The sequence below is a fragment of the Sander lucioperca genome, chromosome 23 (genome assembly GCF_008315115.2).
Source record: "Sander lucioperca isolate FBNREF2018 chromosome 23, SLUC_FBN_1.2, whole genome shotgun sequence".
NCBI lineage: Eukaryota > Metazoa > Chordata > Actinopteri > Perciformes > Percidae > Sander > Sander lucioperca.
Genome location: NC_050195.1, coordinates 8,908,317 through 9,052,495, shown reverse-complemented (window position 1 = coordinate 9,052,495; position 144,179 = coordinate 8,908,317). Strand labels below are relative to the sequence as shown.

At 40.9% G+C, this 144,179-nt stretch overlaps 3 protein-coding genes and 1 pseudogene across 4 annotated transcripts in view; all 4 read left to right on the top strand.

The window, feature by feature from the left end:
• Nucleotides 1-17,616: 17,616 nt before the first annotated feature.
• On the top strand, nucleotides 17,617-26,383 carry LOC116040005 (serine/threonine-protein kinase H1-like). The gene is made up of 3 exons (XM_031285213.1): nucleotides 17,617-17,885; nucleotides 18,704-19,415; nucleotides 26,018-26,383. Exons 1-3 carry the CDS (start codon nucleotides 17,617-17,619, stop codon nucleotides 26,381-26,383), a joined length of 1,347 nt encoding a protein of 448 aa, XP_031141073.1.
• Nucleotides 26,384-30,470: 4,087 nt separating this feature from the next.
• On the top strand, nucleotides 30,471-57,890 carry LOC116040006 (annotated as a pseudogene).
• On the top strand, nucleotides 51,299-90,090 carry LOC116039987 (enhancer of polycomb homolog 1-like). 2 transcript variants are annotated; one of them, XM_035998209.1, is made up of 15 exons: nucleotides 51,299-51,605; nucleotides 52,615-52,744; nucleotides 66,004-66,160; nucleotides 68,222-68,367; nucleotides 69,364-69,570; nucleotides 69,809-69,957; nucleotides 72,174-72,327; nucleotides 73,527-73,685; nucleotides 73,923-74,012; nucleotides 74,214-74,362; nucleotides 75,570-75,991; nucleotides 84,430-84,551; nucleotides 84,982-85,123; nucleotides 86,887-87,298; nucleotides 88,384-90,090. In XM_035998209.1, the coding sequence occupies exons 3-15, from the start codon at nucleotides 66,061-66,063 to the stop codon at nucleotides 88,454-88,456; spliced, it is 2,325 nt and encodes a 774-aa protein (XP_035854102.1). In that variant the 5' UTR covers nucleotides 51,299-51,605; nucleotides 52,615-52,744; nucleotides 66,004-66,060; the 3' UTR covers nucleotides 88,457-90,090. The 2 variants fall into 2 exon arrangements, with proteins under 2 accessions (XP_035854102.1, XP_031141040.2); XM_031285180.2 differs by lacking the exons at nucleotides 51,299-51,605; nucleotides 52,615-52,744 and adding an exon at nucleotides 57,738-58,265.
• A 38,762-nt stretch (nucleotides 90,091-128,852) lies between these two features.
• Nucleotides 128,853-144,179, top strand: part of LOC116040059 (collagen alpha-1(XVIII) chain-like) — a 102,093-nt gene continuing 86,766 nt past the window's right edge. Inside the window, exon 1 of the mRNA XM_035998219.1 lies at nucleotides 128,853-129,114. The gene's annotated coding sequence lies outside the window, so the exon portion shown is untranslated. The remainder of the gene's footprint in view (nucleotides 129,115-144,179) is intronic.

The following is a 144,179-nucleotide window of genomic DNA, read 5'->3' as shown; positions in this document are numbered from 1 at the left end:
ATAAATCTAAAAGGTCTGAAAAAATCCACGTAGGATTAAATTAGAAAACTATGGAAAGCGGTTTAGATGAGCACTTACGAAAAGCTACCTAAATAAGACATTTTGTACGACAATAAGTGTGATTCTGAATCTGTATTGACACATTGAAAGTGATTTTAGTTACCAAAACAGCAGCCACATTTTCCCAGTTTGAAAACCTGAAACTTAAGTCTAAGACAGTTTGTCCATTTGGGTACAGGAAGGGTTGATTTTGATGTTTCAGTGCAGATGTATATATTTATTAAATGCTGATCAATCATCTTAGAGAGTTAGCGTAACCCACGCATAAATCTCCGGAGCTCATTGGCCCTATGTGAAATTTATGGGCCAGACAGCCCACACAATACAGATGCGAGCTTGAACCAAACACTTGTTTTTATTTATTGTGTTTAGCACTATTAGATTTTTCACATTTTTTACAGACTGCTTTGCTAATAAAAAAACTCTCCCCATTCAAACATGCACGCCCCCCATTACCACAAGCCTCCTCCATGTATCTTTCCTCCTATCTGTCTCAGCTCTGTTACGTCCCTTAGCCTTCTATTAGTGTCATCACGCTCTATTGGGCTGCACTTGTCATACTGATACCAAACTAATCAAGACTAATGAATTCATTTAACTGATGATAATAATGTTATTAAAATGCAAATTGTTAATTTCTTTTAATTGCTCTACATCACATGTAATCAATCACAACAACTTCCATCGTCACCACAAATCTCTCTGCTCCTGTCCCACTCTGCTCGTGCCGTTTCAGAAAAGATTTCCATTTTCTTCTTTCTTAAGAAGAGACTCATGCCTTGTTGGTTAGTTCTGTCATGGTTGTGGTTAGAGATGTGATTGTGTGTCATATCATTTATTCTTAATCTTCTTGTTTGTGTCTGCTCTAGTGATTGTGAATGGGCTGGTGACAGTAGAGCTGTAATTGGAAAATGCATGACTGATTTGTCAAGATGGGGCAAATATGGAGGATAGCATTTTTATTTATTTTTTATCAGGATTCCCTCCGGCACCAAACTGTATTGTAACATGCTAAATAAGTGAGCAGTAACATGCTAACTCCATCCTACCAGAGTTCACATAGAAACCAATAAAGCCATTCATGGAAATTATCTCCGTGACTTATTAAGCGCGACTTCATTAATCACGTTAATCAGTCTGCCTGTGGATTGGAGTTTTAAATATAAGCATTTCTCCAAGGCAGCTGCTCTAAAGGCCAAACTAAACCTCAATCCATGAAGCCATATTGTCACATCAAATTTATATTGGTGGAAAAGAAGGAGCTTTGGTAAAGCTACAATAAAAATTACAAATTGCAATCGCAAGCATTTGACAACGGCTGGGGTTTTTTACCTCCAAAGCAGCTCTAAATTTCTAATCTAGTAGTTGAAGCTATCTACTTGAAGCTATGTATGCTAACATATAACAACACATAAGAGGAGTGAGGGTATATTTAAATTACATTTCTGGATAGAACAGTGGTGAGAGAAGTACTCAGATCATTCAGAAAAAAATCTACCAAAAGTTAACAAACATTAGTCCCTATAAGCTACTGGTCATACCAGACCAACTGAGGCTGGGGCAGCAAAGTATCTGAATGTAGTAAAAGTACAGAACTATTAACAGCTAAATGTAGTTTAAAGGTGCCCTGCCACACAAAACCGTTTTTACTTGATTTTTTTTAAATATGTTAGGTCCATATGTGTTTGTGTTATGTCGTGAATGTGAAAATGAACTGCTACCTCCTCTGTCAGCTCTAGCCACTGAAAAGAAATAAGTGGAGAAATCAGGCCAATTACAAAAGCTGGTCTGACGTGGTGTTGCCTGAGCTCATTACTATTCATGAGCTCGCCCAGTTGCGCTGGGTAAAGGATGCTGATAGCCAGGCTCTCATTGGCTAGCTGTTAGCCAATCAGAGTCAAGCAGCTTAGCTCGTTGAATATTAATGAGAACTGGCACAAATCGAGCTGAGTCTTCCTGCAGGCTTTCTATACCACGCTAGAATGGCTGGAAACAAGGTAGCCAAGGCATTTTTTCCACAAAAAAATGTTACAGAGTCTATGGTAGAACTTCAGACATTACCACAAAGTAATGAAATATGTGTGGCAGGGCACCTTTAAGTAGCAATGGTAAAGTAGTTATTATGCAGAATAGACCCTTTCAGAATGTTACATTATCATAAATTAGGCCTACTGTATCACTAATACCTCCGCCAAAGAGTTTATGTTTTTCTTATCTTTTTTATCGGCTTTTCTGTTTGTTTGTCTGTTAGTTAGTTAGTTTGTTTGTTTGTTTGTTTGTTTGTTTGTTTGTTTGTTTGTTTGTCTGTCTGCAGGATTACTGAAAGACTACTGGGCCAATTTTCATGAAACTTGGTGACAAGGTGTAGCATGGGTCATGACGGAACGCATTAAAATGTGTAGTGGATCTGATTCACGGCGCTAATACACTAATAATTTTTCGCCTTTGTTAACGTTGCAAGATAAGGCATTTGTGCTGCATTCATGTGGTGTTAGAATAATCAACAAAAAAAATGTGTTCCTGACTGGGAAGATTCAGACTGCATTACTGTAACATTGTGAGATAGGGCATCCCTTGGGCATCCCTTGGTGAAGGTACGCAGAATGTTGATGTTGCAGTTGGTAGAAGTGGAGTGGAAGTGGAATTTTTAACTACTTTATTACAATACATCATATTTTATGAGATGACCATATCATTTGTATGTCAATTTTAATTTGCAAGTAACTGCTAACTGTAAGATGAATACAATTGAGTAAAGTACACTATTTCCCTCTGAATAGTAGTATAAAGTGTAGTAGTATAAAGTATAAATGAGCAATGTTCTTCTCAAAATCCCAAATTGAGGGCCATTACAGTAAATCTGTGCACATGACACCTTCTACCATCTTAGATATAGATAGATAGATAGATAGATAGATAGATAGATAGATAGATAGATATCCTCAAAGTACATCCTGAACATATTCAACTTTTCCACACTTTGCATTGATTACTTGTGCCCTCAGCTTCATAAGCCTCACTCTCCAGAATCCAACTTCATCTAAAAAACAATTTTCGCTCTTCAACACTGTTCAATCTAGCATTTCCTTTAGCTCTGTGTGTGTTGTTTATGCACAGTATGTCAGTGCCCGCTAAAGAAAAATAGCCACAACCAAGAATCAATCACGAAACACATGCGGTGGGCATTTAATCCCGAGGGTTTATGACCTTCACAACCTAGAATATCAATTTATCTCAAAATTATTTTCAGCACTCCATCTTCCAGTGTTTTGTTACTCTGCATTGTCAGTCCTAGAACATTTCTTTCATTTCACCTCAGGCAGAGATTAATTTGGGTCTTATCTAAAGTCCTATATATTTTGAATTGACTGTATTTTATCACCACGGTGAACAGTGGGGAAGAATTATAATGACTGATAAAAAACACAGGACATTTAGGTTTAAATTGAGACAGTAAAGGTACCTACATGAAGATTTCTACTTGTTTTTTTTTAAATGTCAAGTATTATGCACTATTATTGCCTGCTGTGTAGTCTCTTAAAAGCTGTGGCTTTGGATACTTTCGCTCAATAAGAACTGCTTTTGTGATTCACAAGTCAACACATAGCCTACAGTACATCAAGCAATTAGCAGACTTTCCAAAGTAAAAAATATGGAGTTTAAAGTGATGAAAAGTTGGCTTTCCGCTGCTACTGTCACAGCCATTTAACACTCTCTACTTAGCATTCATTCGGTAATTTGCAGGTCAAAACAGACATCCAGATTAAAACTTTGGTTTTAAAAGTGATTTTTTTTCTTTAACTCGTTTACAATAATCTTTATGTCAAAAAGTGACAGAATGGCCATCTGGAATTTGGGTAAATGCCAGAAGGGTTCTTTATGGGCCGCTACTGATAAAAAAAAATTAAAATAATAAAAAATCCTCTTTGTTATTTTCAAAAAGTATTTTTATTCGCGATCTTATGGAGAAACACTACACTACCCACAATCCTAAGCGTAACAGTGACGTCTCTGATTGGTCAAACTGGCTGTTGCCATGGAAATGTTTACCGTACCCAGTACCCATTAAGGGCTAGAGCGAGCTTCTACCATTGAAGGGGTTTTTTTTGCGCTGAATCCAACATTATCACTGACCACAACCAAGCTAATAGTCGTCTGCAGATGCTTTTCGGGTGTTAAATTGTTGTCGGCACATTTTTGCTTATTATGTCAACGTTTGTGTGAGGTCGGTGTGGCTTGAAAATAGGGCTGGTGTGTTGCAAATGTCAGGGCCGTTTTTTTGATCCCTGTCCGTCATTGATGTCAACACTATTTGAATCCCTAACTAGCTAGGTTCCAGACCTTTGAATCAGATTGAAATGGGTCTGAAGTTGTGATCATTGACAACTGGTTCTGTGGTTGAGGAAACAACCAATCATAGCTGTACAGGGGGGTTTAAGAACTGGGAACGTCTTCAGCTTTTGATCCCTTTAAGATTTTCAGTATATTTGTACTTTGGATAATACTTGTTTGCTAATTACTTGACGTACTGTGAGCTACATTCAGAGTTGCCTTCATGAGACACTGCGGTGATATGTGCTAATCACATGTGTGCTAACCTCTCGTCAGTTGTGTGATGTGAGAACTGAACTTTATAAAGTTAATACAGTTGTTAAAGGTCCCCATTGCATGACAATTTCACTTTATGAGGTTTTTTAACATTTAACATCAGGAAGTGTTTTCCCTCGATTGAAAGAAAAAGTGTGTGTGTGTGTGTGTGTGCGTGCGTGCGTGCGTGTGTGTGTGTGTGTGTGTGTGTGTGCGTGTGTGTGTGTGTGTGTGTGTGTGTGTGTATTGTGTTAGTGTAGCCTATGCCTGTGTTTTTCAGGGTTCAGTAAAACCTCAAAGCAGATACTCGAGCAATGAGGGATGATGATAACTCATGTACTGTTTTTATTTCATCGTCATATTAATTATTGTCTTGTTTTCCAAACAATTGGTGATCCAAACAACACATATCATGCTTTTTTTTTCTTATAACCTTCTGTTAATTGAAACATGCTCTGAGTCTTAGATTAGATTGGTAACTTAAAACTATGGTGGCTAGTGTATTTTTGCAACAACTCAACAGTACAGAAACTTAAGCTTAGCCTACTGTAATTATAATGTACGTTTTTGCTGAATTAATATGAAATTAAAACAGGTTGCACCAGACCAACTTGTTCTTACAAAAATATTAATTGTTACCAAATATGTACAGTACACCTACTAACTGCCAGGTTTAACTGTTATGAAGCTAACTGAACCACCTGACAAAAGTAATGTTAGCTTAACGTCAGCTTGAATATGTCCCATTTAATTGATAGGTAATAAGGTCAACATATCTGAACTGACACTGTTAAAATTCTGTTAAATAATTATGTAAACGGGGGAGATTTTAAAATGATACAATATGCCTCAAACTACAAAACATTATGCCAAAAACATGTAAGCAAATGGCTAAAGATTAGCTTAGCTATTCAGATATTTTATCACTTGTTTTAATGTTTACTGATAACTCTAAAACACTTGTTTTTCTGTGTGCATATATAAATGAAGCAAAGGATTGTTGAATATATGTTTTTGAAAGTTATGTCAACATTCGTTATGCTACGCGACAGTGCTACAGAGCTTTCCTAGCAATGGGTTTACAAAATACTAAGCTAGCACGCTGCGCTAACAAGCTAAAATAATTAATGCTGTAACCCAAGTTTTAGCTATTAGTACATTAGGAAGAACTTAACACACAATTTTTTAACACAAAGATTTAACATCTGGTGCAACCCAATCATCCAGGTATTTTGTATTAAGAATTAATACAAATGAAAACAATTAAGCTTATTATTATTATTATTATTATTATTATTATTGCTACTTTAAGGATTTTCAGAATGAGTATTTCTTTTCACCACTGAGAGACTGTTTGAGAGACCGTGCTTGCATGCGTAAGTGCGTAAATGTGTGCACATGTGGGATTCTGTCTTCACACTCTCACGTCAAATTGGCAGACTCCATTCATCTGTCTGTCAATCAACCTGCCGTACATCATAATGATGGAACAGGGGAGACAAAGACAATCGCTCTGATAACTCCAGAAGCTCCCAATTAGTGTCTCGCTGCACGTCAATCAAAACAATTATCAATCAATGAGCCGCAATTATGGCTAAACCGGATTAAATTCTCGTTATTTCTGACAATTGAATCTGTCTTGCGCAGGACAAACACTGAAGGATGTGACAGCTGGGTTTGGAAGAATCATTATAAGCATTATCGGCAAGGTAGAGTGTCCCTGGTGACATTGATTGCATGTAACCACTGTTTCAGTAGTTATTTTTGAACATGTTGTAGTTCACTTTGAAATATACTAGTTAACGTTTTGTAGAAACAGTTATATTTAACTTGTCATTTTTCAAGTGTCTCATTTATTGATGAAATGCAATTTAATACAGGTTTGTTCACACATATGCATCTGCATTCACACACAGTGTGTTTACAGAAGTTGTGGTTTCCAGTGATACATACAAATTAGGGTCAGTACACCCATCCAGAGGATTGTAGTAATGTAGCTTAAGCTGTTTGGTGACATATGCACTTTAGCATTTAGTAACAGCAGTTTAGCTACGTAGCTGATAATGTATGCATAAACAAACACATGGAGGACTCATATATTAGAAGCCACCTAGGCCAAAATTGAATACTTCACGCGCAAGTGAAGTATATATGTATGTTATACTTCAAAATGGGCATAAAAATACGTTGATGGAAACATAACTAGTGCAACCCAAGCAGTACTGCATGCTGCAACATCTCTCTTCAGCCTATAGTCCACTCTCGCACTGCTAACGTAAAAAATTAGAGTGCCTTGATTACAGAGTACCAGCTTTGGCTTCTGTAAGGATCTCCTTCCCAGCAGAGTGGCTGTACCCATTACAATCACTGCTTTACATGAAATGATTAATTCTAAAATTACCTGGAACTGTACTTGCACAACCTTACCTTACATTAGACACACACACACACACACACACACACACACACACAACTTCTGAAACCATCAAGATAGATGTTTCTTCTAGACTCTGTATTGACACCTCATGCTCACCGAGAGGGCGGCAATGATTTCACTTGATAATAAGTCGCCTGACTGCATGAGTCCATTTTTCCCCCCCTGAGGCATATATTCCACGGTAGAGCTGCTGGGAGATGATAAGACCGTGGAGAGATAACGGCTTTCGATACGGCGTGTTATAGCACCTGAGAGGGCGTTCGTTAGAGTGATTATGGTTTTGACAGCAATGCTGAGAGGTGAGAGGGACAGCCAAGTATTGTCAGCAATACCAAAGTCCCATTATCACAGTTAAGGTTTCTGCATACTTCAGCTCAATGATGGCAAAGTTGTTCATACCGTCTACCGAATAACTAAACTTGAAAGAAAGAGAAGTTCAAGGAAGACTCGTACAAACTCTTGCTTTCCATTTTCAAACTTTCCATTATCCTCCCTCACATGTTTCCAACTGGTTAGATGAGATATAGGCTAAAGTCCATCAAAATGTCCAAATTTCAATTCAGTACAACTTTTTTCACATGACAAATGAGTCCTCACTGGTAAAACAGCAGCTTCTTTGGTTTTTTTTTTGCTTCTGTTTCTTTCTAGTGTTTGACATTGAAAATGTGATGCACTGGAATATACCATAGGAGTAAAAAAACAATGAAACAGCTGAAAAGATATGTTGGTTCCATCCCTCGACAGCTGTAAACATTAAAGCAAAATGCTTTCCTCTTTTTAAACCTGGGCTGAATTGTCATAGTTTAGCCAACATTTCTGTCAGTTATGTTCAAATTTGAATGTTTCTTTTATTTGGGGACTTGGCAACATTGGTATAGACTGTACAAAATATGGACATAGTCTCCATGATGTCACCCATAGGTTTCTGAAGAGCCTAAATGAAGCTCAAAGTGGCAGCTCCCGGTGGCTTCAGCCTTGGATGTAAAAAATTAAGTTAATACACCAGAAATGTCACTTACAATCATCCAGCACAGTTTAACCCTGTGTAATGCACAACTACAGTAAGTGCAGTAGGTCAAAGTTAATGCAGGAATCATCCCTGCAAAATCCAACAAGTTATTGTACCTAAATGACAGAATAGGTTGTTTTGTCAATGACTCCCAGAATGATGACTGTTGAAAAGTACCAGAGTCACAGTTTTAAACATGTGGTTAACATTGTGAATTTAAATAAAGCTGCTTGGTTAGGTTTAAGATCATGGTGTGGGTTAAAATAAGTAACCCATGTTTGTTACGTAACTTAAGTATGTTACATAGGCTAAGTGACGTAAGTGAAGTTGGCCTAGGTTACGTACGTTAAAATAAGTCAATGTTGAGTTTTGGTTTTACACGGCACATGAACGGTGGTCTCCTGTTCCCTCTACCCTGACCTAAAGGTGGACAAGGTCGCTCTTTATACAGCGTCACCTAGTCTCGCTTTGCAAGACCTTCCTCCACAGCGCTGCGGAGGAGGGTCTGGCTAGTCACACATAGCATTACGGGATGGGAGAAAAACGTGCTCTGGTTTATTGGCATTTCTTTAAACCAATCACAATCATCTCTGGGGTGCCGCTAAGTGCCCCACGGAGCAACGGTGCCTCTGCAAAATAGCTTCGGGAAGGAACTTGTTTTGGTGGAACATGTGTACGTTCAAAGGTTGTTTTAGTCGTGCAACAGAAACCTCAGATTGGACAGATAGTCTAGCTAGCTGTCTGGATTTACCCTGCAGAGATCTGAGGAGAAGTTAACCATAGTCCTCAGAAATCGAATAGAATTGCCAACACAAAGAAAGTGGAAGGTAACGGACATCCGGCTGAAAAGAGGGACATCCGGCGGAATTTCCGTTGGTAACAGAGCAATCCCGGAAGTGGAACGTCGTGGATATAGACTTTGCGTCACCTGACTTTATCTTTTGCTTCTGTCATAATTAGTATGGTCACTAAGATATAAGATGCTTGCACCAACAACCTATACAGATAGTCTTTTGGATAGGAATGTCTGGTAAAATCGAATGGATGCTTACATGGACAGTTAAGTTTGACTAATACATTACCTTATGTGTACCTCTGGCGTCTAACTTGATTTTATTGGTGTTGCTGCCGTATCCCTTCCACATACAGTACCACAAAACATGAAGCTGGTGAGTAAATTGTACCACTAGTAGGAATGATGGACAAAATATTAAATTACTAAGTTTATAAAAAAAAATTTTCCTTTTAAAGAACATCCTGAGTCTTCATGACTTTTATACAAATCTTGAAATGCATGTGTACTGACTGGCAATCATTCCTCTGAGAAATTAAATAGAATAAAACATAGACACTAATAGCTTCACAGTTGGTGTTGGCATGTAAACAATAAAGCACAGCTTTCCGTCCTCTTTACAGGAATTATCAGCACAGCTGGGATGCATCTTGATCAATCATGAAACGCACATTAAAGGAAAGTTGCTTTCATGTTTGTTTGTGAAATGGGGAAAAAGTTAATTCTGTTAACTTTGCTATACAGACTACAAGCCCAGCTTTTACTGCACACGCACTCAAACAGGCATTCACAGTGCTGTCGCTGCTCTTCAAGGTTTATTATAAAAAAACGACAATCACACCAGTAATCAACCTGCATTCAGAATCCTGTTTGTGCCATTACGAGGTGCTAATATGAAAATTAATTCCTTGCTGATTAAACTCTCATGCGATGCCCAATAACACCATCTAAAAACCACCACCGGAACAATCAAAAAATGGGGGGGAAAAAAAGAAAACCTTTCCGTGCACGCAATATAATTACAGCCACTTGCATATTTCTGTCTGTCATTTAAAAATGAGTGTCTGGGAGCAGGATAATAGGAGTAATCCTGCTGCCCATTTTCAAATTAAATTTTGGTGTTCATGGTGAGAGAAGTGTGTGTGCTCGTCTCTTAGAAGCAAATCCTCCGTTTGAATAACTTCCCCCACGGCTTGATGGATGTGATACAGATATTAGATTCCCATCACTTCAAACTCTGAAATTTCTGCCACTGGGTGACTTAATAATTGAAGACCTCTCCCATAAAAACTCAATATATCTGTTTGAGAAAAATGTTGCTTCCTTAAATTTATCAGTCAATATTTCAAAAGTGAGGATGAGTCTATCCCCAGTAGCTATTCAGTAAGGCCTTAAAATGACTCACTTTCAATTCAGCATTTATTTTGTATCAGATCAGTGTCAGATCTTTTGGAGCTGTTGCCATATTTGTACATATTATAATATTTATTTTTTATTATAAATTAGTATTGTAATTTAATCATTTTAAGATGATACCCATATTGTCAGACTTAATTATGCCCACGTTATTTGTCAAATATTTTTTTATTTGATTTTACCCAAATTATTAATAAAATGTATAATCATGATAAAAAATATACATGCTAAAATTAAATATTACATTATATTATTTACAATTTTTACAGCCATCCTAGAGCGTAAATAAAGATATGTGAATTTATGACGCATTAAACATATTTAATCTTTGATATGTCATAAATTCACACGGTATAGACATATCTAGCCTAATTTACAGATCTACCATTTGAAATGTAAGATATGTGAAAACATGCATGTAGTAACATTATCATGTATTATCATCAAAATCCCTAACCCCAACCTTAAATAGAGGCATACACTTTTAACTTCAGTGACAAATGTTTTTTTGGACATTTAACATATAAGAAATATTCATTTCTAATGTTGTTGTTTTTCTTTTTTTTTTAAGGAACAGTATATATTGATAGCATGAGATTTGTTGGCACGTTTGATGGAATAGTCTTTATTCAGGGAATAGCGTCAAGATTTTGTCCATACTAACAGGTGATTTTAAAGGTCAAGCCTGATGGTTGGAAATTCTGGTCACCATTGGAAGTAAACTCTTCTCGGAGTTTGAGGTTGTAAATTTCAAAAGATGTATCTAAAAAGTCAAATCGTTTGTGTCCAGACTCATCTTCGAGATGATGGCAAATGTAAGCAAAACATTATCCAAGAATGTTGATTAAAGGCACAATTACCCACAGAATTAATTATGTCAGTTACTTACACTTTTAATTTCAGGAGTGAATAAAGCGTCCCTGCAGAGATTATCCAGGAAATGACTCATTGTATTTCTTTACGAGGCACAGCGCAGTGGCTCTCCTTGAAAATCAGAGTTATTAGACCACTTGACCCCTGTTCAGTTGTTTTCTTTATCCCTCTGTCTGCTGAAGAGTAATCTGCGGCGCTGTGCATTAATTACACATGTGAGTCCGTGGCCAGACATTAGAGCGCTGCCGGGGCAGGTGACTGCATCTGTCAAGTGAATCCAATTTTGCCTACTCGCGCAATGTTCATGATTTGTTCAATCAAGACGTCATACACAATTTGTCTGCCGTGCTTCGTCCCTCGGCCACCTCCGAGCTCTTCACAGAAAAGAAAATTAGAGTATCCGTCAGCCATCCCTAAGGGTCCTGCCTTTGGGAGATGTAGCATCCTCCCCCCTCTGTTGACAGACCTGGCGCCTGCCTCACTTGTCACTGTAATTAGTTTTGTTTTGCTACCATTGTCCTCAGCAGCTCTGCTTTATTGCTGCATAGCTGTGTGCAGTTGGGGCTCATTCCACAGCATTGTATTAAAGTAGGCTGGGTTTAAATGCCCTGACATGGAAACATTCTCCTACAGCATTGATCTCTCCTGCTCTCAGCAGCTTGTAATAAGCAAACATACTTCTTGTGTCCAGCTCCCCACTTATTTGTATCACTCCACAAAAGAACAATTACAGGCCAGTGTTCCATTGATGAATCGTGGATGGCTTTAATTAATCAGCTGGATAATGCTGCACGCGGCTCAGTGCGGATGAAAGAGGTCATCAGAGGGCTTGGCCCACCATGGATGGGAGAGCAAATCTCAGAGATTGATCAACAGCAGCAATGTTATTTTATCAACCCACGCATGGTCTCTCTGGAAGTATTGTAGGACACGGAACAGAACAAAAGCCAGGATTCACTAGTAAGAAGGTCGCACAGGTGTGTAAAGGATGTTGAGAGCATCATCTCTGCACTCACTACTTCCAGATGACATAAGGCTTATGGACTAATCGTTCCGTTTGTATAGCATGACTGGGTTTGTTTTGATCTCGCATGAAAGGTATGCTAATTGACACAACATTTTTGACAAATGATTTATTGGTGTCATTACATTCTCAAAATTATATTTTACTTCTGTTGGACGTCTCTGCTGCCTATCCGTGTCATTTGGTCTTCATGCATATTTGCATTGAGGATCGTGTTATGCGGTGGTTTGCCCCTTTGCCTCAAAGACATATTAGTTTAATTTAGGACTGATAATTTGTCCTCTACCTCTGCACCCGTCTCCCGTGGAGTACCACAAGGCTCTATGTTAGACCCTATTTCATTCTCTGTCTCTGTACATACAAATTTGACCGTTCGTTTTCATGTAAGAAAAATCAAAATTCCACATCCAAACTATCTCCAAAAATCTAAAATATTACATGGATTTGATGTTTGCTTCACAGTAGGTGCATGTACTTCACAGCCAAAGGTATATGGACACCATATTATTATATACAGTATATATATAGATCTATATATTTATATATCTATATATCTATATATATATATATATATATATATATATATATATTTTTATTTTTTTTTTTTTTTAAAGGTGATTTGATTTTGAGACCAGATTCTACCCATGCATTACGCCCTTCACAAGATGCAATATTATATATGTTTGTTGAATGTCTTGTTCCCAAACCCTGGACATTAATCTGCTGATGTAGGCCTTTCCGACTAGATTTTGGAACCGCAAGATTGTTATTTAAGTCACATACTGATGTTGGGTTTTATTTTATTTAAATAATTTCTTTATGGACGTGGCTTTTTGCACAGGGGCACTGTCATGTTAAAACATAAAAGGGTCTATCTGAAACTGTTGCCACAAAGTTGAAAGTACACTATTGTCTAAAATATCATTGAATGCTGTTTCCCTTAACCTGAACAAAGGGGCCAAGCCCAAACCACATGCTTTTGAGTGTTTGGTTCATGTACTGAATATTGGTCCAGGCTAGGTAAGATAGGAAAATCTTCATGAAATATGCAATCCCCTGGAGGTACATCTTTTTTTATACGCTGTTTCCAATCATTCCTGCTAGTTGTGATGTTAAGTGCACACCAGAAATAGGCTCCATGCTGTCTCACCCACCCAAAGCTTACATTTTCAAAGTTCAAGTGCTCATTGAAACATTTTCTTTTTTCAAATTCAATCTTTTTTTTTAAATATAGGCTACTTTCAACCTAGGAACAACAGCTCTTTCGCAGCCTTTCACTCGGCTGTGCTTGTGTGAGCCACCTCAGTCCACAGCTTTTAGTTTGCTCTGCAGTCCACTCCTCTCACACAAAGGTATCACATCCTCCAACTACAATAACAACAGTAATGAACTGACTGGCAAGTGGCAGCTGCGCTCTGACCGCTCCTCTGCCCTAAACTAATTCACAGCCACCCATAATGGCTTTTGCTCTCAAGGCCCCGGCGATACCAATACCACACACATGTTGCGGGTTCATTTATAACCGAGGACAGCCTTTTAGTAATCAGATAGTGGTTTGATAACGCTGAACTGCTGACTCCCTTGAGGAAGGCTTCTGAAGGGCGATTTACCACCTCAGTGCTGATGTGATGTCTATCCTCTGTTGGCTCTTTGTGTCTGTATATGGAAGGGGCGTTGGGGTTCTATGTCTCTCTCTTTCTCTCTCTCTCTCTCTCTCTCTCTCTCTCTCTCTCTCTCTCTCTCTCTCTCTCTCTCTCGTATGTGAGTGTGTGTGTGTGTAAAAAGCCATCTGAGAAGGGATAGACATTGTGTGACAGCAGAACAGACTGATAGGCCCAGCATCCCCTTTGGGCTCCTCTGAAAAAAAGAAAAAAAACTGCTGCAGACAACAACTGATGATGCAGCCTGTTTCTCTGTCCAATGACAACACAATTTACACCTTTGAAAAGACAGAGCAACGTATAATAGCATCTATGACATTTTCATATAAATACGTATTCCCCTCCTCTTAACTGCCAATGGATATATGACACAATAGCGATTAAACCTCTACTCCTTTCATGAAAGCTTTTCCATTTGCTGCTTCTAAACACTTGCCGTCTGGTAGGCCTTTAGAGTGAATAATCCTCCTGCCACATAGGAACAAATGGTGCATTTATATCATGCAGCAACAGCAGCACATATCTTTTAGTAAGTACAATACAATGAAAGGAAGAGAAGAAGTTTGCATGTGCAGCAAAGCTCCAACTACAGGAAGTTAAACTTCGACAACAGGAAATTAGGAAAGAACTAAAAGTTTTGATTGACACGAAACCCAGTGTTATAGTACTCACCGGTCTCAAGACTTTTTCAAGGTCTCGGTCTCATCTCTGAATCACACTGAACACGTTTTTACTTGGCCATGTCTCGGATAAAGAGGACTCAGGATTTGATTTCAAGACTACAACTGCAGGGATATCACTAGGGTTGGGCATCGTTTGGATTTCAACAATTCTGATTCCAATTCCGATTCTTCCTTTCGATTCCGGTTCTTATCGATTCTCGATTCCGATTCTTTGAGGGGTGGAGTTGAAACGGGTCACATGCCTATTTTCACAAATAAGAGGAAAGTTTTATTTTGATTCAGTGGTGGTTTGCAGTTTTACAGGGCTTTTTCAATGTACACTAGAGTGCTGCTTACTGTGCTCCAAGGCTGCAACACAACAAGCGCCTCGCCGCTACAGAAATCAAAACGTGCGCATGTTAAATTGGGAAGCGATGATCAATAAAGAAACAATTCCAATGGAATTGTAATTTTTGAAACGATTCCAAGTAGGAATCGGTTCTCGATGCCCAATCCTAGATATCACTAAATTGTCTGTGTATCGTCTGATTTATGTGTCAACATCATTACTTTGATTGGATGTAAAACTTCCTGCTTCAAATTCAACCAATAACTTGACTCATTTCTAATTTGAAATGTGTTTCTGTTAACCCCCGTTCCCCGCCGCCCCTTAACACGCACTCCCAAAGTGAAAGTAGCTGACAGGAGAAGAAGCTCTGGATGTCTGGGAGATGTCAGCCAAATCCTCTGTAATAACATTTTATTTATTACATTTAATTTATTATGTATTTTTTTAAAGAGTTTATTTGCAAAACAATTTCTAAAAGAAAACATACAGCAGCGTGTAAATTCTACAATGTAACGCTAACCGACACAGCTGGGACCACCTAAAAATTGTATCGTCACTTAGTAAGGAAGCATAAAGAAAGGTAAGCAAAGTGTAAGTGATGCTAGGGAAGCTAGCTAGCTAGCTAAAGTTATCAATCTGCCTCTGTACCAAAACTCTTCAGAAATCTCTTCACCCCTCACCCAAACTGATTTAGCGAATATTAGCTATAGCTACACATTAGCTAGTTGTGTTTATACTGTATGTATCAGTTGTTTGGTCTGGTCTTGGTCTTCAATCGCTCTCGCCCTGCCTTGGTCTTGGTCTTGTTTCGGTCTCAACCCCTCAAAGTATTGGTCTTGTCTCGGTCTCGATACACTCTGGTCTTGGTAATGACTTACTGACAAGAATACCTTGTTTTGGAAGCATGCTCTGCAAATCTTCCCAAATACACAAACATGCTGCACAATTTATTCATAAACATGAACTCATTATACAAACCTCATTCAACCACATTATTTCTGGCCTGCACAAGTGAAAAAAATAATTTAAACTCTGCATAGCACACTATACTTGTGGGGGGAAAAAAGGCGCCTCTTTCCTTTTCTTGATCCCTTGCTTCCTCTCTGCAGTCTCATATGAATAAATATGTGCATGTTTCCGTGGCGTCTTCAGTTTCTGCAAGGTTTAGCTCTTTTAAACAATGTACAGGGCAGAGGCAGGCAGGCAGAGGAGGCTGTGTGTTATTTGCTTCCTTGCTACATTCTCTGAAGATTATGGACACATGATGACAGAAGCAGAACATAATGCAGAAAATAGAAAAGTAGCTTAGTGCTAGTTACAGGCTTGACAGGGACACTGTATGACATATACCCTGCTCAACAATACAAACAGTACAATGCACATGTATACCTTGTGTATTGGTGCCTGACACAATGAGACATAATCTGCAACTGGTAAGAAATAGAGTGGGGATATAATTCAAAAACACAATGTAGTATTCTATATTTCACTTTTTTTTTTAAAGGGAATGTATCTAAGGGTTTGTTATAATGAGTTGAATTGTGGTTGTAAGGATGAGTTCTTCATGTTAGCAATGTCAGTTTGACAGGATGAGTTGGATGTGGGCGCTTTGTCTCTGGATGAAATGAAAAAAAAACGGATAAATACTACAGTTCCAACGTCAAGGAACTCCCGAGACATTTAACTGTAGTTGATTTGACTTGAAGATAAAATGATTTATCCTAGTGTTATGTGCTGTTGTGTGTCAGTGGTGGAAGAATATTAGCAGCAATGCACACACAGTTTAAAAAAAAGACATCTGCAAAACTGTCAAACTTAAAGTTGCACTCTTCCACTAATTTTACACATGAAGGTTAATGTATTCTATATAGGGAGCACTACTCAGCCTGATTGGATAATGCCTTCCATGGCTCTGGAGGGAGCATTCTAAAGTTGGATTTAAAAAATATTGATAAAAATCATAACCCTGATCCTGTATACGATCCAGTATTTTTGGCACTTACAATTTGGAGTAAGATAATTTGGAGTAAGATAAAGTACAGTATTTCCCTTTGGAATGGAGTGGAATATTAAAGTGGCAAATTAATATAAAGTAGCATCAAATAGAAGTGGAATAGGGTGACTAGACGTCCCCGTTTTCCAGGGACAGTACCCGCAAAGTGAAATAATATTTTAAGTGGCAAGAAAGACTGGACAGCAGAGCCTACAAGTAGACATCTTATTTGGGTTGTGTTTGATTTTAACAACACCTACCATGGTCCAAAAAAAAAGAAACTGGAATTGTTTCCCTTTTTTATTACATAGATAATACCATTGGGAATTTTAATGATATATTGATTTCCAAACTTGAAATGTCCCTGCTTTTCATTTTAGAAATCTGGTCACCCCAAAGTATATTTACTGTCACCGGGTGTGTGACTGAAATATTGACTTTGTTGGTGTTCTTCCCTCCACAGTTTACTCCTTCAGGCTTTGCTCATTGTGGTAACCTACTGTAAGAGGTGTGACAATAGCTTCAAAACAGTTCCTGTTTACCTGACACTTTCATCACGTAAGTGATTGAGCGGGTGCGTTCACACACCTGCCATCCTCCAAGCTGCTGGATAGGTGGAGCTTCCTCAAGCAAACACCTGCATGAATGCGTACCTGAATGCTCTGGCAGAGCCGCTCCTGCTGCAAAGTAGGCTTGTGTTCTTATTTCCAAGCTACGTTGAGTTTGTGGCGATGGCTTGCTGCAGCTGAGTGATGGGCTGTGGGAATAGTAAGGTGCTGCCTGAGGCATCCAAGAAAGGCTATGTAAGTGTGGTGCAATCGCTTGTGGCCTTTAGGAAAGCACACGGTGATGATGATGACGATGAGCCAAAGAAGCATGCAGAGAAGCAAAGAGGTCTGTGGTTTTCCACCAGCGTTAAGAATCCTCAACCAGCATCAAACAGCCAGGTACTCAGAGACGGACGACACCAGGACAGAGTTGCAAAGTATAAGGACAAGTTTGATCCACGTGTGACAGCAAGGTAAGGGAATACATGAAAATCTACTTTTTGGCACCCCCATTTTTCAAGTAATCCTTGAACCCAGTAATACTATATCACATCTCATTATTGTAGTTAAACTGTCTGTAAAATATATTTTGTGCCAACATCACTTATGTTAAAATATGACTTTTAATACTAAAAACCAAAAAACTAAAAAACAGTTTTTTTTAATCATACTTGACAAGTGGCCTGCTTTTGTGTTCATTTCAACTAACTTACATGAATAAATTCTGAATAACTGAGCAGCACTAGAAACAATTAAAATTAACTCAACCATGTGACCAGACAGTTTTGAACATGTATTAAAAAATAGAACATTTGCAGCACGACACAAGGTGACTTATTCAGAGCATTCACAGTGCTCTGTCACCACCATTCTCATTTTCTCAGCCTGCCCCCACCAACCTTCATGCCCTACAATTTAGCAGTAACAGCAGACATTTGTTTGAAAGTCCTAGGCTATTAATACCTGAAGACTGGCTTCCTGTACTTGTCAGATGGGAGCGTGGAAACAATTAAACCAAGGAAACGTAATACATTATGTATTTAAGGGCATGTCTCCGTCTATGTACTTCTGATGAGTCACAGATTATATATTGCCTTGTCGGTGATCTAAATCATTCTATATACATATATGAATTTGCCTGGTCGACTAGCCGCAGTATGCTATACAAAATGCAGATATCTTCCTATACATCACAGCTGCAGCTGCAGTGAGAGACATTGACTGCTATGCAACAGTGCATCATGAGATAGTTAAGCTGTAGTCAGTCATCTTTCCCCTCCTGCCCTGTCAGATACGACATCAAGGCTCTGATCGGTCGAGGAAGCTTCAGCCGTGTTGTGCGCGTGGAGCACAGGGCGACTTGCCAGCCCTTTGCCATTAAAATGATGGAGGTAGAGGCCCCAGAGGGCCGCGAGGTGTGCGCCTCGGAGCTGGCAGTGCTGCAGAGGGTGAGCCACTCTAATGTGATTCAGCTGATCGAGGTGTTCCAGTTCCCCCAGCGGGTTTACATGGTGCTGGAGCTGGCCACAGGTGGCGAGCTGTTGGACCGTGTCGTCTGCAGGGGCCACTTCACAGAGAGGGACGCTACCCAGGCCCTTCGAATGGTACTGGCTGGGGTGGGATACCTGCACAACCTGGGTATCACCCACAGAGACTTGAAGCCTGAGAATCTACTGTACTACCACCCCGGGGCTGACTCCAGGCTGCTTGTGACCGACTTTGGGCTGGCCACTTTTGGCGGCACAGGGTCTGAGGTCTCAGGGTCTGACAGAATGGGAGATCAAAGAGCAGAAAGGACTTGGTCCCTCAAAACCACTTGTGGAACCCCTGAGTACATGGCCCCTGAGGTGTTGCTGAGGAAACCCTATTCCTGTGCAGTGGACATGTGGGCCCTGGGGGTGATCGCCTACATTGTGCTGAGTGGATCCATGCCGTTTGAGGACGACAGTCGCACGCGGCTCTACAGATCCATTGTGAGAGGAAAATACAGCTTCCATGGAGATGTGAGTTTACTGGGCATGTCATTGCACTTTGGAGTTTTGCTATGTACAGTACGTATTTCTTCATAGAAAATGGAAGTTCTGTTGGCATATTGGATGATGCTGCACCCCCATGATATAATAACATTTAAAATGCCAAAAGTGTCCCCTAAAAGTAGCAAGGCAGAAACTAAGGGTGCGGAGGTTGTGCTGGTGGATGGGAGTGTAGCGCTGTATGGGCTGTAGCAGGTCCAGCTCAATGGACAGACAGAACCAATGAACCATAGTATTTTAATTCATGTTTTACCTGTTACACAAACTACATACATTTTCTTTAAGAGACAGCTCTTCATTTTATTGTTTGTTTTGTCTGATCTGATCTTGTTGCATTTTAGCAAAAGAGGCTTTCAGTCTTTTGAAATGCATGTTAACGTTTTGAATCCTTGCACTTCCTTAACCTTAGCACTGTGCTTACAAAGCGTGAAAATAAGCAGCTACTACATACTGTTCAAGTAGTTTTTTTCAGAGATATTCTGTCATAGAAAAGGTGGAAGTTGTCATTCTCCTACTGCTTACAGATTCCTTCACATAATGTAGACTTGACCTCTGCTTCTAGTGATGATATTGACAGTCTTGCACAAAATTCCCACAGCTGTGCTGTCATGCAGTCCAAATTAGTAAGTATTAGCAGTAAAAACTTTTTTTGTTTTGTGGATGCAAACCAAGTTCCTGAACACAGTTTAACTAGAAACGCTGTAGTTCTTTGGCCAGTTGTAATTATTTGGCCAGCTGATGTTGAATCTGCATCCAGTTTATCTCTGCCTAAAGAAAATCATCCATCTGTCATTTCCATTGTGACATTTAGTCTTTTCCCCACAATACAATCTGGTTGTTTATTAAAATGATCATACCCTAGCAACACATCCGTTCACATATGGCTGTTACAAATACTCGCTGCACAAGAATAATTCACATTTTAATCATTATGCTTTTAGAACTGCCAGCAATAGCTACATTATTTCATCTTTGCCTGGTATGAGAAGAATATTTTTAATTCAGCGTGTAGCAGTGCAGGCCGTTTTCATCCCTTCCTCTGCAACCTTGTAAAGCACAAGAAAGAATATGCGAAAGTTTGTTGAGGTGTCTCAAGCTTCGGCTTGGTTTTGCCCTTTGAGGATGCTTCGAAATGGGGAAAAGGCGGCCCTGCATGTTATTTTTTCCCCCCTTTCCTCTGTCATACAACTGAAGTGGGTATTTTTAACAGCCTTTTATGTCGAGCTCAGTGGTGAGTTCGAGCTTGTTCTTTCACGCTGATTACACCCAAGGCTGGATTATTCACTAGGCTTTAAGCGTGGCCCGATTCTCAGGGATGCAGTCTGACATTTTAGTCTGGCATACAAGAGGCTCCCTTACATAGGCCCTGGACTATTATCCCTGTGTTTACCGCTGCACTGGCCACCAACTGAACAATAGTGCAAAATCCATCTAGAGTTTATGCAAAGGCTTATTTCACGTTTTACATGGTGGCTTTCCACACAGCTCATATGTAGGACACACTGGTGGAGAAACATCCTTGGTAATAAAGCTGAAAACCAAGTGTTATAGGACTTCACGTATAGCATCTTACATCCCACTGAGATGCAGTAAAGATATCAACCTATAAATTTATATGATGACAATATGAAGACATCATACATGGCTGAGTATCGGTCCGTGGCTTGATGGAACAGCCATCAATCACGTTTCCATGTTGACAAGACATTTATTCCCTGTCATGTGCAAGTATCCTCCCTCTCTGATAGACTGGCATCACAGTTACACACACACACACACACACACACACACACACACACACACACACACACATACACACACTGTGATAATAATGCTGTAATGTGGGATGAAGGTTCACAAGTATCCGCAAAATATGGACCTCTGCAATCACAAGGGTTCTTCATTTTGTTCAGAAGGGCGCTTATCATCGGGACAAGAACAGTTTCAACACCCTGAGCAATTCCCATCACATATTAAACTTGACTTTGAAGAGTTTCATTTGAAAGGAGCTGTCCACCAATGGAACAAAGTGACACAGGCCCGCGTTATGCCATTCATTGTAGTAGTAGTCTTGTTGACTTAGGACTTGTCAGTGTAATTAGACGTCAATACAATGGGGCTTTTTCACAGCAGACATGTTGGCTTGTCATACTAAGAAAAGCACAGGTGTTACTGATAATTTAACCAATGGCTCTGTTTTACTCAAGTCTCCCAGTGAGTGACAATGCAGCTAAATGGAATTCAGACATCATTCATTTGATTACTTATACCCGTGCTTTTCCAACTGTGACATTTCAAAATGGCGTCCTTGAAAAAGTTCTACAGACCAGATTAAAGCTGATCACATGATCACATGAGAAATGGAAGTCAGAGTGCAAACGGGCGCCTGGGTAGCTAATCTGGTAGTGCGCACGCCCATATATAGAGGTTATATATATCAAGAAACGAACACTGAAGTAGGGCAGGATCACAGGCTGCTGGGGCCTATCCAGGTTTGCATAAGGTGAGCGGCAGGTTGCACCATGGACAGGTTGAAATCACACATTCACAATATGGAGTTTATCTGGATCTATCTAATTACCTAGATAACTCATAAGTAAAACACAAATCAGGAACACAAAATGTAAAAAGAGTTTTATTCAGCTAAGTTATTATAACTTACTAAATCTGCTTCTTGGAATAGACCTCTGAACTGTGTCTTCTGGATATGAAAAAAAAACAAAAAACAGCTTGACTCAAACCCAGGACCTTTTAGCCCTAAGATAACAGTGCACACCAAGGAGCTATACATGATAGCAGCTTTAGTAAATTGAATAGGAAAGGGGAAACTATTTGGTAAATAAAGATGCATATTAAAACCCAAATACTCCTTGTCATTTTCTTTTGAAAAAAAGACAAAAAACTGCATTGTGAAATACCTTAACAATTCTACTATTTAATTTGGTCACCTATCGATCTACAAATATGTCTAGTTGTTGACATGAGAGAGTTTTTCATTGAAAGCCTAAATATCTCACTCTAACCAGGTCAACAAATTGCTATATAACCATATGTAAGACTCTCTAGGTCAATAGGTTGCATGGATATTTAATAAATTTGTTATTCATCAGTATCTAACTGCAGAATATTGTCAGTGTAAAAAAGGGATCAATTTCAGGTATTATTTTTCCAGATGGACTTGTAAAGATTTTGAAAGTTATCTTTCCTGCTATGCAAGTTAATACTCAAGGGCTGCAATTACAAACATTCTTCCAACAGTATCGGTAACCTTGTGTGTTTATTGAAGCAGAAAAGGGAGAAGCAGTAAATGTGTGGAGGTAAGACTCCCTAAGAAATGCAAACAACCCCAAGCACATGACCACGAACCAGGTCCCTCTGTCTCCCCAGCATCCCCCAGCCCTTCCCCACTGCACTCGCAACACAGAAATACACACCGTGCATACCTTCCCCCCACTGGTGCAACAGCCCCTGGCCGGAAGACCTGTAACGCAGACTCACACTGATGTGTTTACTCAACAGCGGGAGGGTGGGGTAGTCAGGGAGTCGAGGATAGATGTCAGGGTGGAGGAGATTGGAGAAAAGAGAAAGGAGAGGACAGAGGACGAGCAGGGCAGAGGAAGAGCGGGTGTAGCCTCTTCACACCTTATCACTCAATCCGCTCGCCGCGCACAGGACGGAATGTTTCCCCTCGCACAGAATCAGGGCATCTCATCTCATGTGTGTAAGTGGATTTATGTGTGTGCATGTGTGTGTGTGTGTGTGTGTGTGTGTGTGTGTATGTATGTGTGGGCTTGTTTAACTATATTCGTGGGGTCCAAAAACCGGGAGTCCAGTATACTTGTGGGGTCCCGACAGCTTTGTGGGGCCAAAATGCTGGACCCCACAACTTTAAAGGGCTGTTTGGGGGTTAATACTTGGTTGTAGGATTAGGGATAGAATTAGGTTAGGGTTAGGGTTAAGGTTAGGCATTTAGTTGTGATGGTTAAGGTTAGGGTAAGGGGCTAGGGAATGCATTATGTCAATGACTGGTCCCCACAAAGATAGTGCCACAAACCTGTGTTTGTGTGTGTGTGTGTGTGTGTGTGTGTGTGTGTGTGTGTGTGTGTGTGTGTGTGTGTGTGTGTGTGTGTGTGTGTGTGTGTGTGGCCACATGCATGTGTGCTCATTTCACAGCAGCCTTTAGTATGTAAAGCACAAATTGGTTGGCCAGACAGCAGCCTGTAACCTCCTCTGCATTCTGCTGCTGTGTTATTGAAGACTTCCCTGGCCCAACCCAAACATCTGCATTTTTCAGCAGCAGGCCAACCTGGGTAACGGTTAGCCCAGTCTGCCCCCTAGTGAGCACCATGTGAACAAATCCAGCCACCACTTGGCCACAGTGTATTATACATGACAGCCCAATCTCTCTTACATCCTGGTATTGATATTTTGATTTTGGTTTAGCTGCGACTTTCACCGGAATTAGCAACAGGCCACCTTTCCCCATTTGGACTCATTAGGATGAGACATATTTAAATTTGGCTTTGTGTCTCAGGAAATGCTGCCAGGTGACTCAGACCTGAGTAAATTGCGAGGGGGAGACTCTCATGTGGAGTAGTTCATTACTCAAAAGTGCATTATCCTCGTGATCACATTAGCGTAATACAACCTTCTAGCGTTTTCTTCATTTGTTGCAATTACGGCTTTGTCAGGTAAAGATGTAGCACGCCGCAAACTCAGTCGGCTTCTCATTCAGTTTAACAAGATGTTGCCAAGCCCTGTAGGTTTCTCCACTGCTTATGCCCCTCTCTCCCTCGGCTAGCTCGCTGATCAACAGTGATGTATAACACGGGCTCTCGCCCCCTCCTCTGAACACAATAAAGCCTTGGTGTGTTTTGACGTGAAAAATGTCTGAAATAAGGGAGAGAGATGAACTTCCTGCAGGTGGCTTTGTTCCAGGAAAACAACACATCTCTTCTTCTTTAAGGTGAGGCACGTTGATAGCAGGAGGGAGGCAAACGTGTGCTGCCCCCTTTAAAGCTTTCTTTCTGCATCATTCCCACATAGCAAAGGCTTCTAAGTCTTTTCTACGTAGCCGGCATGCACTTAACTGACGTGTCCCTGTCATTTCAGATCAAAAACAAAAGGCACCTGCTAGCCACGGCTGCCATCAAATGTGTGTTTCATGGTGCAGTAATAAGGAGCTTCACAGAATCACCAACAGCACTGGATAAGGAGGAAAGTCAGACTTGTTAGTCGTGGGAGCTCAATCAAACACTGTCTCTCCTTCCCAGAGAAACCAAGTGTCACTCTGCCTGCCGCTCAGGTGTGAAATAACAACACAATGAGAAGAAAGTTTGAGTGAGAGGCATTTTTATGGCGGGCGGCTCTGCACCCTGCGCTGTGCTCGCACACACACTCCTCTCCAGTCAGTGCACTGTGAGAATAAACGAGTCCCTGCTTCTTTGAATTCCTCTCACCGGCAACAGTCTCGCAATTGTCAATTTCATGCTTGATTAATTGTCATTACTTGGCAAGAGACAAAAAAGGGGAGAGAAATGCATTTCGGGATTAAAATGGAGAGCGAGACCTCCCTAAAGAGTGAGATTTAGTCGGTGCGAGGTTGAACGAAGAATGAGAGAATTTTGCACACACGGATCTTACTGTATTTAGCTTTTATGCGCCTCAGCCAGTCACAGTGGGGAATATTGCAGCGAATTGGTGGGTGACTGGAAATATTTGTGCGTGTTAAAGACAAGTGATTAAGAAAGCAGTCTCTAAATGATCATTATCTGACTTCATTCGAACAATCCCGACTAAACATCATGTAGAAAAAGAGCGTTCATGCTTTTTGACACTGATAAAGATTATTGTGCTGTGCCCCAATCTCCATAACCGGTGTTCATCTGTCATCTTTTTAATCTGATGCCACATCAATCTTATTCAATGTCTGTATCAGTGATATGTTATTCAAAATACGATGGAAGCACAAAGTTCATAAATTTCCTGAGGCAGGCCTCCACAATGTTGTCTCCATGACAAAAAAACATGAATAAATTAATGATTCTGAATTATGATAATGACACTGATGCCTTCTCTCCTACTGGAAAGATGGCCTGGCAGATTTCAAAGCATTCTTGAATGCCAGCTTGGGTTATGACAAGGGGAATGATTTGCTATTTGAATTAACAAAGAGCAGAGGATCCCAGTGAGGCTCATCTGTGGTGTCTTTATTGAGAAGCTAATGCAGGCTTAGAATAAACATGTGCCCAAATCCCACACATACGGCGGGGCTGTCCTATGTCCCAGGCTTCATATTCTTTCAGCCAAGACTGCCGCTTCCCTTTGCCCAGTGACATTTAGCTTTCCTTTGAGTTTAGTTCTGCTTGTTAGGCCTGCAGAGCACAGGGATCATAGTTTTATTTCTTTATTAGAACAAAATCTTTCATCCCGCTCCCGTCGAGACACCCAGCCGGCGCTTTTTAGAGGGCTGCAGGTTCCACAGTGTCTGTATAGGCTGATTTCCTCTGGGGTGAGTGGTTTTACATTCACATTGACAGCAATCACTCTGCACTGCTTCTTCTATTCCACAGCCTTGGCCCTCAGTGTCTAACCTAGCCAAGGACTTCATCCAGTGCCTGCTGCCGTCAGACCCGGCCGCCCGCTTGACCGCCGACCAAGCCATTTGTCACCCCTGGGTGGTCACCATGGCAGCCAGCTCCTCCATGAGGAACCTCCATCGATCTATTTCTCAGAACCTCAGGCAGAGGGCCTCACGCAGCTCCTCCCGGTGCCCGAGCAGCACCGTGAGCTCAGGCGGTTTCCGGTCCGGGAAGGCTAATATCGTTGGAGGGAAACCAAGAGCGGCAGCAGGGCAGAGCATCTGGACTGACTCTGCCTCAGAGAGCCATACAACATCTAGCCAGAGGCTTCCAGGAGCATCATCACCATCCAAATAAAGCACCAGGTTCATGAGAAGGCTAATGGATAGGAACCAGCTGCCCCAGCTTAGTGTGTAAACAAGGAGCCAAAGTGTCTGGGACAGGTGTTGTGACAAAAACAAAAGTTTCCTGCCTCATCTGGACTTTAGTCAGGCTTCTCTACTAGACTAGTAAACCAGGTTCCCCTGAAGGCGGGGTTCCATCCTCCATTAATTTCTTGTGGTCAGGTTAACCTGTTTGTGAATATCTTTCCGTTTTGAAGTCCAGGATTAAAGTGAGACAGAGCTGTCCACCTCCACAAGGTCTCTAGCCCCTGGTTATTCACACAGCTCAGACTAATGGGCCCACGGTCTCATCTAGATCATTATGAGTCACCACATTACCTGTCTGTGAGGAGGCTCAGTGCAAAACATGAGAAATTCATCTTTTGAGAAATGAAGAGCTAATCTTAGCGAGGGTGATGTAAAGGTAGAAGAAATCTTGTTTCTTCTGCTCTATTTAGCTTTTTTTATTTTTAAATAGACTCTGAACTCCCCTCTACCAAACTGCCAAACAGCAGGATGATTTATCTTTCAGTTTTTTTACATTTTGAGGCAGAACAAAGGTAATACGCTGTATTCTTTTTTTTTTATGTCACTCCTCCTACATAGCAGCAGCACCCACAGGCCTGTGTAACCACTGAGAGCACAATCCAGATATTTGGGTGACAGGCCTCTGTCAAGTTAAAATGAAGCGCCGGGTTTAAAAAACTCTTCACTCACCTCCAAACATTATGTAAGCTGTAAACAACAGCATTTTCAAAATAACTGCCTTTTTCCCAGTAAGAAGTTTTTAATTAAAATGGTAACACTAGTATGAAACAGTATAGTGCACCAAACTGTGAGTAGGATGCAAAACATAATTACCAATTTAGTTTAATCAGGTTTAGCAACATCACGCATTTGTGGATTTTTTCCCCTGTTTTAGGTTTTAAAGGTCCTATGACATGCTGCTTTTTGGATGCTTTTATATAGGTCTTAGTGGTCCCCTAATACTGTATCTGAAGTCTCAGAATTACAGCCACTAGAGCCAGTCCCACAATGAGCTTTCCTTAGTATGTGCCATTTCTGTGTCTGCAGCTATTGAGGAGGAGAGAGGGGGGGGGCAAGGTGGAGGGTGGGGGTGTGGCCTTGACCAACTGCCACTTTGCTTGTTTGCAAGCCATGATGTCTCTCTCTTTCTCATGGGCGGGCCTAGTTTTTTTTAGAGCTTTCATGCACATTTTCCCTGTCGTAAATGCAGTGTCTGACGCAGTAGCGGAGTGGCAATCGGGAGAGTCTGGACTTTTCCCTGTGGGCCGGTAGTGTTTCGAGTCCGCGAGGGCCGGTCTGATAATAGTTATACATTGCAAAGTTCTTAGCAACACCATCAGGCGGCCTGAATTGTATTTCAATACAAACACAGGCTAATCAGAAAACACTAACGAAGCGCAGGTCACAACCATGTCTAGGATTTTCAGACCCCTATATTTCTGAAAATCCTAGACATGGTTGTGACCTGCACTTCGATCAGTGAGCAGCCCCTCCCCAAATGGCATAGCCCTGGTCGGCCTATGACGTAAAGCCATCGAACACCTCTTTTTTTCCTCGTCACGTTTGGAAGTCTATCGGTAACGTTAACAGACAGCCAAAGAGTTACAATCAACGAAAAACTGGCCATTGAATTTCATGAACACAAGTTGAAGTACCTTAAGGAGGAACATGAAATGAAAATGAAGATCCTCCAAGTAGAACTGGAAATGAAGATGAAGGAGAGAGAGATGCAACTGTCTCAAATATGACAACAATGAATATGGAATAAAAAATTGTTTATTAAATCATTTTTGATGTTTTGGGTGTTTCTTTAATATACCAGACAATTACTTTTAAAATACAGTCATTCGCTCATTACATGTGAAAATGTATCAGATCCCAGCAGAAGTGTGACAAGGCAATGTCAAAAGTGACACAATGCAAAAGCATCTCTGTAAGCAAGTCCTTCTGTGTGGTCTGTTGTAAATGGTGGTATATCTAGATTGTCATCCTCCTGTATCGGGGGATCCGGGCATCCATGCTGTTTCAGGTAGTTGTGAAGAACGGCTGTTGCAATGATAACGGTGCAGCATCTTCTTGGTTGGAATCTAAGTGTTTTCCGAAGGCACTGAAAGCGACTCTTCCAAACCCCAAACATGCGTTCTACTAGTCCCCTAGTGCGCATATGAGCCTGGTTGTAGCGCCTTTGCTCAGTAGTTGTTGGGTGCAAGTATGGTGTAAACAGAATTCTTCTGAGCATACCCACTGTCACCAAGCAATATTCCCTTGTGATCTCCTCTTTCAAACTGAGAACACAGAGATGAGTTAAGGAAGATCCGGGAATCATGAGTTGCACCTTTCCAACGCGCAACAATGTTTGAAAACTGTAACTGGGGAGTGCATACACCTTGGGCATTTATAGAAAACCAGTTCTTGCGGTTCCTGTATTCCTCAGCATCTGGAGAAGAGGGACGTTTTATGGGAATATGGCTTCCATCTATGCAGCCTATGACTCCTGGGAAGTTCCCATATTCATAGAATTGTACCTTGTAGTTTGCCTGGGTCGCAGCATCAGGGAAGTTTATGTAATGTCTTCTCAATTCACAAATAGCCATGCATACTCTGGAATGACTTTACATACTGTAGGTTCACTGACACCACATAAGTCCCCAGTTTCTCTGTGAAAGGTGCCACATGCCAAAAATCGTAAAGTTATGAGCACCTGCAGACAAACTGCTACAGGCCGTCCTCTTTGGGTAACAGATGAAAGCCTTGGTTCCAAAAGTGAAATGAGATCCACAACATTTACTTTATGCATTCGAAAACGATCTCGAAAACTAATGTCATCAAAGCATTGCAATGGGTCATTTCTGTCAGCAAGAACTTGCCTAGCTGGTGGTATTCGTTGTTCTTCATTGACATACTCCAAGTAATCCATGTGTCTTCTTTAACAAACAACTTGTAATCTGAAGTTAAACCTGCCTCCTGGGTGGTTTAATTTAAGCCTCAATTTAGTCCTGAAGTATCTCTGATCTTCCTTCAGGAAATCAGCTTAGTTTATCCAGGACTAGGCCAAGTCTAGGACTATTTTACAACATGACCAAGAAAGCAGATTTCTGTTAGTCTGCGTTAAAAGGCCTTTTCAGTCTAGGACTAGCCTTAATCTCTGTCTGGGAAACCGCCCCTGAATGTCCACATAGCCCTGGGAACTGCTTCCTCTGTGGGATCTCACTGCAATAGATGCAAATAAACCTGCCTTTAGCTGTGGATCAGGTTTCATATTACATATAATTGAATCATCTATTGTGCAGCTGAAAGTCTGAAGGGGGAACTCCCCAAGCTCCTGCATAGGTATGATGGATTTTGAGGGGGAAAAAATGTGTCTCCAAACTAATTTAGCTTGTGTGCAGTTGGGTTAATATCTTTCCTTATAGGCTTTAGTCTCATGAAGTGGTCAGCAAGCCCGAAAAATTGAGAAAGCAGGGCGTAGCAAAGATTATAGCAGATAGCTGTTGCTCTCTAACACCAGCCCTGTGCTACACGAGGACAAGTATGACAGAAAGTGTCTCTTTCTTTTCTTCAGCTTCTCTCAGCAGAAAACCAAGGACGTATTTGCCTTATCTTTGGCCTTACTTGAAGAGATTATTTGCTGCTCAGGACCCTGAAACATAAGCTGGCAGATCCACTTGTGGCTGCTTTGAGAAAAAAAAGGGGGATAACAGAGGGAGGGAGTGGTGGTGGAGTCCCCAGGCTCATGTCCTGAACAGGGTGTATAGATGAACCATCTGGTCCCTCCCCCAGAGGGAAGACAGTTCCTCTTCCCTTTATGTTTGTCTCCACACAGTTAAATCCTTCAAGGTAAGTGTCCCTTATTTCTATTGTATAAACCAAACACCCAGTAGATCAAATATTGGGGTCTTTAGTGAGCTGCTCAGTGTAGGGATTATTTTCCTTAAACAGCAATTACAACTGCACTCCACCTTAATGATTTGAGAGAAAAGAATGGTTCACATTCAAAGTCAGTAAATTGCTTTCCTTCTTCTTCTCTTTTCCGGATGAGCCTGCTATTTGCCGCTGTCCTGTTATTGTCCTGCTGCTGCATATACAACGCCACAGGAACACAAGGTGGGTCAATACTTTTCTCATTGAGGATACAATAAAAGTAAACTGTCTCATTATTCTTCCCACTCAGAAATTCTCATTTAGATTGTAGCCTGGATCCCTCCAGTTGTTTGCCACTTCAAATTTGCACTTGTCATCTCCTCGGGCCGAGTGGCTCTGTTTTTTAAGTGCAGTGTAGATTCAGACATGATGAGAGCTGGGTCTAGCATTCACTTCTGTGAGGCATTTCAGCAGAGTGGTTGATTCAAATGATGAGTTAAAGGAATAGCGGACTTTACCTTTTTTTTCACATTAAAGGAATAGTTTGACATTTTTGGGGAAATATGCTTATTTGCTTTCTTGTCGACTGTCACATGAGAAGATTCCCTTTCTAAAAGCTACAGCCAGTAGTTGGTTATCTTAGCCAAAGGTAACAAGGTGTCTACCAGCACCTCTAAAGCTCACTAACATGCATATCTTGTTTGTTTAACCCTTGTGTGGTGTTCATAATTTTGTTACACAGCCAATGTTCCCGGGTCTGGTGGACCCACCACATTATTAGGCTTTTAAATCAATACAGCCATAACAATTTATGTAAAAATACTTAAAAGATGTTTACTTTAGCTCAGTTACCAATGATATATACATCATTTATGGTTCATGTTTGCCATTTACCCCTGTGAGATCACATTTATGATCATATGATTGTTTTTTGTGAGAAAACAAGGAAATTCAATTATAAAAATACGTAAAAAAATAGAAACAAGATTTTTTATCATTATTGGTGCTTATTTCTTCGAACTTAATCAGTGAAAAGTGCTTGAAATGTAACCATTTTGTAACTTTGTGTGGGAATAGCAGGTGCAGAAAGACAACATTCCCGACACACACAGAGACGCAGACACACATACAGACGCACAGACACACATATAGATGCACAGATACACACAGAGACGCACAGACACACATACAGATGCACAGACACACATACAGACACACAGAGACGCACAGACACACATACAGACGCACAGACACACATATAGACGCACAGACACACACAGAGACGCACAGACACAGATACAGACACACAGACACACAGACACACACAGAGACGCACAGACACAGATACAGACACACAGACACACACAGAGACGCACAGACACATAGACACAGACACAGACCCAGTTAGGAGGAGGACACAGTTAAGTTTCATAGCACCTACAATTATTACACAATTATTACACTCGGGTCCAGTAGACCCGAACACCTCATATGTAGAAGTTATGTGTAATTTTTCTTTTAGCAAACATTGAAAACGGGTCCCACAGACCCGAACACCGTTCAAGGGTCAATCCATAAAAAAAGTGTTTAAAAAGAAAGAAGACAATTTCCGATTTTACAGGAGGTTAAGATTATTTCTTGCCAGGGAGCATGGATGTATCAAAAGAACTGAATACAGCAATCATGGCATTCCCCCGTTCATTCCTGTAAGAGTTGTTCAGTGGCACATGCTTCATGTGCCACTGAACTCATGGAATCAAAACAGTGTCTAAATATACCCGGATCATCGGCACTTTATTCTTATTTAACCTTTATTTAACCAGGTAGGCCGTTGAGAACAGGTTCTCATTTGTAACGGTGACCTGGCCAAGAAAAGCATAAGCATGCAGGACAACATCCAGTTTCACATTCAATACAATACAGGAATACAGAATACAAAAGGCTACATAAAGTGCAGATTAATTAGGCATTACAAAGTCGGTGCAAAGTGAGGTATAAGTAAGACAAGGATATGCGAAAGTGATATGGTAATAACACAATATACATGAATAGACACTGCTGAGATGTAGTGAAGAGCCAAATAAAACAAAACAAAAACAGTTAGTGCAAATTATGATCTAGTTAGTGGTGTTCAGTCAGTTCTAACTCAATATATATGAATAGGCAGTCTATGTAAATGCTGAAATGTAGTGAAGAGTCGATATACAGTTAGTGCAAATTGTGGTCTGGTTAGTGATATAGGTCAGTAATAACACAGTTAACCGGAATAGACAGTCTATGTATATGTTGAATGTAGTGAAAGTCAATATACAGTTAGTGCAAATAGTGGACTAGGTAGTGATGTAGATCAGAAATCAGTCCCTCCAGAAAAACGCGATTATGCGATCACATAATTCAATGCATAATCAGCCAAAGTCTGCATATTTATGCGGGGGCCGCATTTTTTCAAATATGCCGCACTTTCACCGCATAAATTGCCGATTTCCGCGCGAAAAATATGCGAGGCTTGCATGATTTCATAATCCCCGCATTTTCGTTGCAAAAATGTCACATATATCTTAGCAGAAAGTTGAAAAATGTTGCGTTTACTTCACACAAGAGCAGCCATTTTCCCCTGTTGCCATGGGAACGTTATGAAATGACGTAATTACGCGACGTGAACATCATCGAAAAGCTGCAAACCCCGCGATGAAGCTATGATGAAACCGTAGTTTTTGCAAGTTCACGCAATTTCATTGCATAAAATTGCATAAATATCCCGCATATTCCATCACATTTTTTAAGAAAACGTGCCGCATAATCAAGGATTTTTGCCCGCAACAATCACAAAAAAATTCTTTCTTTCTGGAAGGACTGAGAAATAACACGATATGCATGAATAGACAGTCTATATAAATGCTGAGATGTAGTGAAGAGTCAATATACAGTTGGTGCAAAGTGTGGTATAGATGATGATGTAGATCAGTAATATCACAGTATGCACTGCTTCTACAATGTCCGTCCCATAGAGCAGGTGCGCTTAGAGACCTCCGCTGGCCAAGCTAGCTGCTTCCGATTTAATGCTCCGCTATCGTGAATGGGGATGAAATGATTTAATCGTGTGGCTCTTCTAGACTTTTCCTAATGTTATCGGACTGAATGGATCAAATTCTAATAGTGAAACGAGTCATTTCGCAGGGGTTGTGACGCTCCAAAAAATGTATCCACTAATTTACAGACATTTCTTTTGCCATGTAAGTCTATTTTTGGGGCAAGAGCGCATCACGTGACAGGCCGGGAGTTGTAATTCCACTGTTTGGCTGCTATGTTCAGTTTGCCTCAAAGCCCGGCGCACTTCCTGGGGGCGTGCCAGGTAGCACATTTGCATTTCCTATGATGGCGAATACATGACCCGCCCTACTCTGCGTCTAATCTGGCTAGAACTCGTCGCCTTCGTAGGTTGGATTGGTTAGGTTTAGGCATGACGGGTGTGATCGATTAGGGTTAGGGTAAGAAAACAAGGGTAAGCCAATCAGAAGCACAGTAAGGCAGAGTAGGGCAGGCCATGCCTTTGCCATCCTATTCTTTGCCAGGAAGCAGTAACTTCCTGAAGTCTTAACTGGTTGCCTGGCAACCTTAGGTTAAAGACAAGACTCAAGGAAGTCACTGCTCCTGGCCAAGAAATAGTCTGGCACATAATGTATTCTGGCAAGACTCTAAGCCCACGCCTACTTACTTATCACAAGTCTGAGTAAAATTAGGAATTTCCATTAGATTCTGATGATTCTAAATCACTGTGTGATAGACTGGAAGAATCTCCATGGGTCGTATGTCCTTAAAATCTGTGTCCACTGCATGGGAGTTAGGGGGTATAAATGTGTATAGATGTCCAATGTGGCTGGTAAGCCTTCAGGCTGTCAGCAGTAGAATTCACATCACAAGCTGCCTTCAAATGGAATTTTTGAGGTTGTATTTCTGACATGGAAATTCAAGTACAAGAAACACATGGTTTTCAAGTGGTAAATTGCGAGGAGACTGTTGCTGGGCAACTGACAACAAAAATGGACATTGATGAATAATAGTTTTGTGGGGGGCAGGATTTTGCATTTCAATCACATAAACAAAACATGAGAGGAAAAAATTATCCAAACTAAAGTAACTTCCCTTTGCCCCCAAAGTCAACCCTTACATACCAAAATAAAACTTCACCAGCACAAATATGATATGGTACATTTATGCTGTGGGGGAGGTTTCCAAAGTGGTTTCCAGACCATTCAGATCACGAATGCCAAAGTCAGGGGGTCAGGGCGCTGTGGAGAGCGTCTGGCAGCCGGGCCACACTGTGCTCAGTGTGCTGAGCAGGTCAGTGGCCTCGGAAACACTCTTCTTCTTTGAAGGGATCACCGTTAACCCTTGTGTTGTCTTCGGGTCAAATTTGACCTGTTTTCAAAATTTCTATATCAGAAATATGGGTCTCTTTTAAACTACCTAATTTTAGTTACCCAAAAATAACATGGATGATCCAATACAACGCGCTACGCAAGTACAACATAAGATCGGATCTCTACTTTCATTGAATTTTGGGTTTTTGTTCAATTTTTTAGCATTTGAAAAAGAAATTAAAATGTTTTGAAACAGTATCCTCACTGAACTTTGGCATATATCCTTCTGTGATTATCCTTCCTTTAATATTAGGCTACATTATTCATAATTTCAGCTTTTTTAACTCAAGGATTAGGTATAATTTCCTATTAATGACGTTTATTGACCATGAATTCCAAAAATAAGTGTAAAACTAGTAATAAGTTGGCGTTAGTGGTGTTTATATGGTAGTGAAAAGAAGTGTACGGCACAAAAAAAGGGAAAAACATTGAAAAAAGCGTGTCATAAAAAAGGGACAAAAACGTAATTTTCAGTTTTGACCCGGGAGGATGACAAGTGCATGGTCCAATGGAAGACAACACAAGGGTTAACACACACCCTTTGTACTGTTTGGGACGATGAAGAAGCTCCTTTGTCAGAATGATTCTTTATGGGACGAACAATGAATTCTTCGTGAATTCATTATTTGTTCAAAGGCCCAAACTGTAATTTATTTAACCATATAAATGACATTACGGTTACATTACAATTTGACAGATGTAAGTATTTTGAGTTTGGAAAGTTAGTTTTTCTTTCCTATAATTGACTAAGTGGTTTTTCATAGGCTTTCTTCTACTATGACAAGAATTAAACTTGTGATGAAAGTTGCAATGTTTTAAAATGTGAAAATCTAGTTATCAAACGTAGAAAAACACATGTTCCTGCTGTGCTATAGCAAATCATGTTAAATACCCTATGTTGAAATGATTTATATTATATTTGACACATCTTCTGTTGTTAGTTACATGTTGTGGTGACTAGTCATATTAGCTTTCTGCATTTGTCTCATTAATACTATAATAGCAGATGTATGTGTCATTTTTAATTAGGTTTATTTGCATGTTGAAAGATCGATGATGCAGAAACATGCACACAGGCTGCTATTCATTATCACATTCACATCTTCGCAATAGTCAGTGATATTTCTTAATGCAAATTAATGTTTTGTCCTATAGCTAAATATATGTAGCGCCGTTTAGTCTAAGCTGTCATAGTATCATTTTTTCTTTGGGTGTGTGTGTTTATAAAAAGGGGTTGAACTCAAACTAAACCTGTGTCAAGAATTTTCTAAAAGTAGGCCAGCACCATAGACCATGTAAAAAACCATATATAAAACCATGTATAAACCATGTTTAAAAGGCCAGCACATATGGGAGCGCTGTGACACAGGCACAGAGGCGCTGCAGAGGAGGGGCTGTCCTTTTGATCGCCTGGAAGACCCCTAGAGGTTTCACTGTCCTTCTTAAGGACCAAAAGATCACCTTCCACCTCAAAGAACAAAGCAAAGATGACAAAAAAAAAAAATAAATAAACGGGTCAAGCAATTCCAGCCTCACACTGTCCTGCTGCACTTCAGGCCAGGTGTCTTACCATCAGTGATGGTATGAGATATTATTTATTTAAAATGTTATCAAGTAGATATGTTCCATACTCAGATGTCCTTCTCGTCAAGCTGACAGAGGTCTGGTGAAACTCAAGCACAAACAAGTCACTCAGAGAAGTGGTTGGAAAACAACAGTCAACTATAAAGAAGATGGAGATCTTTCAGGAATGTCCGAACATATCTGCTATCGTGATACATGGAATATTTCAAAAATGATTTGATGTGGCATTTTTCCAGATCGATTTTTTTAATTTGATTCAGACCTCTTTAATTGGAATGTAAAACAAATGTTAACAGATGGAGAAGAATGTAGCTTTTGATTTCAATCTTACCTGTAAAAAAAGTGATATTATGTGAGGTCATAGCAAGAAATACTGAGGACAGAAATCCACCCAGCAACCCCATCAATGAATCTAACTACCACAAAAGAAATTCTTAAATATATATATATATATATATATATATATATATATATATATATATATATATATATATATATATATATATATATATATATATATATATATTCACATTTTATATATTCATGAATTGTTAAATTGAATATTGTACACCTTGTACCTATCTACATGATGGTCTGAATGCTTTAAAGCCTTCTCCATAGAATAAAGAAAACATATCAACTGTAAGAATACAAACTACACAAAAGTCAGAATCAGATTCTGAGAGTCAGAGCTGATCTCACGTGACATCAGAATGGGTCTGTCTCAGTGGTGTAGTCTACGTGATATGCAGGTGTATGCAGTATACTCACTAAGAAATCTCCAGGATTTCCATATACCCACTTAAAAATGTGCAATGATACGCAACAACATATTTTTGTGACATAACTTTCACTTCAGATATTTGTATTCACAAATACGGGGTTGAGTAATGCGACAGCAAACTAAACTAACACTGCAGAACATGTACAGAGACTTTTCTCATCTTTCATCAACCCGCTCCTCACTGAGCGCAGTGCGTAGTGTGTACCGCCTACACTAACGCCAGTATCCTCCCTTCACCACACATTTAAAGTGCCCATATTATGAAAAAATCACTTTTTCTGGGATTTGGGGTGTTCTTTTGTGTCTCTGGTGCTTCCACACACATACAAACTTTGAAAAAAATCCATCCATTCTGTTTAGAGTGAGATACTGTTTCTGAATGTGTCCTGCCTTCAGTCTCTGGGTGAGCTGTTCCAAATCGGCACGGCTTGTGACGTCACAAGCCGAAACGAGCAGGCTAACCGCAACCATTAGCTCGTAGCGTTAGCATGCTAACGCTAATGCTAACGCTAGCATGCTAACGCTAGCATGCTACCTCGTTCTCAATAGCAAAGCACTGCTACAACACACACAAGTTCACCATAATCTACAAAAGAACTACTTACATGTGCGCCCTCATTTAGAAGTCTCCCAGCTAATCCTGCCTTGTAACTGACTTAAGTTGTAGAAACAGCCTTTCTTTTACTGTCTATGGAGCTAGCTAGCTGACATGATCTACATCTGAGCTACTGGGCATGTGCAGTGCAATCAAAGATAGTACAGAAGAAGAAGAAGAAAAGAGGTCTCACTCTGTAGCTAAAACAGAGACCAGGTGAAAAGGGGATCTGCAGCAGTGAGAGAGAGCACTGCAGTACAACACAAATATGGTGTTTTTTTTAAATTAAACCATGTAAACCTATTCTGGTACAACCTTAAAATACAATATGAACCTGAAAATGAGCATAATATGGCTGCTTAAAGACAAATAAAAGTAGCCTATTTTATTTTTTCCTCGTTGCTTTAGGGTCAACTTTTGTGATCCAGTCCCTGATGTGAAACCCCCCTTACTGATTTATATTCCATTATATTTTTGATATATTTTGAATGAGGACACCCAGACCCCACACTTTGATATGACCCCCCCCCGCCCCAGAGGTCCATTCTGAGCCAGGAAAAAAAAAATGTGGTACAGTATACCCACTACAATACATTCGACTACATCACTGGTCTGCCTCAATGTCCATTTCCTTCTCGTCTGAAATATAGGCTAACATCATTTTTCTTAACTATTTATACCTCCATATACTCCTTTTATATGGTGTACCTTTGTGTCACATTCCCACAGTTACACACCTGGGAGCTGCCCAGTACAATCATAATCGTACTACTGGCCACTGAGCAGCGCCGCAACGAGCGATTGGGGATTAAGTGCTTTGCTCAAGGACAACTGGTAGCTTTTAAGAGAATGGAGAGCATTATTCACTTTTCTTTCCTTCAGTCCCAAAATCACTTCTTAAAACTTTGCGCCACTACTTACTCCCCCCCTCCATTTATTCCCAGCCCAAAAGGCTTTGTCGCCTTTGTGGATAAGACAGTGATGCCGTATATCAGCACTGCGAGGGGCATGCTTAGGAACCCTAAGAGGACTGAGCCCTGGCTCTGCGCCCCTGCTGCCACCACGTCTTAAGCCTCGCCGCCAACGGAAGCGTATTCGCAGAGCTGGTAGAGGGGCAGCGGATCTCTGCTAACCTGGATTTATCAGGGTGGTGGGGGGGGGGTACTGGATGTCTTGATGCAGGCCGCTGTGTGTGAGGTAATGTGAGGTAGCCCAGCAGGGAACATGACTGCAATACAGAGATTGTTGTTTTCGTTTTGGGTGGGCGTTATGTGGAGGAAGTGGAAAGACTGCAGACAATAGATGAGAGGGGTATTTCAGAATACTAAGCTTCCTTTGGGAAACTGCACCAACTCAGTGTTGGGTGTATTCTAAAGTCATTATGAGTTTTCAAACATGAAAATTGGACTTCAATAATTTCATAATGACAGGTTTAAGATTTCAGCCCTAAAGAGCGTGAATGCATAACTCATCCGCAGTCATTTGATTACATGGAAAAGCAGAAAGGTATTTATTTGCCAATAGCCTTTCAAAAACACTTATTACAGTCACAGTGTTCTCACAACTGCCAATTGGCTGTTCATTGACTTTGATGTTTTTCACTTGCAGGAGCAGATCTGATCTGGAGGAATGTGGATGAACTGCTAAAGCTTTTTACAGATGCTGGCTTCCACTTTGCCAGAGACGGCAAACTGGGCGGCATCGTACTTCCTAACGATGGAAAATGTCACTTACATAAAAATGTGTACACATAGATGACATTTACAGGTTGGTATTTTTATTTGGCAAGGTTTTTAATGCCAATAATACAATAATACCATTTGGTTTCAATGTCAGGCATCAGTGTAGTTTCAATACTGACAAACCTGACAATAGTTCACTGTTGATCGATTGTGTCGACTGTATTTTGCCATCTGGGCTGCCAGGCGCCAAACAGACAAACAACATTAGGGAGTAGCTTAAAAAACAACTTGAACATCTAGCAGCTAAAGATCAAGATCTTTTTTTCTCAGGAGTAGAGACTAAACAACAGCTAAAAGGAGAGTCAATATCAGACTTTGATTCATTTGGTGGACAAAAAACAGGATTTTTGTGGAATAATAATGTAGCTCAGGGCTGTTTGTTTCACGTTCTTCTCCTTTGTGGGGAAAAAAAAGATTGATGCAGCTTTGTGATATCTCATGCTTACATTCACAAAGACCAAAGCTTTAGCTCAGTCGAACAAGCCATCACAGCGGTGTGTGTGTGTGTGTGTGTGTGTGTGTGTGTGTGTTTACTCTGCATCCATCGGGTAGCTGTGGTCCTGAGGAGCGTAAAATGTTTATCCTATGGACCAGATATTGCAGTGTGTGCTGAATTGATTCACGTCAGCAATCCCAGCAGCGAATTAGAGGTCCGGGTTTCTGCAGGCAGAAGTCAAAGACAGTGATTTAAAGGTCAGAATCAACAGCACAGATCCCTGAGTAAAGAAGATGCCGACAGGCACACCCTGATGGGAAACAGCTGGAGTGTTTGTGGAATAACCCAAACCAAAGCTTTCATCTCTTAATCTAACTGCATTTCTGTGTTGATGGTGGGGGGTGATTGAACATGTATGTGTAACCCTCCTACTCAATTCCACTTTTTTTGGGGATTTACCATGTGCATGGGGAATGAATTGGTGAGAGGTTACTAGAATTTAAAGTTAGGATGTATCCACAGCAACTAAAACTTCGGGCATGCGACTCTGCTAAAGTGTAGCAAGGCCTGGTTAGCTTAAATATGGCTATACTGTGTTTGTTTGTTTGTTTTCACTGTGAGCATAAAACTCCCATGCACATATACTTAACCACTATAACCCTTATTTGCAAAAATAAAAAAAAATAAAATCACATTTCAATCGCACACACTTAAATATCAGACCACAAAGATTGAATGCTATACTCAAAATGTATTTATATTTATTTCCAGAACCAGGTGAGTTAACCTTTCAAAATGTCCTCATTGTCCAAATAAAATGACTGGACAATACCCCGGGGTTTTTTCTACTATGTCTCAGTTTTGTGGTACCACAACGTTGGCGCGCTTGTTGGAGCTCAGTGGAAATCTTTCCAGAGAATATTGTCTGTACTCACGGTTCCTTGGTAACAGAAAGATTATAGTGACCATCTATCCGAACCCTTCTGTCCAGTGGTGAGATACACAATGAGGAAACCCGTCCTGAAACTCCGTCCGTCCCCAAACACAGACACCTCCGACCTGCAGCGCGAATCCTGAGCACATCTATTGCAACAACATGGGTGGCAGCATTCAGAAACTCGGTGGCAAAGTGGGTTTCTGAATATGTAGTAGCAGTTCGCACATGGCTATGGCGTTAGCTCCACTTCAGTGAAATCTCCGTGGTCGATTTAACCTGCTCCAAGACAAAGCTCACTCTCCCGTTTAACAGGGTTACACACTAACAAAAAAACAAGAAAAAAAAAATCCCCCCGGCTCTTAACTTTGATGACCAGTAATGTAATCAATCGTACATAACTTACAACTAGCTCGTAGCTATCTCTACGTCTCTTTTCTCGTCACTTTCTTTTTCCGTCTCCCTTTTTTTAGTCCCGCCCCCTAAAAAAATTCCGGTAGGTTGCCAAACTGCGCTCTGGATGGCACTGATTGGGTAATAAACAAAACTGACACCTGGCCACCCAATACAAAATAAAATGACAGAAGGTTCAAAGGTTACTCACAACAGAGGATATTTCAACACCTCACAATTATATAACTCGATAACAAATATGAATTAATATTAAATATTAATAACAAAAAAGGTATTACACAACAGGAACAATTGAACTGGCCCATATTTCAGGATATACTGTATTTCTGGTAACAGGACACAAAATAAAAAATATATAAATTTAGCAGGGTGCTACATATGTGTGCCTATCTGCTTGTGAGTGCACTGTATGTCTTTGTCCCTGTGTGTTAAACATCCATATAGCTCTTTCTTTAGGTGCATGAGGGTGTTATGTGTCTTGACCTCATTGGCATCTGACAGGTGGAGTGAATATTGAAACATTATTAATCTATTTTTGTCTGAATAAATGGCCACCCAAGGCTGAAAATGGATGCGTTCGATGCGGGTGCCGCTCATCTCTGAATGGTACTTATTTATCTATTTGGAGGAAATGGAAAGTCTGTCAGGAAGAGTGAATGAAATGAGCAATAGCAAGAGTTGTTAGATGGGAGGGAAAGGGGGAGGACAGGCGTAGAGGGAAGAGGGAGAGCATGCTTAACTACCGATTCCACATTTATATATATTCTTGCCTTGAGTGTTATGCATTACATTTTGCATCTGCTCCGACTCTCCTCTATCAGAATTATCCTTTGATGGCTCACATCGCTGAAACATCGGGACAGAATAATATCCAGATCGTCTTCGGTGTCTAAAGAAGTCACACACTTGTATGAGGTACAGCAGAGACTATCTCTAGTCATTCATTATTCATCCATTTTTTTTTTCACAAGTTCATACTTTACTAGTGCTATGAGGAGTTGCTTTAAGAATATTATACTATAACAACTATACTATAATGTACTAGTCCAGTGGAAGTAAAGCCGCCATTACGGTGGTGGCACCACAGTTGTAAACTCATGCAATTGCGCCGTAAGAATTTCACCTTTTCACCACTTTTATGGACTTTTTCGCCAAGAAATATGCAAAATTCACAAGCCTCCTCTCCAAAGAATCTACTGAATTTCCCTTCATCCAAAGCTCCATCTGAACCATACTCTTTGCATAGGTTTCCATGATGTAAAGCAATGTATATCAAGTCTGATATATAATATTAATATATATTAATATATAATAGCATAACCCTCTATACCAAAGACAGCGCATTTCAAGCAGCGCCAATGGTATAAAACGGTCCACACTTCCTTGAAAAGTTATATTTAAATAATTTATTAATATGTTCTTTTGCTAACGTTAGATATTTACACAGCTAAAAGACATATTTAGCATCACGGAGATTAGTTTTGTTACGGCGTTCACAAACGTTAGCTGATGCTGTGTTGCCAGATCTCGAAAGACTTTGGTCCTGAGACAGAAACAGGTCTCAAACAAAGTTAATTTTCTCCTGATGTTTCCGTCTAAAAAAATGCCACTTTAGTGTCAGAATGTTCTGGAATATATGTGTGGCTTGTGAAAAATGGTGACTATGGGGTGAAAGAATCGCGCATAATCTGTATTCACGTTCACTTCTCCCATTGGAATCAATCTACTCAGGACCTGCCACTAGTCTCCTAAAGAGGCGTGGCCGTGGAGCCCACGTGACACAGATACAGGAAACTACTCTGAGTTGGGGCATCTCGGTTCTAAACCGTCTCTGATAATAGGCCTCACATCATGTTACATAAAAGGTTAAAGGGATAATCTCGAAGATTTTCATTTACATAAATGTCTGTTACTATGTCACTATCTAACGCCAAATTAAGTAACACAATGGTGATTGAGCATTTGGCCCACTGATGAAAGCCCTTCCATTTGCAGTATTACGAACTGGGTGTCTGTGCGACATTCCCAGGAAAAATCACAAGCGGCGATAGTGGAGAGGGTAGATGGAGCTAATGCAACGCTCACTCTTCAACTCACTTGTGTGCGAAGCGGTCTCTGCTAGCAATGCGGGTAAACGGTTACTTCTATGGTAGAACAAACAAAGAATAGAGCGAAGACAAAAATAAATGAAAGTGTGAGATCCAAAAACACACCTGCAATTATCGTTGATCGCCAAAGGGAAAGAAACGGAGATCTTCGAGATTGTGACTTGGTGATAGTCTGCATTTTTGTTACTTTCAAATCAGTCTATATCCATGACGTTCCACTTCCGGAAATTCCGCCAGATGACACTCTTTGCAGCCGGATGTCCGTCACCTTCTGCTTTCTTTGTGTTGCCATTCTAAACTCCGGTGGATTTCTGAGGACTATGGTTAACTGCTCCTCAGATCTCTGCAGGGTAAATCCAGACAGCTAGCTAGACTATCTGTCCAATCTGAGTTTTCAGTTGCACAACTAAAACATCCTTTGAACGTACACATGTTCCACCAAAACAAGTTCCTTCCAGAGACTATTTTGCAGCGGCACGGTGGCTCTGGCCGGCGTTTGGCACCGCCCATGACGATTGTGATTGGTTTAAAGAAATGCCAATAAACCAGAGCAGGTTTTTCTCCCATCCCGGAATGCTGTGTGGACTAGCCAGACCCTCCTCCGCAGCGCTGTGGAGGAAGGTCTGGCAAAGCGAGACTACTTTCAAATAAATATCATGATAACACCAAAACTAACAATGCGTTGGTACTTTTAATTTTTAGAATTGTCTTCAGCTGTGGATTTGGTGCTGTAAGGATGGTGTATGCAGGATCGACTCCAAAACAAACTATTGTACCCAAGTGCATTGTAATGAAGAAAAATCTCCCGCAGTGCAACAGTGTGTCTCAATGTTTTTAATAGTTTTTGGACAACAATGGAGCTCTATGGCACACAGGAATAAGCTATATCATGCTTTAACAAAAATATGTGTTCAGATCAATACAGTGTTTGTTTTTGGTCTTTTATGGGATTTGTTAACATTTAGAGAAATATAGAATATCAACAGACTTATTCTTTGACATTCACATGTATCCAGTGGAGGTTACTCAAAAGTGCTAACATTTCCCAGAGTACCATCCATATATCCATCAGAGGGGGGGATTTCCGACCATCAATTCCAGCATCCATGCTTTGCCACCACGTTCAGTTTGTCTATGCCACTGTGACGAAAAGGTTGCTAGAAAGAGAAGGCTAGCACATAAATCAGTTGGCAGACTGTCAATAAGCACATATTCATTCATCTGTGTTGAGGATTTTGTTGTTTTGCTGTAGGGCCTAAGAAGCATCTTCCCAAAATGTGCCATCGGAACGCTTTCTAACAACTCCCACAACATCCTGCAGATAAGTCAGGCAAAAACTCCCTTCCCTACAAAGGTCATTAGCCCCATGCATGCAGCATGCTGACACCTGCTCAAGTTTAAGAGGTTAGCCGCCCTATTGACTGCATGCCCTGATCTCTGAGGTTGCTATGGAGAACAGCAAGTTGCCGTCGGGATATCACATCTCCTACATACATCACACTGTAAGGACCATAAGACGAGGCACAGCGAGCAGGGGAGGAAGCGCTCCAACATCTCCTTCAGTGACGAGGTGTGTAGTCATGGGGTTGGCTCTGTGTGTGGTAAGTGCTGCTGTTAGCATGTGGCCATTCACAGTTGAGGCGGCAGTAATGTTTATTATGATTACCTCATTAGTGGAGTATTATAATTGTGCTTAACCCTCCTGTTGTCTTCGGGTCAAATTTGACCCATTTAAAAAAAAATTCTATGTCAGAAATTTGGGTTTCTTTCAACCAAATTGCCAAAAGTTAACATGGATGGTTCCATTTAACGCTCTTCTCAAGTAAAATGAAGGATCAGTACACTACTTTCATTGAATTTGGGGTGTTTTATTCAATTCTATAGCATATTTCTGCTTTTTAAACTCAAAAAGTAGGTTTAGTGCCCATGAATTCCAAGAATAAGTATAAAACTTGTTGTATGAGTTGGTAGTAGTAGGAAAAAAGCGGCAAACGTAAAAGTGACAAAAATATTGAAAAAAAAAAAAACAACAACTTAAAAGAAAAAAAAGAAAAGAAAAAGAATGCAACAATAAGCGGAAAAAAAACTTCAACAAAAAGTGCCGGAAGCCTAGGGGAAAATAATGTTGAAAAAAGTGTAAAAATGTCTTTAGCCGGGAGAACAACACAAGGGTTAAGGAATTCATACCTACCCCTCTAAGTGAGCTTTAATGTAAACATTACATCACCTCTGTGCATGACTGCTTCACAAAGACCACCTCATGTTATTATTAAACTTCAAGGCTACGGTTAAGAGGCTGAGGTCCTGCTGATCCCCATATGTATTAGTGCTCATGTCAAAAGGACATGGTCGCTTTCAGTCCTTCATGTAGCCATAGCAATGGCACTCTGGAGTGTGGCACATGCAGGTAGGTGAAGTAGCTTGATGGCATACATTTTTACCAACAAGCTTAATTGCATGTTATTCAGGAAGGATGGCAACAGACATTTGTTTCTGCGTTACAGGTGTAAAGAAGGGAGATTTGGAACATTGTGCGAATGCGATCAAGCAGAATCGGGCGAGGCGGCTGACTCAAACCTTTGCTGTGATTATGTCTCATTTTGAAATAAAACTTTTATCAGGTTTTTCTATCCCATGACACGGCAGGTGTGTCTGCAGGGTGCATGTCTCCCAGCATTCAGTGGCTGAGCACGAGTGCCCTCTCAGCTTGGAGTCTTGTCTGACTCAGGATAAAAAGATTTGTTCAGGCAGAGGGGACTGCCGCTGTGACACTTGCATTAGCCATGACAACCACTTCCAAGGCCCAACTTGTGAGCTTTGCCCTTCTTACCCCAGCATCTTCGCCTTGCATAGGTACCATGACTTTTTGTAGTTTTGGCAAATTAAGAATCCAGTTGAGTATGGACGTTTTTAGTATGTACCTAATATTTAATGACAAAAAGATACAAGAGAATTCTGTCTGCTTCCTTGCTAAATTATGTTTCAGTTGTGGTTACATTGTGTTTCTTTTCAACAAAGAATGCATATTGTGCATATTGTGCAGGGCCTTCTCAATGGGCTTCAATCTAAAGGAGTGAAACTACCTGAACCTCACTCTGGTCGGTCAGGCTCGTGTCTTAGCAACAGTGCCCCCCTCTCCAGGTATTTTTGTGTGTATGGAAGTGGACACAGATGGCAGCAGGATACAATTCCTGCTGAGGACTGGACAAAAATAAGATTCTCCATTTTCATGTAGCTCTTGAACAAGATAGGCAAACCAGTTTCTGATTATTTTTTTTTATTTATTTTTTTACTGCACCAATACATCCATAACAAATCACTGGAACAATTCAATACATTTTGTCAGTTAAAGCAGCTCTAGGTTTTTTCTTAATGTAAACATTGACCTTGTATATGTCATAATAATGAATAACAAAGTGCTTCAACAGAGAAACCATTTAGATGAAACCCCTTAAAGGTTTCATTATGCTCATTTTCAGGTTCATACTTGTATTTTGGGTTTTTAGTAGAACATGTTTACATGGTTTAATGTTTAAACACACATTATTTTCTCATATGCCTGAATATACCTGTATTCACCCTCTGTCTGAAACACTCAATTTTAGCGCCTGCTTTTTTAAGCCTTCCTCCTGAAAAATCCCAGTCTGCTCTGATTGGTAGGCGTCTCAGGGTCTTCTGCACCTGTGCTTTCCACTCTCTGCACTGTCATTGCAACCGGGGAAAGGCTGTAACGGCACTGTAGCTGCACTTTCCCACGGACATACAGCGCCTCTGCAAAATAGCTTTGGGAGGGAACTTGTTTTGGTGGAACATGTGTACGTTCAAAGGTTGTTTTAGTTGTGCAACAGAACACTCAGATTGGACAGATAGTCTAGCTAGCTGTCTGGATTTACCCTGCAGAGATCTGAGGAGCAGTTAACCATAGTCCTCAGAAATCAACCGGAGTTTAAAATTCCAACACAAAGAAAGCGGAAGTTAAAGGACATCCAGCTGAAATGAAAGACACCTGAACAATCCCAGAAGTAGAAAGTCATAGATATAAAGTACCATGGCGTTTACCTCTCCCTGAACATCTCCAAGACCAAGAGGGTCATTTTAGACTACAGGAAAGGGCGTGGCACTCACCCTCCAGTCAACATCAACACCACAGCGGTGGAGATAGTTGACACATTTAAATACCCAGAGGTAAATATCCACATGGTACTGACATGGGCCAACCACACTGTCATTAAAAAGTCCCAACAATGTCTGTACGTCCTCAGGCGCCTAACGAAATTTGGGCTGAGGCCCTAAATCTTCAGGGACTTCTACCAGGGCACTATAGAGAGCCTCCTGACAGGCTGTTTCATCACCTGGTATGGCAGCTGCACCAGCGTGGACAGGAAGGCGCTGGGGAGGGTGCAGGTGCGCCTTGAATGTTTTTATTGCTTCTGATATTTTGTTATTATATTTAATTATATCATACTGTATGTCATGTCTTTTTAAATGTATTGTTTTCCTTCATTGCCTCTTAGATTTGTTATTTACTTATTTTATTATATTGTAATACGTCTCTTACATTTTCTATCTCTGTTTTTCTTTAAAGATAACCTCCCAGCATAAGGTTTTCACACGTTTGTACATGTATAGCCAGTGTGACAATAAACATCTTGAATCTTGAATGTATATAGTATAGTTGTGACATCACAACCATAACAAAGTCCTGGCGGTTTTAAAGGAACCATTTCTGAATACGGGCTGTGTGTGTGTGTCGGTGGATTGGGTTTTTGTAATAATTTTTACAACATCCATAAAGCACCTTTAGCTTTATAATAAAAAATAATCACTCACTTTTTACAACATGGGACCTTTAAATGTACTCTTTTTGCTCATGGTGTCAGATATGGTTACTTCTACACCCACACAAATCGAGCGCAAAGTGCAAGTCTGTTGAAAGAATAAAGTGACCATTATTTTATCTTTTTGCCTGTCTCATCCGTTTTTGGACTGACTGGTTTGGCAGTCGTTAGTGTATCATGTGCAGTGCAAAGGGACGTCTATTTTAATCCACTATCCAAAAAGTCACTTAATGCTGCTTGCGCTGGCCAACGTTAGATTTAACCAGCGTTCATTTAACCTGAAATAACTTTTTGGAATGAATACCGACAGTCTGTTTCTAAAATAGAGCTACGGCTTCCCCTGTCTCTCAAGAATGCCCATCAGCTCAGAACGTGATGCTAATCACTGCAGTGCTATCAGCCTCGGTTGTGGTGCTGGGTGTGGCTTTGTTGCTGCTATGGAAACTACTCACCAGCATCCATGACCGGAGGGAGTTTGCCCACTTCCAGAGAGAGCTGGAACATAGATGCTGGAACAGGGTGAGCCGTGCCCAAACAATCCCTTCTATCAGTGCCTGTCAGTCAGAGGCTGTACAATAAATGAAGGAATTTGTCTTGGTGACATTGCTGCAGGGACATTTTAACGAACTCTGTAGAAAAAGAGGCTACTGGTTAAACGTAGTATGAGGAAACAATAAGAGCCAAGGAAAGGCATGACACTTGTAAAAAAAAATGACAGCATATACATATTCTTTAAAAAAAATCAAATATTCTATGTGTACATTGTGTATTGAAAAAATAAAATCAAGTTTGATCACGAACACCTTTAATTTATCAGTAGTAATGTGACACAAAATGAATGTCTGTGAATGAACTGTCAATTCCAAAAAATAAAGAACGGCAATAGTAGCCATGGAAACAGATATATTGTTCAATCAGGACCCCTGTTGTGATGCATAATGAAACAACATCTTTTGTCCTAACTGTCAGCAGTCGGTCCAACTTGTTTGGTGGAGGGGGGAGGCGGGAAAACGGATGTTGATGTCTGACACACTCCTTTGATCTCAATATGCAACCCCAGACTGCCAGTCTCTGACCCTTCCCTTCATGTCCTGCACACACACACACACACACACACACACACACACACACACACACACACACACACACACACACACACACACACACACATTCAAACAGCTACCCCCACATAAACTGCTTGTTGCACAAGGTTAGTTGTCTGTGGGATGCATGCAAAGTTAATGTCCTCACATTATTATATAATATTCACATTAAATCCACAAAAGCTAAATACATATAGTGTAATATTTTGTAAGGCATGTGCAAAATCTACCCTATATGCTGACAGTTGGCTCAGCTGTGTAACTTGGGTCTCAGAAGGCAAAGCAATAGTGAGGTGAGCATTATGCACTGAATCCCAGTGACAGTTCTTTACATGGGTCTCCACTGCCCTCTAGATGAGAGGAGACAAAACTGTCATCCTGCTAGAAATGATGAAGCAACTTCACATTCATCTACAGTTCAACATAGTCAAGAGAAGATGCTATTTTGGATACCAACGTGCAACCCAGACTCTTGGTGCTTTTGTATTCCAACAGATGCCTGGAAATCAAACAGAACACTGCAGGCTTGATATGGCGTACTGTACAACGTTAAAAGAGCTGCTAGTCTACATGCCAGCCACTTTGCCAGTGCACTGGGCTGAATCGTGTAAGCGCAGAGAAACTATGTGATGTTAAAATCTAAATGGATATTATGTTTTTTTCCACTGCCTACAGATGGCCGGTGATGACCTTGCTGGGAGAGTTGAGCAGAGCAATATTAATCATATATGCCTCCTCCACTCCCAGAGTTCCTAGGAAGGCGTGCATGCAGCTTTAACAGCCAGTGGGAGGTGGTGGTGGAGCATCAGAGAAAATGACTCCATGTGCTTTCATTATGCAGCATTCTCTTTCATCTGTGTCTGATCATAACAAATGTGGGGTGCAAATACCACAGCTTCAGAGCAGGCAGCAGTGGCAGCCCTGCCCTGTGACAAGACTCATGTGACGGGGCAGAGATGGGGATGGGGGGGGGGGTTGAGGGAGGTGACCAGCCCTCTCCATGGAGACAGTTACATAACAAATTTTGCTCGTTGGAAAAAAAAAACTGTAGCTGTTGCATTTCATCACTTGTTGGTCTGTAAGTGGCTTCAATAAATTAGTAACATTTTGTCAATGGCTGCCTTTTTGGTGTCTGTGTATTTAAATGTAGGCTATTTTTTTCTGTGTAGGCTTTGCTCTTCTACTCACTGCATCATTTGAAACAAGAACGTTATTACATTATAAGTATTTTGGCATTATGATTTTGTTTTTATTATTATTATTATTATTATTATTTGTCACTGTGCCTCATGTGAAAGTCTGTTTGCCTCCCTAAGTACATTGTTAGAAAGGCAGAATATTGCACATTTTTCTCCCTACATTTTTTTGACCAAAATGTAGGAATATTTGTGTCGGTCGCAGACATGTAACCATGGAGTTCACCGGACTTAAACTTTTGGCTCTGTTTGTATCGTTAGAAAGGACACAACATGCCCTACAATTTGATTTAAAATAAATGTATGAGAATTAAAACTGTGGATGATACAGCAAAGTAAAAATAAATTAGCATCTGCTGCTCCTCACTCAGTCAGTTGGATCCCCAACTCTGAGTCTGTACATTCTATCCAAAACACACTAATGTAAACATGTCAGATAAACATGTCACTTTTTTTTTAAAAAAGAGCCTCAAATAAGGTTGAATATTTCAAAAAGTATTAATGTGATTTGAAAGTTGAATACTACCCTAACATTTTAAAGTTTGAATAGAGTTTCTCGAAAACTCTGAATAACCAAACACAAACTCCTCCTACTATCATGGAGACTCTTTACTGTAGGCCGTGTTGTCATCTTTTTTCAGGACATGTCAAACAGCAGATTTACTGTTAGCCAGTGTTATTCGGATGTGCACCAAGAAGCACACTGTCCAAATTTCTTGCGGAATTTTCTAGTTATTATTATTATTATTATTATTATTATTATTAGTATTAGTGGGCGGGGGGGGGCATCAGTGAGCTCATCCTCCCCGAGCTCTCCACAGGTGATTGGTGGCATTCACCCTCCAATCACAATTCTCCTGCAAAGTGGCTTGGTGGTCAGTTTGGATCTTTTTATGTTTGTCGAAGAAACCTTAGCGAACTATACAAGTTTTATCGTGAGCGACAGGACAACACTTTCTCTACCGTAGCTTCTGATTCAAGCGACCTCTTACAGTGACTTAACCGCACTTTCAAATAGAACATTACAAATCGTTTTCCTCTGAGGCGTCCTGAGGGGAGCTAACCAGCGTTAGCATTGGGCTAGCATGACAACCAAAAGAAGAACTGCCATCACCCTCATCATCATTCTCCCCTGTGGCTTTGCTAGCAGCAGGTAAGTTGCAACTCCGACTCAAGCTAGTTTGTCTCGTGTTGTCTTTGTGGGAATCGAAAATGACGCATTTCAATTGCGGTCAAGTTAGTTGCGAGTTCAAATTAAACTGTTGGCAAACTGTTAACGTTAGCTGGCTGGTAAATGGCGCAGGGTCAGGGTAACTGGGCTAAGCTAGCTTTAGCAGGCTGTCAGCTAGCCTCGGTGTCGCTGTTCCTTGTGCACACAGCTGTTTCTGATTTTTGGGCTCGACCCGAATTACAAACCCTTACAACCTGCTTTGTAATCGGCTTCGTAGCGGTGCATGGTTGTCGTCCACATTTGCTAAGACGATTTCTGACTCTTTTTCTATCGTGTCCTATTTTTTTACGTTACCTCTCTACTCTGCCATATGGCTTTGCACTAATGTGCCCTCTGTGATGTTTTAGCAACACAACTTGTTCTACATGATTTAAAGACAGTCACTTCCCGTAATACAACATGTGGACTGGAGAATGCGTGCGTGTGTTGTAGATCAAATTTGTTAAATTATGCTTCATATTTTCCTGCCAAGTGATCCCACATATTTTGGTTTATGATTGTAATCGTTGCCCAATAGAGAAAGAATGTGACAATAACTGCTGAGACATGGTGCATCTCTGTGGCAAAATAATCATTAATGTATTTAAACATATGCGACTCTGTTGACGATGTGTTAGTATGAGTCTTTCATCAGAATCAACTTTAATTGCCAAGTAAGTGTGAAGACATACAGGGGTAAACCTAAACATTTGACTACTACACTGTGTAGGCCTACAGATACGTTTGTATAAAAAGTGTCACACACATTCATTCATACTCACATGTAAACAAATGCAAAGGCAATGCAAATGGTGCTGGAATAAATAATTAATAATATAACAGGGTGCTGGTATATCTGAGGTAGGTGGATATGACATTATAGCTATACAGTATATACTATATTTGTATTTATTATTATGTTATGTTATATTCTTGCGTTTCTGTTTCACAGGTCTCCATTATGGTCTACAGCTGTGATCCTAATGCTCCCAAATGGATGATGATGATGATGATTATAATGTCAGCCTCCCACTTCTATATCATTCACTCGTGCCCACAGGAATTCTCACCCACCCCTACAGGTTATTTGCATTTCTTATCTTTGTCGTTCTGTTTTGATATGACCATAACATAATGTATTGTTTACATATCATGCACCCCTGTATATCGCAATGTAGAGATCAGGTAGCTAAAATCAGGGCTGTGTTAAAAATTCCTGCAGAGCACATTTCTTATTTCTAAGTATTCCATTTGCAGAGAATTGGCATTTGCACAATTCATCTGGTGTTAAGCATTTGTGTTGCAGTGTGAAACTTGACCTACATATGTGTTGTGATGATGAATGTATCTGTTGAGTTTATGTCCGTCTAGACATAAGCGCTTGAGCGGTCTTACATCCTATGCACAAAACATTGTACGGAGACAGAGTGCATCACGTCATACTCTGAAAGTCACGCCCACCAGAGGGGAAGACAACTCTCCGCTCTCCATTGACTTTATTGCATGAAGGTGCCTCCTCGTCAATTTCGTCTGCTAGCAAACAACATAAATAATGCCTAAAAGCTGCTGTGTGGTGATATTCACTACCAACAGGGTAAATAACCCATGACTTAAAGTGCTCATATTATGCTCATTTTCAGGTTCATAATTGTATTTAGAGGTTATATCAGAATAGGTTTACATGGTTTAATTTTCAAAAAACACCATATTTGTGTTGTACTGCACATTGCTGCAGCTCCTCTTTTCACCCTGTGTGTTGAGCTCTCTGATTTAGCTACAGAGTGAGGAATCACACTTCTGTTCCATCTTTGTTGGGAGTCACACATGCGCAGTACCTAGGTAAGGACTACTAGCCAGTCAGAAGCAGAGTATGAGGGCGTGCCACGCTAGCAGCTAGGCAAGCGTTATAACGTGTGTTACAAAGTGACGCGCGTTTGTCACGGAAGTAAAGTCTGGACTACAATAGAGCTGTTTGGAGCAGTTTGTGAACAGTGTTTTCTGTTGGAGATGGTAAGTCTCTTTGGGGTGGACTTTGGGCTTTTTCACTTTGTAAACCTATAACGTGCACAAAAAAAGATATATAACACAATAAAGGAAAGGGAAAAAGCCATATATGAGCACTTTAAGTTTTTATAAGCTGCTGACCTGAAAAGCTTTTATGAAGAGAAAAGTGGATACAGACATGAGGAATCAGCATCGAGAAAGGGAAAACTGTGGGATCCTGACACTAAGCTAACGTTATGTCCGACGTTACGTTTGGAGCAAGCATTTTGTTACCAAGTCAAATATCCAAATGTTAGTTTTAGGCTAGTCTCGCTTTGCCAGACCTTCCTTCACAGCGCTGCGGAGGAGGGTCTGGCGAGTCCACACTAGAGGGTGACAATTTTTCTGGACTGTCCCGCGGTATGGGAGTCAATTTCACTGTTGGTAACGTGATAGGGACGGAATAGAGCATAGAAATCGGCGGGAGCGGGACGGAGAAATGTGTGTTTTGAGTGTGAGAAGATCTCCGTTAGGAATTGCGTAACAAAATGGCCTAGGCCTGCAGTTAATGCATGTATAGTGTAGCCTAAATTTCAAGGCAACCTCAGTGATTTGACCGCAATTAACCAAACGCACACACGCAAAATCAACTGGCTAGTTATCCTCCAGACAGCGACGGACAACGTCTCTTTTTCTTTCTCTCTTTTCCGCCGGGTGGCACACGAGCCTGCTTGCGGTGTGAAGCGCGTGTCCGCGGCAGAGTCCACAAGTCCAAGTCTGATAACTTTAGACAACATAGGGAACGAAACAGGAGCGGGACGGTATTCGGGAGTCTTTCTCTCGGAATTTTGCAGGACAGGATTTTTTTGGGGGGGGCAGTCACGTGATCGGGATATGACGGGAGTATTTTCGTGGGCTCGGGATGGGATGGGAGCGACAATTGATTCCCGTGTCACCCTCTAGTCCATGCAGCATTCCGGGATGGCAGAAAAACGTGCTGTAGTTTATTGGCGTTTCTTTTAACCAATCGTCTTGGGCGGCACTAAGGCGCCATGCAGAGCCATGGCGCCTCTGCAAAATAGCCTCGGGAAGGAACTTGTTTTGGTGGAACGTGTGTACGTTCAAAAGTTGTTTTAGTCGTGCAAAACAGAAAACTCAGATTGGACAGATAGTCTAGCTAGCTGTCTGGATTTACCCTGCAGAGATCTGAGGAGCAGTTAACCATAGTCCTCAGAAATCCAAAAGAGTTTAAAATGCCAACCCAAAAGGAAACCCAAGGCAACGGATGTCCGGCCTAACCCCGGAAGTGGAAGTCAAGAATATAGACTACAGGGTTCAACACTAAGGTTTTTTTTTTTTTCACTTGTCCGGTCAAGCAAGTAAAAAAGATTCTACTTGCCCAAAGTCAATTTTTACTGGCTTCTATGTAATTTTTTTTTTTCTTGAGGAAAAACATTGGAAAAAAAGTGTGGAAAAAAACGTTAAAAGAAAAAACATTACAAAAAACTGTCAAACTTCGGGAAAAAAGACAAGCGTCAAAAATGTACACAAAAATGAAAAGCATCAAAATTGTAAAAAATGCCAAAAAAACCCGTCATAAGCATCAAGCGCCAATGCTTATGAAAACGTTAAGTTATGGTTTCTCTACATTGTTGGTAGTGGTCTTTGTTAACATTGTATAATGTGCTGTTGGATTGCTTTTTATTTTGCAATTCTGTCTGCCATCGGACATGATTGCAGTGTGCTAGCTAGCAGAGCTAACGTTAGCACGCTAACGTTAGCTCTGCTAGCTAACATCGGCAGTCAAATAAACCTCAATGTCTTTTTGATAATCTACACGTTTTTCTTGCGGTAGCCTTTCTACAATAAGCCGTGCTAAAAGTTACTATAATCCATTCAAGGAGTTGATAAGCAGACAGATTAGCTAGCTAGTTCAGAAGTTGTCTACGTCCACTTTATAAACGGCTAACCATAACGTTACGTCCCTGCTGAAGCGTCCGCTACTTTAGCGATGTTTAACGTTGAGCTACATAACGTTGGAGGTCGAGGGGTGTGGCGATGACATCATCAATACGCATGTATGCGGCTTCGCTGTCCAAGCGAAACCAAAAGGGAGCCGTTGTAGAATTTTTTTTCACCCTGGGACCAGGTTTCAAAAAAGTGCGTTTTCAGTTCGTTTGGACGATCGGCCCAAACGATGCTAAACATGTGCGTTTGCATCAAAAAACATCTCCGTGTGGATGGCCCCTAAGAATGCAGGGATTATACTTTGAAACCTCTATAATGAGGCCTGCTCTTGTCCTGTAAAGAGGACGTTTGTCTTGAGTGAGTTTTTTAGAGTTTCCATTTTGATTATTCTTACTGAATATACTTAAAAATTTTGCCTATTAATTAGGCTTTACACTTTAACATCCAAAGCAAAAGACGCTTTGAACTGCAATATTGAAGTAACAGTTATTCACTTATGTGTGTTACCTCTGTGTCTTTGGGCTTGGGTTGAGTACCATATGCAGAGCAACCTAAGTATCAGCTGTGTATTCCTTCTTCATGCAAGCCACTTTTTACATCACATTTCAATCATATTATACCTGGTGCTTCAGCAGCCATTAGCCTTAATATAGAAAATGCACGAGACATACATTTGTTGACTTAGAATGTGCTTTGATCATTTGAACCAGACACATTGCCTTCAGCATTTCAGAAATGAAGCTTTGGAGGTTGGTGCCTCCTGTGATCGGTGTGAGATAACCGAGAGTTGTTTGATTTAAATAAACATTGCGGTCTGTGGTGAAAATAAAATTCCACATTGTTGAAAGTGGTCAGTTGAGAAAGGCAACAGGTGATCAAATGCAAACAACATTGCAGTACATCGGTAATGTGCAGAAGGACCTATCAAGATGAGCAGTTTGCCAACCCTTGAAGCTTTTGGGCAGTGCCAGCAGGAGACTGCACTGGTTTCCACATCTGACAGTTAGGAACAAAAAGATGAAGCTACACTGGGATGAAGCAACACTTGACAGTTTAAATAACCAATGTTGCCTGTCTGAGTGTATCTTGATTATTGTTGCTTGACGAGGCGTGAATCCATGGATCTATCCTGCCCTTGTTGTGGTCATAACCATAATGTCATATAAGGACCATTAGAAACAATTGCAACACCATAGCGTACTATTTTTTTTATTGTTTATGGCCAGGCACATTGTCAAAACTTAACAAAAGAGCATCAGTAATTTTATGGAAAGAGTGCTTGCCTGTGTTGTGTATGACTGTTAATTAACTTACAGAATAAGTCAATTTCAGTATTATACACCTGGCTGTATTTGTATAGCTTTTTCCCCATCTCACCAATTTATAATTTCATAAATTTAACTGTAAGCATGGCATATTTTCGGTTTGCAAATATAACTTTACATTCCTCCTTCTAAACTAACATTACATAGCTCTACTAAATTTATTAAAGTATTTACTGCTCAGCTGATGCAGTTGCATGTATATTATGCGTGAACACAATCTTTGTATTTATGTGCAAATAAAAATAAAATCAAAAGTAAATTGATTGTAACGACGACAGTACAGTTTGGGCGATGGGAATGTTTGCCCACTTTTCTAGCTTTGTCTGACCCTGTTTGTCTTGTGCACTAACAAAATAATCGAGCAGACCTGTTTACTTGTAATAACAGTGTAGAATGAGTGCCACAGGGTGGCGCTATTTGCAAAACAATTGAATCTAACAGGCAGAACATGTGTCCTATTTTTGGTTGCGCATTAATTTTAACACACGACATAAGTTTGACATTTTGTGTCCTTGTAAGGTTAAAACAGAATCTCATATAACCTGTGGTGATTGTGTTTTACCTAGAAATATGATTTATTTTATTGCTGTAGTGCGACAGGCAGGTGTGCAGTGTTTTTGATTGCTACAGATTTTCTTTTTTTTTTTTTTTTTTCTTTTTAAATACACTGATAATAAATATGTTTTCGTACGTCAGCACCAGCACGGCGTATCACAGGATGAGAACATCCCGAGCCTGGGAAGTTCACATCCCTTCATCAGCATCCAGCATCTTGCCCCCACCGTCGGTACACCCCCTCCTTCCCCCGTACCCCCAAGGGTCTCGCGAGCGCGCACGCGTGCGAAACTGCGTGGGAATGGCTGTTTGTGTGATCGAGGGGGTTGGGCCGCTTGGAGTGAGCGGAGAGCTGCATGAGTTTGTAATGTCCGCCATGTTGGCCATGGCGTATTGAACCGGGGAGGAACAGCGGAGGCTACGAAAAAAGAGACCGACAGAGAGCGACCGAGACCCGGGCCTGCCCGGCTCTGACCGCGCTGCTACGGACCCAAGCCTGCCCTCAATCGACCGACTGACTCCTAGAGACCGTCACAGATTTATCCATGAGAACTCGAGGCAGACCTGCTGTTATTCCTAGCAGATCGAATAGATTTGTGCTGCATCTTTTAATATAAAAATGAGTAAATTGTCGTTTCGGGCACGGGCGCTGGATGCTAGTAAGCCTCTACCCGTCTTCCGCTGCGAGGATTTGCCTGACCTGCACGAATATGCCTCAATCAACCGGGCAGTGCCGCAGATGCCGACTGGGATGGAAAAAGAGGAGGAATCGGTATGTTTTTTTTTTTTTATTGCTGCCCTACTGGTGTTGGATCGCTTTGGCCGTGTTTTCATATCGAGGGTCGCCACTATGTTGCCTGCGCAAGCTTGTGCAAAATGGCCGCCATATCTGCTCTTTCGTGCACACGACGGATCTCGATGAATACTGAATATTACGGGCCCGTACTACAACTGGTGTTGTTAAAAGGTTGCAGCGGTTTGATATTGTATTCGTAAGCCGTGTTGTGTCCGTTTGTTTCACTTGAAATTGCACCCGAAAACACAAAGAAGTCACGTGACTTCTATCGGTTCCACCATTTTGTTGACTGTCTCTTTGGTTAAAGGCGAGCGGGGATAGGCCTCTGACGTGGTGTACTTTCCGTGAACAAATGCCAGGGGGAGACACTGAGCCCCCAGCCGGGTTTGACAGCTAGGTGTTGCGTGTTGACTGCTCCAGCTTTGCCATGTGTGCTTCACACTCCCTGCAGTTGTCGCCAGTTTGGCGGAGCACGCAGAGAGAGAAAAGATCTTGCAGAATTGCACAGTGCCGTGGAAGCACTATCTGTGTTATGACGTGCGTGGTATGACATGCATGGTATGGCGATGATAGTGTTATACAGATGTTGCATTCGTGTTTTCAGCATGACGCCTCTTTTCATCACACAATGACAGATGTTTGGATTGGTATAGCCTTATTTAATGTGTGTATTAAAGTGAGAAGGGCCACCAAATTGCAACAATAATGACTTCAAAAGCACTAATGGATCAACTCGTGCTTATTTCAGTGTGTGGTTTGTTAACAGTTGTGAGTTTAGTGAATTTATTTTGTAAGGTCTACACATTTCTGTGGAATGTTTTACAGTTGTCATGCAGAATGTTCTTTATAACTCAGGCTTTATGTAGCCTTACCTTCTACATGTTTGGATTGTCACTAAGAGCTGTAGTTTAATTACTCAGGTAATTTTGTGGGATAATATTTAGTTCATCTATTTATTTTAACTACTTCATCCTAGTTTGTTGACACTTGTGTCCAGCAGGTTGGTACATATTACTCACATTTTAAATATTGAAATGATTTACATTGTGCCTGTAGACACATTGTGTATAGCCATATAAATTATAACCCAGTTTAACCACAGGTTGTCTGGTTGGATATAGCTCAGATATACCAGCATTTGAATTCTCAGCATATGTCACACAGGGTCACTCGATTCAATTCACTTTTATCTGCTGACCGCACTCTAGAATAGATTTAGAATAAAGGCTCTCTTTATTAACCCTCCACGTTTACACTTTTTACCTGAACTGTTTTTAGATTTGTTAGATTATTTATGGATGTATGTTGTCGCTGTAGTTATTGCTGGTTATAGACAGAAAGAGAGGCTAACGTATTAGCTGGTGTTTATTACCCCTCCTGACCCACTCTACTGATTTTCTCTGTCACTTCATCAGCAGTAGAGCCCCTCTATGCCGCCGAGATGCCTCAGCTGACACAAACACTAGGAAAGCACATACGGGGGCCCGCAAAGTCAGCAGAAATCCTGTCGGCTCTCCCTCACCTACTGTACACATACACACAGCGGCATTACATAACAGAGTGAAGGAAAAGATAAAGAGGACAGTTTTACTACAAGGCTGTGCGTGGCTTAGCTCCCTGACCCACATCCTGTCCAGCAACAATGGAGTCTGGCTGTGCCAAGCTGGCTGAGTGACCATATGCTGACCTGAGGGTTATGTCTATTTAAGAAGCAAGTAAGCACGTGTAGTGATCTCAATGAGATGCTAGCGTTGATGGCGTGAGCGCACATAGATAGGAATTTCTTATTGTAACCCACCAGTTCTGTTGGCAGGTTGTCCTCAGTTTGGTGAAAGGATACATCTGGAGTCAGTGTTAAGCTGAGTCCATCACTGGCCCATTTGAATCATCAAAATAAGTGCCTTTGTATGTCTGCCTCATCAGCATTCATGGTGTCAAACCTGACAAATAATGAACCTCTAAAAGCACAATTTGTAAAGCCATCAGTAGTTGCAAAAGAACTGGAAGTATGGCACTTCATTCACTAATAATCCTTCACAGCATAACACGATTATGCTGTGCTCCACTGTGACTTTCAGCAGCCATCATATGGGTATATGTTCTGTTTTAAAGCTTTGTCTTTCAGTGCTGTGTTGCAGTCTGTAGAAGCAGAGTTGTCGCATACATCGCCATGACGGTGGCCAACAGGAACATTTTGTCCCATCGCCCAATCAGGGAGTCTGTGATTGTTACGTTTGCGCTGATCGTTGGATATGTGAAGATTCATCAAGTCCTGTTCAGAGGAGCAGGTGTGGCTTGTCAGGAATCACAAGGGTCAGTTGGACTATGGCGGGCGCAATAAAGTCTCATAATATGCATGTAGGAAGGACACGAGAAAAAAAGAAACAATCTCATATGTACGTTGCTTGCATAATAAATTGCTGTTGCTCACAATCGAGTGGGGATTATAAAAAGTAAATGGAGCTGATGAATTCTGTTAAACTCTTTCTAGATTCTCCCTCAGATATACAAGCACACTCTTTGGTAAGGAGTAAAAGTGTGCATGTACGTGTTAAGCTGCCATAAATTATAAAATCGTGTTAGAGCCACGATGACCACATGAGCTTTTCAAAAAGAAACACACCACCAACAACAGTGTGTTGCATATATTGCTCCTTGGATTGTCATTTTGGTGTTTTAGGGTAGTTTATTAAGAGCAACATTGATTCTCCTTTTGATCTATTGATGTTGTAAACCAGTCTTCTCAGTTGTTAGATGTGAATGAATGTAGTGGCTGCCTGTTTGTTTCGTTGCTGTGCTCCGTGGATTTTTAGATGGGCTGTATGCCTTGACTCACTGAGCAGATTGACTTCCTCGCCATCCTCTGGTCGGCATGAGCTGAAAACACCTGCTGGAGGCCACACTTTTGTTGCCATGGCAACTTTTGTCATCTATTTTTCTTTTGGAACATTTTAATGGGAGAAAAGCGCGATGCTGTGAGAAATAGATTTTCATTTGTCTCTCCTCTATCTGCATCTGTGGCCGTGACAGAAAGCAGCCCTGCCACTGTGAAGTCTCCACAGTCCTAGAACACTTTGTCTAGAAAGAACAAGATAATTGGAGGTTCATTATTAGTTGGTTTTCTGGAGTGAGAGGCAAAGCACTTAGGAACTAGTCTACTCGGTAACTGAGGGGTTTCAGCATTTGTGCCCACTGTTGTGTTTTCTTCTTGAAGTGTCCTTAAATTCTTGCCCCTTTATTTGTTTGGGAAGAATGACCGTAAAGACAACTCGGTGTTTGAGCATGGACACACTTTTAGAAAATCAGGTTTTTCCAGAAACATGCAGTAGTGACTTTTTGATTTGACTTTTGAATTTTGATTAAAACGCAGTTGCAAAAGGTCCTAGAAACAAAAGCCCTTTATCCCCACTCACCCTTATTCCTCAACACAGGAAATCCCAGGCTGTGAACCTTGGTTGCAAGGATCACAGCTACGAAAGTTTAGGATATCTTTAAGTCTGTGGCAGCTCAGGGTAGCCTGCTGCAAGCTGCCAAGCTGATATCCTTTACAGAAGCGTGCAAAGGAAAGTCTGGGCCAGGCTCAGGTTTAATTGGTTCCTTACGCTCGCTCTTTATGCAGGTTCCCTAACTCGCAAAGCTCAGGGTTCATCAGCATGTCAGACAGTGGGGTTCACAGAGGGCGTTTTTTAAGGATGTGTTTGACAAGTTACATGAGAGAACAAACCCAGCGCCGTGTCAGTTGAGCATCGGATCATAGGGTTTACATGAGGTCACGTCGGCTGACAACTCCTTGGTGAAGCAGTAGTCTGTCCTTGTGTTTGCCAGCATCTGTCTGTCATCAGAGCCTTCTAACTACTGGCCACACGATCATGCCAGGTGGCTGTTGCTGAGTAATGACGCGCACTATATTTATGGATGTTTGGAAGAAACATATTTTACATTTAAAAATCTGGTTGGTTTCCTCTGGATGCTCTGGTTTACTCCCACAGTCTGAAATAACCCGTTTGTGTGAATTAAAGTGTGAAGTGTGAATGCTTATATGTCAACTAGGGGTGGAACGATACACAGAAGTCACGGTTCGGTTCATACCTCGGTTCAGGCATCACGGTTCGGTACAATGGAGGGGAAAAGCAAATCAAAAATGCAGAGGGCAATTTTTTTAATTGCACATGTCTCAGGCTGTACCACCTGGTGTCATACAGTCTCTCCCCTGAGCTAGCTGCAACAGCCTGAAGTGTGTAAAGTAAGATGTAAACAATAAGTACCCCACATCATCTCCAGACTCCATCTGTAACTTGTAAACAAAATACAGCATCTCTGTTCTCTGCAAAGACGAACTAAATTACCTGATTAATGCAACGTTATCACGACGTCTCCCGGCCATTTTTCACACGATTTGGTGCCGCGACGCTGGAAACGTAACACTAATCTAAAACAGCAGTCTTATCCACCAGTCTCTCGCCTGTACTACTGGAACTGACTGGGAAACCAAAGTTTTCCCAAACGTGCGATCTTAAAGAGGTCGACGGGTCCTCTAACTCTTGTGGGTCCCCGCCACTCGCCATACTCGTCCTTAGTGCTGCGATCTCTGACTCACTAAAACTGCATACATAGGCGGAGCTCAGATACATAGACGGCGCGCCAATCAGAGCTAAGGCGGGGCTACAGATTAGGTGTCCCTAAAGAACCCGCGTATCTAACAGTAGTTCCGCATTACATTAGATAATTTGCACGCAAGTTTTATTTATTTTTATACCGCGTATTCTCCGTGTAAATTCACGCACCGAACCGTGACGCCCGTACCGTTTCGGTTCAATTTTACAAATTCATGTACCGTTTCACCCCTAATGTCAACATGGTTTAGACTTTTACATTTTTACACTTTTTCATTGCACAAAGTTATTAAGCTTAACCAAAGTTGTGTTGATGTACACATTTCCATCAATACTTATAAGAAACTTTATAGACAGTGATTATGTGTCAACCCTTACCATGATACATACATGTTATTAAAAGGTTTAATTTAAATGTTTCTCTAATTCAAGACACAACTCCCTTCACCATAGATGTACAGAAGCTTTTGCTTGCAGTCATTGGTTAAGGCTGGCAGTATGATCCAAATGGAATTGGTTTTGCTTTGTCCGCAGCTGTCAAACTGCTATTAAATGAAGAGCTCAGGGAATTGCAAGAATGCAATACTTAACTGTGTTCAGAGCTTACATTTTTTTTTTAATAACTTTTTAACATTTAAAATTACACAGACCTGGGGATGGAGAACGACAGCCTGTTGGTGAACAAGGCTTTGCGGAAGTTTCAACAAGCTTGGCTGGACCGTCTGCACACACTGCAGCAATGAAAGCCAAATGCAGCGCTTGTTTCCGTCCAAACCTGTGATTTGCGTGTGCAAACATGCAAATTCAGTCGTGTTTACAGTAACACGCCAGCTTACGTTGGTGACAAATTACCAGTCCTTCGTATAGAATAGATGGCAATTTGTTTGTGGTATGTGTATGTTTGCATCCCAAGCTCATTTAGAGCCACTAACCAGCATGCAGTGGGCGATGGATGTTGCCTGAATCCTCTGGGTGAACACTTTCACTTTATTCCCAAGGTCCTCAAGGCTAACTTCACAATGGTGTGGCTAACGCAATATAAGCTGTTTTCTTTGTGTTTTGGTTGTAGAGAAAGTGTACAACGCACGGCTTGTTGATAAGCTGACCAGGGGCAGATGGTTCAGCTCTGGACACATGCTGTGTCCTTTCATGCCAGCTCACAGCTCTGATATGCTTCTCCCGTTACTCCACGCAGAGCTCCTCATGGCTTTGGATTATACTTAAGGCCTTAACCACTTAAAACTCCCACGCAAGTGTGGAAGTGTCTAAAATTGAACGGTTTTTGGGTGATGAAAATTAGCCGTGCCCAGACGTGGTTTCGTTAATGATCGTATTTGCCAGCCACAATCACAATGTCATTAAACACTCACCAAAACTGTGGCTATGGGGGAAAAAAGTGTCAAATGAGTAGGAGCCCTGTTAAAATACTTGTTAGCGCTAGATGGGCTGGATTGGCCATCTGTTGCATCAAATGCTGAGAGAAGGCCTACAAAGATTGTGCTCTACAGAGTGAGCATTCATTTGTAATGAGCTCCAATGTATTTGATGCAGATGTTGTAACTAGGGCTTAAAGTAGGTCTACACTTACGATATATTCTAGTCATTCGATAAATGCTTGTGAAGGCCTATCCATTATTTTATTATGGCATATTTTCAACAGTATGTGATTTAATGTTGGTGTGGGATTCTTCTCGCAACATTTTTAGGTGTCTATCCGATTACATAATGTAGGAACAGTCTGTGCTTGCGGAGTTCAAGAGTCAACGACGTGACTCATTTGCCGACGTCTCTGCTTGTGCTGCCAAGTTAGTTAAAGTACAAGAAAGTTGCAGTTACTTCATCTACGATCCCATGGCTCAGAATGTGCAACCGCATTTTTGTAAACTTTGAGGACACATTTCTTTTCAGACTAACTTTGTGACTGGCTCTCACTGGGAGTTGCAGCAAATGAAAACAATGAGTCACTGTTGTGATAGTAGGGTTACCTGTGCAGGTCTTAAAATGACGTCTTTGCCAGAGAGCAAATGCTTTGAAGTGCAACTACACTGACTGAATCTCACCTCTGTGTGCTCGCAGTGGATTTACACACCACTTGAAGCTCCTTGTATCTCAGAAAGATAGATCTGTTCAACACCCCCAAATCCTACACCATTCTTTTACCAGTGACTCATTTCTCCTGAGATGCAGCATTGTGAACTGGGATGATATATATATATATATATATATATATATATATATATATATATATATATATATATATATATATATATATAACTAACACATTTAAGCATAACATACTATGACAAATAGTATGTTCTGCGTAGACAAACGATTAGAGATGAGGTTGAAAAACAAGAGCTAACAAATGTCAGAAAAAAACATTGGACGAAGATCAGTAAAAGGAATTAGAACGGATTTAGGAAGATGTGTGGCAGCTATATCCTGTTTTGAAATGCTTTGTTTTTGAATAATTGCCAGCACGCTATGCACTCAATTTTAATGGACAGGCTATAATTCCCATTACATTCTTTACGGTTAGTTTAAATAAAACTGCAAGTGTAATGAGAGTTTGGGATTGTAATCTCTCCTAATGTGAGATGTCATGTGTGATTGTGCTGACTCTTGTGTGCATATCCTCTGCTACAAGTCACATTAATTAACCAACACCAGCCCATGCTCTTAAATCCTTTACTTCAGTGATGGTAATCTGGGATAGCTGGTGGTTTTGCGGTTGTTAGTCCTCTCTGAAAGAGACTGGGTTTCTGTGTTCAGTGTATCTGGAAACAAATTTAAAATGAGTTAAACGTATGGTGAAACAGCAGGGTTTTTCACCAACCAAATTAATCTTGCTCATTTTTATTCCCATTACCCACAGTATACTTATTTGTCGATCCATGTAATGAAGTGCTATTTATGAAAAACTGTTTTGGTCTACTGGTTGATAAATCGAATACTAACCTTGCCTTGCTAGTGTGAGCATGTCTTCTGGGAGAACAAGAACAGTACACAACTAAATCAAGAGGATTTCTGAAAAGAGTCTGCAGAGCTCCTTAAATTGCAGCCAGTCTTTTGTAAACCGTGGTTTTGTTTCTCTCTTCCAGGAGCACCATCTCCAGCGGGCTATTTCGGCGCAGCAGGTATATGGCGAGAAGCACAACATGGTTATCCCCGTCCCCGAGGCAGAGCGCAACATCACGCACTACGAGTCCCTCTACCCCGGGGAGTTCAAGATGCCAAAGCAGCTTATTCACATACAGCGTGAGTAGCAACAAAGATTATCCTTTTTTAGCTCTGTTAGTGGCCTGTGAGCACGTGGTGATGATGTTACTGTTTGGATGCACCGGGTGTGTCTGATGCTTTCAGGGTTCATGAGTGTTTATGCTGCTGAGAGATGGGTGTATGCCTATTTAAGTTCGGATTTTTGGAACCGTTGTTATTGTGGATGTGAGGTCAGTTCAACTGACTACCAATGAAGCGAGCCTCATTTGTGTCAGATCACATGCTAAAAATCTTAGATTTGTCATATAGAAGCCCTAGGCATGGACACTAACAATCACCACCATATGTGAATAATAAAGCACACCAGTGTTGCAGATTCCAAGTGGGAAAGGGACGTCTGTATGTCTGTCTTGGCACATGTTGTGTGTTTCACTGTGATTGTTGTCCCTTGAGGGTTTGGCAGCAGGTGTGGGATTTCAGAAAATGTTTCAAAGTGTTGGATCAGTCTTCATGGGTGATACAAATTAGCTGTCAGTGGCTTATATATGAATTTGGCATGTTCGCGCAGGTGAAATCATAGGTTTGCAACCAAAACAAATTGCTGTATCTGCCGTCTTATCGCCAGTGTAAAGGGTCTTACAGACTAGACACAGCCCAGCTGGCGCGTACAAATGTGATGTCATGGGATCGCACTGACTATTTATACCCGCGCTGGTGCTCGCGACACTAGTTGCAGTCTTCTCCTGAACAGCGGTGGCGCTAATGAGCAAAGGCTCGCGACGTTGCTCTTTCTACAGACTAGAAGAAGAAGAAAAAAGTAAACAACGGCAGAACTGGCAGCAGCATTGCCGTCAATGCTTCGATTTGATTGGATGAGCTACTTGGTCGGATCAAGCCTTTCATTCACCATAAAAGAACTCCTCTTAACCCAGTAAGTTTACAAGAGAGACTTGCAGTCACTCAGAGTCCTGGCATCCGGTTGTCGGCGAACTCGTTCAGGCCTCCCGTTTCTGCTTTGTCGCGTACCGCTGACAAAAAAAAAGAGCTGTGCGCGACCTCTGCTCGCGCGCCATAAATCGGGCGCGCCGGCAGGATATTACCTCATTTTGACGTCACGATGGCGCGCGCCACCTTGGATGCGTCCAGTATAATTCACACTTTACTGCCTACGGTTTCATACGTCCCTCTGTGCTGTGGTTGTCAGCATAAGTCTGTATAAGCGTGGTTCGTTTTCTGTTTTTTACAATGTTTGAAGAAGTTCCCTCATCTGGAGAGAATGGCAACAGGCCGGTTTGTTTTGCGGTATACTGCAGCCATTAGATGCACTGTGTTTTGAATTAGCAATATGCTGTAGCAGACATGTTCACCATCATTTTGCAGCTCAGTTTTTCTGTCATCGAACCATTTAAAATATGGGTCAGTGAGAGGGAATGCTGCATACCTTTCTAAAATGCTTTAGGTTTTAGGTTTTTTTGACAGTGTGTTGATTAGATGGCTCTGATGGTGACAGTGCAGTAAACGTGTTTTTTAGTCCAGTGGTCACAGAAGCTGATGGATTACTGCATTTGCATTTTACCAGACTAATATTTTATTAGATTTCCAGACTATGGCTAAAGATTCTGGCTAGACTGACTGCTGGTAGGGCAAACAATCTTAGCCACAGGCATATTATCTGCATTTCATACCACTTGGCTTGTGTTTGACTTTGCCTGAAATCTACTGCTGCATGTAAACAACATTGCATTATAGAATCATGACATGACATTACTCCACTTTGGTAGATCACATTTGCTCTTGAAACTCTTTTTAATTTAACTAGTCCATCACATAACTTATCCAACACATGTTACAGATTTTCAGAAAACTCTGAAGTTGCCTCTGCAAGGCTAAAAGTGTTGCTTTTTCCCTGCTGAGAAATTAAATATGTTTAATATCCTTCAATAGGTCGTTATTGTTTAATAATTCATCAGGTTCCTGCACAGTGCAGCCTGCTCAAGTGTTTTTTCCCAAAGTGATGTCTCGTTCAGGCAGTTCTGTTCCTGCCGGTGCCCTTTTGAATGGATGTGTCTGTTCAGTAACCAACTCTTTTCCATCTCGCAGCTTTCAGTTTGGATACAGAGCAGCCTGACTACGACCTAGATTCAGAGGATGAGACGTTTGTGAATAAGCTGAAGAAGAAAATGGAAATTACCGCCCTGCAGTTTGAAGAAATGATAGATCGACTGGAGAAAGGCAGTGGACAGCAGGTATTTATCGGTTTGTGTGGGGGAGGGAAATCCTGGTTTGCATGGTTTTTGCACAAACATATCTCTGGCTTTACTTTTACACAGACTAAATAAGCCTACTGAGCCAGTGTATGCTTTACTCTGTAGTGAATGAAATACTGGTTCTTACCCTGTAATTTAGTAATTCAAGAGGTGGGTCATGGCCTCGGTTCGTGGTTTCTTGAATAGTTACAGAAAGCTTCTGCATTTTCTACTCCAAGCTACTACATGAAGTTCTTGTCATCTCTGAATAATAAGTAGGCTACTTAAATTCATAAATCTGTCAAACTTATAGTACAGATCCATTTTTGCGACACGACTGAAGCGTGGTGTTGCGACGTCATACATCCATGGTTGATGCTTGACCAGCAGCTGATTGGACGAATGCGTCACGTGGGTCTGGCTATTCCCGAATTTCAAAACGACCATCGTGGCGGCTGAGAATACAATCTCGTATTTTACGAAAATAGTTCACTGAAACGTGTTTCTGAAAACATTTTAAGCGAGAAATAGGCCATGCAGTTGCTGAATCTGTCTTCATTTCAGATCGACGAAGGTCAGTTTGAAAGATTTTCGTCTACTTCTACTGGATAGTCGTGTCATGTTCAATGGATTCATTTGCATAAAGATGGGCATCGGCAAGCTTTTTGGATGCAAGCATTTTTTCAGATGCAGCAGCACCTTCCCGGGATGCATTGCGGGCGCGTTAGTCGCTTGACGTCACCCATAGGAATAAAGTGGAGCGCAGCGCGACAGAAGCGCCGCACGGCCATGTGGATCCGCACCGTTAGAAGTATGCGTTTATGACGTGTGCCTGAAGGCAACAAGACTCCACCATACTGTTGAAAGCCAAAAAGCAATGTGTTGTAGTGTTTATGGCTGTTTGAAATGACTGCAGCGTGTTTAAAACACATACAGTACATGAGTACTTCCCCCTGAGCATTGCACTGACTTGGCCTTCCCTATGTTGCTCCGCAGCTTGTCAGTCTCCAGGAGGCCAAACTGTTGCTGAAGGAGGATGATGAGCTGATCAAGGAGGTGTTTGACTACTGGAGCCGCAAAAGGAAAACCTGCAAGGGTGGCTCCCTCATCCCCAATGTCAAGCAGGAGAAGAGGGATGGCTCTAGCACCAGCGACCCCTATGTGGCCTTCCGCCGACGAACTGAGAAGATGCAGACCAGAAAGGTTAGAATCTGTGGCCGGGAGAATAAGGCAGACGGCAAGGCAAATGGAAGAATTTGTGTTGTACCTGTTGCATGCCAGTTGTGGCTGCTCGGTGGCCTAGTTGGAAAAATGTCCTTTTTATCTTAAAGGGCAATGATGTTGTTTTTACCCCTTGTAGGACAATTAGCCGCCAAAGAGCAATGCCTCTGATTTCAGCTGATTGTTGTGGGTGTCTGAATTATCACTGTTCCTTTTTCAGAACCGAAAGAATGACGAGGCATCGTATGAGAAGATGCTGAAACTGCGCAGGGACCTGAGCCGAGCTGTCACCATCCTGGAGATGATCAAGAGGCGGGAAAAGAGCAAGAGAGAACTGCTGCACCTCACGCTGGAGATTGTGGAGAAGAGGTAAGTAAGGCCAGTGAGTCAAATTGGCTCGTAGAGAGTTTGGCAGTGGTTGTTTAGGTTGTCTGCACAGCATTAACCACCTCGTTAGGCAAGTAGCTGCTATTAGGAGGCTTGTTCACGGGAGTATGATAAAGGCGTGCTTCGCTTGGCTGATTAGATGACACATTTTCATGAACAGATAACATTTTTGGATATTATCGTGTCATGCAGCTGTGCTCTCATTTTTCCCCAGCAGTATTTTGGGAATGGTTTCTGATTTAGGATTTAAAACACATTGGAGCTCCTGAAAGTCGAGAAGGTGACAGTGTCGAGACCTTTTCTACGTGTTGTGTTTTGGATGGCTTATCTAGTTAACCTTCGTGTCTGATTAGGTTTTTGTTTACTAAGTTGAAATCCCAAAGAGTCAATTAGGACACTTATCTGCAAGATTGATAGTGTGATATTTTCTGTAAGCCAGGCTTCACAGCTTGTGTTAATTGGGGGCACAGTTATGTACACTGTTTTGCATGCATTATCAATTTAGAGTTCATGCTGTTTTATTCAGTAGTGTCAGGAGTAAATTAGCTTCATGACTTCTCTGTGGCTGCTGGATTATTTTCCCCCAGAGTGTTAGGGAGTACACTGGACAACATGTTTGTACTATTTTGTGTTTTTAATTTATTTTGTTTTTTTCCAAGCCCAACTTTGAATTGTTCTTTGTTTCCCCAGCAGAGCCTTTGTGATCCATATAAACATGACATGCAGTGGAATGAAATTTTCTCTGAAAGTAGCTGTCAGTGTGAGCTTAAATTGGACCCTTCTCCTTGAAGTGCTTTTGATTTGTAGTGACATTTCAATTTCCTCTTGTTATCCCGGCCTGGTCTCTGCCTGTGCATCACTGCCAGTGTTCACTCCCAGATTGGACCACTCTATTCTCAATAGATAGCTTCTCTCTGGCCCACTTCGTGATATTATTCCCGTGAAGAGTAACCCAGGTGTACTGCATAGTGTGCGTAGTCTGATAGTAGTGTGTTTTGGGCTGTTCTATTCTTTCACTGAAGTTGAGGTTCTTTTCTCTGTTGGCCACGGCTGTATGGTGTTGACAATTATGCATTAATTAGCAATCGTGTTGGGGCGCCTGGTGAGCTCGCCCGGTTGAGCGTGCGCCCTGTGTACAGAGGCTCAGTCCTTGACGTAGCAGGTTCGGTTTCAACCTGCAGCCCTTTGCTGCATGTCATTCCCCCTCTCTCTCCCACTTTCCCGTATTAATTTGTCCTATAAAAAAGGCAATAAAAGCCAAAAAAAGACTTTTTAAGAAATTTAAAATTAGCAGTCACGTTGCTGAATAATGCAGTATGAATTACAATACAGCGTGGACAGGTTTCTCCATATTTCATACTTTGCAGTTAATGTCAATGTCAGAATGTTGGTTGGGCCTCTTTTTTTAGGTATTTCTTCTTAATGTAAGCTGTACTGATGCTACTGGGACCCGTTTCTTTGAATTCATAAATAAAGTGGATCAATTTAACCATAAACCAGTATTTCCCATACATAGGTTCTACTTGGGCACCCTGCCCAGGTAGATTTATACCCGCCCAAATAGATAAAATCCGAATGACATTTTTTTTCCAATCAACGATGTATTTGTACACACAGACCAGCGGCCTCCTAATCTGTGACTAAGCAAGAAGTAGTAGAGAAGAAGAGAGCGGAAGTAGAGGAAAGCAAGGCTGCCTGGCATGACAAACACCGACGTACCGCGAACCATTATATTGATCTGCTCTAATCACTGACATGAATGTCGTTTATCTCCAAATCGAAACCACCGTCTGTTAAGAACACTCTTTCCACGAAGCTGTTTTTTTTATTATTATTATTTTTTTAGCTTTAACAAACCGATCTCTTGTGTTTTTCCACTCTCCAGCAAAATGTTTTTTTTCTTTTTTCCAGTGTGGTGTCACTCTTTGACCGCCTTGGTATGTTTTATATGTAAATAGTTCTTTCTTTCTAAATTATATTGTTATGTAGTCTTTTTTTCAATAAATAGTTCATTAACTTTTGTTTGACTAGTTTATTACTGAACCGTAGCCATCGCGCGCCGTGCCGTCACATCCTGTGCCACAAGTTAATTCTCAACCTGTGGGAAACACTTCAACATAATCCCTAAATCCGTTCTGCAGTTGATTTGTAAATGTATCAGCGCACCAACTCCCCTACCCTTTCTTCATTTCCTTCAGGAATGTGATGCCAGACTTCGGCGGTGAGGTGATGGCAGAGGCACTTGCACAGCGAGCTCTGGTGAAGCCTGTCTACACCATCCCCATCATTCCCCCATCCAGCGGTAATCAGTACAGACATCAGGACCACTTGGATATAAAGGATTACAAAAAAGTAAGGCCACACATTGACAACACGCCGGCTTCCTCCTAAATAATGTCAGAACAGAATGGAAAATGATTTCCAGAGAAAATGTCGTTCACTGAAGTGAGGAGCTGTACAATGCAGTGTAATGTTCTTCACATTGAACAGTTGACCTTTCATAGATTGATCAAGTACATCATTTAAAATTCTAACTAGGTATGATTTGTTGCAAATCATTGCCACGTAACAGATTTTTGATGAGGAAACCCAATGTTACGGTGAACCTCACTATATACTACTATATGTTTTCTTGTGAGTGTGTGATTTTGATTTTGGCTCGACTTCTTCAGAAAACTAAATTTAATGACCATATTAAATGTATAAAAAAAATATAATAGAACGCACATTTATTGTTATCAGAGGCTCTTGGGTAGCCCTCAGCCAAAAGACTGACGGTTGTGTATCACTCAGTGGTACACTAGAGAGTTGTCATTGAGGCGGTAGGGTCCATGCTATATGTGCTGACTCCTTCAAACTCCAAACATTTAATGTAAAGCTAAATTGCCATATGCTTAGACAACATAGCACTTCATTACACAGCACTACTGTGAACTCTGTGTCACCTCTTCTCATTATGACTTCATTAGCTCCAGTGTCCAACAACCCTGCCCCCGCCCTGCAGGGAGGCGACTACTTCCCCTTTTTTTTCCCCCCTCCCCGCTCCCTTTTCCTCTACCAGCTGGTTGACTGTTCCCTTTTGTTTACACTCGCTCATTTTTGGTTTAACTGTGCCCCCTCCCTTATCACTCTAACCCTCATTTCTTCTGTTGGTTTGACACCGCAGTTCTTCACTGTAAAGTCCCTGCCTCTCTGTTTGCTTTGTCCCCTACGCCTGAGGACTGAATGGGATCTGACTAATCCTAGTAGAGTTGGAGTCTGTTCAGACAGGGAGGGGTCGTCCCACTGGGGAAGTTGGGGTGAACGATGGCACGGGGTGGATTAAGGAGGGGAGGGGCAGCCATCTGGATACGCAGCGGCATCTGGCACATGCTGCCATCTGCATATCAATGCCTCTTTTACTCACTGTTTCTGCACGCGCTCTTTGCCCGTGCACAGGCCACCAACACGAGGCTACCACAGCAGCGTTGCTTTGCATCTTGAAAAGCCTTTCTAATTACGCAGCCTGTAGTAAAAACATTTGTCGTGGTTTTCCCCTCCCCTCCTCACAGCCGGAGAAAACTGAGGCAGTACGAACCAAAAGGAAATATGAAAAGAAACCCAAGATCCCTCCTCTGTCAGCGCCTCAACATTCAGGGCCGTCGGTGTTCAATCCCAAGGACCTCAACCAGTACGATTTCCCCAGTTCAGACGAAGAGCCCTTCTCACAGGTAACGTGATTTAAGATGAGTTTGATATTTATGTGATGGGGTTCAGTACAATACTTTTTTTATATGGATACGAATATAAAAAAAAATGAACAAACAAGAAACTGAGGGTGAAAGCTGTAATCACTCAGCCAGTATTGACTGCTTGGCTAATAATATGCTGATTGTGTCATTGTGTGTAAAAGGGTGTGGTTTCAAGTCCTAAGTTCTTCATTTCCGTACGTTGTCTTTATTGTATAGATCCATTCAGGTTCCTCAGAGGCAGAAGAGGAGAATGACCCAGATGGCTGCTATGCGTTCAGGAGGAAGGCCGGCTGTCAGTACTACGCTGTGAGTGCCCCCCCCGTGACTCCTGTGCTTCTATTTATAGTGCCAACAGCAGGCTGGCCAGTCTGGCCGCCCTGGCTGTTAGTCTTCCGCACTCTGCTGGACACAACAATGCAATAACAAAGACGTGCCTTTTTTTTTTTCCTCCAATAGCCTTCTTTGCTCTCAATTTTAATATGTGACGTCTCCTCTTTCTTCCTTCAGTCTCATCCAGACAAGAATTGCAACTGGCCCTGGGTAAGCCCGTCAGAGGGTGGGCTTGGCAACCCACGCTTCCGCTTCTGTCTGACCTCGCTAAATATGCCGCCGCGCTGCATAGGTTTGGCACGGCGCCGCTCTGGCAGAGGAGGCAGGTGAGTTCAGTCTGACTGTTTGGTTTCCAAGTCTTGGAAATTGGGCTAAATCCAACATTTTGATGTATGCATGACTTCATATTTTGGAGAGCTTTTAATCCACAATTTCATCTTATGACATTTGTGATGTAAAGAATTAAAGAAGTGTGATATGATCAGCATGTTGCCTGGGTACTTTTATGTATTTATCATATTCATGAAAACCTACAAATTCAGTTAAGAAAATTTAAGTCTGAGAACATCTCAAAACTAAAATTGAAATGTGTGTAGGAATGCTGCCAGTACCAATACTGAGCAGGGGAAATTCAGCCAAGTGTTGGCTGTGGTTGCTGAGGTTGTTTACCATACCAGCTCTTTGGCAGGTTATCAGCGATCATTTGGCGGGCACATTCTATTATAAATATCAAGCTGGCTGGTAAAATGATGAACAGGACAGTACCATTTTGGGATTCACGTGCCATTGTGGCCTGCAGACAAATCAGGGAAACTGAGCTTCCACTGAGTTTCTGTTTACAATCGTCCTTATCGCCTGTCCTGAGGGAGACTGAGGGACCAGTCCATCTCTGAATTATGTCGTCTTCAATACAATGTTACTTATGATAGCAATACTTGATAATGTTAGAAAACATTGAGCTAAGTGTTTGTTTAGCCAGACCAGCAAAGTGCCTATAAGGACTGTAATGTTTTTCTTTTCAAAACGCATCCCAAGTTAAATATCTCAACATGGATTTCTATCAAATTTAGTGCATACATTCATAAGTGCATCCTGCAACATGCAGCAACATGGCCTTTGCTCTGGTACCAGCCTCAGACCAAACTAAAAAAGATTTTTACCCCACGAGTGTTAAGGCTGTAGAATGGCAATGTTGTCTCTCTTTATCGGGAATTTAAGCATTACAGTTGTTCCATTACATAAGTGTTCTGTTCTGTACTCATGGCAGAACAGCATGTTTTGCTCAAAAGTTGTTGTTTTTTTTTGCAATACCAAGCTAGATTTTGTACTGGCCCACTGGACATTGTAAATAATGAATGGTATGCAAGGAATAGCCACTCTTGTGCAACACTTCAGTCATAGCCAAAGGATGTTGTAATGTACTGATAATGACTTCAGCATGTTTTTCCTTTCATCTGACCTGAAATGACTCAATTTGGTTTTAACAGTTCACTGATGGGGATTTAATTGTAATGAGTTTTGGTTTTGTTTCAGGATCTTGTTGGACAGAGCGCATACAGATCTAGACAGCATCTGTCAGAGCCTGGACTCTGACCCGGAGCCCGAACCGCTCGCCTCACCACTTCCAAGTTCTCCGCTCCGCAACTCCAACGCCAGTACCTCAGAAACCAATACCTCGGACCCAACCAGCTCCTCCCACCTTCCCCCCCCTTCATCACCCCTGTCGTCGTCATCGCCAACACCTATGGACGTCAGCCAGATTCTTTTGAACATTAAATCTTGCCGCTGGAGGCACTTCAGACCACGGACGCTATCCCATCACCCCTTGGGTGGAGGAGACTTGTCTCGCAGAGGATTTAGGGATTATAGCCGGACAGTGTCAGGAATAACCCGGACCCTGTCTGGAGGGGCCAGCTCCCAAAACCGCACCGGCCCGGCCCCCGCCCCCGTCAATGGTGAGTGGGTTGTTTCCTCTGCCATGCTGCTTGCTGTTTTCTTGTGCATCTTTGGAGTTGTATGTCTTAAAATTGTACAGCTAAATATTTTCATTGGTCCGAACAGTTCATTTCATTGCTTTATTGCGTTGTAAGCAAAGCTGGCTTGACGTCTCACTAGTTTGATGAGCTGTCATTCTCCAAGAATAGTGATTTTTGGAAGTAAATTTAGCAAAGCCTGATCACCCTTTCTGCACTCTGTGCTGTAATTAATGTAGTTGAATTCTGTCTGAGCATCAGCCAGAACTACAGTTTGCTGTTATCAGATGTGAACATCAGTCTCTTTGATCCTAGGGATACTTGTGTGTGGTCCAACACACTTTAGGCCACTTTGTGTGACTGTCATTTATTTATTGAATGCCCATTTTAGGTTGGTCTGATTTTATTTTTATTGATCGTTTAGACTGCTTTTAGGTTGTTCTAGGGATTAGCTTGTTCCCGATTGGCAACAATGTCTACAATAGCCTAGTAAAATAGTAGAAATTAAATATGCCCATTTTGAGTTCTCTCTCGCAAACCAACAAAAGTTTACATTCAGTCTGTCTTACCAAAGCGCAATGTGTGTATCCTTAACGTCTTACACGTGTGATGAATAGATTTCTTTCCCAAGAAAACAATTTAATTTCTTTTAATTTATACATATTTTAAATCCTGCATTGATAATATCCGTGTTCGCTAGCTTGCAGCCCTCTTCTTCCTTGCCTTTGTTGGCGCATTGCTGCGCTTCTAAGTTGTAAAAAAGCAACTGTCGTGCAGAATGGTGTGGCCGCCCTTGTGCATGTGCTTCATTGTGTTTGTGCAATCCACTTGTAAAAACAATGCTTCACAGCGCCACTAGTGGTCAAAACCTCCACAATGTACCTTTTTTAAAAGGTATAGCTAAGTTGTTATAAATTATATGGCAAATTCTCATCTCATGGGACATCAGGACTCCAGACTGCGTTTTGCGACCATTCTTTGAGATAGTGCGAGTATTTTTTTTAAACTACTCGCACGTGTGCGACTTTTAAATTTTTTTATTTCATGTTGAAAAAGGAGGAGAGCAAGTCTGCCAGAGTTGGCCAGTGTGTGTGAGAGGGGTATAGGGTCCGTGAGTGGTTAGTCAACTGCATAACGCTGTGATCTATACTTGTGTGTCTCGTTTTTGTGCAGCACACTCATCGTCCGCACATGCCGTTGCTCAACGCTGTGTTGTTGCCAAGTTTCCGTGAAAATCACGATGTTGCATTCCATAATACATTTACGAGTGGTGATCCGCAGCCGAAGATCATCCATTTTGTTTGCAACAGACCGTACATTTGCTGCGTAGTAATAGCCGATAAGGAGTTAGCGTTAGCCAACCATTAGCCCTTCTCTCTTCATCCCACTTTGATTACTGTCTGAACCCGGCTTGCGTGCACTTCGGTCGGCTGAGCTGTGTTTAGAGACCTCGGCAGCGCTGTGGTATTTGGTCTCATCACAAAATCGACCGCATTTTTATTCAGTGTTGTCTCGGTCTCAGACAAAAAGGACTGGGTTTTATTTCAACACCACAACTGCGTGATATCACTTAATTGTCTGTGCATTAACTGATTTATTCACATTTTTGCATCAATGCTAAGGTCAGCTTCGACATTTGCCACACGCTGCGGTACCGCTCCCTCACTTGGGTGAGAGAGGTAGAAATGTGACAGCAGAGAGCGGAGACCTGCTACATATAGGCTGCTAAATATATCACTATTTACCTCGTAAAAACAAAGAGTGCTTTGTGAGTGTCGTGAGCTCATCTGTCTCTGGCTCCCTCATCACTCAATATAGTGATGAGGGAGATAGTTAGATACTCCCCTTTCCATGGCAGTACCATCACCTTAGATATGGTTGCTATTACAGTGTCTACCAAAAAAAAAGAGACGGGGGAGAGAGAGAGTGTATGGGGCAGAGGCAGAATACAGTACATTGACAATAATGATACTGTTTACATTTCTGAATGTGCATTTGCTAAGCACCGTTCAATTAAAATGTGACTGGGAACTAAAATAAGCAGATTGTAGTTTCTGGCTTTATTACCAAAGCATTTCTCAGTAGTCATGCTTTCCACACAGCATTCCGGAACGCGAGAAAAACGTGCCCTGGTTTATTGGAATTTCTTTAAACCAATCACCCTGGGGTGGTGCCAAGCTCCGCACAGCGCCTCTGCGAAATAGCCTCGGGAAGGAACTTGTTTTGGTGGAACGTGTACGTTCAAAAAGTTGTTTTAGTCGTACGAGAGAGAACTCAGACTGGACAGATAGTCTAGCTAGCTGTCTGGATTTACCCTGCAGAGATCTGAGGAGCCGATAACCATGGTCCTCAGAAATCACAGAATGCCAACACAAAGAAAGTGGAAGGAAACGGACATCAGCGAACAGAAATGCATCCGGCGGAATTTCCGGCGCCACCAGAGCAATGGAACGTCGTGGATATAGACTCATTTGTCATTAATACAGTTAAAATGGGGGAAATGTGAAATATTGCGTTGCGGGTCGATTTAAGGTGTGTGCCCCAAAATGTTCTGCCTGTGCCCCTACATTTTTTTTATTTAGAGGCTACAGTGCTCCTAGTAAAAAAAAAAAGGTTAGTCTGTAGATCTGATAAATCTGATATCTGATAAATAACAGAGCCTCAGAGTGTCAATAGATAGTAGTTATAGTTACTAGTAGAATAGTTTAGAGCTCAGAGAGATGGTGTGTCAGGAAAGGCTGCCTGCTGTGACCATTGGAGGATCCTCTGTAGGACTGCAGCTTCGTGGTGTACATGCAGAGGGGTGTAATTGATAACATTTTCCATGCATACAATCATATGAGGTGCTGTTTTATTGATTTTGTGCATGCGAATATTTTAATGGTTAGAAAAAAAGATTGACTTTAAAGCCAGCTCAGTAGGGATGATATCCCAATTGCAAGTATCGCTTCGGCATTCACCCCAATCCCCTTCTCCAATCATTTACATCAGCCTGTAGTGATCGCTGGCTTAAATCACACACGCGCCACAGACACACCGCCAGACTGCCTGGATCACGATACTTACAAACCAAGATGGCGCGCAGCCACTCGCCAGTGTCCGTCCAGAGAGGGTCTCGTAGCTTGCCAGCCCTCGGCAACGAGTAAATAAAATTCCGTCTTTCTTAGTCATCCGTTTTACATAAGCAGATGCAGATTACTCAAATTCTCCACACTTCCTTGGAATCACGCTTACAGGCTGTTATTCCCTGGAGCAGACGTCGGAGTTAGAGAAGAAAATCAAAGATTGACTATTAAGTGCAAGAGCGGTCACTAACTTTAGTTTTCGTTGTGGGTTTTTATTGGGATCCTAAAGAGAACTGTTTTGGTGTTGAGAGAAAAGACTCATTTGCTGCACTAAGTTAAATGATTGAGCTTAAGACATATTTTAGTTACTTTGGTTACTCATTTTTATAAACATAAAAAACAGTGTGCAGCTCTATTATCAGAGCAAATGCAAGTATCGGATCGGGACTCGGTGTCTGCAAATATTCAATATTTAAAAAATTGGATTGGGGGCCAAAAAAGCTGATCGGGACATCCCCGCAGCTCAGACTCCAATGCTGCTGGTAAATCACATGCACTTTCTGCTTTCAGCCATCTCTCCATATTCTAATACATTCTTTCATTCGTAATTCCTGCTCCCATGGCTTGGGGGAGTCTTTTTATAAAGGCTCTTGTATAAAAAGATTCATCAGAAGTGCTGAAGTGAGTCAGGGCTGGTGGCTGTAGAAGGGGTAACTTGGTAAAAATTGAACCACACTTGGCTGGCTCAGGAAAATGGTAGAATGTCAAGTAAATAACAAAGGATAGGAGTTCATCAGAAACCTTGCCTCTCTTGCCCTAAACGTCCTAGTCTCTGGAGACTTCTACCACTTCTAGGAAACATCTGAATATTTTTTTTTTTTTTTTTTTTTAGGTTTCATTTGTTGGCTTGATGTCAGTGTAGTCAGCAATTATGAAGTTTCTACACACATCTTGGAAGTCTGAATGTATAAAAAGTAGGGCTGCACAATATATCGTTTTTATATTTTAAGTTTAAAACTGTCATATTGCACTCTGGGATTTTATTTTGCTTTAGTACAAAGAGTATATAACTGCACTTGGTACATTCTGTCTTCAGATAAATTTGTCATTAAAACATAAATTTCATGAATTTAGAGTTCACTTTAATATCTGTTTATTTAACGAAAAATCGTTATTGCAATATTCAACAATGTCATCGCATATTTTCCTCATATCGTGCAGCCCTAATAAAAAGGCAGGATGGTCAATGTCAGATCAGGCAAGAATCAAAGAGCAGAACTTGTGCACACTTGTAGATCAACAGGTGTGTAGGTGAAGACCATGGGTCGACAATGCAGAACAAAAGACTCCCACGCACTGCCCTCTAAGGACTGTAAGTTAAGAGCACAGTGTGCGGGAGTCTTAATATGTATGTGTTAAGAATGTGTTTCTCAGGTATATTTCTGTTTTACCTTGCGGTAACTGCTGTGCGAAGAAGGCCTTAGTAATGTGATTGTCTAGACATACTAGTGGCCTGCTGAAGGTATTCAGTTTTGAAATAAGTGTGTAGAAGAGAACTTCATCTCAGGCCTAATCTCAGCACATTCTTATGTAGGAATTCAGTATTTTTCGTCCTTTCCTCCCCTAGTTGGAGCAGGTGTATTCAAGCTGCCAGTGAAGGCAAGTACTCTCCTCAGACTACTACTGGACAAGAGGTTCTGATTAGGGCTGGGTATTATATCCCTTTTTTGTAAAAGACATGTTGACATGCCACTGTAGTAAAAACGTGTGTATATGATAACTTTTATAAGAGCTGAATTTCATTTAGCTGCTTCAGTTTCAGGGTTCTGATATTATGCACGCTGGCTTACTGTCATGGCTAACTGGGACACGCGGATAGAACCCAGCTATCCTTAATGTTATAAGTAACAGCTGTGCTTTTCCTAGTATGACAAGTCAAAATGTCTGCTGTGAAAACAGCCTAAAAGATGTATGTGCTCCAATACCAAAACAGTATTTTTTCAATGCCCTATTTTGAGAGTTTTAAACATGTTTTGTTTATTGAGGTTTTAACACCATGCCCTGGTTCTGGTATCATTTTTGAAATGTCATATTGTGCAGATGTGCACATTTTGTAGTTCTGTCAAATTTGACCTCATTAGATTACTGCTTGTACAATTATTAGTTTATATTATTATATGCGTGTTGGCCTTTTGTCCGCAAAAGGCCAAAACAGCCACAAAGGTCACACTGAAAACACATCTTTTGAAATGCTCCTGCCAGGGTAAAGCTATCAGTGTTGACTTGTAGACAGGGAAAATAGAGGTTTTGGCTTGTTAACTCAAGTTGCCGGAGCCATTATCTTCTTTGTCACAAATGAGGTGACATTTTGCCCGAATGCACTACGGAGTGATCACTGCGCAATAGTAGTCGGGTAGCCTCTGGGGTTTGGCTGTTTTTCAGACTTGTGATTGGCCAGTTATTGCATTGGCTTGCTCTTGACAGCACTTCAATTGTGTTTTTGTGTTGTCATTTGGACAGAGATTATTTCACACAGTGCTTGTGAGAACAGGATTTTATTTGAGAACGATTGAATTTCCTTTTTTATTGTGGACTACGCCTAAGCATTTCTGATACGGTGAAATACTATCTTCATATGGAATGTGACTCTTTCTGTGACACAATGCGTTTCCTGGCAACACACTGTTATGATCACTCGGATAACACCACAGGTGGAATACCTTGAAGTCTGTACCTTGTATCATTGTGTAAATTTGTGCGAGAGCTGTACAATCAGGCCTCAGGAGTATAAACCGTTGTGCGTTTGTGACTTTGTGTTTGATTAGCCTACAAACTGGACTTTCTAGCTTGTTTCATTTTCTTTACCTTGATTCCTGTAGCAACACACCCACATCAACTAGACCCTTGTGTTGTACCATTCTCTTTCTGTCCATAAGCCCACTGAGGCATTGCTTTTGTATATGAACAGGAAAAGTGTCTTACAAACCCCAATTCCAATGAAGTTGGGACGTTGTGTAAAACGTAAATAAAAATAGAATACAATGATTTGCAAATCCTTTTCAACCTATATTCAATTGAGTACGCTAAAAAGACAAGATATTTAACGTTCAAACTGATAAATATTTTTTTTTTTTTTTTTATTTATCTCATTTTTTATTTGATGCCTGCAACACGTTCCAAAAAAGTTGGGACAGGGGCTTGTTTACCACTGTGTTACATCACCTTTTCTTTTAACAACACTCAGTAGGCGTTTGGGAACTGAGGACACTAATTTTCTGAGGACTAAGGTTTCTAGGTGGAATTCTTTCCCATTCTTGCTTGATGTACGACTTCAGTTGCTCATCAGTCCGGGGTCTCCGTTGTCGTATTTTGCGCTTCATAAGGCGCCACACATTTTCAATGGGAGACAGTTCTGGTCTACAGGCAGGCCAATCTAGTACCCGCGCTCTTTTACTACGAAGCCACGCTGTTGTAACAGGTGCAGAATGTGGCTTGGCATTGTCTTGCTAAAACTAGCAGGGACGTCCCTGAAAAAAACTTGCTCTAAAACCTGCATGTACCTTTCAGCATTAATGGTGCCTTTACAAATGGGCAAGGAACCCATGCCATGGGCACTAACACCCCCCCCATACCATTGGGGTTGGGTACTGAAACCCGGCGCTAAAGGGCACCCCCTTAGAAGGGCTGTATGTGTTGGCATGTGTTGTATGTCCTGTTCTCTTCCATCAGGGACCGTGCTTTTAAAAATCACTTTTACATGTTATCCCTTGGATCCTTTTGTCTTTCTATATCCATAAATAAACCAAACCAAAAAAACGGTGTCTACCGGACCAAATAGCAATGCAGATTTCGATGCCTCATTTTGTTGCCACTGAAATGCCTGTGCTTCTCTCTGGTGCTCCGAAACGGACACTACAGGCAACAGAAGCATCGCTGCACCTGACGCTAGTTAAGACTACACTTGACACCAGGTAACGTTAGCCTACCGTTAGCTAGTAGCTGGCTTAAACACGGTTGAAATGCTGACAGCTAACGTTAAACGGTGTAAAGTGTGACTGTTTTTCACTGTAGAGGCTTCCAACACTGGAAAGTATCAATGTGGAACTGCCGTCCACCAACACAGGCGGTGCGTTCACTTGAAACTGGTAAGCCTCGTGGTGCATTCAAAGTTAGTGTAAAATACCCTTTTCCCATCTGGTGGTTGTTTTTGTCGTTTAACAGCAATTTACTGGTGCAATAAGTTGTAATTACATTATTAATAAATCATTTAATTTTGACCATATGGCCTAAGCAATAAACAAGCCGTTCTTTAATGTTGCCAGTTGTCGTTTTGTGCCCTTTTTTTACTTTTTTAAAAAGTATCAGTTCAGGCACCGTTTAGCAATACTTTTTAAAAGTATCACTTTAGCATCGGTATCGGAAAAAAACCAAACTATACCCGACCTACATACCATCACAGATGCTGGCTGATACAAATCTGGATGGTTCTTTCCTCTTTGGCACGGAGGACGTGACGTCCATGATTTCCAAAAACAATTTGAAATGTGGACTCGTCGGACCACTGCACACTTTTCCCCTTTGCGTCAGTCCATCTCAGATGAGCTCGGGCCCAGAGAATCTGGCGGCGTTTCTGGGTGTTGTTGATATATGGCTTTCGCTTTGCATGGTCAAGTTTTAACTTGCAACTTTTGGGGATGCTCCTTTTATACCCAATCATGACCAATTAACCTGTTCACCTGTGGAATGTTCCAAGCAGGTGAGCATTCCCCAACTTTCCCAGTCTTTTGTTGCACCTGTCATAGCTTTTTTTGGAACGTGTTGCAGGCAGCAAATTCAAAAGGAGTGAATATTTGCGCACACAAAAAACAATTTATCAGTATCAAGTTCATCAGTTTGAACAATAAATATCTTGTCTTTGTAGTGTATTCAATTGAATATAGGTTGAAAATGATTTGCAGATCATTGTATTCTGTTTTTATTTGTGTTTTACACAACGTCCCAACTTCATTGGAGTAGGGAGTTTGTACATCATTGAATGGAGTGTTGTCCTGTCTTAAAAAGCTGCCAGCTTTACAATTACTGTTTTGCTTTGTTATATTTCAGAGGTTTTTCCCTCCTGACCAAACGAGAAGTTTTGAGAGAAAAGATGATGCATATCTGCACAAACAAATAGCTTCGGGTTGCTTATAATGCACATACTTATTGTCTGTATAAAATGTATAATGTCTGTTGTCAGTGTGCGTCTTGCTCTGGTCTCGAGTCTCAGCTGAATGCCAAGTGAACCAGCTGAACCGCACAGTAAACAATGTCCAAATTCTGGTTTTTTGACTGGTGCATCTCATCCCTCCTGTCCAGTGTTCACGGCAGAGCAGTACCAGCAGCACCAGGAGCAGCTGGCCCACATGCAGAAACAGCAGCTGGAGCAGAGCAAACGGCAACAACAAGCCAACAACTCTGCAGCAGCTACCAACCCACAGGTCAGTAGGGATGGACGCACAGCTGAGAGCCTTCACCACACCTGGGCCTGTAGTCCAACTTTTTGAACACCAAAAAGCAGATCGATATCAGCTGTTGTGGGTGTAAAAGTATCGGTCATGGTCAGCTGTTTGTATTATTTTGTGCAATTGTTTGTGCACTTCTCACATGTGCGTTTATGACCAAATGGAGGTAAGTGGGAGCCGGAGTTCTTCCAATATGGAAATCCTTTACTGTTGAAGGTCAGTTCAGCCGTCCTTAGGAAATGGGACACGTCCTCATTCCCAAGAGCAGAATTAATGCCATTGGCTCAGTTCCTGTCTGGCAGCTGAAGTGCTGACTCGCTAGTTTCAGCCGTTACAGATACATTTTAGCAGGCCGCCTTAAGTCTTTGGCACAGGCCCACATGTTTTCTGTCTGGTTTCCATCTAGGCTCTCGTGTCCAAGACGTTGGACCAGGCCAGCGCCCAGTTTGCTGCCTCGGCCCTCGTCACCACGGACCAGCTGCTGGCCTTCAAGTCCAAAGAGGAGCTGGTGCTGGCAGGTGGAGTCAACGGGGTCCTGACAGGTGCAGGTGAGTGTCTCTTATTTTACTAATTAAACCAAAAAGCTTTAACGGAAGAAAGGAAGATCTACCTCTGTCAAGTTTTGTACTATGGGGCCCCGCTCCCTGCGGGGCCACCAGCTGATTAATTGGATAAGAAAGAAAAAAAAAATGTGGTTACATGAACTTGATTATTTTTTTCTTACTTACCTCTAATTCTTACTTTTTGTTCTTGTGAAATACTGGATTGCTTTGCCTCTTGAGGTTTCTAAAAATCCTTTAAATTAAACAATCCAAGGGTGAAAATAACTTTTCAATACGATGCAGTCAATACATCACCATTATCACCGTTAACTGTCTTAACAATGACCTCAGCGTTGCATCAACACCTCACTGACAGCGTCAACAAAAACAATGTTTTATACTTATACACGATGATATGATTTATTGCATGGCTGTTGTATTAGATTGCATTAGATTGTGCAAGCAGGGCTCCAGACTAAATTCTTTTTTACTAGGAGCATTGTAGCCCCTAACTAAAAAGTTTTAGGGGCACAGGCAGAGAATTTAGGGGTGCACAACTTAAATCGACCTGCAACGCAATTTTTCACATTTCCCCCATGTTAACTGTTTTACTGAGAAATGCTTTGGTAATAAATACAGAAACTACAATGTGCTGTTTTATTTTAGTTCAGTCACATTTTAATTGAATGGTGCTTAACAAGTGCACATTCAGAACTGTAAACAAAGTGTTATTATTGTCAGTGTACTGTATTATACACTGAAATAATCATATCTAAGGTGTTTAAACTTCCATGGAACGGGGAGTATCTCGGTTAACTATCTAACACCCAGTGTGGGAAATATTGAGTGATGAGAGAGCCAGAGAGAGAGAGGAGCTCACAACACAAGCACTGTTTGTTTTTACGAGGTAAATAGTGATATATTTAGCAGCCTATATGTAGCAGGTCTCCGCTCTCTGCTGTCACATTTCTACCTCTCTCACCCAAGTGAGGGAGCGGTACCGCAGCGTACGGCAAATTTTGGGGCTGACGCTTAAAAATGCAAATAAATCAGCGAATGCACTACAGCACTGACGAGGTTTAACAACACAGCTCCGCCGACCGGAAGTGCACGCAAGCCGGGTTGAGACGTAAACAAAGAGAGGGAAAGAGAGGAGGGCTAACAGCAGGCTAAGGCTAACTCCTTATCAGCTATTACTACGGAGCATTTTCTTTGCCAGTGTAAATCTCAACGTCTTGAAATGGATGATCTCTGGCTGCGGATCACCACTCGTAAATGTATTACGGAATACAACGTCGTGATTTTCACGTGCGGACGATGAGTGTGACCCCGCAACCGGCAGTGGTATTGCTTCTTCATTTATTAATTTATGTCTGTCATATCTGTCTCCTTCCCACAGACGTTTACGCACGCTCGATTATCTCTAGGACCCTCCCCCCTCCACACATTAGCCACTTAGAGTGGCCATTCCCTATCCTTCTCACACTCATTGGCCTGCCACACATTCCGGATTCATTGACGCGCCCCTTCCACGTTTAACGTGTACAAAAAAAAAAAAAAGTTTAAATCCAGAAAAACCAGCAAATTTACTGGTCGCACACTCTAAAATTTTGGTCGCAAAATGCGCAGTCTGGAGCCCTGGCAAGGGTGCCTCATAAAATGGTATGGTTGATACTGAATATGCCAAAATCTTGAAGTCTAGCCAAAGAAAATGTTGATCGGAACATTCAGATTCCTGCGGTAATCCTGTTTCTCTCTCTGTTCACCAGGTGTTTTCAAAGGCTTGCACCTCTCCAGCACCACCGCGGCCCTTCACCAGACCAACCAGTCGACGCACACTACCACCTCCACGGCCCCGACTTTCCTCCAGCCCTCTTCCAACTCGGCGACCCATTCACCCGCCAACGCCGTCCCCACCTCCCTCGCCTCCACCCCCAGCGCCCATGCAGCAGCAGCGCTGGGGATCCTGGGATGCAATGCCGCCAACGCCACCCCTGCCACCACTCAGGTCCTCATCGGGAACAACATCTGTCTGAGCGTGCCGTCGGCCGGCAGCCTGGCCGGACGCCACATCCCCCGGACCCTCGGCAACGTGCCACCCTCTGCCTTAAAGCTGTCCGCCACCACCAACCTGCAGATGCCCAAAGTCTCTGGAGCATCGTCCATGGACATGGGCTCAAGGTGGGGCTTTGTTACACCAGTTTGGCAGAAGAAGAGACATTTGTTTTGAATTACTTCATGCTGATGCAAAAAAAAGCAGCTAAAGACGCATTTTGTGCTTTTGTGTTTTACTGTGATTTATTGTGCTTTTTAGGATTATCAGTTTGTTGTAATGTATTTATTTATTTGGCCTGTGAAGCACTTTCTGACTCAGTCTGTGATAAGTGCTATACAAATAAACTTTACTCACTTAACCAGAATCAACAGCCACAGGCTGTAATTAGTTTAAACTCCAACCGGAGCTGCATGTACATAAAGGCTGAACACAAAAGGGGGCGAATAGACGACAGTTCCTCATCGTATTGTCTCAAACAATGCCTATGTATTTATTCAAATATGCAAAAGAAGAGAACTTGTCACTCTTGTTGTAGCAGTATCAGATAGGGTTGGGTATCGTTTGGATTTTTACGATTCCGATGCCAAACCGGTACTTTTAAAACGATTCCGATTCTTGAAAAACTGAAAAGTGAATGGTTAATATGCTTTCCCGTCTGTTTTGGTGAGCCCAGAGGGAAAATATGGGAAAAGTAGCCTACATTTGCTGTAGCTAGTCAACGGTAAATATTTCAGTCGACGCATAAAGTGGAACCGAAATGTGCGTTCTAATCCGGTCCGATTCCTACCGGTCGCGCAGGAACCGGTTCCATAGTGGAACCGGGTTTCAGTACCCAACCCTAGTATCAGGTCACCTTTTTTATGCAGTGTTTGTTTCTGGATAAGCAAGAGTAAAGCCCTCGCATCAACATCCAGTCCCTGGTTTGAGTATTCAGTTGGACCTGGCATCTAAATATTGCCATTGCAGTGTCTGCCAAAGACAACTGAGAAACATAAATCTGCCAGAAAGAGGAGCTGAGCTGTTACGTCAGAGCTCTTCAGTATTCTCACCCACACATACACACACACACACACACAGAGAAGAGATCTGTTGACTGAGATCTAGGACAGTTAAAGATGCTGTTTTGACAAAGTAACAACAGCACACGGGAGATAAAAGATGAAATGCGGGAGATCATCAGCGTTAATCTTGGCTTCCCTCTCCTCCACAGGGATAATCACGACGAAGACAAGCCAGCACTGAACAGTATAGCAGACAACACAGTGGCCATGGAGGTGACGTAGTAGCGGTGCAGTGAAGAGTCCACTCTTTAGGTGCTGTGCATCGTAGCATCGGGAATGCAAAAAGGGACAGCAGGACTCTGGCGCAGACTGACAGAACGACGGGGTGGCTGCGGCCGCTCGCTTGCAATTCTCATCTCTCATACTTTTTAAACCTTTTTTTTTTTTTTTTTTTTTTTTGTTATGTTTTTTGTTACTGTTAAAAGTAAAAGATCTGTAAATTATGAATATGGCAAAATTAGTATATGTACAGTAACTACATATTTGTAATATCCCCCTTGTATATATTACTTGAATACAGAACTGTCCATTTGTGATGTTTTGCACTTGGAGTCAAACTTAAAAGGAAAAAAAAGTAAACCAAGTAACTTGAGTGTGAGAGATGCGGGAGTTGTATAGAGAAGAGTTTTATCACATCATGTGCATGGTGCGGAGCCTGCTGTTTTTATCTATTTATTGTGCTGTGTTTACAGGTTATTTTTGTTTTGCTTTTGTTTTGTTTTTATTTGTACACTGTACCTTTTTTGTTGGTTCCTGTGCTGTAGTAAATGTTAGGTAGCTACGGACTCCTGGGTATTTTTGTATATTGTGAACACAAAGCAGGTTCTTCTCCCCCCCCGCCCCCCCCCCGTTTTATTTTGGGTCCCTGTGCTTCTCTCTGTGGATCATGTGAAAATCAATGGTGACATACATACATACAGGCCAGGAGGAGGAGGAGGAGGATGATGAAGATGAGGCGGTGTGTTGGCGGCTGACTGTGGTTCACTCGAAGAGAGGTGCTCCTCTCTCCCTGGGAGCTTCCATTAACATTGTCCCAAACACAAGTAACAAAACAGGGATGAAGTCTCTTCCCAGAAGCCTCTGCTGCTTCAGATTTAAAGCACTATTTTTTTTGTGATGTTTTTGTTCATGGTTTTGATAAATATTAATGCTGCTTTTGTATTTTTTTTTTTTTTTTTTTTTTTTTTTTATTTTAAAAGGGGTTGTTCTTCATTTTCATGCAAGCGGAGTCCCCTTTATATTTGTTTTATCCCACAGACATTTTTGTAAAACGAGAAATTCAGTTATTTTTGTATTTTCTTCTTGTGGTAAACTTGATTGTAAGCTTTTCGTTAATTGAAAGACTTCATTCTTTTGTTCGTTACTTGTTCATGCATAGGTGATAAGGGAGGTAAATGGGCAGTAATCGCTGTACGTGTCTCATCATTCCAGTTTTTAATAACAAAAAAAATAAAAATGCTAATGAGGGGACAGATGAGGAGTGGTGGGAGAACGGCAGTTTTCTCCTCTCGCTTCCCCTTTTTGTCTTTATTTTCGTTTCTTTTTTTTCTTTGAAAAAAATAATCTCCAGACGGCTGCAAGGCCAAAAAACCACAAGTATTGGGTGCCTTCCTTTGGGGAATTTTATGTACTCTCTTCTGTGAAGAGTTAGGCACAAAGGCAGCATTACTTAGTAGTGCTTCTCGTCTTTGTCAGAATCTGAATGCCCAGTCCAATGGCAGGATATATCCTTGAGGTTTACTTGTCCCACCTGGAGGCTGAAAAGACTTAAAAAAAAAAAAAAGATAAATAAATAAAAAAATGTGACCGAACTCTCACTAAAATAAGACAATAAAGCCCAGGGCATTAAATGTGAATCGTTGGGGCTCCGTGTCATTTTTGTGTGTGTGTGTGTGTGTCCACAAGGATCTGAAAATATAGATGCAATCCATCTGGCGGAGTCAGGTTAGCACTACTGTACCCATCTGAGAATTGTCTCTTCACCCCAATGCAATTTGTTTTGTGGCTCACAGCATTAAAAAATCAATATATAGGACTTATAGGATATCTGCTTATTCACCTTGCTGAGAGTTGGATGAGACGATGCCACTCTCACATCTCTCTTTTTTAAAATATGAAGCTGGAGCCAGCAGTCACTTAGTTTAGCTTAGCATAAACACTGGAAGTGGGGGGAAACCGCTAGCTAGCTAGTTCAACTTGTAGTTTTTTTTTTTTTTTTTTTTTTGTATGTGTTAAAAAAAATCTACGTTGTACGTTTTTATTGGTGATCTTTGGAGGGGACACCAGGGATCCTGCATGGTGGAGCTGTACATCTCCCTCATGGTATAGTTGGTTCTGCAGCATTGTCTCGTGATTCAGGAAGAAACAAAATAACTCGCACTAATTCCCTGTAGCAACTCCGCTGTGTAGATATCACTTCCCCATCAGAGGCCGAAATAACTCCCCCCGAGGTTTCCAATTTAACCCTACTGGAGCGCTGCCAGCATTTTTTTTTTTTTAGCCACATAATTTATGTTGGAGAAGAGAAATCAGTCAGCAGTAAGACAACTGGCCCACCTCACAATCTGCAGGGTGGGAGGTAACCCTGCCGCTTGCTTTCTCATTACCGAGCGATTTTGGTGCAGACCTGAAATAAAGTTGTTTTTCTCATCAACTTTTCTGGGTGTTTTGTAGCGGAAATAAATCAGTGATGTCCTCTGGGGAAGATAGCTGCGACTGTAGCACATATCTTGGTATTTTTTCCATTAAATTCACTACACATTTATTTCCCCCCGAAATGGCTTATGTGCGTGAGAGTCTGCAGCTTCTTTCTCTTTCTCCCAGCTGGAATTCCTTCTGTAATGGAAACTAAGCATGTGTGAGGGGTTGATGTCCACTCTCGCAGACCAGGAGGCAACCAGCTTTTGTTTTTTACACTGTTGAGCAGTGGTGGAAGACATATTCAGATATTTTACTTAAGTAAAAGTACTAATACCACACTGTAAAAATACTCTGTTACAAGTAAAGGTCCTGCATTGAAAATGTTAAGTAAAAGTATGTAAGTTTCATCAGGAAAATGTACTTAAAGTATTAAAAGTAAAAGTACTCAATGCAGGAAAATCCTCACAGTTTAGAAACTAAACGATCAAAACAGTTCTGTCAATCAACTAAGTGTTTGATTGGCTAATCATTTCAGCTGGACTTGTAGGCCTATATGTATTGTTGGGTAGTTGAATTTATAAAAGTCTCGCATTGCCAGACCTTCCTCCACAGAGGAGGGTCTGGCGAGTCCACACAGCATTCCGGTATGGGTGAAAAATGAGTATGGGTGGCATTTCTTTAAACCAATCACAATCGTTGTGCGGCGCCAAGCCCCGGACATACATTAATGACGGTGGCGCTGCAACATAGCCTCGGGAAGGAACTTGTTTTGGTGGAACATGTGTACGTTCAAAAGTTGTTTTAATTGTGCAACAGAAAACTCAGATTGGACAGATAGTCTAGCTAGCTGTCTGGATTTACCCTGCAGAGATCTGAGGAGCAGTTAACCATAGTCCTCAGAAATCACAGAATGCCAACACAAAGAAAGTGGAAGGAAACGGACATCAGCGAACAGAAATGCATCCGGTGGAATTTCCGGCGCCACCAGAGCAATCCCGGAAGTGGAACGTCGTGGATATAGACTCATTTGTCATTAATACAGTTAAAATGGGGGATTGGACAGATAGTCTAGCTAGCTGTCTGGATTTACCCTGCAGAGATCTGAGGAGCAGCTAACCATAGTCCTCAGAAATCCACCGGAGTTTAGAATGCCAACACAAAGAAAGCGGGAGGTGACGGACATCCGGCCGTAATTTCCAGCGGCTCCTGAACAATCCCGGAAATGAAACATCGTCGATATATAGACTAAATATATAATAAAACATGTATTATTTGTATTATACATGTATGTATTTTATAAACTACGTGTACTATGTGTGCAAAACTCTTAATTTGTAAAGTAACTAGTAACTAAAGCTGTCAGATGAATGTAGAGGAGTAAAAAGTACAATATTTCCCTCTGAAATGTAGTGGAGTACAAGTAGAAAGTGGCATGAAAACAAAAGACTCAAGTACAAGTAGTCTATACCTCAAATGTGTACTTAAGCACAGTATTTGAGTAAATGTACTTAGTTACATTCCACCACTGCTGTTGAGGAACTCGCCTTCTCAAGCCACACCAGGAAAGTTCATTCAAACATACGTGTTTACTTCTTACCTTACCTTAGGCTTTTGGTTTTTGCAAACAGATTCCTCTGCATCCATGAGGCATTCGAGGCAAGCAGGGAGATCAATCGATCAACCACATTTTATTTCAAGTGTAAAATCACCATTAAACATGTTCTCAGTGCACAGAAATAACCAACAGCAACAAAACAATTGAACAGCATTGAAGCAGTAATAAACAACACAAAACCAGCGACATAAGAGAATGAGTGGAAAAGGTTAGTTTGTGAAGGACGCAGAAAGGATGGTGTGTTATGGTTGGCTATAATATAATGAGTAGAGGTGGGTTTTCAATCTAGATTTAAAAATGTCATCTGAGTGAGCTTCTTTAACATGTAGTTGGAGGCCATTCCAAAGACGAGGGGCACGGTAGGAGAAGGCTCCATTACCAACTCTAATTCCAACTCCAAGATCTAAAGGCGCGACAGGCATGGCGGTGCCAAAAAAACCCCCCACAGTGCAGCTGTTGGCCACCACTGGATCAGGTGTCGTGATCAGGGCAGTGATTGGACAGGCAGAAGGACCCGGCCTGTCGACGCCGCTCACACTTTGCGTCTCCCTGCGGCCCTCAGAACAACAGGTGCGAGGCCCCGGGCAGCGGTTCAGGCTGTTGTGACTGATACCCTGGTTCTGTGAAAGGTGCAGGGCTGGACTGGGACAAAAAAATCGGCCCTGGCATTTTTGACCCAGGTGGCCCACACCCACCGTGATTGGTCAGACACATTCACTGCAGACAGTCCTTAAAATACGCGTGCATTCTATGATATGAGTTGCCTAGTGGTCTGCGTTCATGGGATCGTTTTGGATCCTTCAAAAGGGATCTCAAGACTTATCTGTTGATCTTACACTTAAATAATTCATTCATTCTTAGAGTTATGATTTGTATATTCATGGTATTTGTTTATTTTGATATTGTATTGCCATTATTGTTATTATTGCTATTTTGCTTAATATTGGCTTAGCTTTTAAAAACAGTTTACTGTTAATTTGAACTATTGTAAGATTCACATTTTGTCGGTTTGGACAAAAGTGTCTGCTGAATACAATAACCATAACCCTTCCCAAAAGCTACAATAAAGCTGAGAGTAGTATATGCTCTGGAAAAGAGCACCAATACGAGAGAAGCAGTGTACTCACTCACTTTTAATGGACAACCTTAACGGAGGCCATAGAGTACACAATGTCCATACTCAAGTGCAAGTAATTGCCAAAGACGAAGAGTTTAAAGTATAATTTCAAATTGTTTAATAACATTTAAGTATACAAGTATTGTCAGTAAAGTCAGTCAAAAATGTTGCCTTGGCCCACTAACTTTAATGTTACAGCCAAACTGCTTGTTGTCGTTATGACGTGAGACACACACACACACACACACACACACACGGCCTCCTTCCCTTCCTGAGAGTCCCTGTTAATGTGCCTACTCCTTACCACATTGTTATCTACTCTCTCTTCCATCTTTTCCTCACTCGGTCCCATGGCCCTGTCATGGTCACTCTCCTCCTCCTCCTCCTCGGCTTCTTCCCTGTCATGATGTTGTTTCTGCTTCTCTGTATAGCCAGCCACCTCTCCTCCTTCCTCTACTTCAGGTAATGCTGATGTTGAAGCTACTACAGCCCCAAACATGTCAGAAATGTTGGCACATTTTGAGGAATCCGCCTGTAGATTCTTAATCTTTTTCTCCCGTAATTTCTCTGCACCTCCCTTGTGCTTTGGTGGTCGTTTGTCCATTTTAACGTGGATGCTAAACTTCCAGCATAAGCATAACTATTACAGCTCATGTGTCAGGGCCAGGAGTGAGTTCCTGGATTTGACTGGGTCAGGCCAGTGCCAATAAAGAAAATTAACCAATGGGCCGCTGTCAGTTCTTTATGGGCCAGCGCGGCCAAAAAAAAAACAAAAAACCGGGAAAATGCCCGGTATGCCAGATGGCCAGTCCGGCCCTGGAAAGGTGGCTCCACTTACCAAGTAATCAAGAACAGGAAGTGACACAGACACTTTATTGTCAGAACAAAGGGGTAGCAGAATTTGGATTGTCAGTTTCAACAGCCAAAGCATGTTGAATTCATTTTTCTCTCTCGTCTGCGGCTGTGAAAATGGTGGAGGGAGCCAGTTGCAGGGGGCGGTGGTTGTGGCCAACTTCTTCCCCTTTGCAGTCTTGGAAGCGCCCATACCCTCAGCACAGGAAATGAGTCACACAGGCTGTGGACAGTGAGGTGTGAAGCAGTGGCAGCAAAGTACAAGCGCGTTCTCTCTTTAAGTTCAGAGCAACTAGAGGGTGAAGAGCTGCTCATGCTGGGACAGCTGAGATGATTTCATCCCAGTCTGGCTAGTCCACACAGCATTCCAGGATGGGAGAAAAACCTGCTCTGGTTTATTGGCATTTCTTCATACCAATCACAATCGTCTTGGGCGGCGCTAAGCGCCATACGGAGCAACGACGCCTCTGCAAATTAAGGTGTTTTCACACCTGAAAGTCTGAACCAAGGTCTGGACCAAAGTTCATGTTTTTGTTACACTGTATACATTTGATCCGGAGAGTTTTGGTTTCACACTGCAGTTATGCAAGCGCACTAAAGATCTATACGTGACAAAACTACGTCCTGTCGTCATCACATACATGAGCTGCGTCTCCCGACAGTTGTAACTGATTGGTCTGTAGACGGGCTTCCCCGTCCTCTCGTATTCTCTCTGTCAGAGTTTTTGGCGGCTCTTTTTGTTTTGTTGTGTTGTTGAGAAGCAAGACGCAAGAACTTTACTTGGGGTTTGAGGAGCTGATGCATTTATTCAGAGACAAACTGAAACCTAAACTGTACATTTACTACCACTTAACAAGTAAACTGCTGATTTATTCTCAGCTCTGATAGCCGACAGCTGTCTGCTCTGAGCACATTCACCGTCTCTCTCTCACATACACGTAAGCACCGAGCTATTCCTTAAGGTGCTTCCCCGGTCTTATAAAACGATGATAGCCTGCCAGAGCTTCCTGTAATTGGTCAGAAAGTCCGAACCATCCAAAAAGTGTTTTCATACTGCAAACGAACTGAACCATTGTTCAGTTTGGTCTGGACCGAGACCACCTCTTTTGATCGGACCAAAATTTGGTCTTTTGATCCGGACCGTGGTCCAAGGCACCTTTCTCACCTGCAATTTTGGTTCGGACCAAACTGAAAAGTCCGATGAGGTAGGTGTGAAAACGCCCTTAGTCTCGGGTAGGAACTTGTTTCTGTGGAACGTGTACGTTCAAAAGTTGTTTTAGTCGTGCAACAGAAAACTCAGATTGGACAGATAGTCTAGCTAGCTGTCTGGATTTACCCTGCAGAGATCTGAGAAGCAGGTAACCATAGTCCTCAGAAATCCACCGGAGTTTAGAATTCTAACACAAAGGAAGCGGAAGGTGACGGACATCCGGCCGTAATGAAAGCCATCCGGCGGAATTTCCAGCGGCTCCTGAACAATCCCGTAAATGAAACGTTGTCGATATATAGACTAAATTTATAATAAAACATGTATTATTTGTATTATACATGTATGTATTTTATAAACTACGTGTGCTATGTGTGCAAAACTCTTAATTTGTAAAGTAACTAGTAACTAAAGCTGTCAGATTAATGTAGAGAACTGCCACGGATCACGGTCTTTTCGGCCGGATGTCCGTCACCTTCCGCTTTCTTTGTGTTGTAATTCTAAACTCCGGTGGATTTCTGAGGACTATGGTTAACTGCTCCTCAGATCTCTGCAGGGTAAATCCAGACAGCTAGCTAGACTATCTGTCCAATCTGAGTTTTCTGTTGCACGACTGAAACAACTTTTGAACGTACACGTTCCACAGAAACAAGTTCCTACCTGAGACTATTTTGCAGAGGCACCGTGGTTCTGTTGGTTTAAAGAAAAGCCATTAAACCAGAGCACGTTTTTCTCCCATCCTGGAATGTTGTTTGGACTAGCCAGAAGGTCTGCTTGTTGCAAACTCTGTCATTGTATGTTGTGTCATGGTTGTGTACAGCAAAACAGCTTACTGGATCCCAGCGTGTCGCATGACCTGCACTTCCACTTCTACTTATTTTGTCGTTTTTTGGTTTAAAGAAACAATTCCATATCAGGGGAAATATGCTTGTTTACAGTCTCAGCCAGAAAGTAAAATTCACATGACTTGCAGTTCCAACTTTAGCCACTAAGCCAAAATTGTTGCACAGTCAATGTGCATAGCCCAAAAGCTGTCGGAACTGTTTTGATTATTACAGTATTATGCTTTTTCTGTGGGATTTGTTTAAAATAAAAAAAACTTTACGTTTTGTGAAATATGCTTGTTTACTGACTCAGTAACTTTACTTACTCTCACTCAGAGTCAGATGAGGAAATTTGTAATGACTTTTGACTTCTGATTTGCTGCGTACAGAAGAAGAAATACTGCACACATACTGCTAAAACCACAGTGGCTTGTTTAAGGTTTCAGTCAAATTAGGAGTTTTGGGGAAGGTTGTTTTTCTGCTTTTTGCGAAGCAACTTTTTAAAGTGTTTCCCTACAAGTCACAGACTAAACTCCCCGGACTGATTTCTATACAGGGAGCACAAAGATTAAATGAATATCAATTTCCTCATCTCACTCCGACATGTTTCCCCAAGATGTTGAAACTTTTTTAGCTGCATCTAAATGTTCTCTGAGTTTCCGTGCGCAGGTTGAAATATGAGTTTCTTGGATGCTCTGAGGATTACAGGCCTGATAAGCCGGGGTGTGTTTAAACAAAACTAGGATTTAAGAGATTTGTCACAGCGCTGCTTGAATCAGAGAAAAGGAACCCACCCCCATCTCTCAGACACACACACACTACACGCATCCACATCCTGATCTGCAATCTCAATCTCATGCCAGTGGCACAGAGGTCCACAATCACTGCACTGCGCCATAGAGTCGTGTCTGAATCGGTTCTCCTGTCAAACCGCGTAGGCAGTATATGCTAATATTATCCCTCAGACAGACTTCTTGTTCCAGTGTTTGGCTCGGGCTTTAGTGTTTGGCTGTGCCAGAAATGAGCTGCCACTTTGATGACACATTAAAATATTCTGACACGGGAAGCGAGAAATCCATCTCCCCGCTCAGTGCGTCCACTCGCACCGAGGCAAATGTATTGTTGAAGGTGACTGTGGGGAATGTTAATGAGAGACGGTTCTTTAGTTCTCTTCCATTATACATCCAGCAGACTTCTTTTGAAGGTTGCCTGTAGCTGTTTTTGTCTCGTTTGTAGTCTGATTATTACGTGAAACTTTATTGATCAGGTCAGAAAGGCAGAAGATTGGATCTAAAGATGGAAGGGGAACATTGACAGAAGGGACTTCGAATGAAACATTTTCATAATACCGATCTTTGATCTCCCTTTATGACGACGTTTCTCTAGTGTAGCTTTATTTTACATTGAAAAAAAAACGGTAAAACTATAAACCATTGAATCGAAATAAAACGTTCCTCTTATCTGTGAAATAAGTATGTGACCCGGTTCAACTCCACCCCTCAAAGAATCAAAATCAAGAATCCATAAGAACCGGAATCGAAAGGAAGAATCGGAATTGGAATCAGAATTATTAAAATCCAAACGATGCCCAACCCTACACAGATTGCGACTTTATTAAACCCATTTTCGTCAAAAATCGGTTCATAATCTGCTGTAATGGAGAAAGACGTGGACGCAAATGATTGTCATTGACTTAAGTCCCCGAGCAGAAAGTCAAACCTTTTCTATCTGCTTCTTTCACCCGCCAGCAATGAGCACTTGGTTGGAAATGTAGTCGCATCACATCTCCTATCGGACAATCACAGAGCTCCTTCAGCTGAACAAACATGTCCACGCCCCCACAGACCCATCCCTTTTCTCCTTTCAACATGACCATCTCTGCTGTTTCAGAGAAAAACCCAGTGCAGTTAATGCTGTGGGCACCATCTCATTTTGTTTTCCAATTTCCACCTCATCGTTTTCACAACAGATGAGTCATTCAAGAAATTGAGGTTGTGACGTAAAACCTTGTTCGACAGATGTATAAAGGAAAAAACTTTTTTTTTGTCTCCCAACCATTTACAACCTTAGCTATTAGTTGATCAGACAGCAAACACCAGTTATAAAATATTTTTTTCTTTATTTGTGATTAACAATTTACATTTTTTAAACAACATACAAAACACCCCCCAACCCGTCATCACCACCCACCCAGACAAAAATCAAGAAAAGATGACACAGTAACTACAATATTCAAGACCATACAACAAAATAATAACAAAATAGACATTAAACCATAAACCAAATAAACACACATATATATATATATATATATATATATATATATATATATATATATATATATATATATATATATATATACATTCTCATTCTCATTCAATATCACATCAAAATAAAGTCAATTAAATATTATTTTAAATAATTAAAATTGCATTTATGCTGATATGGGTGAGGTTTTTTGGATCAAATTTTCACACTTCCATATTGTGGCAGGTATAATCTCATTGTTAAGTAATATTCTTGGCATACATATAGATTATTTTGATAAAATATTAATCATTTTATCGATGTCCCCTGGATTCATGTCAGGCCTGTTACCCACACCCAGAAAAAAACTGTAAAATAATGGTACATTCCAGTGACATCATTACAGGAAGTTGCATCATCTCTCAACCAGGATTCCAACAGTTAGCACACAGGTAAGTTTTTCTCTCTCTTCTATAATATACCATTCTTGATGTTTTATGAGGTTTAACTGGGTGGGGGGCATCATACAACGTCAAAACTGTTACCATGTTTTTAACATATAAATGTAAAAATGATTAATCAACTCTACTATGATCAATATCTACAGGTAATATACTTTCAAAATGTACACCATGTGCTTTTGTGACCTAGCGCTATTAGCTAGCAATGAGCAAATTAGCTTGAAATCATCAAGCCTGTTACTGTCAGGCCTGTTACTTCTCCAGAGTAACAGGCCTGACATAGATTAGGTTTCACACAGTTTATCTGTATAAAATGCAAACATTTTGAAGGTCATTCTGTATTATTGTTAAACGATATACGTGCAGTTTAGTGTCCCAAATTCCCTATCGAAGATTCTACGTGCAGTTTAGTGTCCCAAATTCCCCCATACAATGTCCTTAATTATGAACCTGCTAAACCACCTGTGCTGTTTAACAGGTGTTTATAGTAATTCATGTGCACGTGACAAATTTGCCTCTCAAAAAGTAATTTATTAAGTCATTTTGTTGCAAATGTGCATTGTTTACAAGCGAGAAAATGGCAGGGGCGACCCCGTTCTTCGGAAACGAGTCAAATGGCAAATGTGTCCAAATGTTTTCCCGGCACTAATACACACAGTTGCCACAATTTACAGTGTAGCCTAAAGAAATCATGATAGGCCTACTACTTGCCTAACCCCCACCCCTCAAAACTCTTTTTATAAACACTACGGCATGAACGGCTCTGCTCACCCAGACCCGAGGGCCCGGGCTACTCCAGACCAACCGAAGCATTTAGGCGCATGGGTATCGCTACGTCTGGGAGGGATTCTGACTTAGAGGCGTTCAGTCATAATCCCGCAGATGGTAGCTTTATGGTAGCTTTGGGACACTCAGTTTTTGGAAAATAAAAAACTAACCTGTCTCAAATAAGACCCTCATCGTTTGGGACACAGTTTTTGGAAAATAAAAAAATAAACTAACCTGGCTGTCTCAAATAAGACCCTCATAATTTGGGACACTAAACTGCACGTATACCTTGTTAAACTAGAGTAATGTCCACATTATTCAGTGTGGGTGGTGTTCATATGAGCAGCATCACATTTTCAGTTATTATTGTTGGTACATGAATCTGGTATTTAATGTATTACAGTGGTACTACTTAGCTTGTTGTTTTATTTGCATAGTTTTAACATTATTGTGTTGATTTTATATTTGCACTACACTTTTACAGATTGGCACAACATATAATGGTTACAATGTTTTCAACTTTTACAAGTTTTAATCTTCTTTTGTCTTTCCTGTGGTGAAAATGTGTTGTTTCAATGTGATGTAAAGTTTGTATGGCTGTTCTCAGTCTCTACTAACTGCTACAAAAATGTGAAATGCTCATCATAAGCTATCACTTTTTAACCTCGTTGCTTGTTACCTCCTTTTATGTGAAGATGAACTTTTCACTTTAACATGTTATGATAAATGGTTATGGCTGTCTATTTTAACTGCGACAAAAACCTTAAAATAAAATGTTTACCTACTTCAGTGTGAAAGTGAGGCTTGTGATATGTGGTCTGACTGGTGATGTTTGGGTTTCAATACTGCCCCGGTTGATTTTAATTTGTTAATGGCCAGTGTCAATAACTGATCTGTTTCAATAAAAGTTTTCTTCCATAATGCTTGTCAAATGCACATGCAACTGCAATGACTAACAAGAGCAGCCCAAATCTCGCAAAGTAAAACCAAAGTCCAGCATCAACATCTTCTAGGTCTAGATTCAGGTGATGAAAATCCAATCAGCGCAGTATTATTTTAAGTTGTATGCATGGATACAGTCACACATACAAAGAGATGGATTCATGGGCCTGATTATAGTACACTCAAAACATCAAATCTTTTAGAAATGTGCTTCACTAATACAACTATGCCAATCAAGTGCTAAACAATATAATGTAATTTGAAAAGGTAAAACTAGTATTATGTTCAAATATGTGCAGTGCATGCTGAAGAATGTGTGTCCCATCATTCCTGTTACTCTGGTCATTCATGTTACTGTGACGTCAGGCCTATTACTGTGATTCATTTGATAAAAAATGTAAAAATTACCTTCCAAGTTTTACCATTGTAATGTAAGCGATCTGTTTATTCTAGATGATCCAGGTCTACACTAGTGGCTTATCACCAGTGTTGGGAAGGATACTTTCAAAACGTATTCCGTTACAGAATACATGCCCAAAAATGTAATTTGTAACGTTTTCCGAATACTTGGATTACTTCCACATTGAATTGCATTTTATAAGTGAAGTAATGCGGCCATCACATACAACTTACTAAACAGGCCTATTCTGGTGTGTTCTTCTGTTCCAACTGGCTGAATGTGTACCTAAACAAGCAGATAGATTTTAGGATTTGTAGTCCCGAACTGCATACTACAAAAATCTAACCGCAGTCTAAGCTACCACGAGCTAATTTTAGCTAACGTTAGCTAGCATGTCAAACGGGGCTAGTCAGTCTTTCAACGGCTCTGGAACTAGTAAATCAGCACGTAGGAGAATGTAAAGTCGCACGTCAACTATAAAATAGCAAGGTGACCAGTAAAACTACAGCAGACGACTACCCCTGGCTAATTAAATAAAAAACTTACTTTAAGATGCTTCTTTAGGTTGGAGGTGGAGTATTTTGGACACTGAAAGGAGGTTGGTTGCTGGCAAGCAGAGGTTGCACTGCACAGTTATATTTCATTCTCCCTTCTCTTTCTTTAATGTGATATGCTGTTTGAATTTCCAAGATAGAAACGCATTCCTGCCCTGGCTCTGTTGTGCCGGTTCCGGCTCCATCTCTACCTTTATCAGTGATCATGCAAATAGCTCATTTTTTCGTTTTCATGTTGGGGCTTCTGGGAAATGCATGGAGTGAATAAACTCGTGAAACAGAGAAGTATCGTCATGTAATCCATTGATTTCAACAATGTAACTGTATTCTAAATACCAACTATTTAAATTGTAACTGTAATGGAATACAGTTACTCATAATTTGTATTCTGAATACATAACGCCGGTACATGTATTCCATTACTCCCCAACACTGTTTATCACTTGATTGTAGGCACCTGACCTGTTCAGCCATTGCTTCAAATTGAGAATGCATCTTTAGAACACACATTCACAAAGGCCTGGCGCCTGAAAACATTTCCAGCTTTGTGCAGCCCCTCGCCTTCATCTGTAACATTAATATTCCCCTTCATGTTAACTTTGAAAGAAAGTGGTTTAGAAGTCATGGTTAGACTTTGTAATTTGTATTCTGACTAAATGGCAACTGAGCAATCACCAACTGCAGGCCTCTGAAAATGAATTCACGGCTGGGTTTTTGAGAGTGGACACATGGCGCCAGGGCCTCTAATACATGACGTATTTACTACCTGTCTAATTATCCATGTCTCTTGAGATACAATGTTTTGGGCTTGATGAAAATGAATGACAAAGATAGCATTTGTAATTTAGAATGGCACTCATTTTTAGAGCATAAAACAGTGTTGAAGATAGGGCTGCTCGATTATGGAAAAAATTATGATCACGACTATTTTGGTCAATATTGAAAACACGATTATTTAACACGATTACTTATTGACTTTTGGAAAGATGTTGCAATTTTGTAACATAAAAAACAGTAAAAAAAAAAAGTTAAACAAATCAAAAGTGAAAACACCTTGAACTGTGAACTTTCTCTTAATACCTTTCCCATTTGAATTTTTATTTTTTTTATTCAGAACACAAGACAAAATAGGAGTTTACTTGCAAAACATAATGTGCAAAATAATCATTTTTCTCGATTATTCTGTATTTGTAATCATTAGGACCCGAAATCCTAATCCCGATTAATATTTCGATAAATTGCACAGCCCTAGTGGAAGATTATATATTTGCCCTCCAAACCTGCTGGATCTCTCATGTAAGATGTCCTGTTCTCCAGTGTAAAGCTGTTTTTAATAGTAGTCAGCTTGTGCCCACATCTCAGCATGAAGGTAGTGAGTAAATTATTCCCATGGCTGATATGAAAGATGGCCAAACACACAGTACTATGACCCAGTTTGTAACCAAACATTATTTTATTCCTTTAATACCACTCCACAGGGCCTTTGACCTCTCAAAGAACAATGGAGCAATCCGATGGGGGTCACATTCAGTCTGTGATGAGGAAATGTGGAATTATTGATCCCCGACTTCACTGCTTCAATCACTGTCTGTGGGGAGCAAACTGCTGCCGCTCTGCCCACTCATCACCGGGTCCCCCCCCCTACAAGAAACACACTTACTCCTCTGTGTTTTCAGAAAAGACAATCTGTGCACTGTCAGACAAGGCGAGGAGTGTAGTGACCTTTCAATCATTCCTCCAGGGATGGAGAGGGGCGGAGCATCCCCCTGACAAAAGATTGGAAAAACGTCTGCCCGGGATTTTGTTGCTAGGCAGCAAGACCCCTGCAATGACAGTGTGTCAACAATGAGAGGAGAATGAGAAATAGATTACGCCTGGTCGCCGGAGATGACAGGGCGTTGGATTCATGAGTGAGAGCTCCTCGCCGGGCCCGGCTCGACTCTCCGAATGTTATGAGCAGCGTTTACAGACGTGCTCTTTCTGTGAGTCACGCCGGTAATTGTCATATCCCCTCAATGGCAAACAACCTTAAAATCACTTTAGTGTGACTCACGTCAAGTGGTGGCCATGTGAAAATACAATCAAAGACAACTGTGTATTGGCTGAAGAGTTGGAGGGCCTCAATTGTACATTCTGGATGGACAAGGAAACATTAATTAGTGGTGTATGGTGTGGCTTGAATTTAAAGGTTTGGACAGTAATGTGTCAAATCTTAAGAGAATTTATCTCAGGACACTTTACAGATAGAGTAGGTCAAGACCACAACTAAGTCACAACAGGGCTCCTTTTGAAAATGTCCATAATGACCGAAAAGACGAGTTTAATCTATTGTTACATATACTGTATGATATGTTATGGCAACGTTTTATAATGCTAGCAGTTTTTTAGTGCTTGCAAATTTTAGCCGCAGCACTGGCTGGTAAAAGATTGGCGTATCAATTTTTATTTTGATAAATATGTCTAGGCTTCCTGACTCACCTAGTAGAAACAGATATCTTTCACTTACATACACACATATCAAATCCATGAAATGTGTTTTCCCATAAGGAATTCTAAACTGTAAAAATAGTATTCAGTGACATCCAGTTGTTTAGAAAGACAAGTGAACCAGGTACATGCTTTGTATAGTCCCACAACACATACAGCTAATCACTTTTAACAGACTTGTACAGTTCATTGCTGAGGTAAAAAGATACACAGCAGAGGCTAATTATGCAATATGAAATAATGTACCTCCCTTGTTCAAAGGAATAGTTTGACATGTTCCTAAAATGTCAAACTACTCCTTTAACATTGCATTATTTATGCATAAGCAAACATGGTATAATTGGTAGATAGGTCATGTTATTGGGCCTCGTGTTTGCAGTGCTTGTATGAAGGTCAGCAATTAAATACAAATATTTAAATAAATACTACACACAGGCCTACGCTTACTACACAAAATTAATGTGATATATTAATTTGCTGACATTAAAATGTCAAACAGCACCTTTTGAGAGAAAAAAAACACTTCACGCACTAGTTGAAATCTGAGGTTTTGTTTTGGCAGAGCCATCCGTCTGAGATGAGAGACAAAGCACAGAAAAATGAGCTGTACTGATGGTCTAAATGGAAGTTTGATCATTTCTTAATAGTTCATTGCTTCTTTTAGAGCCCATTACCCTTGAGAGAATTGCCATGGCGGTGAGAGACTCATCTGCAGAGCAGGCGTTGTTCACATTGACGGAGAGAGCGCAACGGTAAAAAAAATAACAAAATAAATCCTGTCTGTGGAATGCTGAAGGATTTCTAGTCTGCACAGAATTTTCTGTGTGAACCATTACGGCTAGAAACTATGACTTTGACATTTTTTTAAGAATGTTTTGGCTTTCTTTCCTTTTGTTGTGTGTCTCAGCTTCCAAACAGCCAAGCTGCAGTAGGCACGGAAATATGGCTGGCTGGAAAAACGATGTAACTGGCATTCAAACATAAGCTGAGTCGCACGTAGGTTGCAGACCTTGGGATCTGACATATCCACGCGGTCCAGGAACTTAAATTAGACTGTGTGTCATTCATACAGAGTGATATGTAAATTGAACTAATCAGAATTCAGATATGTTCAGCCATAGATAGACTCTGTAGGTAGAGGTTAATACATGGTAGGGATGCACCGAATCCAGGATTCGGCCGAATATTGGGATTTTTGACGGGGTAGAATTTTCTTTTGACGGGGTAGAATTTTTTTTCCACCGAACGAACTCTACGCTTGCACTACGTGCGCTACGCTGGTCGACGTAATGACAACGCCGTTGATTATGGGAAGGTGTTTACGTACGTGGACCGTTCAATGCAGTAGGCTGTGAGAAAGTGAAAATGGAACCCGTGAGCAGAGCAAGTGTTTGGCAGTACTTTCAGTCAAAAGAAGGCCATTCAAGTCCAGCTACATGTTCAATTTACAATGCCGATTTGTCTCGTGGTGGCAAGGACCCTAAAAAATGAAAAATACACTGCTGTGTGGACATTGTTTACTTCATTAATGTGTTTACTGTGTTAATGTGTCGGTATTCGGTTTCGGATTCGGCAGCATCTTAACCAGTGGATTCGGAATTCGGCCGAACCACTAAAATCTGAATTTGGTGCATCCATAATACATGGTGAAGAGGAGTAGTAGAATCGATAGGCAGGATGCAAGTAATCACACTCACACCTGTTTGTGATGATGGTGGGGGTGAAACCGTGTAAGATGAATGTGGAGGGGGGTTGCACCAGAGAGATGGACGCGTGTGGAGAGACACTCTCCCCACAAGTGGCCCACTGTTCCCCGGTAGCAGCACCTGCCTCGCCGCCTCCCTCCTCTTCATTACCCGGCAACAGAACTCCTCTTAAAGCCATTGCATGGTGAATTCAAAGGGAGGGGGGATGGTGGGGTGTGTGTGTGTGTGTGTGTGTGTGTGCATACAAGCCCTACAAGCATAGTAGTGTGCGTGTGTTACATCACAAAGGAGGTCTTTTACTGTCCACACACACAAATTCTGACCCATTTTAAAGCAAGAACCCTATGAAAGGGTCTTAAATATTCACCTGATGGCTACATACGTGAAATTGTGCTGAAGGTAACAGGCTTAAAGTCAGCATCCAGACCAGGTTATGATACGTGTAAAATATGAGAAGCAGCATTCTTGCATTGCAGTGTTTGTTAGTCTTAGTATTATAGGAATATGATAAGGAATGTATGAAAGTTTGCTTAGCTTGTTCATGTTTTTAAACCACGTTTTTCCTTTTATTAAGTAACTTCCCTAAATACAATAAAGGGCCAATCCGTTCTCACTCCGAACTCGTAAAATATGGACGTTTGGACAGTGGCTGTCAGTGGCTGTCAGCGTCTGAAGCGACGAAAAAAAGCGCCCTTCAACGTACCGGGGAGAGCAGCATACACAGGGTTTAGCGAGTACTATGTAAGGGGGAAATTCTGCGTAGGGAGGTTGGTTGGGGTGGTGGATGGGTCAAACACAGGACTTTCACCCAGGAGACCGGGGTTCATGTCCCGCGTGTGTCTTTAACCGTTCCGTTATTGCCACGTCACAGAAGCGTAAGCCCACCCACGACCTTTTCCTAAACTCAACCGTCCGGTTCCTGCGAGTCACGGAAACGTAAGCCCACCCACAAGCTTTTCCTTAACCTAACTGCGTCAAAAGGGACGCCAATAGTCCCGACCAAGCGTGTTTAGTTAAAGTGCGTTATATGACGCTAAAGGAGGCTTTTAGCATCAATAACAACGACAAAGGCACCTGACCTAGCGTCCGTATTTTACGAGATGGGAGTGAGAATGTGTTGAAAGGGCAGGTCAGAGCTGCTAACGTTACCCTACATTTTCTCTTTACTAAATGTGCATTTCCACAAACTAATGTAATATAATGCATTAGTTAACTTGTATAAACTATAATCATATTTAACTATGTTTTTACTATGGCTGCAGCATTGGTTAAGTGCCCAAGACAAATTTCCCACGATGTGGGACAATAAAGTTAATCTTGAATCTTGAATCTATGTGTTGCTTGGCTTTGGAATCAACGCATGGTTACTACTGAAAGGCAGAAAGCTAGTTAGCTTGGTAGGCTAACAATTGCAGCTGACATAGCAGATTTATATATATTCCTTACATGTTTCTTATCTTTTTGGTTTTGAAAAGGCAAGAAAAAAGACACTCCCCTCCAAATACTTTAAATGAGTAGGCATATTTCTCTCATACAGCCCCATACACAAATCAACCTTTAGAGAAATCTAAAGTTTGACAGTCCTTGCTGTGCCTAGTTACAGTTGCTAAGGCTATGATTGGACATTCACTCTTCGGGGGAGATGTATAGCGAACAGTCAATTACAGTATTACTAACCTTCCTCTAACACCCTGAAAATGGGCTGACAAAAGCAGTCTGCAAACATTTTTAGAAACAAAATACCGGTAAGTTGTGGTAAACCTAACTCAGCATTTATCCCAACTACTTCAAGCTCCGCAATTGTCTTGAAAATACAGCTCTGCAAACCACTATAGTCTGCTGATTGGTCTGGCATTCAGCTGCCAGCCTCTATCGATTCTCAACAGACCTTGCCGGATTTTAAGCTAGAAACACTTGAATGACACACTTCTTTATGTGCCTCAGTTGAAATCAGTGGGAGTAATCCTTAGATTTGTTATTGACTTACCAATTGTGCCTCGAAAATCAATGCAAAGAGGCATTTTTGAAAAACAAAGAGCGAATCCTGCCAGTCAATGGTCAATCAATGACAAGCTGAGTCTCCACATGGTGCCTGTTGAAGATAATTATACCAGAGATAATTGGCTTGTTGATTCGGATGCATGAATGCAGCTCCAAGAATACATGACTAGTAACATTCTCTGTATTTTAATCTAAACTGCAGTTTAAAATGTGTCTGTTGCGCAGTGTGGCTGTGATTCTGAGAGATATGGGCATTAATGTGTGTGTGTGTGTGTGTGTGTGTGTGTGTTCAGGCCAGACTACATTGGCTGTAGCATTTCAGCATGAACAGTGGCACAACAAAGCACAACAAGGAAACAAGGCAAGGTTAAAAAAGGACCTTTTTCACAACAGACATTTTGACGTGAAAAGCACAGGTGGAACTGATAACATACACTAACAGTGCTGATCCATTTCTCCGTGCGACGCTTCTGTCGCGCCGCGCACCACTTAAAGTCGCTTTGACGTCATCCATAGGAATTAACGCACCCGCAAAGCATCCTGGGAAGGCGGCGCTGCATTTGAAAAAATGCTGCGTGTCAAGAAGCTTGCCGATGCCCATCTTTATGCAAATGAATCCGTTGAACGCGACGCGACTATCCAGTAGAAGTAGACGAAAATCTTTCAAACTAACCTTTGTCGATCTGAAATGAAGACAGATTCATCAACTGCTTGGCCTATTTCTCGATTAAAATGTTTTCAGAAACACGTTTCGGTGAACTATTTTAGTACAATATGAGATCGTATTCTGTCAATTCTCGAGCAGCCAGACCCACGTGACAAGTTCGTCCAACATGGATGTATTACGTCGCGACACCATGCTTCAGTCGTGTCGCACTGTAAGCGTCCCACTATGCCGTAAAAAACTGGCAAAAACTAAATGGGAAGCATCATTTATTATTGTTAATAATTACACCTGTGCATTTCCTGCCATGACATGTCAAAATGTCTGCTGCTGAAAAATATATGATAGATTTTGCTTTTGGATTGACAGCAAAACATTGTTCTAAACATTCTATAACCGCAAAATTTAAATGGTGTGAATCTATATTTGTAGGGACCGAAACTTCTCTTTGCTCACTTGCGCCCACATCGTTTGGCACTGGAGCCTAAACAACATGCATGTTCCATAGCCTGCAACCATGACAGCACCCACTCAGTTTATTTTAGGCTTTTACTGGGAATAGCAACCACTGGCAGTTTTCTTTATCCACTTTACATACACTGATAAATAATGACATAATCGTAATAGTGAGTCTTAAAATCTGACTAATGGGAAAGCAAGTGAAAAAAAGTGTTATGAATTATTATGCTTTATTTTAGGGTGTTAGAATTAACTCATGCCACTCAAAATGATGTGCTTAACACGAAATTAAAATTGAGATTTGTATTGTTAAAGATTGTTGCTAAGATAATCACACAATGGTTATCATACTGCTATATTTTGCTGGTTATTATTCAGTGAAGTAAGGTGGCTGATATTGGTAGAATATATCAAATATCATAAGCAACTTTGGTACTTTTCTAGAGGAAATTTGGTTGGCAGTCAGGTTTTAAACATATAGATCGCAGGGATGCAATGATGAAAGGAACAACAATTCATAAAAACATATAAAATATAGAAATATTAAGAATAACTGTTCTCTTTAATACTGTATGCATATACATTACTGCACTGATTCTCACCAGACAGCAGTGTAACTAAACACTGACTTCTGAAACATGTTTTTTGGGATTGCCTAAAGTGGGCTTATGCACGCTTACGTGTGTCTCAATACAAACGGATGAAGCGCATGCCTCGCAAACACACATACATTCACACACACGCCTCCTCAGTTAATGGGAAGGAGGACAGCCAGCTGGTGTAGCACACAAACACACACACACACACACACACACACACACACACACACACACACACATACACACCTAATCCCCCCTTCGATTTGTCACCCCTCCAAATCCTATTCATCCAACTTCCTATTCAGTGCTGTAGAGCCTCTCCAGTGGAGTCTCCATCAGTCCCTCATCTTTGTTCTACGTCTCAATAGTTTTAGCCTCACAGTCAGGGTGACATGCAATACAGCTCTACGCATTTCCTGCACTGCAAAAAAAACCATATATTGTTTTCCTTAAATGGTTTTTAAAATTACATTTCAACCTATTATTTAAGTACTGTATCCTGTTGCTGATGAAGTCCTGTAAAATAGCTAGAAGTATTAGTAGAAAGAGTTTTTTTCCTTCTTTTCGAAGAAATTGTGTTGACATCACTACCAGGAGTAGGTGATAAGATGAATGCCGCTCTCATATTGATCCATTCAATTTAAAGCTTGTGTGTGTGTGTGTGTGTGTGTGTGTGTGTGTATGTTCAGGCCAGACTACATTGGCTGTAGCATTTCAGCATGAACAGTGGTACATTAAAGCACAACAAGGAAACAATGCAAGGTTAAAAAAGGACCTTTTAGAGAGACAGTCTCTCTAATTACAGTACTCTAACGAATGACAAATGAAGACAGCATACCTGTATACTAAACTATTCTACCATGTAAGAGTATGGGTTCCAATGACCAGAAGTTTAATTCTGATGCAGTGTTAAATGGGTATGGGCATCTATCTCTACTTCTGTTTTGTAATATATACAATCTGAAGTAGTTACTGTATCACATAGGGATACACCCAAAACGGCCCAGTTAGAGAGTAAATGCCGTAAACATATTCCTTTTAAATCTTTACAATCATTCCCTGAAAGAACCAAACAGGCCTACCTTGTTGCACAATTTTCTTCAAAACTTGCCATTTTGAGCGTGTAGCTTGCTAACTCGAAGCTTGTTTGTTTGTTTCCCCAAAGGAACGGAGTTAGACAACGGCAACACAGAGAGCAGAAGGTGAGGGACAGGCCGGATGTCAGGCTAATTATCCTGGAAATGTACGTCCTACATTGATCTAGGCTAATGCTAAGGTTACACTATTTGGCCAAAACCTATGTAGGCCCCTGCCCTCATACTTATGTGTGTATGCAACACACGTGTTATGTCTTTTCAGAGAAAAGGTTTGGGCTCTGGACAAAATACAAGTGGAATTGAATTTTTTAATTCATTCATGGTGATTGCATTTGTAGTTTTGTAAGATCACAAGGCTAACTAACTGGCTTACGTAGACTGATATAGGCTAGGTTGCTTTTTTTCAACAGCAACTTTGCATAATACCTCCTGTACCTTAAAGGTACCCTGTGGAGTTGTTTCTCACTAGTAGTCACTGTGGTTTGTTTGTATTATGCAGGTAACATGGATGCATTTCCATGCTATTTTGCTGATCCACATTTAGCAGGATGTGCCAACAAAGTCAAAGGAAGATGAACGCTGCACGCTAGCATGTATGTAAACAATGCATCATTTGAAATCTGTCTTTGTTAATGTATCATTGTGTTTGTCTGGCCTCAAGGATACACACAATGTATTTTGGTGACTGAATGTAAACATAACTTTTTTTACAAGAAAACTCCAGAGGGCACCTTTAACCCTTGCGTTTTTAATAGGCCTCAGAATAACATAGCTCCACCTTCTGAAGTTTTAATCAGCCAATGGGATTAATTTTGCAGAGACTGCAGCTCTGCCTCTTATAAATGGTAAACTCCAATCTGTTCCGATCTGAAGACGGTCTTCACAAACTACTTAACACTAATCTTGGGCCACCTTATGCCCACTGCACTAAGACAGTCTCGGCCTAAAGTCTAATCGTATGCTGCTGTCACAAACTGAGCGCAGGACTGACCAATGGCAGGACTGCAAAGAGATTGAGAATGAACTCCAGTGACCTGTTAATATCCACACACACACACACACACACACACACACACACACACACACACACACACACACACACTGAGCAGTCATGTCCTTTGTGAGCTAATATATAACAAGCAATCAAACTTGCAACTTGAATATAGCAATTTAAACAAATATAAGTTTGGAATAGAACAGATTTGAATCCATCCATTAATGTGTTCCAGGTTTAGATACAAATCCAAATTGATGACAACTCTATGGTTCGGATATATCATACATCATCATCCCTTGGTGTTCATTTCCATTCACCATGTATCCGCCTGTGATATCACAGAGATGTGTCTCCACCACGTGGATAAAGTTGGCATTACACTCTAAATGTAAAAAGACAGTATATGTCCTATACATTTTCATATCACACACTTTTTATTTTGTAAAATGAGCTGTTTTAAAAGCCTTTAAATAAAAACCAACAGACACAATCTGCTGTACTACACAAAAGCAACAGCAAAAGTAGTAAACTTGCCTACAACATCAATTTCAAATCAAATAAAATGATGGCATAACTTATAAATCTGATAATCGAAAGAAATTATCTTTGAAAATGTAACTTGCAAGGGTTGTGTTCAGAGGACAGGACAAAAACAGTACCATGTGTGATAACCTGATTGTATCAATAGTGCTTCCGTGACTAGATTAGATTACATTAGATTCAACTTTATTGTCATTGTGCAGTGTAGAAGTACAAAGACAGCGAAATGCAGTACTATGAAAAGTTAGCAAACGTTAGCCACCATAAGCTACTGGTCATACCAGACCAAGTAAGCCTGTAGGGCCAAAATCCCTGAGTCTATTTAAAAGAGCCATGTTGCATTTTATTTCTTATGTATTGACATTTTTATCCTTCCATAGAAATTGCTGTTTAACTGCCAGTTTGTCAGATCTATGACCAAGCAAATATCTGCAGCATTAAGTACTCTAAGTGTTTTTAATACAACATTCTCAATAACTGTTCAACTAATTTCTTTTTCTTAATTTGTTAAGCTACTGTTGGGCTAACTTTGATGTATTTTACAATTTTTACTTTTACTTTGTGTACAAAGTTTCATTCTAATAGACCTTTTTTCACGGCAGACATGTTGACATGTCATAGTAGGAAAAGCACAGGTGTATTCAAAACCATTAATGATGGCTGCATTCCACTTAGGAGAGGTCCTGGTGTTGTGCATGCTGACTCACTGAAATAGCGCACTGGGACACTTGATGGAATTGAGCCATCGTAAAGGTTATCAATGTCAGCTGGGCTTTTCCTACTATGACAAGTCAAAATGTCTGCTGTGAAAAAGGTCCATTTGACAGCTAAGCCTATACTTTTGTAAATCCAGTGTTTAACCCACTTGTTCATTTTGGTCTAACTTCTGTATAAGGCAGGGCTATTCAACTTACATTGCAATAGGTCCAGTAAGTCACCCCTTCGCCCCTGCAGAGGTCCCAACAATTCAATACCTACAAATGCCTGCAATGTTCTTAGTTTTACAGTAACATGTTTTTGGGATGACCTTAACAAAAGGATAGAACACTGCTCTCTTCTGTCTTTCAGGTTGCTTTGTTAACCCTCCTGTTGTCCTTGGGTCAAGTTTGACCTTTTTAAAAATGTCTATCAGAAATATGGGTTTCTTTTTAACCAAATTACCAAAAAAAAGGATGGATTCCATACAACACTCTTTGCAAATTACAATTGATCGCTTTCATTGAATTTCGGGTGAACATTTAAATGGTTTCAAATGAGTATCCTGACTAAACTCATCCACTCAACATACGTTCCTCTGATCTTAACTATTAGTAAAAATAATTCATAATTTCTGCTTTTTTAACTCAAATATTAGGTATAATTCTATATAAATGAGGTTTATTGACCATGAATTCCAAAAAGTAGTGTAAAACTAGTGGGAGTAAGTTGGTGTTAGTGAAAACTAAAAGAAACGCCGGAAAAAATGATGAAAATGTCAAATGTCGAAAAAGCTTTTTGGTAAAATGCTAAATCGTTAATAAACTCAAACAAGCTGATGAAATGAAAAACAAAGTGCCATAAACTATTTCTAAATTTTCTTTCTTGTTCCCCTGGTATAAGGTATCTGTGTGCACTTACACGCTCAGTCAGGTGAGTTGAGTCAATCTTTATTATCCCCGAGGAGCAAATTGTTGGACAGCCATCAGTAATACAGTCATCACACCAATCAGCAAACAAACAATTTGCACAAATTACATAATGTCATTCAACAGATCAATAGCAACAGGGACTAACGAGTCTATATCTTTTGGCCCTGCATCTTGGCAGATTATATGTGTGACCAAATGGAAGTGACCTGTACACACTGAACAAAGGGCGACTTAGCCATGAGTGATTCTTTATGACTCTGACTCTGTACACTCGGGAGAGGCAATTTAGATGTCCCTGCACATTCTAACAACACCTTCTAACCTCTTCCTGTTTTTCAAGGTACATGACCTAAAGCAACAAAACAAAAGAAAGGGCAGGAGAAGGTGTGTTTGCAGCCAGTAGAGGGGGACTGTGTCTCACATTTAGAAACCTGAACAACTTGTTCAATGGATTTTTTTTTTTTTTGTATTTCCCACCACTGTTCTCAAAAGTGCATTAAAATATGCATGTCTGTATATTTTAAACGAAACTAAACTTGAGGATAACTTCCTTCCTGGCATACACGTAAAAAAGGCAAGTGCACATACAGGTTTTCTATTGTAAACCCAAACATCTGCAACAGGACAGATGTTTCCCTTTCCCTCATCTCTCGCTCCCCTCCCCAATCCTAGTCTGTCCACGAGCGGCTAATCATCTTCCTCATATTACTTCTTTCCACTTTGCTCACAAAAAAAACAAACTTGTCTTCTCTGTCGCACTTTCCCTCTTTTTCCTCCTCTATTGCCATGTTTCTGTCATATTCCTTTTTTTAACATCCACTCTTGAACTCTTCTGATCCCTCCTTTTCCCCCTTTCTTTCTCTCCGCTGCTCTGACTCATCACCCTCATTTCCTCTCCCCCTACTCTCGGACCCATCCTCTTCTCTCATCACTCCCTCCCCTCCTCCCTTTTTCATCAGATAGTGAATGTGACTCATCGACACAAGTGCTCTCCATCAACCTCTCTGTTCCTCCAGACCCCCCCTCCCCCATACCCCCCCCTTTCCTCCTTTTATCCATTTCTGTTTTCATTATGCCTCTTTCAAATGCTACTGATGCTTTTCTTTTCTCCTCATCTTCCCTTCATTCTGTCCAGCCTGTGACTCATCCTCAAGTCTCCTGTTATTTCCCCTCATAGTGCAGCGGTGTTAGGCTCAGGACGTGGGAATACTGTGCAGATCACCCAGATGACTCATGTCAGAAAATCACAACGTGTACAGATGGTTTAGGATTAATGTCCGACTATAAAGTGAGGACACTGTAAAATGGTTAATGCATTATGGGTAACAGTTGAAAACATAAGCCATTGCAGATTGTACATCACTGCAAGCTGGTGCATAATGTTTCCATACTGAACACATCCCAGGCTGTTTAATGAGAGAATTCACACCTCCAATCCAAACTAAATATAGGCCTATACATAAATATCCTACAAGATAAAACTCCAGTGTGAATTCTTGGATCAACTTGTTCTTTTCATCAGAACCCACATGGCCTGCAAGACTAATCTAAAAATGCTGATTCTGGTAAGAAATTAAGTCAAGTAAATGTCCTTGAAGACAGAACTTTGAAAATATTATTTTAGGAGCATTTTGTTCTAGAATGTGGCTCCCTCTGGTGGTACCAACATGACACTACCCCCATCTGATCGACAGTATGCTGAGGCTGTAAGGTTGTGACGGTGAATGTAGTGCATTATATGTCCTCCAGCTGAGCAAAATAAAGCATTTGGACAATAGATTTTGGTGCAGTGTATAAATTCTAACATGAATTATAATACGGTGATTTAATGCCAACATATACAATGTTGTTCTAACAGGTTCTGACAGTATGTTAAGCAGTTGTATGTTCACATATTACAATTATCCTATGTATAACAACATTTGCAGACACATAATACACACAAAACATGCAAGTTACAGGTGTTTGAGTGGCACTCTCAAGTTGAGCCTCTCAGGCAGCACTACACTTATAAGCTCTTATAGAAGAAAATGCAAATAGCTGCGTTAACTGTGATCATTTTTTCCTCTGGAGAATATATTGTATATCATTATGGGAGAAATTGATGTGTCAAAATCCAATGTTTATCTTGACGACAATTTTAAATCATCACTTTATGTCATAGTTTATTCTCTTCTATGTGACTTCTTGTACTTCAACCTCTTATCCGATACGTTTTCTGCTTGCAGTTCTCTTTCCTACCCGCTCCATTTGGAAGTGTTTTTAGCAGACTGTGTTGTCTGCGGACAGTCAGTCTATTCAGTTTAAGTGTTCACAGAGCATTGAATGCCACCCAGGAATATGGAGACCCACCTCCCTCTCTGCCAGCAAACTCTTTGTCTGGTTTCATTTAATTTGCCAGCTTGAATTGAGCATTTTCACTGCTGTGACAAAGAGAAGGCACTTGTCCATAATCGCACATAAGAGTGAGATAATGTGCGGTTTTCCAGCTTTGTTATTTCCCTTAATGTCCAAGGAGAAATGTGAAATGTTATGCAATAACGAACCCACATTATTTTCGTATAAATAAAAGTAGGTTTGCCATTTCTGCACCAGAGATTTGACAGAATAAAAATCTCACACCCACACCCAGTTCCTGAAAGCTCTTGAATTTGCTGTTGTAAACACTCAATGTTGGATAGGTATTTTTACCAGGGAAAAAAAATCTTCTGGTGCACAGGAAGTGTCATACTTTACATTTCAAACAGCACCCACGGCGGCCTCGTGAAGAACTGTGTGAACAGCATGAACAGACACAGCAAAACGGGCAAAGAAAATAACTGCTGCTCTTCCACAGGGAAATCAAATTAAGAAAAACTAAAATCTAAGGAAGAAAGGTTTTGAATGGCAGATTTGAATATTAAGCCAATCAGAATGTCTCTGATCTGCACCATGCAGCATGGCCAGCTGTTCCACCCAACATGAGTTTTTGCTCCCAGCTTGTTCCTCTGGCGGGAGGCTCTTATCACGCGGCTTGGCGAGCTGCTGGTGCTCACTCTGTGGCAGCTCACAGTTTCCACAAATACATGATCCAGCCGAGTCACGGAGAGCGCCGACAGTATTGTGTCAGCCTGTTGTGAGGTCCTCACTTTGACTGCTGGTAGCGATGGAGGTCTCATGAGTGTGACAGTCGATTTCGAGCATGTCTCTGTTCACTGTTATTTATGAGGGGCTATCTGGGACATTATTCACAAGACTTACCTCACACACATGCAAGTGAAATGTTCTCACACACTCTACTGAAATGCTTTCATACACACTAGTGAAAAACGCTCTCATATGCACAACTGAAACGGGATTTCACTTTGAATAGTGTATATGAGAGCGTTTCAGTATTGCGTGTGAGAGTGTTTCAGTAGTGTTTATGAGAGTGTTTCAGTTGTGTGTGTGAGGTTTCAGTATAGTATGTGAGAGTATAATTTTTCAGTAGTGTATGAAAGCACACAGAGTGTGTGAGAGCATATCATTTGTATGTGTGTGAGGTAATTGTGAATAATGTCCCAGTTGGCCCCTCAAAGTTATTCCGTAATACATTTGCATCTTGTAGTTCTCACCCAGCATATTTCTAAACAGATGATCGTCATGCTTGGCGGGCTTTAGCTGGAAGTTGATGTCCCTTGCGTAGCTACTAAAACATGTGCAAAACGTTGGCTCAGAATGACATAAGTCTTTAATTAATTTAATTAATAGGTGGATTTGTGTGGACTCGGCTTTAATTAAAAAAAAAAAACATTTTCTTGTCCTGCAGCTTTTCAGTTTCTTTGTGTTTTAGCCACACAAGCAGCCTGGTTATTGCAATGTTGATTTTTCAGTAGGGCCTCCAATTGGGTCCAGACTGAAATATACCAACAACTATGGGATGGATTACCTTGACATTTTGTACAGACATTCATGGTCCCCAGAGGATGAATCCTAATGACTTTGGAGCTCCTCTGACATTTTCCCTAGTTCCACCAGCCCCCATGACATATTTAGTTTTTCAGTTAGATGTCTCAACAGCTATTGAATGAATTGTCATGAAATTTGGTACATATATCATCATGGTGCGGAGATGATGCAGACTAATGTCTTTTGTTAATCCCTTGACCTTTCCTGTGTCTCCACTAGCTAGTCAAATGTGTCCTCATCCTGTGAAATATTGCAACATCTACTGGATGAATTGGCAGGAAAATTTGTGCAGATATTAATGGTCCGGAGATGATGTATCCTTATAACTTTGGCGATCCCCTGACTTTTCCTCTCACATCACCATGAGATGAAAGACATGGCCATGGACAAAACAAGTTGCAGCCATTCCTACATTTCCGTGTGATTGTGGATTTGATATCCTGTGTTTCTTTGCGATTAAAATATTAAAAGCTTTCCCAAGACCTTTTCCGGTCTTTATATCTTTGAAAAATACCCTTTATCTCCTGTACATGAGGTTTCTCTTTTATGGAAGTCTCTGCCAGTACGTGAAACTAACAAACAAACAAAATGTTCCCATGAAGTTTCAGATGAGAAAATCTTTCATCTTTAATTGACTTTAAAAAAAATCTCAGAACAGGGATAAATTGTTTTGATTGTGTGTTGGTTGGTCATCCTGAAAACTCATTATTTTTTTTCTCTGTGGACCAGGATTGAAAATAATAATATTTTTAGTTTTACATGGGCAGACCCCCAAAATGTTGCTTCACTTCTCACCCGGTCAGGGGATAAACACCAACTCAACTGGGTGGGGAGGATAAAACTAAACACGCAAGACAGCATGTATATTCTCTAACAGACAATCAATGCTGTGGCCAAAACTTCGTAATCCCAAAGATCTTATTTGGCCAGTCAGCACTTTGGACACCACTCATATGTAATTTCTTCCATTACACACACAAAGTCAAAGTATATTTGTGGTCATTAGTGTCATAACAACACTGGAAAGCCCCCTGTACCGAAGGTTGATGGTTTCCTGTGCAAACTGTATGAGAATCTGAAAACCAAAGAAAACCGATCCTTTTTGTTCCACCAACATGCCGTTGACCGTTATCTTCCACTGACCTTATCTGACACATAATTAGCCATAGGAGAGGCTCATGCTCAGTGAATGCTTTAACGCTCCACCCTAAAAATAAAAAAAGAGGCATTAATGTGACACAGATGTTAAAAAGTGCCAAATTAATTCTCTGTAAAATATAAGGGATATTGTTTTTTTGTTTTTTTAAATATAAATAAAGTGTTTAATATGGTGTTTGAGAAAGTGTGCCATGAATTTATTGCAATGCATATTTGTTCCTTGTCCATTACAGTAAAGAGCAGTTCTTAATGCTTTTAGGAGCATGCACTGGAAACAGATACGCGACATTCACACTATGTATCACAATTATAAATGCTCAGACAAACCTTGCTGGTGTTGCACATAATATGGATCGATGACAACAAATTTTCATTACTGCAAAAATATTTACAAAATAATAATAATGAACAGAAACAATCTATAAGTTAACAAATTCCTGGGTAAAAAAAGAGTAAGTGTTATAAAGCAGCCCTCTCCTGTATTTTCTTGAGTTTGATTTTGACATTCACAACCCTGTGTAACGTGGGTTTGGCTGCCAACCTACTGTATACTTTATTACTGGGCCATTAAATCACTAATCCAAGAAGTGCTTTGCTTTGGGTTCATCGCTTCCTGCACCTTTAAGTCCCATGTAGTCCCATTTTACCATGTACTTAACTTAGCATAGAAACAATCGTATACATGGTCCAATTAATTAAATTGCTGTAGCTCAGTTAGCAAAATGATACATTTTGGATAATAACATTTATATATCTTGTTTTTTATACTGTAACTGCTGCAGTTAAATGTTAAATTAAAACTGTTTAGTGATACCAGTAGTTAAACCAGGTGATATGACTTAATATGGGACAATATTTAGCAGGGATTTGACCTTAATTCATCACTATTAAAATCGCTCCAATATCTTCTCTTACTGACACGAGTGTTTGTTGTCTGTGTTGCCATGTCAGCACTCCACAGAAATGATCCTGCTCATTGCACAGTCCACGGGAGGATTGTGTCACTTAAACTGAATTCCATTGTTCTTACACGTGCTCCCCCCTGCAGCACAGTCCAGACTCCTTAATAATATCAGGGAGGGTGAGAAGAGGGTGAATCATATGGGAAAACTGTGACCAGTGCTGGGAAATGCACCCTTTTTTTAAGGCATGTTATGGTCAGAGATTCCTCTTTCAGGAGCTATTTTTACCATGTTTGGTCTTTTTTGCTCTGAAGACCACATGCTGTGATAATTACTTTACATTACATGTCCGTACATGTCTGATCCCTTTATGGCCCTGTATGCAAGTACTAGTGTCTTGAAGCGGATGCGGGTAGTAAGTGGTAACCAGTGAAGGGAGCAGAGGAGCGGTGTAGTGCGAGAGAACTTGGGTAGGTTGAAGACCAGTCGAGCTGCTGCATTCTGAATGAGCTGCATAATAACCAAATTCAAGCCAGAGGCCCTTTGGAAATACGTGATGGAGCACAGGATGAAATGTAGTGAAACCATCAGAGTTAGCTTGTTGTTTCTTGCTGTTTGTTTCCCCTGAGAGAGGATGCAGGGAGGAGGGGCAGAGATTCGAGAAGGAGGAAGATATGGGGAGAAAGAGGAAGGATGAAGCACAGAACATCTTGTTTGATGCTTACTTCTTTTAATCAAGCTCAGACTGCACCTTGGAATAGTTTGTCTTGTGATTTTCAGTTTGCATCATGCACTGCTCTAAGGGTGCAATTATAAAATCCCAGCACATGTTTACTGTTACAGAATACAGACAACATACCTTTCGATTTAACATACACTCTGACTTTCACTGAGATAAAACTAGTAGAACAAGGACTTAGATCATTGCAGCATGTACAAAGTACACCACGGCTGCTGGGACACTGAAAATACGTAATTAATTGTTGATCAGGTGATGTTAACATGCAATAATCGGTCATTTGTTGGAAAATGCTTATGTGCTTATGTCTTATATTTACTCTGATCTTGGATATAAGAGTGGTATCGATCTTCTCATCGGACGCTCAGAAAGACATGAGCTTTGGCCAACCATATTTCAGTGGGCTTTGCCACCCCTTGCCCCCCTTCTAGCCCCACCCCTGATACAGAAAAACAGAAGTACAAAAATAACAGAATGACATGCAGGAAAATACCACAGACAGGTAACAGATAAAAGTGGTACTGGTGTGTTTTATCTGGGTGTTTTTGTTTAGGGCTGCTATGGCTGCAGACACCAGGCTTATGCCATAGCGAGCTCTCTTGCACCTCAGGCACCTGTACCTGCACCCAGAGGGCAGAATGGTGAAATGGCGGTTGAGTGGTTCTGTGTTGCCCTGTGCTAATTGTGGTTGCTATGCATGTGATTGTCTCGGAATTGAGCTCTGAGATGGTGGGTGTGGGAAGACACACCCACACTCATTTGGCAGCAATGTCGCATACACGTATGACTTTGACCCGGTTTGTGACTGAAAAGCACGTTGAAGAAAGAGGTGTTCCTGATATTTTGTCCGTCCTATTTACCATATATCAGTGAGGATACATCAGGGTTTTCTCTGCCATTATCAGGTTTAGGTGCAGCACCCGAGACTGTGAGTGGAAGACTTTTCTCAGATCTAATGATTGTAGTCAAATTTTGTCTTTAAGCTTTTTGGGAGTTAGTTATTTATTATCTGCTCTAGCTTTTCCAACGTTTTAGACACACATATGGTAATAACGGTCCAAAATGATGTTAAAAAGAGACACACACTACTACAAAGAGACGCCAAATGACCACAGACACCCAAAACAACCCCAAAGAAAAGAAAAATGACCAAAAAGAGACACAACACGATTACAAAGGGACACAAAAACCCACAAAAAGACAAAATCCCACAAAGAGACACACCTAAACACCTAAACACCTAAACCCCTCGCCAAATATGCACACCTACATCTTCCACAAAGCTAGGCAAAACACTGGATACATAATATGTTATGTTTAATGATTGTCTGAGTAATAAAATAAAGCAAACTAGTTCTCTTTATAATGTTTGATTCATCTTTTTGGGCCTTTGATGCTCTCCGTGTATTTTATATAATATTATAGTATTGTTCCTGACATTGAAGGTATACGCTGCTGTGCCGTTTTGCATTAAAATATCCCATAAATAGCATAATTTCTTTTTTTTTTTTTGGTTTTTAGTGGAAGGTTTCATTGTCATATGGCTCCAAATGCTATTACAGAGGCCTTTTCAGGTCCCAAGGAGCAACATTTAGGGGAAACACTAGCACATCAGGATATTGGCCTGGAGGGCAGGGAGGATGTTCCTCAGCCTGGCCTCTCTCTGCAGATCTTGACATGTTAAATGGGAGGTTTGTCTACTCCAGCGTGGCCTCTGGAAGGAAGCAGCTGTCATGGAGCAGCAACCACACATCCACAGTGTTAGGTTGCTGCAATTCATATACAAACATTAGATCTCTCAGTGGTTGATGATCTTCAGTCAAGATTAGAAGCTTTGGAAGAGTTCTTAGTTCACTGTAAATTATGCATCACCTCTACATTCTTTTACTGTCCAGAACTAAAGAAATCTAATGAATTCAAATATTTAAAAAAAAAAACTATTTTCACACAAACTTCGGGACTTATTTGATCACATAACCTTTGTTCTGTTTAAATGATCTCCATATTTTCTCACTCAGTCACAGACCAAAAATGATTTGACCCTGCATTTATCTTTCGAGCCACCTTGAAATCAAACATATTGCGGAATTATACACATCACATCACATCTGGTTGTAATAACAAGCAAAATTTCCAAAACAATCCAACACACCTGTAAGCAAAGTATTGAATCCATTATTCTGCTTTACACGACCATTCCCATGAAATGCAGTTTGCATATAAAGATATGAGAAGCTCAAAGGCTTTCTTTAAATATGTTTCCAGCACTCAATGCAGACCAGAGGAAAGTGAAATGTGACCATTTAACAGGAAAGGTTGATTTGTTGTATTATTTTTTTTTTTATTTCTTGCCCAAGTAATGTACATGCTGTTGCATGTGTAAACAGTCCAGTTAGACTACTGTAAAATCAATCATTGGTGTTTGTCGTGGTCTCGAAAACACAGATTTCTTCAGGTTTTTACTTCAACACCGCAATGGGATGTTTTGTCAATCAAACATTGAAATCCAGATGATAGAACATGAGTCGAGTAACACAGTGGGCGACTCTCTGCTGATGTCATCAGGCGCTGGAGAGGGCGCCCGCTTACGTCTGATGGAGTGCAAGCACCCACGCGTCCCTGTAACTAGAGAACATCCGAACCGGGAGTGAGCCCCCGCAGGCCTCTTGACACAGTTGATTTGAATTTAAAATGTGAATAGTGTGTGACTGTGTGTGTGTGTGTGTGTGTGTGTGTGTGTGTGTGTGTGTGTGTGTGTGTTTCACTTTCTTTGGATCACAGTTAGCAGAGGTGACAGTTGTGCTCTCTTACTGTGGGTGCTTCCACACTGATCCCATTCACAGAGTGATATACCGTAGGTGTGTGTATATTAACATGCCAAGGTTAATCTGAGTGAGAAAACATATGAAAGAGAAGAGACAAAGAGAGACTGGGGCTGTCCACCTCCACAAGTGAGTGTTTTATAATTGTAACTGCATCTCAATTTACAGAGCAACCCCATTTTCATCAACATAATGGAAATCAACAGCCACACAAGAAAAAGAGTTTTTTTTTTCATTTGACATGTTTGGAAATATGCTTATTCACTTTCTTGCTAAGGGTTAGATTGGAAGGTCGATACCACTCGTGTCTTTACGCTAAATATGAAGCTACCGCCAGCAGCTCATAAGCTTAGCTTAGCATAAAGACTGAAAACAGGGAGAAACAGCTAGCTTGGTTCTGTCCAAAGGTAGTTAGTTAGTTTAATAATCACCAGTTGGACACGCGCTTTACCCCAAATAATCTGCACTGAGTTGAAGTTAGTTTAAAGGACAATTCCGGCGCAAAATGAACCTAGGGGATAATAACATATGTGTACAGATTCGAATGCTCTCTGGGATCTGTTTTCATGCTAATCGAATGCGTCTCTAGCTTTAAACAAGCTAACGCAAACCGGTGGTTAGCTGCTAACGCTAGCTTTCGGGGCAGATGGTAAATCGCTATTTTATACCACTAACAAGGCTCAAAATAGAACCACACTTCAACGGTAGCATAATGAGGGTCCCTACATGTAAACCGAAGCATTGAGAACTTTGTAAGTGTACAGTGTATTAAAAAGATAGATTATAAAGACAGTAGCGTTCATGTTTACATGAAAACAGTCATGAGCAGTCGAATCACGAACGTTGTGTTTGAACTATGTTACTGGTTACTGGTTGCACGGCGTTCGTCGTTCGACTGCTCATGACTGTTTTCCAAGATTGCGCCCTCATGTAAACATGAACGCTACTGTCTTTATAATCTATCTTTTTAATAAACTGTCTGTCAAAGTTCTCAGATTACATATAGGGACCCTCATTATCCTACCGTTGAAGTATGGTTCTATTTTGAGCCTTATTAGTGGTATAAAATAGCGATTTACCATCTGCCCCGAAAGCTAGCGTTAGCAGCTAACACCGGTTTGCGTTAGCTTGTTTAAAGCTAGAGACGCATTCGATTAGCATGAAAACAGATCCCAGAGAACGTTCGGCACGGTACACATGTTATTAACCCCTAGGTTCATTTCGCGCCAGAATTGTCCAAAAGTTCCCACATTTCTAAGATTTTTTTTCCAAAATTAGGCCCTATGTTCCCACATTTCCTTTTTCATAAATTTGTATCAGATTTTATCCCCCTAACCCTAACCCTAACCCTAAAAAATGTTGTGGGAGGATAGGGCTTAAATTGAAGGGAAATGTAGACCTAATTTTGAAAATGTCCTAGAAATGTGGGAACATAGGGCTGTGGGAACATAGGGCCTACTTTTAAGAAAAATCTTAGAAATGTGGAAACATAGGGCTGTGGGAACATAGGGCCTAATTTTAAGAAAAATCTTAGAAATGTGGGAACATAGGGCCTGATTTTCAGTGAAAAAAATTCTTAGAAATGTGGGAACATAGGGCTGTGGGACCATTAGGCTGTGGGACTATAGGGCTGTGGGACCATTGGGCTGTGGGAACATAGGGCTGACCCCCCCTTGGAGATAACTCTACATACATAGCCAAGAGATACACACATGGATCGACTCACAGACAAAAATACACACAAACATGGACACACGCAGACACAGTAATCCCTGTGGGAAAAGGCGGTAGGGGTTTATGTGGAGGTTTTGGAAGATAGGTGGAGCATTCATTACCTGTAAGCGATACCCCCGGAACCTGAGCAGAGCAGCCACACAGGCCAAAGCACTTCTTAAAGTCGTCTGGTAACCGCATATCATCTCTAAATGAGGAATGAGATTATCATCAAGATATGTTCATAAAGTTTGATTAATATATTTTCTAAAGTGGCAAAAACATCTCCTTAATCGTATTGTATGTATTAACAAGTGAACAATTTATTCATAAGAGGAATTATGCTGTTCTTAAACATTAAACTGCAGTGACATCAAGATATATGGTTAAAGAAAGGATGAGAAGTCACCATTACCTCCTCCTTTGCAAAGTTTTAATAACTGTCTGGATCACAGCCAGTTGCTTCATTCGACTCTCTGAAAAATCTGCCAGCTCTGGAAACTCTTTCTCTTGAAGGAGCCCTTCCTTTAAAGACTCGTGCTCCTTGCATGCTTTCAACTTGATTCATTTGAAGTGGAATCTTAAGTAAGTGTGCGCCAATTTGGCAAGCGATTCAGCAGGGTGAACGGGGCAACCTGCCCTGATGACTCGAGCGGATGATATCGGTGTAGAAGAAAAAAGAGAGACAGTAAAGAAAAGAGTCACTTACAGGAACATTTCAAAAGAACTTTAATGATCTCTGTATGGAAATCAGGTTAGACAATACCCTTTTGAAAGAGTTAGGTGTTAACAAAAGGAAGTATGTCAAATGATATGAAGACCAGCAGGATGTAAATGGCTCCAACACTCTAGAGACACTACATTTCCTGACTTTTTCGTGATCTGTCACTGTCGGAGTAAAACAACCGCAAATGGGTTTCCTGATTCCATTCATTAGAGTTCATAGTGTATTTAATTGCAATTGCTTTCACCCCCCCTTCCCCAATGCAGTCAGTTTTTTTATGTAGTCCTGTGGCTGAAGGACATTTTGCATGCAAGCTTTTAGAAAAGTGCTGAGGAGCATTGCTCAAGTTTGACATATTTAGGGGTATGAACCTCAGTTAGTTTGAAAAAATAGGCATAGCATCAAAAATCAGAAACTGTATGCTCATCATTTCAAATTTAGAGGTCATGCAATTCCATGCAACTCTGAATGATTATATATCATATTTAATATTTGATTATGAAATGCCGGTTTCATTAAAATTGTCTCTAAAAAGCCCAAGTCTTGAAGTCACACCTGCTGTTCCACAAGCTTGAGTGTCTCTATACAATCTGTCAGAAAGGGGTTCTTTCATTGGTCTTTCTAAAAAAGTGAAAATTTTGAGTTACAAAGTACATTCTTGATGTTGGAAACAGCAGTTGGCGAAATCTTGCATCCGTTAATTTGTAAGCCCAAAAAACTACAGCTCCCATGAAGTTTTTCCAGCGTGGTAGTGTGCATCATACATACATAATTAACTATTTTTCCCATATACATTATATCCACCAACAATCTCTTCTAATGTTGTCTTCCTGGACAAGTTGTGTCTCAGACCTGCTTCATTATGCTGCTGCTGCTTCCTTAAAAGGTATCAGAGCACTGCAATGCATTTGGGAACACCAGACCCTTCTTAATAGAAAAACTGCACAGGAAGATGGCGGTTTTATCTGTTTTCCTGAGTTCTGTTACAGTGTTTGAAACAGTCCTTCCTGCCTTTAATGGCCCGCACTTCGGTGCTGCTCAGAGATTAAACAGGAACAAACAAGAGGAATGAAAGAAAGGCAGAAGCTTAGTCACACAAACACACACACACACACACACACACACACACACACACACACACACACACACACACACTCAATGGAGGCCTACCCCTTCTAAGATAGTTTTGGTGTGGGTCAAAGGTGGTTGGTGCTTTTGTTTCCACCTTAAATCCAATTTGTTTTACTGGGAAACCAAATCTAGGGTTATATACACTCACCTTGAAGATTATTAGGAACACCTGTTCAATTTTTCGTTAATGCAATTATCTAATCAAACAATCACTTGGAAGCTGCTTCAATGCATTTAGGGGTGTTGTCCAGGTCTAGACAATCTCCTGAACTCCAAACTGAATGTCAGAATGGGAAAGAAAGGTGATCTAAGCAACTTTGAGCGTGGCATGGTTGTTGGTGCCAGACGGGCTGGTTTGAGTATTTTCCAATCTGCTCAGTTACTGGGATTTTCATGCACAACCTTCTAGGGTTTACAAAGAATGGTCTGAAAAAGGAAAAACATCCAGTATGCAAAAATGCCTTGTTCATGCTAGAGGTCAGAGGAGAATGGGCCGACTAAATCCAACTGATAGAAGATCAACTTTGACTCAAATAACCACTCGTTACAACCGAGGTATGCAGCCAAGCATTTGTGAAGCCACAACACACACAACCTTGAGGCGGATGGGCTACACCAGCCGAAGACCCCACTGGGTACCACTCATCTCCACTAAAAATAGGAAAATGAGGCTACAATTTGCACAAGCTCACCAAAATTGGACATGTCAAGACTGGAAAAATGTTGCCTGGTCTGATGAGTCTCGATTTCTGTTGAGACATTCAGATGGTAGAGTCAGAATTTGACGTAAACAGAATGAGAACATGGATCCGTCATGCCTTGTTACCACTGGGCAGGCTGGTGGTGGTGGTGTAATGGTGTGGGGGATGTTTTCTTGGCACAATTTAGGCCCCTTAGTATCAATTGGGCATAATTTAAATGCCACAGCCTACCTGAGCATTGTTTCTGACCATGTCCGTCCCTTTATGACCACCATGTACCCATCCTCTGATGGCTACTTCCAGCAGGATAATGCACCATGTCACAAAGCTCAATCAAATCAATCATTTCAAATTGGTTTCTTGAACATGAAAATGAGTTCACCATAATAAAATGGCCCCCACAGTCACCAGATCAACCCAATATAACATCTTTGGGATGTGATGGAATGGGAGCTTCGTGCCCTGGATGTGCATCCCACAAGTCTCCATCAACTGCAAGATGCTATCCTATCAATATGGGCCAACATTTCTAGAGAATGCTTCCAGCACCTTGTTGAATCAATGCCACGAAGAATTAAGGCAGTTCTGAAGGTGAAAAGGGGTCAAACACGCTATTAGTAGGGTGTTCCTAATAATCTTCAAGGTGAGTGTATTTTATATCACTATTACATTGGTATACTTTATTTTTTATTGTATAACTAAATAATGAAAAGTATTATTTTGTATTACTTTTTTATAACCATTGCCATTTTAATAACCAAATATTACTGCAGCAGTCACATACAGTAAGTAAGTGTATTCATATTGCGTTTCTACCTCTGCCATGCCCCCTTATTCAAGCGAGTGCAACAGCGCCCCTCTGGTTTGCAACAGGTAGTACATTTTAATGAGTGTGTAGTAGAAAGGGTTCAGGGTCAGGCCAGTGAAGTTACAGCAATATATTTTGATTAACAATATTAAGTATTACACTAATCATCACATGTTAACACCGTCAAGACTGTGACAAACTGTGAAGTGAAACCTGTCGCACTCACGCCAAACTAATTACTGACATTTAAATGCAATTACTTTAGGACAGTTAGCTAGTTTTCCAATTATGCTAATGTTTTTAGCTCCTGTGTGTAACGTTACACATAATAAGCTAGCAGCATAACAGCGTGGAGACATGGAGACAGTCCAGTGAGATTAAATGACATTATGGATATTAACCACTTTGCCTCCACGAAGGAGAGAAGGAAGGCCTTCGTCTTTAAATAACGTGAGTCAATATGACTCTCTGTGTTTCTATCTGTCCCTGTCAGTCTCTTGGCTCTTTTCTGGCTTTTATCATTGCTAGCATAAATGGCCCGCCGTGGCTGTATTTTTCTTGCTGCGCAGTTGTTGATATCATTGAGGTTGTGTTGCATGCGCTGTGCTTGTGTGCCTGGGCCCGAAGCTAGATTGGTTTGCTGTCTACACAAACACAATAAATAGCCTACGTAATTCCCTCCTATTTTGCATTTGTTAGTAGCCACATTTGCCCTGTGCAGAAGGTCTGATAGTTGTTTGTTTTTATTTTAAGTAGCCTATACAAAGCCTTGAGAGAAAAGTGTGTCATGTTTTGCTACATGCTGATGCGTTTTGTTATTCCACTACTGGGTATAATATTTGCAACACTGTATTTACACTTTTGTATGTTATGAAGATAGATATGGGATGTGTGTTAGTCACGTTTGCATTATTTGCAATTTTAGTATTGAAATAATCCTTGATAATCAATAGTTTCAAGTCATTTATTAAGCAAAAATACCAAACATTCACTGGATCAGACCTCTCAAATGGGAGGATTTGCTGCTTCTCTCTGTTTTATATCATTGCAGCTGAATTTCTTTTCTTTTTTTTATCTGTTGGTCAGACAGACCTGAGATGTGCATTTGCTATATTCTGACATATTTATTGGCTAAACGGTTATACTGTATAATGCACATATTAATTTTTAAGTATAGCTTCAACCTTAGTTTTACTTTAAATCTGTCTGAATCTTATCCTGATGTTCACTAGTTAATATTTGGGGTTTGTTGTGTTCCACCACCATGTAACTGTAACCACTGTGGTTTCAATGGGCCAGAGCAGCCACTGCTACCCTATATTTTACATTTCAGTAATTTGCTGTATGCAGTACTGCATCTGTGACTATGTGCATGCATTAGACTAAAATTGATGAATAGTTTGAAGTTTTGATGTTAAGTTTACAATTAAGATTAGGTTAAGGCTAGCTTCTAGCCCTCTTCCCTTTCCCTAAGTGGCTATGCCACTTGTCAGGCCGTCATTGTAAATAAGAACCTGTTCTTAATGACTTGCCTGTAAAAATAAAGGTGAAAAAAATAAATAATAATAGGTCAGAGGTTAAGTTCGGAGGTTAGGGATTGACTTAAATCAACATAATGCAAGTATACATGTGCTTTAGTATGCTGTGTTTCCACCCCCGGTCAAATGGAAGGACCACCTGTGTCCCACTTGGTCCCTATCAGTTGCAGCGGCTGCTTTTCCTGCTGCTGTTTCCTCTCAGATGTGTGCTGGAAAAATCCAGCGGAAAAACAGGGAGTCAGGCAGGCAGATAACAAGGTGGTCATCAGAGTACAGTTTTCTATTAGAACAGATTACACTCACACTAATAGAACCTTTTATTCCAAGTGAAACCAGCTGCAGCAGTTTCTAGTTTAAGTTCACAGTAGAGTATACCTTCATTTGTAGTATTCTAAATGTGCATGGCTTTAATTTAGTCATAGTTTAGAAATAGGACAACAAAATGGGTTGTTTCTTAGGTCAATGTTTTCCCACAATCACATTTCCTACACCACTGGTCCTGACCCACCAGTAGCTGTCCTGAGGCCAGTTTGTGGCTTTGTCTCACCGTTTGATACACACCGATCCGCAGAGCAGATGACATATTCGTCTTACACCAAGCCAAATAGAAGTGACAGTGTTTTGACACTTGCAAGTCGTGTTATTATTACTGCCAATCAATTACCAATGTCTTTGTGAATTTCCATTAATATTTTATTAATGGCATATTAAAGTGTCAGGATTTTCATCCTCTTCATGTGAAACAAAGTAACATATCCCAGACCTCAATCCAATTTTCTTTTCTTTTTTTTTTTAAATAATATCCCTCTTAAAACATTTGCCTTCAGCTGGCACATATTATTTCCACTGATTGTTTTTTTTCTTTTCAATTTTTGGATTTGACAGTTCTGTCTAGACATTGTGGTTCAGTTTCAATGGCATTCTTCTGGGACAGAGAAAAGGGTAACTGTAGTCAGCTCTGCTCTGGTACTAATTATAGTCCCCTTTTTATCCATTAAAGTCAATTTTTAGGGAAAGTGGGACTGGGCACAAAAATGATACTTGAATGTACTTTGGAACTTATTTTTCTCTGGCATTGATTTTAACCAAAAAAAAAAAAATGAATCTGCTTGTCATAGGTTTTTGGGTGTTCCTGTCTAGATGGCAGTGCAGATAAAGTAAATAAACGGCTCATTTAAGCTCTCACATAGGCTAATTGATATTAAATATAGTGAAACATGATACGTTCAGGATGGGGGACATTTTTGCCTAGCATGTTTCCCTATATTGATCAATGTATCAATTGGTCAATTGAAGACCAAGAAAGAAAGCTAATTTGTTACACTTGATAATCAATACAATTTAAATTTTTAAGCAAAATGACCTACTCCGACTGCTTGGATGTGACCAAACGATTATTTAATTAGCAGATCACCAGTACTCCAATGATTAATTACTGTACGTTTATAAAGTTGTGGGACTCCTAAAGAGGCAGACAAAAAGATCAACATTGATGCCACTAGCATGTGTCAGGTTCATGTGTCAGCTAAATACAACTCAGTCGTGATGGTAAATGTCAACTTTCTTAACCGGCAGCCAAATTCACTCTTTTCTTTTCCTTGTCAACATTTAACATCAAAGCAGAGTGTAAAACACACACACACACACACACACACACACACACACACACACACACGTTTTTGTTTTTGTTGCCGGAAGAGTCCCTCCCCCTGCCACCCAGCTGAGGTCTGGTTTACATCAGTGTGCCACTACTATTGCATTCCTTACACAAAGGTGTGTGTGTATGTCTGTGTATGTGTGCAGATTCCCTGGTGTTCCCAACAGTGGGGAGTGTGTTTGTTCATGGTAGCAGCTTCCTAAAATCCTTAACACCCCCACTGAGGAGCCTTGGGCAACTTTAGATCTTTTGATATGGGGTATTGTCACACACTAACACATACGTATGTAGCTTTCATAGTTTTAAACACAAAGAGATGCTGTTTATTGCAGCGATAACAAATTAAGTGGTATTTATAACATTAAGATAGCAAAGAGGGAGGCTTTCACTGTCTTTAGTCCAGAGGAATGCTTTCAATCTGGAAAAGTTCAAGGTTTTCAGATGACAGTTGGCACCGGCGGCGTCCTACATATGATTGCATGAGCAGGAATTTATTATGCCTGTTAAGCTTGCATTCCGGTGTGACTGGGAGTGTGTGTTTGCCAGCATTTGTGTGTGTGTGTGTGTGTGTGTGTGTATACAAAAGAGGGAGAGACAAAGGGGAGAGATAGAGAGAGATGTTAATCACAACTTTTGGAGCGACTTACAGCGAGTTCATCTACATTCACATCATCGTGTTTACATGCAAGTGTGTGTTTTTAAATTTTGTGACAATTCCTGCCCCCTTGCTAGTTTCCTTCTTTGTTATCACCCCCCCCCCGCCAAGAATTGCGAAGGTCAGAATCATCACTTTTAAATCTCACGGTAGTTTTGTTGCATGAGGCAAGAGCAAATAATGCATTTTTGCTTTTGAGATTGTCTCATTGAGGCGCCCTATTTAAAACACAATATTCTTTGATCCCAATATTCTTTGATCCCAATATTCTTTGATGAGAAATGTGAGACAGAAGTGCAGGAGAATACATCATTGAAAACAGGGAACATAAAAAGAATTACCGGTATTTTGTATTTGAAGGAAAGAGCGTCTAAGAACAAATGAGGGAGAAAAAGAAGATTGATAGGGGAAAGTAGCACAGCAGAGGCCTCTTGAAGTAATGAGGTGTCATCTACAGATGTACAGAAGGGGTGACTCCATGATAACCACCAACTAATCCTTTTTAATTCTCTTTCTTCAAGCTTTTGATTAACCAATGGAGGGAGCATTAGGCCTATATGTTTCAAATTTAAATGTTGGCTTCAACTCAAACTATTTTCACAATGCCTTTTAGAGTCTCTTCCCACCAGATTGTGAACTGTTGACCTGACTGTAGTCGTATAGATTTTTTTTTTTATTGTAGTCTTTTAGATTTTCTCATCACTTTATTTGCTCCACTGCATAATCACCCCTTTTGAAGTTTCTTAAAATTCCACTTGAAATGCTATATCTTGTTAATGGAGTTACTATGATTTTGTGCTCCAAAGCAACGATAAACTTACATTGACGTTGTTGTTGTTGACATCTTTGGCACTCAACTTTAATAAACCCAGAAGGATTTGAAAAAGGACTTTAGTCAAATCCAAAGCTCCTTGTGAATCGTGCATACTTTATGTAGGAAACAAGGCAATTCATCTTTAGGCTGAACAGAGTGGGTAAAAGTCTCCAAGGAGTGGATTTATTTAGTTTCTTCTTTAATTATAAAATAGGTAGGATCCCTGGAGGAATGGATCATGCTCTCGGGAGGTAAAGCATCATGGGCAATCTTGCCACTGAAGGAGTAAATGTAGCCCTCCGTGTGGGATGAACTTTAAATGATGATGAAATACGAGGTCATGGGAACAAATAAAACCACACAATCGTCACTTGTTGTGTAGGCCTAGGTGCTCTCCCTCCTCATGTTTGAGATAGGCCTATTCATTTTCTCATCTCCTACTTGAGCCTGTCTTTTCTTGTTTACTTGTCAGTTACTATTGTTCTCTTTGTCTCTTTATTTTCTGTACATTTCATACATTTTTTGGCACTTCAGATTAACAGTTTGAGATAGGAACTCAAATGTGCAGAAACCTAAGGTGAATACTGCTACTCCCCCCCCCTCCCCCCCTATATCTTTAGTACTTTTGGAGAGAATTTTTTTTTAATGGCAGTCAATAGGAAATGTACATAAAACGCACACACAGAAATGTCACTGAATGTAATTACTACAGGACATTCAAACTTTGGCACAAAGCATATCTTGATCGCCCTGAAATAATAAATTTGCTTAGTAATATTCAAAAAACCTTTGCTGTCATTGGCTGCTGGTGTCTTTAGGGACAGGCCAGTTTGACTCCCACTTCCACATGCAACCATATGTGGTGTTCTTGTGCAGGCATAAACTCCAGGCATTCCTGCTGAATGCCATTCTGTCTATAGGTGGCAGCATCATAACTTTAAATGGCTCTAACTCTGAGACTTTTTGTCTGATGTATTTGAAATATTTGACAATGCACCCCAGCGGCAGGTTTTACTCGAACTCTAAAAACCATGCCGACAGGGTTAGTGATGGTGTATCTGGACCACATATTTGTGCGAATATGGAGCTTAAGACACTGTGTAAAAATTTGGACATATCAGCCATCTCAATGACATGTCTTGCAATAATTTACTGTACCTATGATTAGGCAATAGATTTAACCAATCAGTGTGCAAACAACCACATCATTCTTGTCCAAGTGCTGAGTCCAGAAACTACAGGCTAGTTGTGATTTCTACCTCAAGGGCTCGCTAAACTGTTGAATTTACTCCTTCAAATCACAAAAAGTACAATGTTTCAAGCTAGAGCTGGGCGATATGGAGAAAATCCGATATCACGATACTATTGACCAAAAACCTCGATGTCGATACTGCGACAATATTGCAGGGTTGACCATTGGTGCTTTAACAAAATATTTTAGATTTTAGAAAAATACTCATCAACAATGTGAACATAATGATTAAGTGGGTAAAGGCAAATACAATACAATAACAGTCTGTTAAGTTCAGAAAATTACATCATTTTACTGTAATGCAGCCTTTAAAACCAGGAAAAGACAACACACATATATTGCAATATCCAAAATCTGAGACGATATCTAGTCTCATGTCACAATATCGATATAACATCGATATATTGCCCAGCCCTATTTCAAGTTATTCTAATGTAAAAACTGAGTTTTTAAAGGGAGAGTTCAACAGTGTTGTGAGTAGGGCTGCACAATTAATCGCAATTTTATCGAAATCGCAATATGAACTAGTGTGATATCCAAATCGCAGGGTGGCGCAATATTTGTTAAAGGCAAAATATGTGTCAAACCATTCTAGAAGAAAGTATTGTGGTGCTGCAGAGACGTCCCGGCCTACAAATCGTATCCTACAGACTAAAGAAAAAAATCTTTGTTTGGTACAGATCCCTGCAAATAAAATCACACTTCAATCATTTATTTTTTTATTTTTTATATTTTTCAATGAAAATGAGAATAATGATACAAAAATGATCATTCCCTCCAATATCGTGAATCATATTGCAATCGCAATATCAGTCAAAATAATCGCAATTAGATATTTTCCTAATATCGTGCAGCCCTAGTTGCGAGTCCTTGCGATTTAAAAATACAGTAGGCTGTCAACACAAAGTGTGTTGAGGTCACGATCCAGGCTTTCAGCAGCAGCAATGGCTGTCTGCAACAACACTGTTTCATTCAGGAAATACACTTTAGTTTTTTCATCCCATCTTTTACACATCTGGGGAGCACAATAATCAGTGGCAGCAGTTTTCGGCCTAACACTCACAGTATGGTATGTGGACAGGACATGTTAAACATCTGTCTCAATATGGAGATAACACTGACTGATGACATAATTCCTGGCTAATGTAGACAAATAGCCTGCACTTACAATAGCAGACCCCCCCCCCTACCCTATTTTCCTCTCACACGTCGCACACACACACACACACACACACACACACACACACACACACACAAACCAAGAGGTGGACAGTGACACATCCACTGAGGTATTAGCTTGTAGTCTCTGCTGTGAAAGATAGGATGGAATACAGGAGATTAATTACTCTGTTATTGTTAAAGCAGTGGAAAGTCTGGGTCACACCAGGAACAATTGCTCCACTGCAGTGCATAACCATCTGTATCCTTGACTCAACTAATGCCCTCCTTTTTAAATTGAATTAATTAAGTTTTAATCTCTTTCCACTTAAAGAGGATTATATAATCAAAGTCCCATTTTATAAAATAAGCTCAAGGCTGTTGAAAAGTGAAACTGGATTTTTATTCAAATTCACCTTGCCGTTAAATTGACCAAAATCAGAAACGTATTGCACCACTTTAAACATATCGCTTCAAAGGTGGTGATGGGTAATTTAACAACAGAGCCAAAGCCAGTGTTGAGTAGAAGCCTTTGCACCAGTTAACATCTGCTCTGGTGTTATTCTGGGCAGGACCGGAAAATAGGGGAAAAAAGGGACCAAAACCAAACTTAGTACTCATTGATTTGTTCTTTTTTTTTTTTTATGAGTCCGTATGGTTTGCTGTTCACTAACTGGGCCCATGTGTGTTCCATGTCAAACAACAGCAGCCGCGGGCATGTCGTTTGATCAACGCAGGAAAAAGCATCAGGGGTTCACATTGAAAGAAATGTGCTGGTCCAGCTTCAGACCTGGCAACCAGGGGCTGACACATGATCCCCAAACCGGGCAACTGAAGTTTGGTTTGAATGAATTTGCCAAAAACAGAAATGTCTGCCAGCACGGAGGCGTACATCCTCTCATCCTCTGAATTAAAAAAAAAAAACTCTCCCGCTGAATCCAAATCCTAGCAACCCAGAAGTTTAGTGGAAATAGATTTACATAATGCCTGGCAAAAGCATAATGTCTGGCAAAACAGTGGTGTGGATTGATTGGGATGGTTTGGAAATATACACCCAGTTCATTCCCAAACCTGGCAACCCAGAACACGATTGTACGTAAGATCGAGCTTCTCTGGAAAAAGGGCTTAATCTGAAACCAGCAAGCCAGAGGAAAACTCCCGCTAGAGATTGATGATCTGCAGTGTAAGCCCAGAGGTCTATAGAGTATTCCTGCTCTGAATCCTCTAATGCTGCCTTCAAGTACTGTCAGAGAACTGTGAGTAAATCAAATTATAAAAGTGAATACATTAACAACCCAACAACAGGGTTAGGGTTATATTTTGATCATATTTCATGATCTTCATCAGCAGATAAAGTTTGCCCAGTTGTTAGGGAAATGTACAGTACATGTGCAAATTTCTGAGCATTTTTAGGGCTTCTTATTCATCTTGACTTTAAAAGTAGATTTTAAATTCCTCTGAGCGTTTTCTGATTTGCCACTTCAACAGTTAGCCTGTTGCCTGGTGAACAAGGCAACCAAATCTACACCGTTACGGTTTGGAAAAGATTATGATAAGGGTAAAATGATATCAACTCTCGACTGTTGGCACAGTAGAAATCTGTATGCAAACAGTGGTCTTCTGTGTCAAAATCAGAGACTTTGACAACTGATGCTGTTGTTTCCTTGGTAACCCAGAGCTTACTCACACTTCCTTGCCTTGGAACAAATCAGAGTAGACAAACAGCTACTAAAACTGAGAATGACGTCTTCTAACGCGCTAATTATTTCCATGTCCTGCCTGTATGAGTCCCTCTACATGTATGCGCTGTATGCCCTTGCATGTTTCTGTGTGTGTAATGGAAACTCATAGAGGCTGTCAGTGATGTGTTCATTAGGGAAAGAAGAGGTAATTCGTTCGCAGTGAAAGCACATTGAGAGGAGAAAAAAACAATGTGTGTGCTGTCTGTGAAAACAGACAATTTAGTTGATTTAAAGTTTGTGTGTGTGTGTGTGTTCAGCCTACATCTAAAAGGTCTGTGTGTTACCTCATGTTCATAATTCTGTTCCAAGTATAGCAGTGGTGACTAAAAACAAATGTGTTCCCACTGTGGAAATGGTAGAGTTTTTTTTAGATTATTTTTTTTTGGCATTTTAGGCCTTTATTTGACAGGACAGCTTAGACTTGAAAGGGGAGAGAGAGTGGGAATGACGTGCAGCAAAGGGTCGCAGGTCAGAATTGAACCCGTGACCGCTGCGGCGAGGACCGAGCCTCTGTACAAGGGGCGCACGCTCTACCAGGTGACCTACCCAGGCGCCCCATGGCAGAGAGTTTAAACATACAAAAATAATGGTTACACTTTACTTGAAGGTATCTACATAAGAGTGACATGACACTGTCATGAACGTGTCATAAACATAAACAAGTCATAAACGTTTATGACGTAACGCTTCTGTCATTAAGTGTCATTCGGTTTTTGTCATGACAACTTAGGGTTAGGGTTCATGTGTCATGACTGTGTCATGACAGTGTCATGTGTTCATGACAGTGTCATGTCACTCTTATGTAGATACCTTCAAGTAAAGTGTTACCAATATAACTCATCACTGGAGATGACTCAGTTTTAAAATCCTTCTTGCATTTTGTTACAATCAGAATGAAAGTGAAGCACCAATCCAAGAAGCATACGGAGAAAATGATAATTATTATTTTTTTTACATTCTGAGATCTACATTCCTGCTATGAAAGCCGCCTTCTTTTTTGAGCAAATAGATGGTGCACTTTGTAAATACATTCAAACTAATCTAACCTAAGGTTAAGTTGAAGTTGGTGGGACTGAGACTCCTCTTCTCTGTGGTAGATCATTTTCATTTTTAACTGCCTTTTCTTACTCATAGACCCAGGAATAGTCAATGTTAAGTACTGGCAACTTGAGCCATGCATAATGGCAATAATATGAGCTCAAGACATTCTTTAAAAACTCAACTTTTAACACTCTGTAGGCCTATATAATCTGTATGTGTTATCCTAAGACTGGTCACTGTCTTAACTGTTCTGCTTTTTGCCAGTTTATGGCTGATTGACATTGAAGAGATGGCATGCCATGACATGTGTTCATGTTGCTGTGCAGTAGGTGTTGAAAAGGCTCAGACTCTCTGTACTTTGGTACATGCTGTTTCAGCACAGCTGTCTATAAAACTGTGAAGCAAATCTTTTTATAATGCAGTGAATCAATCCAGTAGAAGTTTGCTTTGGAAAAAAATAATGTTGCCTTTTGATAGTGCTCTATTTGCTCTTCAGGTACAGATACTGCAGACTGATCTCATGAAGTGGCGTATGTAATGTATGACACGCCAATTCGTTTGCCATTATTGGCGTGTTATCAAGACGCATACTGGCTTTTTAGCGTGTTTCTCAACGCCGTTTGGCCTCCATTGACTTACAATACCTTGCGATTGCGTGTGAATTGACACCGTAGCGAGTAGTATGAAAGGGCGAAAACACAGGACTTTCACCCAGAAGAGCCGGGATCGTGTCCCGCGTGTGATGTTTCCTTTCCACGTTTGTTATTTTCCTAAACCCAACCCCGTTCTTCTTTTCCTAAACCCAACCCGCGTGTCACGTTTCCTAAACCCAACTGTAGCCTCGCAATAACACGTAGCCTCGCGATAACACGTAGCCTCGCGATAACACGTAGCCTCGCGATAATACGCCACGTGGCTTTAGAAGTGGCGTGTATGTTTACGCTGTGACGTTGCAGACTGCCGTCCGCTGTATTCAGCGTAGAAATACACGCGGATAGCTCAAAATGCATATAGATAACACGCCACACGGAAAGTGGCGTGTATGTTTACGCGAAGTCATGATGTCATGTTGGATATTGTGACAAATTGAAGATGATTGTCTCGCAACATAGTGCATCAAAGAATCTCCTGGTGCTAAACATCAAATTGTAAGTTACCACTGTGAATCCCAGCTCTAATAGAAGTGAATAAAAAAAAAAACTAATCTTAAATTCTCTTGACTGAGCAAAACACTAGTCGATGAACACCCAGCTGCACTGATGAAAACCTCGACCCAGTAGTGGCCTCCGTTAAAAAAGAAACCTTTGTCTAATCTTCCTGCAATCAGGCCACTTTTATTGGCTGCCAAAAAGTTTAAAACGGGAAAGTCCTTGACCTGCCTGTCTTTAGGCGAGATGAGTCACTTGGTCTGCACATACCATCAGGTTGGAGATCCTAGCTGAAAGTTGAGTGTGTTTAATGAGTTCAGAGTGGGTTTCATCATACTCTTACCTCACAGCCTTAAGAAAAACATACCACCATATGTACTCAGGCATGTCCTTGAAGAGGGATGTGGAGATAATAGGGTGTAATATAGTGGTGACAGTAAGCTGAATGGTGGTAAAGGAGTCTGGACTTACTCTCGACACAAAGAACAAAGACGCCATCAGTCGGGGCGGTTAAGAGAAGAGGCCTCTTTGTTTTTGATTATTTTCCAGTGTCATCATTGGAAGAACAGGTGTGTGTGTGTGTGTGTGTGTGTGTGTGTCTCTGTGGTTGTGTACATGTGTGTGCAGGCTTTTGTAGGGCAAAATACTTTTATCCAACCATGAGCTTGAACCCATCTCTCCTGACAATTTGATATATTCTCAGATGTACAAATCAACTTTTGGTTTCTTTCAGTAGGAAAAAAAACCCCAGCATCTTAATCACATTTGGGTGATCACACACTTAACAGATTGTAGAAGGAATTGGCCTCAATTAAGACATCCCACAGAAATTCAGAAAATTGTCAGGGAATTCCCAGCGGACCTGCGAATGCTTTCTCACAGCCGTTTGGAAACTTTATGTAGGATGGCTGGCAACTCTGGCACTGATTAGTCAAAGAATTTGACCAATAATTTTTTTTTTTTTTGCATCTAGCCTTGGTTAACATCACGCCTTTCTTTTTTTGGACAAGCAATTGCTTTCTTGCCACTGCAAAATGCCTTTGCAGCTATGAACACCGACCACAGGCGTAGATCCAGCGACGATATCTAGGACAGACGTTGTGCATGACCTCAGCTGGCGTTGCTGTTGATCATCAGTCCTCTTTGGCAGGAAAGAAACTCCGGACCTCTTTATACTATTCAGTGTTTGAGTAAATTACCATAAAATCAGTAACAAAACCTGTACAATTGCATTTAAGGGATTTTTAATCCAGTCAAAATCCAGCACCAACGTCATCTAAGTGTTCCAGGAGGTAAAGGGTGTTGGTTGGTACTGCAGTGAGCTGCCAGTGCATTTCTAGGTGCCCAGGAATGAAGTAGTTAGTTGATGCAGATGCTCGACAGTTTCTTAATCCAAACCAGGGGTGTAAAACATACGGTCCGCGAGCCAGAACCGGCGCACCAACGGGTCAAATCAGGCCCACTGGATGACTTTGCAAAGTGTGAAAATTGCAGAGAAGTAATTCATTCCAGTTCCAAATTTACCACTTTAATCTCAGAGAATATCCAAGTTCTTTTTGCCGTAAATTTATGACGATAATCTTAGAAATTCTGAGTTTTTTCTCGGAATAATACCCCTTTCTTCCAGGTCCGTAACATTATTTTCTTTCCTAACGTGGTTTTAGAACGCTGTCTTAGCAGAAGCAACTCCCATTTGCCAACATCAAGCTGACAAGAAACTCTGTGGCAGATTAAAAAGTGGTTTACTGGTCTGGCCCACTTCAGATAAAATTATGGGTATGTGGCCCATGAACTAAAATGAGTTTGACACCCCTGATCCAAACCGTGTTTCCTGTTTATTTCAAAGAAAGAACAGTTATTATATGCACAGATAAAGGAGGCGCGGAGACGTTAGTTTAATTTACTTTCAATGTTAAAAGAGGCTGGAATAGCCTGGAATAAAATGTAATACTGAAAGACCTGGTAATTTCAATAATGTGTTCATATGCTAGCCTATATGCTAAAGAAGGAAGAGAGTTGAGAGTTTAAGTTGCATGCGTTCTACTGATGTATTGTGGTCTCCATAGACTGTTGCTCAACCTGGCAAGTGCAAAATGGACAACAAACTGATAGTAATTAAAACCTTTTTGAGAACTTCTATTTGAAAGATTAATGTGAGATCAGTTGAAGTCCATGGGGATCAATGTTCTGAAGACATTTTATTGAACTTTTTATCTTAATGTCAGAAGGCAAGGATAATGAACGTTTGGAGAAAGTTTGTACTAAGAAAGTTTGTTGAAGTGAAAGGTCCTAATTCGGAGGATATGGAACACTAAAGACATTAGGCATCAAGAAGACATCTATCGCTGAATCACAAAGTCTACAGCACGATCCAGCTCAATTAAGACCTAAATCTAATCTAAAATATAACAATTTCACTGACCACATAACACTATAACTCTCATGAATAGCTTGAATAGGTTGTTATCTGTAGTCTGTCCCTTTCCTGGCTCAATTCAATAACCCATACTTGCACCCAGCTTCATTTCACACATCACTGCATGCTGTAGAAGTAAAGCTCTGTGTTTGACCCAAACAAAGCTATGCTCCATGCATGCTTTCTGCAACATGAGAGAAAAGAACATATACGATTCAGTGAAAGAGTGTATATTTTTTGTTGAAGTTCTGGCTCCCCATCTGGAAAAGTGACTTTTGATCGATGCTCAAAAATTTGGCTCAGACGTCTGTTGTCCCGAGATCTGAATGGAAACACTGGATGCAGCGATGGAGATTATTTATGGTCCGGAGGGGCTTTTGTCAGGGCAGCAAACATGAGGGGAAGAGGCTGGGTTGTCCCAAGTCAGATGTTAATACCAGACATTTGGATGAGAAGCCACCTAGCAGTCACAAAAGAAAAAGTTCCCCGAGGACAATTACTCACCTTGACAACATTTGGCCTCTAAATTAGCGCAAGAGTGAGACGCAGGAGACATTTGGCAACGGTGAACCACAAGCAGTGAACAATTGGCTCCAATTGTCTGTCTTTTTCTGAACATTCTCCAAATTGTGTGCACAAGGACAGCTTTTCTCCCCAGATAACCCATTGTTGTTGTAATCTCAACACTGTAGGTAATTGATTCATCATGTCTCCCCTTCAGATACATGTCTGCATATCTCTAAACATTTTGATGCTTGGCAGAAAAGAAACTTGAATACAGAGGGATTTTCCTCGTAAAATATCAACTTTATAGCTCTTTTGATGCATCAGTTGAAATTATTGTTATGAACTCTTGTCTCTTTACAGTATGAAAATGGGAATTTCTTTGGGCGTTAGACCATGGACTGTAATTTTAGAATAAACTCTTTGATTGCAGTGTGTATTTGTTCATAAATGACACAAATCCCAGCAGCCCAAACTTGTTATGAGCATGTTTACATGTGCTGATGTGGACATAAACTCCGAGCAAAGGGTGAGGTAGGGCTTCAGATATAGGCTATGCAAGACAAGTCCTGTTTGTTTAATTTATAAATGACCATGTATAGAAAGTAACATGAACAGAGAAACAAAGAGAAATGCTGAATATAATATAAACATACAGTTTAATTCAAAGAGATTTGGTTTTCAACAAACTTCTTGATCCCGCTTCTCACTACTAGACCCAGGAAGGTGATGATGTACAAAAATGTTTGAACAGTCCTTGCTTTATGAAGAAAAAAAAAAAGGGGGATATGTTGAACTTCTTGGCAGACGGATGACAGTATGCGAGAAACCCCAGTGAGCATATTCTCCTGTCCAGAGTGAAATATGGCAGAGGCAGACTCATGGCTTAAGGCCTGACCACGTCTCTGTGTTTACCAGCCGTATTTTCTTTAACATCAGTGGAACGAACGGACGCTGGTGGGGGGGGCTGTAGGTGTCAGCCACACCTGTACATACACACAATGAATATGTATACACATACATGCACTCTAGGATTTACATAACACACAAATTGGTGTTGTGTTATGGTGTTAATACTGTATTTTAGTATGGTAATCAATCTCTCTGCCAGTAGGCTGTCATCTGGCAGCCATATTAGAGATCAGAGCTTGAACCGTTTATGTTACATAGGATCAAGTTTCATGTTTGGATAGCATTTATTTAGCAGAGCGAGCATTAGTGGTAAGCAGCAGGATTGGCATGTGTTGCTTTTAAAAGTAAGCTGGCTAGCTAAAACCCAAGATACTCCCAGCCTAAACAGAGACTAAAGACTAAACCCCTAAAATATTACTTTAACATTTGTACTTATACTGAACTGACATCATTTATCCTTTGTTGCGTCAGACATACAGTATTTGTACACAGCCCACTTAAAGCTATAGTGTGTACACAGTTAATAGCCAAGGAAAACATGATGGACTCTTCATAAGAGGTAGTTATCTTAACTCGAGCTGGAGTCGCCAGACTATACCATTTTGTAAACATAGCCATACAGAGAGAGTTTGGTGGAGGCTTAATTAGCTTTGTATCAACTCATTTGGCAATGGCTTG

Bases quoted from the DNA above. Each gene is read 5' to 3' on its own strand.
- LOC116039987 (XM_031285180.2), top strand. From the start codon at position 58,113: ATGAGTAAATTGTCGTTTCGGGCACGGGCGCTGGATGCTAGTAAGCCT. The intron at 58,266-66,003 runs GTATGTTTTTTT...TCTCTCTTCCAG, and splicing joins TGGAAAAAGAGGAGGAATCG to GAGCACCATCTCCAGCGGGC. The intron at 87,299-88,383 runs GTGGGGCTTTGT...TCTCCTCCACAG, and splicing joins TCCATGGACATGGGCTCAAG to GGATAATCACGACGAAGACA.
- LOC116040005 (XM_031285213.1), top strand. From the start codon at position 17,617: ATGGGCTGTGGGAATAGTAAGGTGCTGCCTGAGGCATCCAAGAAAGGC. The intron at 17,886-18,703 runs GTAAGGGAATAC...CTGCCCTGTCAG, and splicing joins GATCCACGTGTGACAGCAAG to ATACGACATCAAGGCTCTGA. The intron at 19,416-26,017 runs GTGAGTTTACTG...TCTATTCCACAG, and splicing joins AATACAGCTTCCATGGAGAT to CCTTGGCCCTCAGTGTCTAA.